This window comes from Perissodus microlepis, chromosome 7 (assembly GCF_051167445.1).
Source record: "Perissodus microlepis isolate ML-2025 ecotype Zambia chromosome 7, ASM5116744v1, whole genome shotgun sequence".
Taxonomy (NCBI): Eukaryota; Metazoa; Chordata; class Actinopteri; order Cichliformes; family Cichlidae; genus Perissodus; species Perissodus microlepis.
Window position 1 is genome coordinate 18,318,886 of NC_140467.1, and position 132,702 is coordinate 18,451,587.

Genomic DNA, 132,702 nt, shown 5'->3' on the forward strand with positions numbered 1-132,702 from the left:
TCTAAGATTAGGCTCAAAACTTTGCTTTTTGTCATATGATTTGTCAATCATATAGTTAGGGCTGGATCAGATGACCATAAACCATCTATTTGTTATGCTTCAATAGGCCTAGGCTCCTGGGGGACTTCCAATGGTGCCCTGAGCGTTTCTTCTTCACCCACCTGTTTCCATTCTGTGTGTTTATACGTCATTGCTGTATTTAATTATTTGTAATCATCAAATTATAGCCTTTTGTCCTGTCTCTTGTTGCCTTGTTTCCCCTTACCCCATGCAGTTGTGGCTGACAAGCCTAGTTCTGCTGGAGGTTTCTTCATGTTAAAAGGGAGTTTTTCCTTCCCACTGTTCCCAAGTGCTTCCTTATAGGAGATCATCTGATTATTGAGGTTTCTTTCCAATTTTGTAGACTCTTTAACGTATATTATAAAGCACCATGAGGTGCCTTTTGTAATGAATTGGTGCTATATAAATACAGTTGAATTGGGTGTTAACGCTCTTTGTTCCGCAAGACTGTCAATACAATCTCTTGCAATATGAAAGTGTTTTTGTCACAATATTGTTATTATACAAGAGGGTACCTTTTAATTAGAAAAAAATCGAACATATCCCCTTTTCCTGCCTCCTTGAGCTATCATCAGCTGACTTCAGTTTCTGTAGTGGGAAGAGGAAATAATCAGTCATCAAGTTTTTGAGAAATGGAGTTATGAGCAACACTTTTATTTTTAGTCAAGCTCAAACTGCATCTAGAAAAGACTAGAAAAGTCTAGAAAAGACTATCTACTACTGCTGTATGCCAACCCCCAACGAAGCAGCCAAAGCCTGATTTTCAGCGCTTCATGTAGCCTGAGGTTTATATTGTAAACTAATAATAATGTGACAATGAATCTCAGGCTGTGAGAGGAAAGCAAAAGTAGTGTAGAGAGCAGTGTAAAGACTTAATTTCTTCAGGGAGTAAATAAGTGACATAATGTATAACTTTTTGAGAAAGTAACAATTGATTTGTAATACAATACCTTTCTGTAATGACCCCTCACGGTGATTGTTAGTGTGCAATCTTAGAAAAAAATTAAACAGCTACTTAAAATCTAGCTTTGTAATTCACACGGATTTAATGGGAATTAGAAATGAATTGAAATGAACATCATATGAGTCATTGTCTGGCTGTATAAGTAGGCACTGTCATAACAAAAGCGAGAAAAAGTGAGACTGTAAAACTGGTGCTGTGCAGGTTAAGTCAAGGGGCTTTTTGAGGTCAGTGTGGTGGGAAAACACTACATATTCATTACAGCATGCGAGGATGGTGACCAGCACAATTGTTTCCCTCTTGTCATATCTGTTTTTCTGTCTCGGCTCTGGTGCTATTGTCTCATGCAACCAACAGCGTTTCAATGACAGGAATCTTGTTTTGTTGAATAGCGCTGCCTGAACTGACACAGATGCCAAGACATTCCTGGAGCTGGTAGTCTTTCCTTCTTGGCTACTCTACTTTACTCTCCTTCTGTTTTCTCTATTTTCACTCCTATTCCCTCCTCATCTTTCCCTAGTCCTCCTCAAGGTGACTGTCAACGTGACAGAAACAGAAGAAGAGAACGCAAGTGGAATGGACAGGTTTATATTAAAGTTTTGTTCCCTTCTTTCTTTCTTTCTTTCTTGCTTGTGTGTTAGGGTGCTGAATGCTCAAAGAAAAGCTGTGTACTCGGCAGTCCAGTCAGGATTGCGCAATACAATGTATATCCCAGTGTTGTTTTCCCCTGCTGAATAAGCCACGCCACTTCACAACACCTAATTACCATTCATTACATGTCAAGGTTAGCATACACTCCCTCGTTCGTACGTATCTCATGTCCTTCTTACATTTCCTACCTCCATTTGTCAGTAATCCTGCGATGGTAGAAGTTGGCAAGACTCAAAGAATGCAGCAATAGCAAGCCTGAGCTTTTCTCCAGGCTTTATAAAGTCCCCAACAGATGGCAGTGTGAATCATCCTATCTGCAAAGACCAGCTTGTGATGAGTGAATCATGTATTACTAGACTTCTTGCTATGAAATTGTAAAGCAGGCACAAATCTTGTGAAATTATTAATTATACCTTGTAGCATTTTAAACAAGGTTACAAAATTCTGCTTGAGACAAGCTGCATCTCCAGAAATAAATGAAAATGTAAAAAAATAATGAACATTCAATCAGTGTTAGGCCACATACTATTTGTGGTGAGAAGGCTTTATGAAGCTGACACATGTTAAACCAACATGTGATGTTATCTGTTCTCATTTCCATCCTGGGTGGTTTTTACTGCTCTTTGTGCTGTGGCTCCACTTTACAAAGTTGATTGTCTTGTGTGTTATTTTATCTGATCATGAACTTGGTTTGGGTCCAGACTTTGAATATGGCCACAGAGAGCGAATCATCCTCTATCCTAAGCGGCAGAATTTTTCTACTCCAGCTGCAGTTAAGTCCATAAGTATTTAGACAAACACACATTTTTTTTTCTATATTTTTGCCCTCTCTGCACTTCTACAGTGGATTTAGCTCAAAGGATCAAGATGCGACCAAAGTGTCGAAATAGAAGTCGCAGGATCAATTGTTGAGTGCGCAGTACAGTAAAGGCATAGCAGAGCATCTCAAATGAGGAAACGCAGCATTTGGTGATGTCCATGTGTTCTAGACTTCAGGCAGTCAGTGACGGCAAAGAATTTTCATCCAAGTATTAAAAAAATATATAAATGTAAAATTATGTTTGTTCTATTACTACATACTACATACATTTTCCTGGACAGTCTGTTAGACTGGTGACATGACGACTTTGACGACAGTGTTAGCATCTCAACAAGGGCGTGGCTTCTTGTTGGCTCCATTTTTTTTGTTTGTTGTTTACTAGGTGACAAGAGTGGAATTTATGCACATTGTATGTGGCTGTACTTGTTATTGTGTACAAGACAACAGACAGTCCCAGGGGAGGGCAGGAAGGTGGTTCAGGAAGGGTGTTCCTGTGTGAACGGGAGCTCTATGCTCTCCTCACCACTGTGGTTCATGTCTCGACTGATTGTTCTTATGATTGGAAGTACATGAAGTACTGGTGAAAGATAGAACAAAGTGTACCTGCTTTGTTTGCTAACTTTATATAACATCCCTTTGTGTTCCCACAGTCATGGATTTTGACATTTTCTGTAAGTTAGATGATATTCGACAACATTTACCAATTGCAGCCTTTACACTTTTTTCCTCTCTCGCTCACTCTCTGAACTGGCTCAGTCAGTCAAAGGGACCTCAGTGGAATTCAGGGAAAGCCCTGCTGCTGTAGTGTCAGGTTTGTGACTTATCCCATGTGTTTGTGGTCAGAGGGCGAGGCAGGGACAGCTGGAGCATCACCTGTCACTGGATCGCATTTGTTTTTATGACACAGCAGTGGCTCGATCATAGCCCTAGTACAAATCACTGTGGACACCTATATAAATAATGGCACATTACAAAGTGTGCCACATTTAATTGGTATTTCTTCTGTATGTGCACTGTGACATAAACGAGCAGTGAAGCAGAAGGAACTTTCTCAAACTTTATAACCACATGGATTATTGTAAAGGCTAATGTCCGTATGATAATATGTAGATTCATATGTAAAAAGGAAATTTGTGTATTGAATAACTTTGTAAAAAGGCTTGTTATCATCTCTCATGGGGTCATGTAAATGGTTTTAACTATTATGTTTTTTTATTACACCTCAGCATAGATTCCAAAAGAAAAAACACCTCTGACATACGCTAGTGATATATTCAAACACATGCGCTTTGTCCCCCTCTCACCGGCACCGGCCCCCTTTCGACCCCATAAAGCGCACACATGCATAAAGTCAGTTGCAATAAATATGTCCACCGTGTTTTGGAACACGCCTGTCTAATTATGTTTTTCTTGTCTCTCTGTGGGTCTCCTGGGCATTTCCTTTCAGATTCACAACAGGAGGAATTCCTGATCCATTTTAAGCTCCAACGAGAATGTTGATAAGTCTGTAGATTACCAGCAAACATGTTTATGATACCCTATTATTCTCTAAGCTTCATCCAGGCCAGCGCGTGCTTCATCTACTTAGCACAGCTATTTAGGTCATGGGACAATCTCAGAAAAGTCCAGTGGGTGGTGAAATATAAGCAAACCTTAGCAGAAAAGGTCAAAATGAAGTTATTGTTGCACAGTCATACTGCAGAATATTGGGAACACAATTCAGAGCAATTCAAACTTTATGAGTAAGTGAAGGTAGCGCATTGAGGCACGACTGGGACGCTACTATCTGTGTAATCTTTAACTTGAAATGTGTATCATAAATTTCAGGGTAAAGCCATCCTGTCTTGATGTCTAGACTCTTCTGATTTGACAGTGTACAGTTATCTGTGAATTATGGCCATTGCCGTGCTGTGATGTGATTTCACTCTTCCCTGTGACCTACTCTGATATCTGAGATTTACGCTTCCTATTATGGCTCATATTTCAACAACAATAATAGCCGCTAAATGTCCTACTCTACCATAAAAATGTCTCGGCCATCAGACACACACAGTAAAAGATGGGGAGGGGAAAAAAAGGCACATACCCTTTATCCTAGAAAATGCCACTGATGTTATGATGTTAACTGCACAACTGTGCCTTCCCAGTAACACAACAGCGCTGCGTAGAGACCACAGTCTGAATCTGTGCGCTCTGCCTGATGCTTGAGATGCTCTTTGATGTGAGTTGCTGTTTAGGCTTTGATTTATGAAGCACAGTCATTTTCTACAGTTTCTTGAAGACATCTGAGCCATCAGAGGATTTTGGTTTGTGTGTGTATGTCTGTAAATGCTTTTGTAGGGATCGCTAGATAAGTTTAAAGGTAAAACCAAGGTTAAGGCTAAGAATATGTGAAGATATAATCTATCACATTTACTCACACAGTGACCCGGGCCTTTGTATGCTTTTAGCTGCAGAAGATATCAGGCCTTTATTTGAAGCAGTATGCTTATATTTATAGGCTGGCCTTTTTTTTTTCTAATTCAGGCGATTAATAATAATAAGTTATGTTAAAGCATATCATTTTAAGTCTTGATCTCCTTGTTAAAGTTACTTCTTAGTGCTGTTGATGCTGTGGAGAACGGTGAATCTTTATCAGAAAGAATCTGGACAAGGTGTTATTTTAGCAACAAGCAGATTGGGACAGAATGCTGTTACATGTGCCAACACAACTGCCATCAACACAGAAGCCCGCTGCACTCATAGTGTCACAGTTGGCCTAGTCTAACACAAAGTTAAATAAAACACAATGTGAGGAACTGAAGTAGAGCATGTTAGGCTTTACACTTTATGCAGCTGACTTAAATTCAAAGCTCAGGCTTTATTTCTTAATAGGGCTTTTTATAATTGCAGCATTTGCAGGCTTTGGGGGGTGGGCCTTGCCAACCACTCCAACTGTCATTATCAGACACCCAGCTTTTAATAGACTGTTAGTTTTTATTTAACTTCTGTACTTTTTTCCCCTAAGTGTGGCATGCTAATGTCATTAGCAAGCTCCATATGCTCATTATTTCAGTTTAACTTAGTGACTGGGTGTTTCTCATATTTAGTAGAGTATTTAGACACATTGGGAAGCTGACAGGAAGCAAAAATTACATTTTAATTCATGTTCATTGGTACTGCACTGCTTAGTGTTATTTTTGACATGCAGAATGAACAGAAAAACATGATCTGTCAGAAACCAAGGTTAGTATTACTATTATTAGTAGTAGTACTTTTAGAAGTAAGTGGTGGAAAACAGTGGTGAAACTATTTTTGAACCTCCAGCTCCTGCAAATAATTAAAAAGTATAAATAGAAGTCTTTTGTTTTTTGTACGTCCATGGATGGGTTTAAATCCATATTGTTGAATGGGTGGATGACTGGTTGTGTAAAGCGCTTTGGGGTCCTTAGGGACTAGTAAAAGCGCTATACAAATACAGGCCATTTACCATTTGTTACAGAAAGAAAATTCAAAATGTTTCACATTTTGAAAAAAATGCTTATTAATTTACAACTAGATGTAAGGCAGACAAGCCTATTTTTCATTCTTAATACCCAGTAATTCACAGCCTCTCAGATTCATTTATGTTCTTTTTGTGTATATGAAGGTATGTTTACGAGGTCTTGTAAGTAGGTGCTGTACATACATACGTCTGGATGTGCAGTGCTCACTGCATTTGCATGTCACCAGGCAGTCTGCGGTCTGTTTACTTGTGCAACTCAGGTGGAGACATTTATGTATTCACACCATGGCTAGACTGGCTACGCCCTGTTAGGTCTGGTAGTATCTTAGCATCTGTTGGGTGACACACCTGTGTTTACAGTTGGGAAAGCATGTAAATAACAGTGGCCTTAATGTGCGTGTGTGTGTGTGTGTGTATGTCTGCCCACTTAAGGATCGTATAGCTCAACAGCTTTTGTAATGAGTGCCTTTAGCAGGTAGATGGCGACTGGCAGACTAACGTGTCATTATGCAGTCTGTCATTGGGATGACGACTATATTAAAGAGGCAGATGGATATGAAACAAAAGAGCAAACCAAAGCTGGAATTGTTACATAGTGCAGGTCTACACTATACTTATGTTGCGAGTGTTCATCTCAGAGGTATTCAGCTAACCTAACCTGTTTGGTTTTTTTGCTGCTGTCAGATCCATCAGATGGACGAGAAAATGGACTCGGTTCTACGGATCCTGTTGGAGCAGTTCCCACCCAAAGTAGAGCTGACGTCCAAGCCCTCTATCCGCAGGGTGACCATCCAGAAACGGATGGGTGGCAGCACCGACGAGGGCCCCTGATGTCGCAGCGCGGCTCACGTTGGCTACGATGATGTCATCACCAAAGGACAATTAAAGGAGCAGGAGTTCACATAAACAGCCTAACCCCTTATGTGGGGACTTAATAAGGGGGTTCAGTCTTCCGAAATCACCCGTCCCCCCACCCTACCTCTATTCCTTTCACAGTTCCAAATTTTCAAATTAACTTTTGACCCTTGAGAAGAGAACAACTTCTAATTGTCCGCTTAACTGTGATTTTGGACACAAGGGCAAAACAACCACTCGAGTGGGATTGATGTGTGGAAAGCAGACTGACTGGCTGACCTCTTCCTTAGGGTGTTTGCTGGCTGTGTATGAGTGTTTTGTTTTGTTTTTTAAGTTTTCTTAATGTAGCTTTGTCTTCTATACTAGTCAGTCTACCCCTGCAGCACAGTCATTCAAGCAGCGACATGCTGCATGAATTTATTTCACTACATTAGCCCTCATAATCGCACTACTCTGTGATGTTAATTTATGTGTGGCCTGTCAGTGAGCTGCATTCCTCTACTGCAAATATTATTCCAAAGCTAACTAACCCCGTAATGAAGTCGTAATGCAATCAAAGCCCTGAAGTTCCCAAAGACATAGGAAAAAGAAACCCAACTCAAAGTCCAGCCATGGTAGAGGAATTCCACAAATCCTTCTGATTATCTTGGCACCACCAATGCCGAGCACACAGTGGAGTTATATCCATAGATACATATCCATCTCGCCTAGCTGTACTCAAACTGTGGCAGGTGTTTGTTGGTAGTGATCGAATAACACGAGGAGGGTAGATGGTTTATCTGTTGACTTTTTCCTACGTTGGGACCGGAGGGCTGGAGTGGAAGAAATTAAGCTAACCAAATGTGTATGGTCCAGGCTGGGTGGTTAACACGGTGCTGATTTGCAGCTGTGTTAGTGATAATAAAACAGAGACAAGATCGGACACTGTACAGTCAGGAGTTGAGGCATGATCTGTGTGCTTGCTCGGGGTTTTCCTGTAGGTATCAAGCTCACGCGTTTTAACCTTACACCACTGCTAGGATTCTGCAGGACAGCTTCTGTTACCCTCGTCACGGCGTTCCCACTGCTGTATTGAATTTGAGATAAATTTGCCCCATTAAAGCTCTGATTATTTTTTCTCTCCTGAGCTAATTAAGTGTCGAATTCGTGGTAAGGAGAGATTTCTGTCCATAACCAGGTAGTAAAAAAAACACAGTGCAGAATTTAAACAGAACGCTTTGAGGAGCTGGAGCGCTAATTCTGTGTGAAAGCTTTTTGGGAAAAGTCGGCTACCACTGAGGGCGATCGTCTGAAAGATAAAGACAATGCTCTCATTTTGTTTCTACACTCACATTATCTATCTGACAGAGGCCACTGAGGCATGGAAGAAGTAGAAAATAGAAAATAACTCAATTATGGAGCTGTAGTATGAAAGGCCTCCCATAATTATAGCATGCACATTCCTAAAAAGACGAATGCACAGACAAAAAGAAGGGCGAACAAGGGAAGCAGAAAGCTCTTTCTCTGCACAAATGTGTGTTTTCTTCTTCTTCTTTTTTTGCAGTGGTTAAAAATGTACTATTATTTATTATCTATTACCTAAAGTGGGTGTAATTCTTCTCCTGTACAGTTTTATAGAAGTTGTAAATAGAAACATTGCCTTATCGTTCTGTATTTATTATAATGTGTAAAAAGAAAAAAGATCAGCCTGGAATATGTCTGCTTGTCTGATTGGTTTAACACATGGTGAGGTTCCTGTTGTCCAGATGGATGGAAATGATTGTAAATGATACTCTCACACACCCTGTGCACTGTAGCTCTGCTGTAAATAATAAAACTCCATTTCATTAAAGCTCTGCCCTCCTGTCTTAGTTTGGGAGAATTTGATTATCTCATCTATGCCATAATATAGTTTATAGTTATATAAGCTTATAGTTTTTGTTGTTGTTGTTGTTTTAAGCTAGTTCTTTAAACATCAAGCCGAGAATGGGTCGAGGTAAGTCACGAGCTGACATTTCCATCCAAATAAAATGTCTCCAAAGCCTCATTTCACTAAATTCCTTTTTAAGCTGCAATCACCACTAAGGAGGAAGAGAAGGGGGAGAAAAAAAACATGACACTTTCACTGTACCTACTTTGAACTTCAATATTCCATAACCCATTGAGCCAGGCATGCAGAGGAAGAGGGAATGCATCTCGTATTACCACTCAATTATATTTTCCTTCAAAGGCCAAAAAATACTGGGGATGTCCCAAGATCAGCACACTTGTGCATTTAGAGAGCGAGAGAGAGGCTAGAAGAAGGAGGCAGGGTCATCCTGGGGGAAGGGTGGGGAATGGGCAGAGTAAAGTGGAAGAAGGAGGAGATTCAGGAGAACAGCGGGGGCATAAGTGACCTTATGTGAGGCGGAGAGCAGGGGCATTTTCAATTTACCAGAGGGACTACGGGGCGTAGTGCTCCGCTGCTTTTTGTCCTCCTTTGGTTTCTATCACTGCTAGGGGATTTTGGCAGAGAGAGTGCCGGGGGGTGGGGGGGGCGGATGAGGAAAAAAAAGGAAAGAAAGCGAGACCCCATGGCTAGCTCCGTCTGCAGAGGCTGCTCTGTGCCTCCCCGTGCTGCTCTTTCATCTCGGGACTAGACAGAGAGAAGGGAGAGAGAGACTCCCACTTCAAAAGGCAGTTTGATCTCAGAAGTACACAGGAACGCAACTAAAAGAGGATCTGAGGAAGCAGTTTAAAAGGAGAATATAAGGGGCACACTGTCACAGACGCTGGACAGTGAAATCTGGCAGTCCTGGAAAAAAAAAACTCTGTGCAGAGGAGGAATTCAAGGAAGATCATGACCGGACTCTAAGCTGAATCGATGATCCGTGTCGACTTTGATCCCGCCTCCCGACAGAACCTCATCACGCAGCTGAATATGGCCCCGTACAACATAATATCTCAAATCATACAAAAGACTTGCAGTATATTATGTGCTTTGTGTCTCAGACATATACAAATATCTGAGGATGAGCATGATCTTCTAGAATAGTGTTCATTTAAAGTAATACGATCTAATGGAATTAAAATAAAATTCCTGCTTACCCAACTCAGGGTCACCAGGGCAGGGGGTAGCCTATCCCAGCTGTCACCCTGGACAGGTTGCCAGTTTGTCACTGGTCTAACACACAGAGACGGACAAGCATTCCCACTCACAGGCAATTTAGAATCACCAGAATCATCCTAACCTCATACGTCTTTGGACTGTGGGAGGTGTCAGAAATTAAAAAATTTCTATCTGTTCAAGCAACTGAAAACTTTTAAGAGGGGGGAAACAAGCACAATGAAACCCGAGGTTAGATTCATTACTCCCTCATATACTTGACCACGAGGGGCACTTCCAGCGCGGTGGTGGTGGCCGGTGACTGGGTGGTGGTTTTCATGCTGGGGCGGCTGGTGGTGCATGTAGGCCACCTGTCTGTAGAGGCCCAGCAGCGCTATATGAAAGCAGATATGTTTCAACAGGTGTGCGTGCATGTGTGTTTGTAGTGTATCTTTCAGGATTGTGACAAACAATGTCCGCAGCAGCTGATGCCAGCCACTCTGTCAGGAGTTGTCGCTAAATAAATGAGGCCAACAGTTGCCTAGAGGGCAGTTGCTGTAGTTCCTTGCCCTCCCCCACCTCTCAGTCACCAGAGAATATTTTTTGACCTTTAGCATAAAATTTTCTTGGTGACCTAGTCAAGCTGTCATGAAACGCCTGATGTACGCACCCCTGTGATCCCATTAGAGTACAGCCTTTTTAGGAAATGAAAGGGGTTGCTTGGAAGAATAATTTTCATATTCACATTCATATTGTGTTGTAGAATGATTACTTGCCAAAAAAGTAAATAAAAACAATGCACATAGCATAGCACATAGCAGATAGCACCTCTCTTATTACTTAAAAATGTTATAAGTATGATGAAGCATGCATAAATAAATAAATAAATCTATCAACAGAGGTTTAAGCACATTACTAGATAACTTGGTGCTGGGGACTTACGCAGTTTCCCAGATATCTAGCTAGCTTAGGCTAGCTTAGCTTAGCAGTTTAGCAAGAAAACAACTACCGCAAAAAATATATTAATGCCATTTGGAAGGTTTTTTTGGTATGGGTTGATGTGTCAGTTTTTACACTAAAGATCACTCTTGTATCGCCCAAACAAGCTCAATGCCCGGTTTATGTGCTATAAAAGCTATGTTCCACACTGTATTCTTCAACAGCTACACTTGCTTCACGTGCTTGACTTCATTCTTTAAATGTTTTAAATGGTAAATGTTCTAAAATGTTCCTTAGGCAGATTCTGCAGTGCAAACATCTCACTTAGCAAAGATATTAAGACTGCCAGTAACACAAAATGAGATACTTTCATTGCTATATATAGCTCACTTACTGCAAATACATGCATATTATGTTAACTGGTGATTCTAAATTGGCCAAAGGTGGAAGTGCATGGCTGTACCCTCACACGCAAGATGGATAGCAAAATGGATAGCTCTTACATACTGACCCCTTAAGTACTTACTTGTTTCTATCTTTGCGTTGCAGCTGTGCGTTTACATAAGTGATCCCATAATTATTCAGTTGGTCTGTAGGCTTTTCTGCATCCTTTTATTCCTAACTGACAAAACCGTGTTGCTAAGCCGGCTTTCACAAAAGGAACAGATACAGTATGCCCTTTGACCCCTGTTCTGTTTGGTCCAAGCAGGGCAACATTGCCCCATGGGATAATAAATCAACCAGAGGCTAAGAGGTTAGCTCGACCCATTCTGACCTTTGGTCTTATGAGATTTTCCTCAGCCATATGTCTGTGGCTCAGCAGCGGCCCGCCCCTTGCTGTGACCAGAGGAAGGCCGAGCAGCCAACAACAACAAAAGCTCGGATCAGCCCTGTTCAGATCCAAAGATGTGTCTGAGCCACTCAATTTCACGTCCTGGGTCCAGCCAGTCACAGAAACTCCGCCTAGGGCTGGCTCTGGTAATTGTGACTGGAGGTAATGCGTTGTTAACGGCTGCTGCAGATTCGAGGCGATGTCCAGGCACACTTCCAGGCCGAAGGTGGTGTGTGGGTGGGATGGAGTGGGGATGGAGTGGGGGCGGGGGGGTTACATAGGTCATATTATTGGGGACTTTTCTCCAGACAGGGAGAGAATTCCTGGCTGCAAAGCAGAAGGATTTCAGCGGTGCGATGGGGTTTGGCCAGCCAAGGCAGAATGTCCGGCATGGTGGACAGCTGCGCCACCGAGCTACTGTAACGAGAGGGGTGGGGGTGGGTAGTTGTTGTGAGTGGTGTATTACTGTAAGACAACACATATTCTAAAAGCTTTGACTGTCACTTCATTGGTATGTTTAGATGTTCTGAAGTAATTTTGATTAGCAAGAGGAAGTGAAAACACAACATGAACACCAGAATTATTAGAAAAAACAATTTCACAGACACAAAGGAGGTGTGGTAGACACAGCTTCTGTTTAGATATCATCAGATGTCAGTCACCCTCAATTTAGTATCATTTCTATTGTACGACTGTAGCAAGCTGCAGAAATCCCAACACTGTCATTTGCCGTGAGTTAAAATTGAAAACAGAGTGAAGAATTGAATTTTGTGAAGTCAGTGTAACACATCTACAGCTGTGGAAAAGCAAAAGGTGGGTTTTCATATGGTGAAAAATCTGCTTTTCTCATCAAGGTCCGTGTTGAGGAACATGCTCATGCATTCTTATGACAGCAATCTTTTCAACACCATAACAGAACCGTGTAGTGTGGAGGCCCCGTGAGCCTCCTGATGATGAGGGCAGCAGAGAAAGAAAAAAGAAACTCAGAAAGGAGGTTACAAAGAAGTCTGGGTATACGGTCATAAAATGTGGGACGCGTTATCGCAAGTGAAAAGTGGAAAGTCGATGGATTTCTGGTTCGACTCCAAAGCAACACTGAAGACAGTTTTCCACTTGGTGTCACACTTTAACCAACAGTGTTCCCTGTGGCAGATTAGCTTGGTGGATGGGATCTAATTTGATGTATACTGTGGTCCGTGCTGTAAGACATATTTTGAGTGACTGGAATTATTGCAACATACAGTTCTTCAAGAGTTACGCAATGTTGCATCATATGGAAATATTTTTGCATCATGTCAAATACAAATCGCGACCTAACACACCCATGCTGCGATCGACTGTGTTCAAAGCTCTTCTGGCTTGTTTACACACAGTTACTGTACACATGTGTAGTTTTCCGTAACAACTATACATTCTTTTGGGGTTGGGGGTGGGGCTTAAATCTCTCGTACAATCACATGCTCTTTCACCTCAGTGAACTTCCACATATCGCTGCACACACATTTATTCCTTTGGTTATTTATGGACTGACTTACTCCTTTTACTAAAGGTTAGCAGATCAACCCAAGTGTCAGTATTATCGATACAAACGCCGATATGGGAATCAGATCAATACTAGTGCGATAGGATCGATACTTTGTTTATTAAACGTTAAAAAAAAAGATAGACATCATGAAAAATGTCAGAAACCTTTTGTGGGATTTATAGTCTATACCAAATTTAAGCAATAGAAGTTGACCCAAAGTGTTTTAGAGACAGGCACATTGTATACTCCAGGTCTCCAAAGAACACAGTTTCAAAATACATGAAAAGTTGAATGGTGTGTTTTGTTGGGTAAATCTTAAGAGCTTTACAGTTTGATAACACCATTGTGTGAGATTCCTTGAGGTCAATGAAAAAGGATCTGACATGAAACTGATGAGAGGAAAGACTGTGCTCTGCACAGATGTTTCAGCGGGAAGAGTCGTCTCTATTTCTCAGCCAAATGCATCCAAATACACCCCTCAGCATTCCTGACAGGATTAGTGCGCCAGGTACTATCCACTAGTCAGAAGAGACTGGGAGAGGGAAAGAGATAAAGAGACTATGAGTGAGCATGCAGCACAGTCTGCTTGTTTTGTGTGTCTAATGCTGCGTGCTTTAGCAGATTTCAATTGATAAGAGATAAAGGCTCTTTGATGGGCTGCAGGTGTGCTGCTTTAATGAGCATTACCCCCCGCCCCAATCCCACCCCCCGCCCCAAACTCCCTCGCCTTTCTGTCCCCCCAAACTGCGCCGCAGATGCACATCTGCGCATCTGTCATTCAGAGTTCTGCAGTATCTCTGACCTCTTAACCTCTCCTCCCTGCCTCTCATTCACGCTAACTCTGCAGCATGCAGCCTTTGCATACGACACCAGAGTATGTGACATACTGAAGTTCTGACAGTGCATCTGCTATTCAATGAAGTCGTTTCCCTGTATTGAAACAGCCCTTCCTTGCTCAATTAATCAAATTCAGCAGTCCAAAAAAACTGTTGAAATTCCATCCCGGGCTGCAGCAAACGCTCAGCAAGTAAAGCAATTTGTATGCTTGCAGACTGTTAGAAACTACACTGGAGAAACCAAGAAACAGACACAGAACGAGACAGAGAGATAAATGTAAGGTGTTTGTTTGTGGCCACTTGCTTTCTCCTTATTCACAGCCTAAGGTGCCAGGGGAACAGCTCGATGACGTACGTTGTGGCCTGGGCAGGAAACACAGGGAGGAACTTGTGGCTTTATATTAAGTGCTGGGGCGCTTAACAGGAAAAGATAACCTGTTTCTGTTGATATAGCAAGGAAGTGTGAATTCTTGGCACATGCAAGATGTTGCAGAGAGGAACAGGCCAACGATGCCTTCCACATCTTTGATTGACTGGCTTACAGGAATTTCCTCGAACTCAGTGCGTTTTTTGTTTGGGTGGCTGTGCTGGAGTGTTACAGGAATATTTTCTGGGACATTCCCGTTGTTGCAGAAATGGTGTTTCCGACGCAGAGCTGGATGCTGCTGCGTCACAGCGGTCGACGTGCACCCTTTTTACTGACCTTTTGAATAAGGAACCCTGTTATTCCCTGTCATTTAGAATATATATATTATTTAAGTGTTGATCCAATAGTTTAAACATTAGATTACATGAAATAGTAACAGCGTAATAGAAGTATGCTACAGATAAGGATGCTCAAGCTGTTATACAATTTATAGATATCTATATGAGAGTTTTACAAACAGTGTAGCATTTGGGAAATGTGTGCAACTGTTACACCAGCATTTTACAAATATACTTGAAGAAATTTGAAAAATGCACCCATGTAATAAAAGGCTGGTGTGAATATGTGGAATGATGTCAGTCTTATGCATACAAAAACACCTGCGACTGTTGCATTTTCCAGGAAAAAAACCCAACAACAAAAAACTCTTTTGACATTTTTTTATTTACATTTCAGAACATGTCCCTTGAGTGCCTCATCAGCCTGCGTCATTTCACAACTTATAGCACTTTGTTTTTAAATGATCACACTAACTGTCAAAATCCCATTAAAGCTAATGCATTTTATACATATTATGATAATAAAAAACTTATTTGGTATTTCATTCATCATACATTTATCAGTATCACGTATATAAGTGACACTGATGTACACTGAGTATTACAGATTGCCTGAAACACAGTACTTCCACTCTTCTGCTCCATCCAATCAATCACTCAACCAATCAGGCACCCAGTCAGCCATTCAGTCAGTTAGTCAGCCACCTAGTCTGTCAGTCAGACACCAAGTCAGTCAGTCAGTCTGCTGTTTGGGTAGGGTGGAGGCTCATAGACGGGGCCTTTGTTTGAGCAGAGAAGCCCCAGACACAACAGTGGCCAGCCCTGGGCTCTTACAATGGCTGTCCACACAAAAGCCCACACACTGGGACAATGGGACAAGCTCAGAGTGGGGGTGCATGGCTGAGCTGAGGTTACCCACCTGCACACTTCAGGAGTGGACCCACCCCCCACACACTTTTACCGTACCACACCACTCACACCCCCACCATCTCTTAGGCACACTCAAATGCACAGCCTCCACCCATCCAGCTTTAAAATGCTCTAAGCGCAGGTGTCTTCCTGTGCTGCTCACACAAGAAGGAAGCTGGGAAATTCTGTGCAGTGAAAACATTTAGTGAAGTTACTAGAGGTCAAAGAGCATCTCAGCACAGGTTAGGGCTCCACTTTTAGCATACACCACTCAGAGTGACAAGAAAGCTGAAAAGTACAACATTAAGACACTTCTGTTTAATAGAAAACACCAATTTATTTGGAGTAGGATCACTGAGTCAGTTTTCTACTGAGTTTCAGACTCACGACAGCCAGATTGAACAACACTTACTCTGAGGAATTCTCTTTATATTATTATTACTATTATTATCAAGTACTGGATGAAAGTTGGTGTACAATGGCACATATGTGTTGCCTGATAGCACCTGTAAGAACACCTTTCATTTACTAATTCATCCTTTATTTTATCTTTTTCATGTTTCAAGTGGATTACTGTAGGTGATTTAATTACAAAAAAAAATGCAAATTATAATTTTGACTGATTAAGGGTCAAACCAAATCAATACCTATGTGAATTAATTTATTTTAAACATATAAAAGACATAATTCTGATTTTTCAGTTCGAAGATTAAAATGTATATAAGTACAATACTGAGCTTGTGTGCACATTGCATTGTACACATTCAAAAAATTACTTGAAATAAATAAAAATTTCTAAAAATAAAATTTTGATGAATTTGATATATTATAGAAGACACGTGTATGAAAGAAAAGTTTAAAAAAAAAATCACTCTGGGTCTTCCAGTTACACACTCCCTTATTTTCTTACACACACACACACACTTTTTATAGACACAGACAGATGCAACTAAGTCTATGTAAATAGTGAAAAAGAAAAAACAAATGGTAATAAAAAAAAAGCCTAACAAAACAAAAAACCTGACTTGCCTTGTTTTACTTTGCATTCAAAAGACTCTTGTACTGAGATTAAAAGCAAATGAAAGCCTTACCCATAAATTACTAAATGTTACTGGCTGCAGCGAGTGGTCTGCTTTCCTCACTGTCTTTTTGATTGGATGACTAAAGTGTCAACCTGCTGCTCATAGTGCTGATGGAATTATATTGGGAGTGTCACTGTATTATTCCAGGAAGTTCACCCACACAGCTGTTGCAAATACTTTGTACGTCCCAGTGATTTGGGGAATGAACAAAGCAAAAACTATTTTCATCCTATTTTTCTACAAACCAAGTGTGTAATTTACACCGAGTGTAAGAAGGAACCACAACTCATTTTTTTCTTTTTTAATTGATTGCAATACATTTTATAACCACACATTAAAAAATGCACATCAAAATATTTTACCAGGCTCAGTTTGCAACCTTTATAAGAAAAAAACAAAACAAAAAACTACCAAAAATATGGTTTTACAAAATAAAACAATTATAATAAAGTAAATGCCACTTTGGATAACCGTAATCAAAAACCCATATTTTTTATTCTACATAAAAAAAAAGGCTTGACATAAATAAGTTAGTATATTTCTCAGTGTTTTTACAAAATTATGTACAAAAGGTACATTGCAAAGATTTACATAATACACAGGCATGGTGACTGCATTTCAGAGACGAGCTGTTTTCTGTCTCCATTTAGGTGTACCCTGGTCTTTTTCAAAAAAAAAAAAAAAACACAACATAAAAAATAAAATAAACCACACTTCAGGCAAATAAAGGGAAGCTTTTAGATGCTCATGTGCATCCTCAGCAGGCTAACAACATTGATGAGAAAAGTACAAACATCTCTAGGTTATCACAAAGTAACACAATGTGAAGTCAATTGAAGAGCACAAGCAGTGCTGGCAAACATATTGATGCAACCATGTATTTGGTATTGTAGGACATTCAACCCTTTAACAAAAAATGAAAAAAAAACAAACAAACAAAACCCCTCACAAGCCTTAATGTTCATCAAACAATAGGAACAGTCAAAGAGAACTCAACCTGTGCAGTTTGTATAGTCTTTGTCCTTCAATATCTGAGTACCTCGCAACTCCAGAGCGTGGGAGGGGAAAAAAAAAAAAAAAAAAAAAAAAAAAAAAAAATCTTATTCCAGGATTCAGCTGATGCTAAAAGCACCTCAATTACAAAATAAATAAAGGGACTTAAAGACTGTCCTTACACAAATATTACACTTCTTCCTGTTAAACTAGATCGTATAGGAGAATTTACACTTGGTGACACTAGACTGATCAGAAAAAGGGGTAAAAAAAAAATTATTAAAAAACAAAAAACGCTACATTTGTACCATTCTTCAATGCTGAGTTAGGAAGATGACGAGGGAAGAAACACTATTAAGAAACTGTAAGAAGCCAAGATTTTTGTTTTAAATGTAGCAATTAGGGACTGTGTCAACACCCACCCCCACCAAAAAAAAAAAGAAAAAAAAAAAAAAAAGAAATTAAAACAAGAGAACAGCATTTTGGAAACATTTATCAAACATTGCAATTCAAGTCAAATCAAAATTCACACCGTTTTACATAAAGGATTTCTTTTTAAATCATAATGTCTTATGTGCTACATATGGAGAGAAATAATATATGTTTATATATTTATATATATATTTTTTTATTTACACACAGGTAGTTAAAAAAAAAAAAAAAAAAAAAAAAAAAAGGAGCAAAAAAGTAAATTAAACCTAATTGCACACTGCTACATCGACTGCTTTTAGAGGCAGTAACTTTTAATTAAGTGCCAAAAAAAATTTAGTGTTTCTATTCAGTGCTTCAACAGCGTCCTCCCCAATCTTCAGGAAGGTTGATATGTTTCTGATGCTGTGTAGATCCTCTTCCAAAAACACAAAACAAACCCCCCCACAAAACAAAACACTAGACTAAAAGCAAACAAACAAAAGAAATTACAAAAAAAACCCCTAAAACAAAACCAAAAAACAAACCAGCCAACACTGAGGTCTCTCCATGTTAAACAAGGAGGGGGGAGGCATTCATCTTCAGTTCTGTGGGACAAAACAGATGAAAGGAGAAAGAAAAAAGAAGCATAAGAGGTTGCAATGATGACACTAATGTGGGCATTGTGCAACAATTTCTGCAAACAAATAAATGAATAAATAAAATAAAATAAATAACTTAGTGTGGTCTAAGGGGTAAACCACAGAGCAGCAGGAGACCTGAATGAACTAATTAGTTTTGTACATGTATTAATACATAAATACAAAAAGACCTACCTGAGGAAAAAAACACAACAAAAAAGAAAACCTGGTATAGTTTTACATTAGCACCCCTATTTAATCATGAAAAGATCTGAAAATGCCTATGAGACAGCCTAGTTTGGGGGTATTTTTTGATTTCTACAATTAAAAAAATAGAAATAAATAAAATGCATTAAATAGAAGTGACCACCCCCCAGCTTTGACAGTTGACATCCTGCCATAACAATGCTGATTTCATGCCTATTGGACGTCGCCCTGGCCAATACACACACCCACACACTTGCTTTCAGACCTGCACGACTCTTCTGCACACTCTCCACCGGCAGGGACAGATGTGTGTTGTAACGTTAGTGTGCAACGCGTGTGCAGCACTGCACAGAGACCAGCCCCTTCCCGTCCCTGCTCTCAGTTGCTGACGTGTTACACTACTACACTGTTGTTCAGCACTTGTTGTTTACAAGTTTCGACGGAAACTCAACGGACTCACCGTGTCAGACAGCGGTTAAATGTTAAAGATCTTTAAAATGTACAGGCATTATTTGTTTGTTTGTTTTTCCTTCCCCTGTTTCACCTCGATCGCAGTGTATCGACAGAGGTCTCTCTGTCCGAGTGGAAAATTAAAAACCAAAAAACCCCCCCAAAAACAAAACAAACCCCCCCCCCCCAACAACCCTAAGAACCCCCTTTACTCCCTTATGTTTCTGTCCCCGCTCATTAATGAATGAGACAGACTGACAGCACATTTGAAGGGCGTGCACAAAAAGTATGCAGACTGTCAAAGCTGTGCAACATCCAAATCTTATTTAAGTGAACTGAAAGGGTGTTTAAGCTGAATTAGAATGCCTCCTAATGGTTTAAAAGCGGTATCAATTTTTTAGTAAACGAATAACCAGATGTTTTTGCAGATTTACTCGTTTTCCAAAGGTACCCCCAGTTGGGAGATGGAGTAGCCAGTAAACAGCCTACTGTAGTTACACTATGCACAGACCTATTTTTTTTGTTAAGAAATCTTTGCTTTTCCTTAAGGAAAAAAAAATGATTAAAAAAGGAAAAATATTGCATGAACAGTCTTTACCTTTTCTCACGTTTTCCTCTTGGGACTGGTCTTTCTGGGCGTGTGCTCTGCAGAGTGACTCCGACTTGGACAGCTAACATCTGAGCTGCTGTGTGACCTCTTGCTCGGAACAGGGGAGTCTGCAAAAAGCAAAAAAATAAAAATAAAATAAAAATACAATTTCGTCATTTCTTAAAAAAAAAAAAAAATAGTGGTATAGTGTTGCAGGCAAACCCCACTCTTTACAGTGCTTTTTGGGGCCATGATTTTCAAAAATTTATTTTCGGAGCACAGATCAATACGCGATCAGCTGCGTTGCTCAGAAACAACTGTGATGTAAACGGGTTAAACTGGAGCGTATGTAGTACCGTGACACGCGTGTCTTTTCCTCAGCGCTGTACACTGTTCCGTGCACTCCATTTGCCCGTCAGCCCTGTCGGGATCTTCGCTCGGAGGCACCACAACACAACTGTGATTCCCGTTAAGATCCACATTGTTATTCCCAGTGGAGCAGACGCCTTTCTTCGTAAGCGGCTGCCGAGTGTAGAAGCCCGGCAGGTCTCTGCAATCCACTAGTTTCCACTCGAACCTGGAGTTGGCCCTCGGCGTGTCAGTGGCGAAGTCGAAGCCCCAGTGGTCGGAGGCGCGCTCTTCCAACTCCCGCAAATGTCCCTTTAAATCCCTCTTTAACTCTTCGTGATCCACCGAGCCGAAGAGGCTCCTGCAGGCTGACGGTTTCGGGTGTTCAGACAGCCGTGAGTCCGTCCGCTCCAGCGTCGGGCTCCCGTTTGAAAGTCGAACATCTGACATTTTGCTCCAGCGAAACACGCAATTTTTTAAAACAGCCCGGAGCGTCCAGTTTTTCACGAGGAGGAAAAAAAACAAACAAACAAAAAGGCAGCACACACACAACACTCAAAAACAACGGTTATCTCCTCGTCGCTGAGAAAGCTCCAAAACAACCATAAAACGCGTTATGCCATGCATACGTCGGAACGCAGACGCGAACAGCCGCCGTGTTGTGAAGCCCTGCGTAGTCTCATCAAAACAAAGTGCTCAGGAACTGAAGGCGCTCTGTCAATTTTGTCCCGTAGCGAGAGAAACTGCAGACAACCCTTCTCTTTCGCCCAATATGGCGAAAGGTTGATGTGGGGGTAGGGGCATGATTGACATGCTGAGCTATTTAAATTCCCGAAGAGGTCGCTCATTGGGCAGAGTTTTTAAGCCCGCCTACTTTTCTTAAGGTGGACCGGCTAAATTAAGCCGCTCTGATTTCTTTTTTCTCTCTTTTTCCTTTAAAACAAAAAATATCAGCGTGTGAGTGTCATGTATATATGTAACTCTGTATTTAACGTATAATAAATACCTGAGTGGGGGAAGAGGATGTACAAAAAAAGGTCATTGATAATAAATGTTGTCATGGCTGTGCCAAATAAGAAAAATTATAATCTTTGAAATAAAAAAAATAGCATAACAAATAATTCCTAACAGGTGCAGAACAATTAACTTAAAACAAAAAAACAAACAAAAAAAAATTGTGCCAATCTGGCTAATGTGTATCTTTATGACATGCCATTTCCACCAATTATCTGCACCTCAGTGGTTAAGGTCAAGGTCAGCACACATCAGACTCTGTCCACACTGCCACCAGAACCCAGAGCAAAAAAACAAAACAAAAAACACAGTGCTAAAAAACCACACAGTATCAGAAGTCAGCAAATTTAGATTTTTTCTTTTTTAAAAAAAAAAAAAAAGAAGAAGCCAAAAGTACTCAATGCTAAAGTTTTTTCCCCGACACCTCAGGAAAAAACTTGGCAGGTTCGCACAAATCCCTAGTGTCATCCAAATCCCATTAGAAATTACCAATAAAAAAAGAAAAATATGGAAAATTTTAATTTTATGTTTTTAAACATAATCTGGAAAAAAGTAGGCAGGGTGTGCAAAAGTGCAAAGCAGTGATTTCTAAATTTACACTGACTCTCATATTGAGGACACTAGATTAAATGTTTTGATCATTACCTGCAAGGAGGAGGGATCTGTTAGAAAAGAAAAACAGTAATCTGCTAAAAATGAGCAGATGTGTTGCTTTCAACACAAGTCAGGTCAACAATAATGTACAAATCCCTGCTTTGAATTTAATTCGAAAATAATAGTCCAAACTTCTTTGTTTCTTATTTAAGGCTCTATTTAAAAATGTGATCTTCAAGCAAAAGTACTGTTTGTTTTTAAATTTATCAAGCTTTTTTTTCCAGCTTCTTTTTCTTTATCGTCCAAGTTTTACACTTTTCCACTGAAGGGGAAAAAAACAGGAAAAAAAACAACAACAAAAAAACCCCCCAAAACAAGAGCGATGTCAAAAAAAGATGCTCGCCTCAAGTTCTGATCAAGATGAAACAAATTGGATTTGCTTAAAATAGAAGCAAGCAACCTGCAAGAAATGATGCAATTTAATTTTACTGTGAGCAATTATTTACTTAAGAGGTCACAGTAGGCTATGTGCTGCAGCTGTGGCTGCTGGCTGGCCACCATTAATTCTGGGGCAATGATGCCCCCTAGTGGTCATCACACCGCCTCTCAATATCCATACAAAGTAAGCAGGAAGCAATCGTGATATCAAACGCTTTTAATAGAATGGTTTTAAATAAACATTTAATCTGTACATACACATATTTATATCCAAAAAAAGGGGAAAATGATCCTTCCTGACTCTGCTGAGGTGTAGTCGCCTACCTTCCCAGTTAGTCCATTATAATATAGTGGTCTCCTGCTTGATAAGGCACCGTCAGAGGCTAAGCCACTTGATAATGTAGAAGTTCTTCTTGCCCACTCTGAGCAGCGTGAGTCCATTAGCCAGGATGTGGAGTTTGGGGATCAGTACCTGCTCCGGGTTGTCTGTACGTGTGTGGTTGATCCACACTGCTCCATCTGAAACCATTTGATACCTGCACACAAACATTTACACCATCAGTTAGGACAGGGTTTCGTCTTTAAAAAGAAAATCTAAAAGTCATGTGAAAAAGAAAGTACACCCTGTATTCTTCCATAGGAATTTAGAGAGTGAGGAGGATCCAGGTGCTGCTAATCAAATGGACTTAACTGATCTACAAGTGTGAGCACCTCTATAAAGGTTTTGGCAGTTTACTGGTCTGAGGCATTCGGGCACATGTTAACATAGTGCCAAGGAGGAAAGACAGCAGTGGCTTTAACAAGGTCATAAGGTCATTTCCAAATAATTTCAACTCCATCTCTGTACAGTCAGAATGATTATTCACAACTCGGAAACATTCAAGGAAGCTATCAATCCTCAGATAAGTGCACATCCCAGCAAATTCAGCCCAAGGTCAGACTATGCAATGTTCAGAGGAACTCCAAAAAACCCAAGAGCTACATCACAGACAGTAGAGGCCTTTGTTAGCATTTTTAAATGCGGAAGTTCATGATAGTACAATTAGAAAAGAGTTAACAAGTCTTATTTGGAAGGGTTACCAGAAGAAAGCCTCCTCTCTCCTTAAAAAAGAAGCAAGCTGTCCTTTGAATAAACAAGACCAATGTGGATATATACTTGACCTTCACATTTGGAGTCAACCAAATACAGCAAATCACAAACACCTCATACTGACTGTCAAGCACGGCGGTGGAGGGCTGATGATTTGGGTTCGTTTTGCTGCTTTGCATGGCTTGGGTAGTAGCCAGAAGAAGGAAACAACGTACTTTTCAACAACATTTTTGAAAATACGTTAATCTGATCATGACATTTTTATGCTGGTAAGCTATAATTATGACACATTTAACTGTTTACATGTTGCAGGGCTGTTGCTACATTATACACCTTAGATGTGGCAGTTATCTTGGCTGTAACTACATGACAGCAGAGCTAGAATCAAAGAAAACGCTTTTGTTTTCTACAAAAGAAGCTTTTTGAAATGTGGCGGCGTGAGTGTGACTGGTTGCTATCGTTGCACTAAAAGCACACATCAAACTGTTACATGGTTACAGGCTGTAGGGGCAGCTGCAACCCGGCTAATACAAGCAAAACCTTTATGCTTATTTTTTTTTTCAGGAAACCAGCTTATGAAATTTGTCTGCGTGACCGTGACTGGGTGTTATCGTTACACCTCGGACACAAAGAAGTTGTTGTGGCTACCTGTGAGAGGTATCAGTGAAGAACAAAGAGACCACAAACTCCTGCACCTGCTGCAAAAAAACACTACTCTTCAGCACTTGTGTTCTACAGGATAGAAATAAAATAGATGTGACAGTCAACTCAAAAAGGTTCAGATGTTTTTCATTGAAGATTTTAGCTTCATTTACTAAAAAATAATTTGGTTAACAAAATTCAGTGGGCTGCATGCTGAATTTAGAGGATAGAAACAAAGTATCGATCTTATCTTGCTACTCTCGTTCTGATACAAATACCAACTTTGGTATCGGTGCTATCGACATTTGGATCAATCCCCCCACCTCTATTACCCAGAATGTGTAACTGCATTACACATCATACACAAAAGATTACACTGTGGATCTCTGGGTGCATGTATGCTCACACTAACAAGCTCTATCAAATCACTACATACTAGAGATGGCACGATACCACTTTTTTATGTCCGATACCGATACCGATATCATAAATTTGGATATCTGCCGATACCGATATGAATCCGATATAGTGTGTTTTTTAATCAATAAAACTGTTTTTTAATATCTTGCTGCATTTTGTATAAGTTCATACTCAAGTTTAAATAAACAACAACACTAAAGCTATTCTGTTATACCTGTATGTAAAAAATACACTGCACCCAAAATATTTCATAGTTCAGCAAAACTGATCAATCTAATAAACTTAAACCTGCACCATCCTCCCTATTCTGGTATTTTAAAGAGTAAGCAACCTAACTAATCAGGCTCTAAAACTCCCAGCAAAAACAAACAAAAATAAGGAACCACCCCCCACCTCATGATGCTTAATCGACATAATCAACTTTAATTTGATGCAGTGTGAAAAATAAATTGCACAGAAATAAATTACATTTCAAGAATAATTAAATAGATTCAACATCTTTCTTCAACAGAACTGCACAGATGGTACCTTCCCAAAGGAAAAAGTACTATAGCTTACTAGGGTATATTAGACTTAACTGTTACTATATACAGTAATGGACTTCTATACATTTTACATCAGATTAAAACTTTGGGTGTAAGATTCAGATAATTTTTTATTAAAAGCTAGATATTTTAAATGAGAATAAGAAGGAAAAGTATGTCTTTGTGCCCCCTTTTCCCTGTTCATGCCCTATCGCCCCCCCCCTGGCTAAATTTTGCTAGATCCTCCCCTGCACAGTTACAGCCGTCAGCTACGTAGAAAAGGATCCTGGTGTAGAAAGTAATATTAAATAAATTCTAACAACAGCTTATCAAGCTTAAACGTGCTGCTGTTGTTCAGCCGCTGGTTTCCTCTTTCTGGTGCAAAGTGGGCCAAAAACAAACAAGAGAGACGGACTCGCGACAGAAAAGGCGATCAGCTGATCATTGATCAGTTTCACATTGAAGTAGCAGCAAGAAGACGCAGTCGCTCAATATATAGGTTGTTAAGCTTAACGTGGGAATGTTTTACAAACATTCAGAGATGAACTTACACACTTGCTTTACTTCTCTCTGGGATAACTTCCTCGGAGATGAAATGCTGGTTTGGTAGCGAGGCTCCAAATACACACAGCCGCTCTATCACGTGAGCACACTGCTCCGACGTGCTACGGTTATGAGCCGAGTTACGCCGTGTCGCAAGTTTTGTGAGGTGCTTTTTTATATTCAATGGATCGATGACATTTTTTATTTCTCTCCAATATCCGATCCAGTAATTTACGTCAGTATCGGACCGATACCGATACGTGATATCGGATCGGTCCATCTCTACTACATACCACTCTGGTACCGCATTTAGATAAAGGAGAACTGGGGTGCTTACCCTCTGGGACCCTCAGGGATGGCGCCGACCTTGCGGCAGGCATCTATAACAGTTGTCCCTGGCTCCAACAGCAGCTCATGGAAAGGTGCCTCCCTGAAGAGTTCCTGAAGCTCCTCATCACTCATTTCCTCCAAGGCTTGCACGCTGCTGTGATAAAGTGCATTGGTGCATCTGCAATGACGACATTAAATATGACCATTCTGTCCACATGGAAGACAGAGGACATGGGCAGCCACAGCAAACAAAGACTACAGCAATGAGCACTGTATAGTTAAGGATTTGGAATCTTCCTCTTACTGTGCTGCAGGTATAACATTTTCCACTTTTTGGCAGAGCATAATCCTGCTGTTCTAAACACAATGCACTTTGACTCTAATAAGTTACAGTGTAAAAGAGCTCTAGATGAGGATTCAAGAAAATAAAATGTATAATTTAGGGGAATAAACACACAGACGATCAATTCTTACCTCTTTGCAGTCTCCAGGCCCTCCTTTCCATGCACCAGTTTTGTCACTTCAGCAGCCAGTCTTTTGTGGGCGAGGCGTTTACTTGGATCTTCTCTCTGTTGCTCCATCAGTTTCTCTACCTCTGCCAAAGGCAGAAAGGTGAACAACTTCAGATACCTAAAAAAAAAACAAAAAAAAAAACAGCCCACACAGTACACCTCAGCATCCTATGACTGTGCACCGAATACTTACTTTCGGATAAAAACAGGGTTGCGATGAGATGTTTCTGGATATTGCACTTTCATTAAAACTCAACAAACATGATCAGCCTTCACTTCCACATACCCTTCCACACTGGCATCAGGCTGCCTGAGAAAGAACTGGTAGAGTTCAAAGGGTGACGTCTTATCTCTGTTGAGCCACACTGCATTGCCTGCAGTTTTCCCCAGCTTGTCCCCGACAGTGCTGGTAACTAACGGGATGGTCAGGCCGTACACCTCCTCGCCGCTTACTCTGGAGAAAAATAAAGTTTTCAGTGTTTCAAGGCAGCCTTCAGGGTAAATCTGGCAGGCATGTGTGTGTTTTGGTTGGTAGAGAGAGCAGCAAAAAAAAACAAAAAAAAAAAACCCCAACCCAAAGACATCTTGGTGGTATAATTGGGTGTAGAACTTAATGTCTCAAAACAATTTGATGTATGTGCATCTAATGATCAAGAATATATAGTGAATTTGCAGATTTTATAATGGAGTCTGAAATTATACTACATGCAGGGTTTATCCACACAAAAATAGCCTAGTCCTGTTTCAAAAGGTGGTCGTGCTATGTTGGGATGAGCATTGTACATGTGTATTTACTTGGACCCAGACAACGAAGGCCTTGGATGAGAAGAGAATGATTTCTAAATTAGATTGTGGATGTAACAGAGAGCCAATGAAGACAGGCCAAGGTGGGAGAAATATACCTCTGTCTTTCTAGTCCCTGTCAGTATTCTCACTACAGCATTTTGGATCGACTGCAGGCTTTTCAGGGACAGGTAATTATGAATTAATTAGCCCAGTACTGTAACAGCAGTGGGCTTGGAAAAACATTTACTTGTGAATGTACTCATGGCCAGACATCAAGTTGCCCAGTTGGTCGGTGCCTCCAAGCTGAATCTTGCAGCCGTATATTTGGTTCAGGTGGTGGAAGTCATAAGCTTGGAACACCTGGTAGGTGAACTCTGTCAGGCTCATGCCCTCGGCGCTCTTTAGCCTGGACTGCACGCTGTGGCGGCTGAGCATGGTGCCCATCCTGAAGTGTCTTCCAGCCTCCGACAGAAATCCCACCACGCCCCAGTTCTTATACCAGCTCAGGTTGTTTAGAACAGTCACGGTTCCCAGCGGCCTGGAACCGTCGTGAAAGTGCAGCTCGTGGTTGGTGAAGATCCTCTGAATGCTCTCCCGGATGCTGTGGGTGTTCGCCTCCACCACGTCCGCGGACAGCTGCTCCCGCTCGCTCGTCTTCCCGCTCGGATCTCCGATTTGTGCCGTGGCTCCTCCGAGCACCGCGATCACATGGTGTCCGGCGCCTCGGAAGTGCAGCAGGCCGATGAGAGCGAGCAAGTTCCCCACATGGAGACTGTCGGCTGTGGGGTCAAATCCGCAGTATACCGTCTGAGCACCGGACTGGAGCAGCCGGGGGAGCTGGTCTTGGGCTGCGTTTTCTGGGAATGAGTCTTTCAGAACGCCGCGTTTGTGCAGAGAGAGAAGCAGCCCGTGGTGCGCGGAAGAAGAAGAGTGAAATTTAGACCTGAGTGTGAGGCAAAGAGTGGCTGGCCCGAGAAGATTACAAGATCCACGCCGCCACACATAACAGCAGATACCCACCATGGACGCAGCCATGTTGGACAATGTGACAAGAACACGGAGGTGGAACTGAGTAGAAGCTTGGGTCGTTTGGTAGGAGCAGAGCGCCCTCTGGTGCGGTGGTTCTCAAGGAAAGGCTTGGGTGTACTACCTGCAGTTTACATATACTCATCGTGGGCATGAATGCTGTGGTCCGTTTGGACTTTTAATGATTTCTTTGAGCTATTTCCCCCCTCTGATGCGCAGGGAAGAAAAATAACGAAATTACTTTGCTTGGACCAAGAGTGTTCATCTTTAATATGCACACAGAGGAATTTAGTGTTATAGGCTCTTTCAACAGCCTCTTTGTTGATGTACACAGGACCTGCGTCTGTTCTCTTAGACGGTCTGAAGTCCACCACAATCTCCTTGGTTTTGCTACCAAGGAGACAGTATGTGTGAGGTGAGGTTGTTAGTGGTGCACCGCGCCATTAGGTTCTGCACTTTATCTCTGTATGCAGTCTCATCATAACTGGAGATCAGGCCAATGACCGTTGTGTGAATTAATGGTGTTTGTCACATGGGAAGGTTGACAGTCATGGATGAATTGGGCATAAAGAAAAGGCTCAGCAGGAAATCCAGGGTTCTGCAGTTTGGACTACCAGTTTGCTGGAGTCACCAGTTTTAAAATGACCCACAGGGTCAAAAGTATAAATACAGCTCATCTAATATGTGGTTAAATGTCCCTCAGCAGTCTTGTTGACGGCATCTTGGTTTTGTATGTGCACATCTTGGTGTCGTAAAGATGCATCTGAACTAGAAACCTAGCTCTGGTATAAAAAGTAAATAAGGCAATGTCATAATAAAAATAACTTGCACTGACTGGCGTTACCTACTAAAGTCTGAACACACGATACGTAGCAGATTTTAAAATCACTTTATTTTTAAATCCATTCAATCTCAATTTGTTTCATCGTTTAAATGACTAAATATACATTCATCAAACATTTACACTATTGTTATCAAGCCACAGTACACATTAATGACACATCGAAAGGGAGACTCCGTTGTCTCTTTGCATGACACTACAGCCACAGAAACAAGTTTAACTCAGGAGAGAGGAAAAAAAATCACGTTTCTAAATCCTATAACTGCTGCCCCAAGTAAGCCCAAGTTTTTCTTTTCTTTCTTTCAGTTCTGGAAAAACAAAAATAAAGGTAATCTTAATCTGTATTGTTGTTGGTGTATGCGTATTGTAAGGCAGAGCACTCTATACTCACTCCAGAGTGAATGAGGAAGGGAAAACAGTACTGTCCTATATCCTGAGCTAGTTCAACAAAGGAAGACTATGATTCCCTGATAAAAGTTTAAAAGTCCCTTGACAGTTCAACACACAAAAAAGACATTCTTAAGGGAAAGCTGACTTTGCAAATTTACATGACATCTTGTTGACATTTTGAGTTGCCTTGTTGATAAAGTTTCTAGCAGTTTTTTTTTATGTTTAACATTTAAAAAGTCTGTATTTTTGAAAAGCAAATCCTTCACTGTTACTACCCAGAAGGGTGCACATTGTATAGAATGTACAGTGACATTATTTTCCAGCCTGCGGGACCCTTTTGTGTCACAAACAGCTAAATCTAGCTGAAGATGCCAACAGTTTACAAGTGTGTGCACAAGAAACTTTTTTTTTTTTTTTTTAAATCTGGTGTTTTATGGCACACACTAAGGCACACACAGGTTTGTGGTTTTTCCCCGAGCACATCTGGGATGAGCGAGTCCCAGGAAATCTGCAAGGTTAAAAACTGAGCTGCGCTGAAGTGGGTCTGACATTCTGTGACCAGATATATGCAAGTAGAGGCAGTTTAAAGATCAGTAATCTACTTATGGCATAAGAAATGCTTGGTAAGTTAGTACAATATAGCAGCGAGTGAGAAAAGTCAGACAAAAACAAAGAGAAAAAGCATGATGAGATCAGAATTGTAAAACAATATACGTGTTTTTCTCATTACTGCAACACATTTACTGCTATAGCATGTGATTTAATGGCAAATTACGAGTGCATTCAGTTTCTTTATAAACCAACAGAGATATTATGTGACCCCCCCCCCCCCCCCCCCAATCTGTGCATATATTACCCCCTTTGTTTTCTTATGTACAACCTGAGATAAAAGCATTAGAAGAAGGGATTAGTATTGGATGATCAGTGCTAAGCTGTGCCTTCACATTTCCTATGAAATGTTTTTTGTTCTTTTTTACTCTTCATGGTAATCAAAAGGTCACAGAGGTCAAGTTTATAACTAACCACTCAAACATGTAAGGTAGTGTAGCCCTGCGCAGACCACGCATGCTTGCAGTTTAAAACTCTAGTGCTTAATTTGACAGATAAACGAAGTGCAACTTGAAGGAACTGAATGCACATTATGGTCTAGATGACTCTCCATTTCAAAAATTCAGATCTATGGATATGCAGATTACCAGTTGCCCTGTTACACCTTAAGTCTATTTACAATGTACTTTTCAGCTGTGCCATTTCAAATAAACACATGTGAGATTTTGTTATATATATATTTATACTTCAGTATAAAAATATGATTCGATTCAAAGACAAGCATGACGCATTTAGACCAAGAAAAAAAAAAACACAGTACATAACTACATTTACTCTAAATGTTCAAACATCTGAAAGTATTCACCCAACTTAGGAATACAAAAGTCAATCATCATTAGTACCTTGTTTACCATGAGAGTTAAAAGCTGGAGTGAGCTGTCAGTGTGAAAGCTTCAGTTATGTAAAGCCCGCTCTGATGTTGCGACGTGTTACAAACATAAGGAACATTTCTCTGAATTAAATGATCATTTCAGGACAGTGTGAGTGATGAGGCTGAAAAGGAGTAGCGCCCTCTCACAGAGAGTCAGATGTGTATGATCCGAACTATCAGAAAACTATGCATGTTTTCAGCATTCCCTTAACATAGGTCCTCTGATGTCCACCGTATGTATTTTATATTAAAGGCAGTATGACAACAAAATGCAGGAACGGCACTTTCACATGGAAATGTGCCTATTTTGTTAGATAGCAAAAACACCAAAGCCAGAGAATAACTGGGTAGGAAAAGGGCTACAGACTCATTTTTCTTTTACCTGCATACGTCCAGATTGACTGTCTTCTATAACTGGCCAAGTGATTTCACAGAGAAAACTAAACAAATGAAAGTGTGACAACCTTTCGACTAACAAACTAGATGTTTCACCAATGAGCCCATATCACTGTGGTTTTCTTCAGGGAAAAATGTGCACATAAGATTGTTAAATCTTAACTAACACGTGTGTTATGAGGACCAAACAGACAGTTAAACACAATAACAGAGAGAGATTCGCTGAGTGAATTCATGTGTCGCCTGTGTCAGAGTTGTATTGTGGTTAATAACAGTGTTAGCCCTTTAATACCAGAACACACATCAGGAGGGAGTGCCAAACACCTGTGCATGTCTTTTTTGTCCTTTGAAACCTCCATTAGAAAAGTGTCACATTAACATATCACAGGCATGCTTGTGCTTCAGTGCATTGTGGTGCATGTACACAGTGAGTCTGAACTTTGGGGTCTGCTACCTAATTTAAAAAAAAAAAATAGCATTCCCAGTACAGTTTGTGGACAACTTAAGCACTAAGTCGTATTTCTTGTTAAGAGTATTAAAATAAAATAAAATAATAATAATGATGGCAATTTTTACTGTGTCATTAAGAAGTATGGCTTCGGGGACATGAAGTACAGATAAAATGGTTATGTTCAGGAGGTGACTCCATAGAAAAGCTTGAGAATCACGGTGGCGGGCTGGTGTGCTGATAACCACTGGCTCCTCAACCGGCTACATTTTGGTAGCCAATTGAGGAGAAGCTGCCTTGATTTAAACTGCATAATTGCTGTTCTTATTAAGTTATTTGGGCATATGGCTCGTTGCTGTAAAACAATCTGCTGAAGTGGCAATTATAAAGTTCACTTTTGTTTTCAAATTAGGGTTACCTCAGGGTTACACCAAGGAGGTGACCTTACAGACGTTTTAAAAAAAATATGGAAAAAAGAACATTTAGAGTTTGGTCAGAGATTGCATTCAGTGGTGTCTGGACAGGGGCTCAATCAGCTGTACAAAGTATCTTAGCATACATGATTCTTCTGCCTGATAAGGTTCACACACAATGAAGTGGAGAGCACTTTGTCAAATCAAATGAATCATCAGCCTCCTTTTTCTTCACCTTTAGGTTCCCTTACACTGGACAGACACCAAAGCTAACCCTTTAGGGTCGGAGGTTAAGTGGTTCAAACCCAGTATGTGGACGTCTCCTCTTCTTTTCAAAGTCCCCGCTCAGAAGGAGATGGTTTCTTGTTTTCCTACTGTGGTTATACCTCTAAAGTCTTCAGTACATGTCTCTGTAGATCTCCTGCAGGAGCGGATGCAGTGAGGTGTCCTCTGTCTTTTTGATCTCCTGCACAAGCTGTGCATGCTCAGTGACTAACTGCCTCAGGTCAGCTAGTTTCTGCAGCAGCTTGGGGAAGAGGAAAGTGTCATCGGGGTGATTGGCCAGCAGATGGAGCTGCAGGACCTGGACGATGCTCTCCTGCATCACCTCGATGTGTGCCACATTCACCAGGCCTGGCCGGTCTAGCCAAAATGAAAATGAGAGAAACATCATCATCTTTTGTAAGGTAAAAAGGATTTTATAGGATACTGAAGAATGCATGCAACAAATTTCCTCACCGCCACAGCAGATGATGGCAGCCACAAAGAGAGCCAGATCACTGTCGTCCAACTCCAGCGCATTAAACTTCATGGCAAACTGGAACTTTGGCTCCATCATGTCGCTGAACGGTCGACGCAGGCTCTTGAGGAATTCCCGGGTGATGAAGCCCGAGCCGTACGCTACAAGAAGCCCGTCCTTGTTCATACTGGAGGCGAGCATGGCGAAAATGGCTTCGTACACTCCGTATTTCAAAAGAGTCACCTGATCGTTGAGGTCCAAGCTCGAGAACCCGGGGACGGACTTTGCAAACTCTGTGAGCTCCGTGACGGTTTCCACCGACGTGCACTGGCAGCAGTGGAAAATCCGAACCTCCACCTCCTTGTCCTTAATCGCTCCCACGGAGCCGACCATCTTGGCCACCAGTGTCTGCTCTGCCAGCTGGAGGGTCTCCATGTCGTGAATGACAAAAGGCTGTGGATGGTAGGGAAATAAACGTCACTATAAAACTAAAAATATAATGCTTTGTTAAAAATGTGTCTCAGCTGAAATGCAACACAGGCTATAGAAGCGAAAACTGGGATTTTGGCCTGTTAACAAAAGACGATTCGTGACAGACGAGACCTGACATGGAACATGCCGACTCAGCAAACTTGCCAACGTGAATTACTGACTGACTGGAGTGTTTACAGATAATAATCTTCACTGAGAGGAAAGGCTAAGCCTAGAGCCCTTATTGACATCTGAATGTTTTGTTTCCGTGATGACACGCGTACTGTCCTTGATTTTACTGCTACACACACACACACACCAGCCACATCATTAAACCCACAAACAGGCACGAAGTGCAACAGTGATCATCTCATCACAACGTAATGCTGGAATTCATGTGGAAGTTACTTGAACAGCTAAAACCCACTTAAACTTAGATGCTAATGCACACATTCCACTAATTCCAAATCCAAGCGGGGACATGCGGCCCAGAGGATCCGCCGCCAATGTTCTAGTGCCAAAAACCGCTGGACACCCACAGAGGTCCCATATCCATGCCCTGAGTCAGAGCTGTTTCGGTGCTTGAGAAAAACCAGCTCACTATTACGTGCTTGAAGTTCTGCTGAATTCAATTATATTTATATAGAAAAATAAGAAATATATGATTGTAGGTAACTATAATTATAAACTTCGCACAAAAAGTAAGGAAATTTGTGTTTGATCAATTAATTCTTTGTTGTAACAACTGTTCTTGGCAGTAAATCTGGAAAGTAAAGATTTGGCTTTTGGGTTTTTTTTTGTTTTTCATATGCGGAACCCACAAATGCATTTTCTGTCATTTTCTGGCGCCATTGTTGGGGAAACAAACAGGCTTTCCAACAGTATAAAATTTATTTCCAAGAAGCATTGTCACAACAACGAAATCATCGACCAAGACAATTAAAAAAAAAAAAATTTAGATGTTACTCACAATATCCACAACTGAAGGCACAGTTAGAGCTCAAAGAAATGCAGCGTAAACACAGAGTTTAATTCAAAATGTCTAAAATTTTAAATGTTGACACTGTGCCCAGTGCCCTGTCAACAGGTCTGTTTACAGTGAGTGTACCTGTACAGAGAGCAAACAAAAGCATTGTGGGCAGTTAACGGGTGTTTCGGTTATGTCACTGTTCCCACAGAGGACAAGTTACAGCATTTGGATGAACAGCTTTACACCTGCTGCTGCACATCGGAGCTCTGACTCATGAATGCTGCTCTAACTGTGGGCTAGAGTAACAAGGGAAGGTGTGCGCAACACGATGCTGAGGTGGTTAATTTTGTACTTTTACGTCACGCTAACATTCCTTGATTTGATAACGGAGGTTCAGATGAGGAGAAGATCAAAAAAGGTTCACAGCTCCAGAAGTCAAAGCGTGTATACTCTGCTTTTTGAGCACAACATATTTTTGAGTAAACCTCGCTAGAATTATTATTATGATGCATTAAAAGAAAGACTAAATAGGTGGAATTATTTTAAAAAGTGTCTTTCTATTTCTCTTAAGTGAAATAGCAAAACTAGTGTTTTCCAAAACTTGTTGCTGATTCCAATTTGTCACACGATACACTTTTCAGGAACTGTCCTTATATTATATCACTGCTTGCCAAACTCCCCAGTCCACATGAACTACACAAATGTGTACTGGCATTACAATCATTTGAATTGTTTTCTAAACAGAAGACGCTGCAGTGGAGTAACACGTCAAAGCAGGGGGGAGATACTAATCTTCACTTATAAAGTTTTCAGAATGCAGAAACTTGCTATTTACTCATTGGTGAGACCTTTAGGCCTGGGTTGAAGTGACAAGCATTTGTATCCAGATCAAGACATATATATATACATATATATTTAATAGTATCTGTATGAATAAAGTTACATTTGATGAGACTTATTGAGATGTACATTTAACATGCCGCACTGTTGGAATTTGTACACAGACCCCTGGCAAGAATTACAACAAGACTTTTATGGGCAGTTACAAGTTGTGTAAAAGTGCTGCGATAGCAAAGGTAGGTTAAACAATATTCAGTCACTGAGTACTTTCTACCCACTCTGCTTGTTCATCAGGAGCTTTGAAGCAGTGGATAAGATCTGTGCCTGAACTTGGATGAGCGCTTGGACCGATCTGTCCCTCTTGACCTATTTTACACCTACACATCCATCCATGGAATTCAGACTCTCTGGGCTGCAGTCCATGAACCTCTCCTTTTCTAGCCCCCCGCTTTTTATCCCCCTCGGTAGGAAAGAAGCACATCAGAGGGGGAATGCTTTTAGGGTGAATGGGAATGGGTGATAAAAAGAACATACACATTAAAGGAAATGCACAGTGAAAGGCTAAGTAACAGGCTTAAGTAAGTCCTTGCCCATCCTGTGTGCTGAATTGCTCCGCTGGTTGAGCAACTTATTTTTGTCATTGGCTGGCTGTGTCTAATCTCTAAGGGAGTGATTGCCAGGTCATATTGAGACATGACTTTGCAAAATGTATTTTATGTGCTCAGAAAGAGACTGAAATAACTCCAGCCGGGAAAAAATAAATTAAAAGTTACAAAACCGCATGACCTCGCACTATGAGGAAAAGCTGGAAATGGAAGAACGTGCAAATATGAGGTCCACATGTGCAACACCTTTCACTCACCAACCCATTACTTTACTCACTAATCAACGTACAGCAGTGTTGGTCTTGCCCATGAGAATGGATCGAGCCTTGGCCTTGTTCATGTTGAAGTTCTTCAGGTAAGCCTCATAAATGTGCTTGGCCAGGGTCTTCTGGTCAGCTAGCTGGGGGTTTTCCACTTCTTTGTCCACCGTCACCATCTCCGCCTTTAGTTTTAGCTTCTCTGACTGGGGCATCCGACCAAACCGGATGGCTGCGGACAGCACACAGAGAGATGGAGATGACTTTGTGGTGACATAAAAGTGTCGAGTCATAGATTTATTTCAGTTACACCAAGTGCAGTTCCAGTAAAAGCACCTTGCTAAATACAACTATTTCAAGCAAACTTAAAAATGAAGGCAAAATATTAAATGTATCCAGAAAATATAAAGGTTTTCTGCAAATTCAAAAAGCTAATACTTTAATACGGTAGTACTGCAGAAAGCATATCTGTTGCCAAACACCACAGAGGATGTGCAGATAGCCTTATATTGTATTCTAAAGAAGGAACTCTTGAATAACATACAAGCACAGGATGAATTTAGTGGAAGAGAATAGACAGATGGAATGGACAAGTTAAAACGGCATTTATAGCTGAACACAACAGAACACATTCCATGATAACACCATAAACTTCCAATGCTGAGCTCAATCAAAGATGTAATTTAACTTGTATCTGCCCGTCTCAGTGCCAGCTTAAATTCAGTGGCTTATAGCCGGATGAAAGTACAAACATCGAAGAAACAAGAGACTTGTTTCATGAAGTCAATTTAGTTCCCCTGGCTTTTGCCAAAACATCTCGCTATGCCTGAACACGTACAATAAATCTGCAGCAACAAAAACAGTTTAAAAGGTCAGGAAAAACACTTTACCATAGAAGGTTCAGTCAAATATGTAACAATTTTCAGTGCATCAGAAATATCCTGTGCTATATGAAACATTGTGCAAGGATAAGAAGAAAAAAAAGAGACGGTAAACATGTCTGCTTGCCATTGAAAGGCAAATGGACTTTTTGTGCATTACAGTAACGACATAAGTTAGCACAAATTACAAAGTGGGCAACATTTTCTTGAAACGTTCTTCAACAACATGTGTTAATAAGCGCTATTTCTCTATGAGAGGATGCTGGCATCGCTCAGACTGTCTGATCCCATTTGACTAATGAGATTAGAGGTGAACTATTTCCAACCCCTCTTCACTAGTTTAAATGTGCACAAGCTGTTTTACTCACACACAAATCTGCACGTCTATGTGAGGAGACCAGCTGTACTAACTGCCTGGTTTTTATGAGCCCATAAAAGCATTAAAAAAAACATCAGATATTTATTGATGGTTGCTTACAAAATGAATCCGAGCATACTGAAGAGGACTGCGCAAGGATGAGACCTTGAGCTGGCAGGCAGCACGAGGGCCCTTTAGATTACTGCTCAGAATGTGGATGGATCATCTGAAGCTAGTAAAGCTCCACGGTGGGCGCCTGGCCAGGAGCCAAGTCCAATTAAGATGTGAGGAAGTGATTGATGCTAAGCTTCGTGTAAGTCTAATTCCTAAGCGACAGTATGAGGGGATAAGCGTGGAAGGGAGCTGAAGGTGGGCAGGGGTCAGTCCGTCAGTCTGCTGAGCCGTCTGCGTCTTGTCAGCAAATGAAATGCGTGAGGAAATAAGTTGCTGGATTTGAGAAAACTTTCAGTCCCTTTTGCTAATAAAGAGTTTTTGTGCTGTTGCAATGCTTAGAAACAAAGTGTTTAGATAAAGAAAAGTGAGATGTGTGGATTTTTGGGTAAATGAAGCTTATTAGTATTAAAAAAGTACTTTGAGTGTTCATTTAGAGTAGAAAAGCACTATATACCATGATGAAGGATAACATTATGACCACCTGCCTAGATATTGTCTTGGTCCTCTTTGGCTGCTAAAAACAGTCCGGCTCCTTAGGGAAAGACTCCTGAAGGTGTGCTGTGATATCTGGCACCAAGATGTTAGCACCATATCCTTCAAGTCCTCAAAGCTGAGAGGTGAGGCCTCCATGGATCAAACACCTCAAACTTGTGCTCAAACCATTCCTGAACCATTTTTGCTTTGTGGCAGCGTGCATTATCCTGCTGAAAGAGGCCATCAGGGAATTCCGCCTCCATGAAAGGGTCACGTGGTCTGCAGTATTGCTTAAGTAGGCGGTATGCGTGAAGTAACATCCACATGGATGGCAGGACCCAAAAGAAAAAAAAAAAAATCTGACTGCCCATCCCTGACTCATTTGTGTATTCTGACACCTTTCTATCAGAATCAGCATTAAATATTTTTCACCAATTTGAGCTACAATAGCTTGTCTGTTAGACCGGACCACACTGGCGATCCTTCACCCCTCATGTGCATCAATCATCCTGTCACTGGTTCACCACTGTTCTTTCCATGGACCACCTTTGACAGATACTGACCGCTGCAGACTGGGAACACCCTAAAAGAGGTGCAGTTTTGGAGATGCTCTGATCGGTTTACATTTGAAATTTTAAAAAATTAAATAAAATGCAAACCTTGGGGAGGATCTTCCATTGTGGCTACTGTAAATGACTCTAAATCGATACAAAGAGACATACAAAAATAGCCGTGCTGTGGTCCTGTGGTGTCACCACACCTCCAAAGATCAGGTTGTAAGGTTGCGACGGTCTCACATACCCTCAAGTTCCTGTACTCGCTTACATTTTGCTCAATGAAGTCAATAACATAAACCATAAGAGGAGGGGTAACCTAAACTATATCTCAACAGAGAAGGCTATATTCGGTCAATCTCTCCAGAGAGAAATCAAAGCTGTTACACGTCCACAGGATTGCTACCACCAGCGTGGAATATCGGCAAAGTGTGCACACACTCTGTGTGCACGGACTGGCTGCATTGATACCTTTAGCAGAAGTCCACTCATACAAACACATACACTCATGTTTTCGATCAGTACAATGACCTTAGCCCAGGGTCAACATGATGTGCTATATTTTGAGTGTAAATATCATTTCACACATAATATTTTTGTATTTAAAAGAAAGACAGCCCACACCAAGGAGGGAATCTTTTAAGCTTTTCCAATTGTGAAATCCTTGTGTTCCAACATGTATATCTCCCCTCACACACAGAGAGAAATAGAGGTTATTGCTGCAAAACACAAGATTTCTTTTCAGTGTCCAAGTGAATAGAACTATGTGGAAGTTCAACAAACTAGTAACGGTGATTAATTAGCAATACTGAGAACCACTTAAACTCTTAATAATTTGCTCTCCTGATGTTCTCCATGTGCTAAATTTGCACAAAATCTGACTATTAGTGAGCTCCAGGTATTTGCAAGCTGGAAATAAAATAAAAAAAATCGGGTGGAGGGACGCACAAGGTCATGTGATTTTCCCTTCCTGTTTGCACATCTGCACCAAATGGGTCAAGCAGTTTCAGCCAATGTAATTATAATGCAATGTGATACTAGCACTGCCAAGACAGAGAACGGGCGTGCCTTCCATCTGCAGGTTTGTTTCTGGTCTATTTCTGAATAAAAAGAGTGGAAATTGTCCAAAGGTTAAATGAAGACGACATATAAATCTATATTCGCCTGAATTAGGTGTCAGTTAGGGACCTGCCTTAACATGCATCTGAACACCCAACTGTCTGATGGCTTATTTGTGCTAATTATGTGGGTACGTGCCTGTTCAATCTTTCCTGGCAGCAGCACAACTGTGCTACTCTGTTAAGTAGTCTGTGTTTACAAGTAACAAGCAAGGTGGACGTGTGGATGTGTGCTTCTGAGCTCGAAGCACTGCCCAGGACTCACCATTGTGGGACATTCCCACTGACAGGCACTTCTGGAAGCGGCAGTATTGGCACTTGTTGCGGTTCTTTTTTTGGATTTTGCAGCGACGTTCACACTTGTCATACTCCAGCTTCAGACGGATGGTCCGGCGAAAAAAACCCTGGAGGGTTGAGGGGAGGGGTTAAAAAAACAGAACATAAGAAATGTAATTAGTGCTCACATGAAGCAAACGTGTTTTCATTTGACCAGACTGCTCAGACACAAAGTGAAGTATTCTTTGAGAAAGTTCATAAAAATTTAAATAAAACAGAGTAAAGTTTACATTTTACTTTTAATAAAGTTAGCCGTTCAGCAGCCAGTTTCAGAAATAAAATTATCGTCTCCCCACTGTATTAAGACGATAATCATGGGAAAAGCAGCTCTTTGTTCACAAAGCAATACCACCAGTTTCCTTCTGTTTACACAACCTTAACACAAAGCAATATTTAACTTTGGTAAGGAACAGATGGACCAAACAGCACTTATAGTTCATCGAAGGGTAGGAAAATGTCCTGGGGAGGTGCTTCATAACATATTTATCCTTTACTTGCTAACAGCAAGCTTCAAAGATTTCATCCAAAACTCAGTCAATCAGTTTGCTAAAGTACGTACGGAGCAAGAATACACAGACGTGTGACAGTCATGTGAGCTCGCAACACTGGCTGACTTTCACCTACTAACCCTGAGCCTGACACTGGCACACAAACAGGTATAAAATAACACTGTGATGGAAAAGAAATTCAGATTCGCTCAAGTGGGCTGCATGCCGGCTTTGCTTACATCCAATGTCATCCTGAATGAATGTCCTGACTGGTGAGGGTCATGTTTCTATTACTGATCGCTGCCCAAACATCAGAGAAGAACTAAACAAAAACAGGTGTGTGTGTGTGTGTGTGTGTGTGTGTGTGTGTGTGTGTGTGTGTGTGTGTGTGTGTGTGTGTGTGTGTGTGTGTGTGTGTGTGTGCGTTGTAAGAAAATTATTGACAACTATTGGTTTCCATGGTTGTTTCCTTATTTTTTTTATTAATTTATTTATTTATTTTTACACAAATAAAAAAAATTATATTTAAAAAAAAAGCACTTATAAATCAGTATATGGATGAGGCAGGGTGCTTAATGGTCATGCTTTACATTAAATATGGATATTTGTGTATATAAAAAGCAATACTTTTAGATATGTGTATTTAAATAATTATTGATCAGTGTATACAGATATATATATAAAGATATTTTAACGCGTTGACGCCATGAAGCCCCACGCACGGGGCGATCTGCAGTAACTCGCTAACAGAGATTTGCCACGTTAATGCGGTTATGGCGTTTAACGTCATTTTAATGAGATTAACGCTGGCAGCACTAATATATATTAATCTAAAAAAGCCTGTGTATTCGATAAGTATATTTATTTAGCACATATATGTATAGATTTGATTGTATAATGAAAACTTATACACATATAACAGGGGTGGGGGAACTCCAGGCCTAAAGGGCCGGTGTCCTGCAGGTTTTAGATGCGTCCTTGATCCAACACAGCTGATTCAAACGGCTGAATTACCCCCTCAACATGTCTTGAAATTCTTCAGAGGCCTGGTAATGAACTAATCACTTCATTCAGGTGTGTTGACCCAGGGTGATATTTAAAACCTGCAAGGCACTGGCCTTCGAGGCCTGGAGTTACCCACCCCTGGCATATAATGACCTAAAGCACGGGTGTCAGACTCCAGTCCTCGAGGGCTGGCGTCCTGAAACTTTTCTATGTGTCCCTGCTGCAGCACACCTTAATAAAATTAGTAGGTCATTAGTAAAACTTGACTACATGCTGAAGTGACAATTCAGTCATTTGATTCATGTTACAGCAGCTCATTAGTGAATGAACATGGTACAATAATAGTATTTTTAGAAATACAATTTTCCAAACACTTAAATTTATTTAGCATGCAGTCAAGTCCTACAGAGTCTTGTTAATGACCCATTTTCACTCAGCTGTGTTGCAGCAGAGAGACATTTAAAAGTTTCAGGACACCAGCCCTCGAGGACTGGAGTTCGACACCCCTGACCTAGAGCTCCCTCCTACTCCTTTTCCAATGGGAAATCATTAGCTTTTTTTCACGTGAATATGATAGCTTTCTTTTATTTCATGTTCATTTATTTCTTTTGTAAATTAACATTTCTTTCTTATATCTTTGAAATAAAGACTTCGATTCCATGGTTTGGCTGTGCAATCATCAGTAGCTTGTAACAGAAAAACCTTTATCAACGTTAAACAAAGTAAAAATCATATTTTCATTCATTCATATTTTTTTCTAATTTTGGCTAAACTACTGCTGTTTTTCCTCAACTGTAACTTTGATTGTGGCATATTTAGTCATCCATATTTCAGTTTCTCGAATACTTCCTACAGTTTCTTCCCACATCCCAGTAACCCTTTTACTGTCATCATTGTCACTCACTCAGCTCATTATACAAGGTGACAGAAGGACTCACTTTCTTCTCACAGCTGTCATCAGCAATGTGAGAACTCCTGCTCTACATAATCATTTCTCAGTTATTGAGTGCTTTAAGAGAACGTGAGGATAACGCTGTTTAAATTTGTAATTAAAGGCACAATTTCTAGATTTTCTGGTTATGATCAAGAAATGTTGACTTCTCCCATTCAACTCATGTTCAAAGTTTGGGGTTTAACATTAACCTTTAGTACTTTCAGGCCACCTCTCATAGATATGCACTGACATGACTTTTTCCTAAAGGTATAGGCTGAACAAATTTACCTTGACTTCGGAGAAATGTCTTTGATTTATTGTTTTACAGCCTTAAGACTTGCTGTAAAACAACTCTGGCTGACCTGTGGACTGACCTCAGGTAGCATCTACTACAGATACATCTGTATCAAAGCACTGATCTACAGTCACGCAACATGATTATTCCATTTTATCTGAGTTTTTCTATCACTTCTATCACTGGCTGACACATCTAAGTTAAGTGTATTTACAGAGCGCAGAAGTACAGACGTCCCCCGATTTAATCGCTATGTCTTCCAGATCGTTTACCTGAAGTAAGTGACAGCCAGCAGTAGCTGAAAAACATCTCAAGTCACACCGTCTTTGACCCTTAGTTTATCTTAAGACGGCCTTGGTTTCCTCTTCAACAACTGGTAAACAATTAACTGAATGACTAATAAGCAACCATGTGTAAAGGCCAAATGTGACATTTATGATGTTGTTATAAGCCATCATTAGTCACAAGACACACACTGCACCTGGATTCAGTCTGGCTTTTCCTTCTTTTTTTAGTGTTATACCTAAGAATAAGAAATAATTTACTCTTTTGAAACTGGTTAAAGTGGGTTAAGCTGGCTTTCTGTGCCTCACCGAGGGTGGCGTATGGGGAAGGAGATTGGATGGATATTGGTGGTAAAGATTAAGCAGGGCAGAGGGTGAAAAGATGAGTGCGCTCATCTGGCAAAAGGACCTATGAAGTCTATCGAGCATAATGACAGAACCACTTTTTCGACAATAGCTACATTCGCCAAGGAAGTTTTGACTTTGTTAGCATTGCATTATTTATTAAACATTTAAAGGAATTTTATACAACAATTGCATGAATACTACACATGTAGTGTAGGCACATATGAAAAAACTAATTACAGTACTCCCGCAATTATCCGAGGGGTTACGTTCTAGAATGTAAAAACCATGTTTATTTTATTATTTTTATATATTTAAAACCATAAAACCCCTCCGCACACTCTTATAAAACCTTTCTACCCTCCTAAACACTTTTGAGATACATCCTTACGTATTTTAAAAACATTTGTATGTGCAGCGGCACAGTATACCTATAGGCTGCAGAAACCCGCGATATAACAAAATTCCCGTGATATAAATTTATAGATAAATCCGGGATTGTAGAGAGTCCGCAAAACGTGAACCGCGACGTGGCGTGGGAATACTGTACACTCAAAATCTGAGTATGTCAAGCATATTAAATTCAAAAAGGAAAATAACAAAAGCCTGCACTTTACATTTGTTTTTAAAGCACTACAAACGTCTTAAAGTGCATTTAAAAAAGACAGAAGAAAACAAAATGAGTGTATAAAAAATACAACACAATTCTCTTAAAAGTAAATACTGCCCAGAGAGTGAGCTGCCTTGCCGTGTGCGCTCTCAGAGCACTTCTTTATTTTACAAAAATCTTTATCTCACCTTGCAGCCCTCGCAGGCATGGACTCCGTAGTGGTAGCCCGAGGCGCGGTCAGAACACACTCGGCACTCCAGGTTCAGTGATGTGGATGAAGATGACAATTCCTCCTGGCCAGCCACCACGCCATAAACAACCGATGATGGGCTGGATGCTGGCGTAAGCGCATCTAATAAAACAAGCATGCACATGATTACATTTTCTCCTGATATATAATAATATATTGCTCTAAATGACACTAATATTTAATGGTAACTAAAAAGATCTGGGTTTTTTACTATTTGTCGACAAACGCTATTATAATTTTAACTGAAGTAAGGAATGGCACAAAAAACTAAAATGAAATGAATATTCACAAGCTTGTACAGAAGACGGAATCACTGAGAACCAAAGACAGAAGTGGCCGAGTGTCTGAAGGTCACAAAATGAAAAGAAAATGCTTTTCCAAAAATCCTAGTTTTTGGATCCTTGCATTATTTTACTTTACACACAAACAAAACCGTAGTTTCGTCTCATCTGACCAAAGGTAGCGCTTCCAGTTTGCCCGCATACTTCAGTCTGGCTTGAAGGTGTCTCTTCTTCTTGGTCTGCAAGCTGTCAGTCCATTCCTGTGCAGGATTCTGGTGACTGTCTTCTTTGAGACTACAGATCCAGACTTAGCTACGTCTCTCGCTAGTGTCTTGGCAGTTGTTCTGGGGTCTTCAAACACATTTCTCACTAGTTTTCTTTCAGAGTCTTTGAAATCTTTCACTTCCTACCTCTGCCAGGCTTGTCCTGTACTTTGTGGCTCTTTGAATTTCTTGATGATACTTCTCACTCCAGTTCTAGTTCATCTGGAAATGCTGTGATAACTTTCTATATCCATCTCCTGCTTTGTGAGACAATTCTTTTTCTGCTCTTTTATTGTGTGCAGATAGAAATAATTATTTCTAAACTAGTATATTTAGAAATGCTATGTTGAAAATCCCTCGATCCCTCGATAAAAGCACTGCACAAAATATTGACCCAAAAAAAATAAAATTTCACAGAGCCACCTCATCCTATGTATAAAGTTGCAAGCTTGAGAAATTTGAACTACATATAATCATTGACATCTGCACATTCACCTCTCTCTGCCAAAGAGCCGGCGAATCTGAAGCACAGTTGCACCTCTATGACCCAACCAGGACAGCCCGTTCCATCACAGCATTTACTTACGGATATTAACACGCTGTGATGTACTGCCTGTCACAAACATAGCATCATTATGTAGTACTATTACAGATCCTTGTCATGGATGACAGGTCATGGGGTTTGCTGCGTGTTGCCAACAGCTTTCCATTTCCACACTGCAAAGGGAACGTGGTTGGTAGAACTTGCTTGGTACACAAATAGCGCAGATGAAATGGTACAAAACAGTGGCACTAAGTCAAGCCACATGAGTTTTGGCGAGAGATGCCAGCACAGGGATAAGCAGCATTTGGCAGTGAGCTGTGTTCCAGCTTGGGGCAAGTGCACATGTTTTGACTGAGAGCAGAGAGTGAAAGCATATGAGCTTCTGCTCCTGTGTCTCACCGTGTTTGTGTTCCTAAACACCCATAAATCACATGCACCCTCACACTGCCTTTTCCGTGATGTCATCAAATGTTTCTCTGATGCTCAGTGCTCTTCCACCACCCCCCCTTCTTCCCTGTCTTACATGTACTCTTCACAGCTCCTTCACTTGTTGCATTTCTTTTTTTTTAAGCATGTAAATTTCCCAGACCCAGTCTACTCAGGAGGAAACACAGAAGCAAATTGGATGTTTCCTGATAGGTTTTGCATGGTGGTTTAGGAATGTGTAAATTCCTTGTTGGATATGGGGCAAAGAGAAAAGCTGGAAGGGGAAGGAAAAAAAGAGGTAAAACTAGAGAGTCACAAGGATGATAGGTGAATAAGGCCAGAGGAGAAAAATGGAAAAACGGTGGAAATACTGAAGGAAAGAAAGGAAATCTATCAGGAGACTCAGATATCACACTGATCGCTAAAAGGGCAATTTCTCAAATCATTAGAAAGTGTTTTAGTCTGGACAGAGGAGACTGAGAAAAAGTTTGTTAAGATAACAGATAATGTGGTACAGCCTTTTAAGAGAAAAAAGTTAAAAAGGCCAAAGTGAGTTTCTTATCTAAACCTCAATTTGGAGCAAAATAGGGGCTACGGGGCTAAACTGAAGGACTCCTGGTTTGACAACAACAAGAATGGCAAGGAGATTACACTGAGGTGCTGGGACATTGTGAAACCAGAGCGAGAAAGCAAACCACTCATGGTCTGACTGTAACTCTTAAAAACAAAAAGAAATCACACTTAATTTTACCGAGGACGGTGGACCCATCAGAGCCGTTGCTGGAGGATTGGTATTTTGGGACACCAAAGGAGCTAAGAGCATCGTCGCTGATGGACTGGGAGATGTCCTGGAGCTGCTCCATGCTACCCATGAAATCGTCATCAGCACACAGGGGACTGCCCAGCACAGAGTCCTCCAGGGGAGATGGGGGATGGTAATGGGTCTCCATGTCGACCATTGTGGTGATGGGAGGAGGCTGGCGGCACTCTCACTCATCAAACTGGAGACCAGGGACAAGGGTGCAAGGGAAGGGAAACAAACAGAGGTCAAAGAGGTCAAATAGAAACACGGGCTGGCCGACAGAGATTAAAAAGTCACCCTGATTTTTACATTTGTATTTGTACTTAAAGCTCACATGAGCTTGCCAATATGGCCACGACATCATGCTGATGTTCTGCAGGTATAATGCTTATTATGTTTATCATTTTTGTATAGCAGTTAGCAGACATTGTTAACAGATTTTTTTTTGACCTGATAATACTAACCAACTTTTTCTGGTCATTTTGGTTTTTAGGGTCTGCACAAAATGTAAAATGGCAATCTAAAGAAAAGTAAAGGCTTCTGAGTAGATATCTCAGCTAATGAGTCGACGCTGAAATGTCGGAGGACTGCCAGAGAGCAAGGGGTCTAAGGTTTTAAACTTTCACTGTGGACATCTATGTAAAACTTTATAGCACTCTATCCAAAGGTTGCTCAGATATCTCAGTATGCCGACAGACTAAGAGACCAAACACTAACAGTACCTTTATCATCATCAACACAGCTGAGTAAAACTCCATTATCTTTCAGTGCAAATGATTCAAAACAGCTCTGAATAACACGTTCAGGCCTCATGAGAAGGGCTGACGCAACATGTGGCCATCAATACGCTGACCCATGTGCAACAGCTGTTGCACATGGGTCAGCAGGCCATGAAGGAATGAAGCACACGGAGTATCTTATGACACAACACGGGCCTCTCTACTCCCCTTAGCTATTCACTGCACGTAGAGTAACCATATCCACATAAAACCTTAGTGCTGAAATAAGAGAAAGACTGAGGGTAGAAATATAGACTGAAGACATGTGGAGGCACGAATGTAGGACAGTTATTCCAGCTATAGGCTGTGCTGTAATAGGAAGGCTGGGTCTGAGGTTGGCTAGAAGACACATAAGAGACTGGCATGGCGTATAGATGGATGAAACTTTGCTGAATTGCACAGTGGATGCTGGGAGGAGCTACACAGTTGCTTCTTAGGCTTAGCGTAAGAATGGTATTGGGAATGGACCCCGAATTGCATAATTCAACTTTGTAAAGTGGGTCAATCTTTAGTAAGCTCATTCCATCAGGCCATGCTAAGGACATGAAACAAGGGGAAGAAGAGGGTGACAGTGAGATAAGGGTGAGGATATGACCACAAGACAGCAGCTGCTGGATGTTCTCAGCCAATCCTCACCTTAACACTTGACTGCCTAGAGTTTAACTTGAACTTGTCCTTTAGTTTGTTAAGTACTGGTGGTTATATTGAGAAGAGAGAGGGACTACATACCCACACTGACTACAGAGATCATTTGCATACCGTTTTGTCTTCAGTGCAGCAGACACAAAAAAAAATGTGGTTATACATATGATCTTTTCTTCTATCTGGTGCTTCCATTAGGGGTTGCTACAGCGAATCATCTGTCTGCATCTTACTCTATGCCTAGCATCCTCTTCTGTCACACCAACCCTCTGCAAGTTCTCTTTCATTACATCCATGAAACTTCTCTCTTTTACTCTTGCCTGGCAGCTCCATCGTTATCTTTGATTTATATATCCACCATCCTTCCTCTGTGCAAGTCCAAACCATTTCAGCCTTGCCTCTAACTTCCAAGTTCCAAGCTTCTACAAACCACTCCCGATGAGTTGCCCGCCTTAAGGACTTAAGGCCCATCCTGGTCACTCCCAATAAAATTCTGAGCATCTTAGCTCTGCCACCTCCTTTTTGTCAGTGCCTCTGTCTCCAAACCATACATCATAACAGGCCTCACTACCAAACTTCCCTTTAAGCCTTGCTGCCATCTCCCCATCACCAATTACCCCTGACACTCATCTCCACCTACTCCACCCAGTTTTCACCCTGTTTAAACGCATCTACCTCCTTGCATTTTTACTTTTCCACCCGTCTCCCTCTTACTCACACACACATAGTCTGGCTTGCTCCTACTGACTTTCATTCCTCCTCTCTCCACTGCATACCTCCACCTCTTCAAACATTCTTCCATGTGCTCCTTACTCTCATTACACATCACAATGTTGCCTGCAAATGTTGCAGTCCACAGAGACTCCTGACCTCATCTGTCAGCTTGTACATCACCATGCAATCAAGAGTGGGCTCAGAGTCAATCCTTGACGTAATCACACCCCATCTTGAACCCTTTTGTCACTTCTACCACACACATCGTCACGGTCTTGTTGTCCTGATACATCTCCCACACCACCCTCACATACTCCTCTGCCACTCCTGACTTCCTCATGCAGTACCACAGTTCCTATCTTACCAACTTATTATATGCTTTCTCTAAATACACAAAGACACACTGAAGCTGCTTTTGACTTTCTCTATACTTCCCACACTCCCGTCAACACTCCAGGCAAACATCACATCTGTAGCGCTCTCTCAGTATGGAGCCATATATCTTAACCTAGCTTCAACAACTCTTTCCACAGCTTCATGGTGTGACTCATCAGCTTTAGGCCTCTGTAGTTACTACAGCTCTGCACATCACCCTTGTTCATGAAAATTCGTACTCATATATATATATATATATATATATATATATATATATAGTGCCTTCTGTTATTACCTGTTGGTAATAACAGAAGTCATCCCCCTTTTACTGACATTTTAAGCCTTGAAGTAGTATGAACTGAATGGAAAACCCTACTGGCTCCAGGGTTGGTGAGCAACAAGCCTGAAGCAAAACAGATCAAAAGCAGATGAGTAACATAAACGAAACCAAAAAAAGACAAAATGTAAAAACAAGAACACCAAGATAACCACACCGAGCTCAGACTCTTGTCATGTTCAACAGAAAAAACCACATAACAACAGTTATAATGCATAAGCAGGGAAAATATTCACAATACAGTGAATGAAATGTTGAGATTCAAGATTCAGTCTAGAGGAACTAAACCCAATCAGATAGTAAAGACCCCGTAAATTCCCACTCTTTCAAAGCACTTCCAAACATGAAAAGAGGCCTGGCATCTCAGCAGGAAACTTTACTAAGCTACTCGGTCTTCTACTTTTATCTGAATGGAGGCAGTGTTAGCTCTATTAGCACAAAGTAAACCTATTTAGCATTCAGCTTCTCACTCCTGACCCTCAAGTCTTCCTTCCGAGGATATCCTGTTTCATAAACTATTTTTTTCCCCACTCAGCACCGTCTTATTGTAATTCCTCCTTAAGGGGAAACAATAAAGAATCCTCTTGACCACAGCTCGACTAAGATCTAGACAGGCTTTTGTGTAATTGAGTAATTGAGTGACAAGATAAAAATCCCACTTGTAAAAAGGTCACTACTTGCAGCTTCTTCCACAGTGCAGATATTGATCAGTCTGCAGTGGACTAAATGGCAGGGTTTTGTGTCAACATGCCCAGAGCATGCGTGGCTTTGTATTTAAATAACATAGAAAAAAGGAGCCCTTTACTGAACTCGTGACCTCTCAGCCAGTAGCTTAGATGTAATGGACCACACTAAACCTCATGTTGCCACCAACATGCATAAGAATGTAAACACAGAGAGCGCTGATTAGCATCAGACTGCACAGCTCTGGTGGACTCAGAGAAAAACAGACACACACACGGAGGGTGGAGAGGAATGTCTGTTAAACTACACTTGTGGGTCTGTATCAGCAGTGTGTGAGACAGAGTGAGCATATGAGGCATGGAAAAAAGGAAATCAACGGTCCCTATGGTAACAGAATACCTTTGTCTCATAGGTCAGGACCTCTCTCTTGTGCTCACTCAGCCAAGCCTACTGAGGGCACTCTGCACACAAGGTCATAAGTATTTTTGTGTGTATGTGTGTGCGCGTCTGTGCGTGTCCATGCACTGAGGTTGGAATTAGGGCCTAAAGCAGACAAGAGGGGGTTACGCTGAAAAGAAAAAAAAAAGGCTGCCAACCTCCCAGGTTGCTATAGCAATGCCATGGCAATTATGACACACAACACATGCTTTGAAATCAGAAGTGTCAAGCTGATATAAAAAAATCAATCAAAGCCATTATGATTTGCTACAAAAGAAAGAAAAACAAGGGTTGTGTGTAAGTGTGTTTGCAAACTGTGATCACACAGCTGGATGTGCGGGCGAAGCATAAATAATCCATACTGTCTGATGGCTTTCTGCTCAGCAGTATCACCCAACCCCCACAAGGCAGCAAAGGTCCACGTTAGACAGACAGGCCATGAAAACTGCTAATAAGCTTTGGCTAAAGTATTTGACGCTCTGAACACCACTGAGGCGTGCAGACCACTTTCTTGCTGAAGCAGGTGTGCACAGCCCTCTGAAATCTGCAGGAAAACTGAAACTACCAATGACCTTGGAGCCTCATTAGTGACACCCATCACTCAGGGGGATCACGTCATCTAATCCCACAAACATTATATACACGAACAAGCACGAGTAACGTGGCCACAGTAAATGTAAGCATCCAACACCATGACTAGCTACCTGGCTGAGAGACACTCAATGAAGCTTGAAGCTTTACAAATCCCACATTAGAGCAAGATGCCAAGAAAACACAAATTAAACTGGTAATAATCCAAGACATCAGGGGTGTGTATGGACTTGTCTCACTAAGGGGTGAAGAAAAAAATATGTAGTTCTTTGAAAGACCAGAACAACAAAAACTTGCGATTGGAAATGGAAGAAACCGCCAAACTGCTCACATACAGTGGTAGAACAAAAATGTTTTAAAAAATTCAGACTAGCTGTTATATATAAAATATGGATATGAAAGTAGAAGTATATGAAAACAGAAAAACAACTCAAATAAAACATGACAGAGCCCCTACCTTCCTCATCAGCAAAACTTGAAGTCTTCCATGCAGATTTCCAGACAGCAGTTTAACATCCAGCTCTAACAGTTTGTATGATCAGAGTGTGTGCATTTCAGTGTACATGCATGTATGTATGTGTGTGTGTGTATTAAAGAGTAGTCCACAGGTTTAATGCTTAACCCATCTATCTCACGGCCTGAAAGCTGTCATGCCTGTAAGGAGGAGTCTACGAGCTAATGGTGGTCATAGAGGAAGAAAATGGGCTGATGGGGCTGCCCCGTACCCCTGCCCCTTTGTTTAAAGAGTTCACCACGATCTTAGTCTCAACCATGCCTGCAGTGTAAACACTCGAGTGAACCCTTATCGCTTGGAGCTGATATGCAGGCCGGCACCCTCTTATCGTTATGGTGATTGACCAAAGTACAGGTCGTGGAAGTGATTGACATTGGACTTTAGCTGTTCCCTGTGACAGATGAGCCACATGACAGCTAACAAAGCTGTCCTATTATTAGGTAACTGACAGTTAAATACACAGCTAAAGCAAATTTTCTCTGCTATTTTTAGTCCTGAAGATCAATACCAGTGTCTGATCTGATTATATAACGTTTAATAATTTTGATAGTGACCAAGTGCATTGCACAAATTTTACCTGTTCTGGGGCACATTTCTCCAACCTGTCCATTGTGTCCATTGATTTTTATATAACAGAAAAACCAGTCAGCAGAATCACGGGACACATTAGCTTCTTATTCAAAGCGCCTATTTGAATGTTTGAATGAAAGCAGAAGTTCACTTGAAAATGAGTCAACTGCAGAAGGTGGGTAAAATAGTCCATTACTTTACCTGTTTGTCAGACATATTTATGGGCAGATAACAAATCCACTGAGATGTTTCTCACTCTTTTGTAAATAGACAGGACGGGAGGGTTACTCAAGATGTTGCCTTGGCTGTCAGCTTGCGAGCTCACGGCTGCACAGAGTTGAGAAATAAAACATCAAGTTACACAAACTCTTCTGGACTCCGACCTCTGCGGTGACAACACGTTTAGTGTCAGAATAATAATCAAATGCCACTGCACGCTACCATGAGACAAGCCCTTACGATCTGAAGAGACTCTATGGGCACACTGTGGCTTCTCTACGGGCACAAAGCTGCGGTGTGGCATTGTATCAGGTTACCTCAAAGGTCTATGTTGACCTGACCCTTGACCCTGGCTGTTAATAGCGCACCACTACGTGGCAGTAAACGTGCCTGCGTGCATGTGTTTGGTAGCGTTCAAACAAGAACATGGAAAAGAATGAAATTTTAGATTTGCGGGGCAATCAACTACTAACCATGGTTTTTCCTTCTAAAGAGACAGGTACATATACAATGGATCTGTCCTCTAAACTTTATGATATGTGAATAATGGGAGTTTTGGCCAAAGGTAGCTTTTACTACCAGTACCTTTGTGTGTTTTGCTTCTGATAAGGCTTAAGTGTTTGCTATGTTTACATTTTGATACATTTTATTGTGTAACCTGTTAAAACTAGGGATGGGTACCGGTATCACACCGGTTCTGACATAAACGGTAGTAACCAGACCGAAAAGCTGCGCGCATTTCGGTGCTTTATTTCGGTGCTTTTTTCCCCTGAAATGTCATACACTTTGGATTCTAGCCAATCATTTTACCTTTGCAAGCGTAGTAGGCGGGCCCAGGTACGTACGTTCTTTTAGAGCAGAGCTACAGATTAAAAATGCCCAAGGCAAAGCGGTCAAAAGTCTGGCTGTACTTCACAGCAAAAGATGCAAACTCAGCAGCCTGCAACAAGTGCTTTAAGGTGATACTGCGCAAAGGAGGTAACTCCTCGAATCTAATGAAACACCTGGCGACGTATAGCATTTTGTTAAAAGACGAGAAATGCGCCGTATTTGATAGCTTGCTGCGAGACCTCACATTGAGCACATCTACTGCGGGTGGGTTGCCTGTTATCGGACCCGGAGTTAGCAACATCCCCCAAAAACCCAAAGAGTAGAGTCCTGGCCCCTAGCCCTGCCAGTGTAGCAGAAATGATGACGGATGATGATGGCAGCAGCAGCCGTTCTTCTCTGCGTGAGTAGCTTAATGTTGTTCGTGTGTAATTTACGTTGAGCAGGCTAACCACGTTATTAAATTAATGCATATAAGGTGAATTAGCAAACACCGTCGTAGTTACATGAGGCTGTCTTCTTGTTTGATGGCAGATGCTCCCTTCACCCTGGCCAAAAAGCCTAAAATGACCAAAGAAAAAGTGGAAAACAGCTAAACATGAGAGGTTTTTGGACAAAGTTAGTGTTTTTTTTTTCAGAATCAGAATCAGAATCAGAAAGGGTTTTATTGCCAAATGTTGAGCAGGTTTACAACATTAGGAAATTGCTGCGGTGCTTAGTGCAAACATACTGTCATAAATAACGCTTAAATAGACATGAGAAAAAAAAATAAATAAATAAATAAATAAATAAATAAATAAATAAATAAATAAAAAATAAGAATAAGAATTAAAAGTGCTAAGTAGATAGATATATACATGATATATACATGAGTGCAGGTGGTGATCAGTGCCAAACATGGAATGATGCAGTGAACACAGCGTAGGGTCATGTGTTAGTGGTGGGAACAGTCATACGGTTATTGTTCATGTGTCCAACAGCAGAGGGGAAGAAACTGTTCTTATGGCGAGAGGTTCTGGTGCGAATGGACCGGAGCCTCCTGCCTGAGGGGAGCAGGTCAAACAGACTGTGTCCAGGATGAGAAGGGTCAGCTGAGATCCGAGCTGCACGCCCCAGTGTCCTGGAGGTGTACAGGTCCTGCAGAGATGGGAGTCTGCAGCCAATCACCTTCTCAGCAGAACGCACAACACGCTGCAGTCTCTGTTTGTCCCTGATAGTGGCTCCAGCGTACCACACGGTGATGGAGGAGGTGAGGATGGACTCGATGATTGCAGTGTAGAATTGCATCATCGTCCGTGTTGGCAGGTTGAATTTCTTCAGCTGCCTCAGGAAGTACATCCTCTGCTGGGCTTTCTTAATGACGGAGGTGATGGTGGGCTCCCACTTCAGGTCCTGGGTGATGGTGGTACCCAGGAAGCGGAATGAGTCCACAGAGGTGATGGGGGTGTCAGTCAGGATGATGGGGGGGAGTGGGGCTGTGTGCTTCCTGAAGTCCACAATAATCTCCACTGTCTTCTGGGCATTCAGCACCAGGTTGTTGTGGCTGCACCAGGACACCAGACGTTCAACCTCCCTCCTGTAGGCAGACTCATCCCCGTCCGAGATGAGTCCAATAACGGTGGTGTCATCTGCAAACTTGATTAGCTTGACAGACTGGTGGGTGGAGGTGCAGCAGTTGGTGTACAGGGAGAAGAGCAGAGGAGAAAGAACACAGCCCTGAGGGGAGCCGGTGCTGATGGTCCGGGAGTCCGAGACATTCTTTCCCAGCCTCACGTGCTGCTTCCTGTCCGTCAGGAAGTCAGTGATCCACCGGCAGATGGGATCAGGCACATTCATCTGGGAAAGCTTGCCTTGGAGATGGTCTGGAAGGATGGTGTTGAAGGCAGAGCTGAAGTCCACAAACAGGATCCTGGCGTAGGTTCCTGGGGAGTCCAGATGCTGCAGGATGAAGTGTAGGGCCATGTTGATGGCGTCATCTACAGACCTGTTGGCTCTGTATGCAAACTGCAGGGGGTCCAGGAGGGGGGCCGTGAGGGTCTTGAGATAGGAGAGAACCAGGCGCTCAAATGACTTCATGACCACAGATGTCAGAGCCACAGGTCTGTAGTCATTTAGTCCAGTGATCCTTGGTTTCTTGGGGACAGGGATTATGGTAGAGGACTTGAAGCAGGCAGGCACATGACATGCCTGCAGTGAGGAGTTGAAAATGCCAGAAAACACTGGGGCCAGCTCGTTTGCACAGTGTCTGAGGGTGGCAGGAGACACACCGTCTGGGCCGGGAGCTTTTCGAGCATTCAGATTCTTAAACTGCTTCCTCACACCTGCTTCATGAATATGAAGAGTAGTGGTGGGAGGAGGTGGTGTGAAATCCCCCTTTGTGTGGGGTGAGGAGGGGGGTGTTGTAGGTGAAGTGTTTGATGGTGGTGATGGCTCTATGGAGGGGGGAGAGGTGGGGGAATGAGTGTCTCTATTGTTGGGGCCGTTGGAGGTGTGAAGGCTGCCTGATGGCTCGTCAAAACGGCAGTAAAAGTCGTTAAGGGTGTTGGCCAAGAGCAAGTCATCAGTGGAGTGGGGGGTTTTAGGCTTGTAGTTGGTGATATTCCTAAAACCTTTCCACACAGAGGCCGAGTCATTCTCTGAGATCTGCTGCTGCATCTTCTCAGAGTGCTGATGTTTAGCAATGTCCACTTCTTTAGTGAACCTGTACTTGGCCTCTCTGTAGCAGTCCCTGTCTCCGCTTCTGAACGCCTTTCTCTTTTCCAGCCACAGCTTTTTGAGTTTAGGAGTAAACCAGGGTTTGTCATTGTTATAACTCACCCTGGTGCGTGATGGCACAATGCTGTCCTCACAGAAGTGGATATAGGAGGTGACAGTGTCCGTAAACTCGTCCAAGCTGTTAGAAGCAGCCTTCATTGTGTCCCAGTCTGTAGACTCCAAACACGTGCGAAGCTCCTCCACAGCCTCGTTGCTCCACAGTTTTTTAGTCCTCACGACAGGTTTGGAGAGCTTCAGCCTCTGTCTGTACGCGGGGATTAGGTGGATCATGACGTGGTCAGAAAGTCCGAGTGAAGCGCGGGGCACCGCGCGATAGGCCCCGCTGATCGTACTGTAACAGTGGTCTAATGTCCTCTCCTCTCTGGTCGGGCATTTAATATACTGCTTGTATTCCATTGATTAAGCACTGCTTCCAGCCAAGAGTGATGCCATAAATCCCCTATAGCTGCAGAAAAGGCTAACATTGTTATCTTTTCACAAAAAAACAGCTGAACATGAGAGGTTTTTGGACCAATTTTGTGTTCTTCATTCTTTAAGCACCGGTTCGAGCACCATTTAAGCACCAGCACCGTTTCAAAACTACCGGTTTGGTACTGGTATCGAATAAAACCTAAACGATACCCATCCCTAGTTAAAACTACAAATGCCAAACCAATAAGATCAAATCTTGAAGCATCCTGAATTTATCAGGGAGTCAACTTTGCAAGCATGTGATTTGCAATAAACTGATCTCATGGGACATCTTTGGCTGAGAGGAATACATCTAAATACTATTATCAAATTTGAAGAATTTCCCAAAATATGACATAAAGTATTTATTGTCATGCTTTATTATTCTTAAATGACAGTAACAGTGAGGTTATATTGAGCAATGACACAGCTGTGCTACAGCCCTGACCTGCAGTATAGGCACGGCTATGACTCCAGTATTCCAGTGAGTTAAATGCATTAACAGCTGGATCAATGGTTAAAAGACAGCTACTGCTGTTTCCAGCTGTTAAGATGATCAATAACAAACAACGCCGTGGTTGTTCTTGAGCAACATTTCCTTTCTTTGCCAAAGTCTGACTGCTGGCTGCCACTTTGTACCTATTTCCAAATCAGTCACAAGGATCAGACAGGCCAGTATTACAAATCTTCCCCACAGTACAATGCAATCTTTTCCAGCGGCGTTTATCACTTGACAAATGCAAAGCTGGGGGGTGAAGAGACACCAGGGAAGACTTGTATTTATTAAACTAGGCTGAGAATATCACACAGCTCCTTACTGCGTCATGTGTATTCCCTGTAAGATTTACTCTTTTGAGTTTGTGATCTACACTGTTGTTGCTGATTTGCTGCCTTCCAGGATCCTTTCCAGTGTCAGAAAGTAATTGTGGATTGGTGACTATGCTGGATGGCCGAGATGTACAATGCTATCACAGCTGATCAATCTATTAATGCCCATGACAAGCAAAAGTGTCAACATTTTCACAGTGGCTCATAATATTTTAAGGTAAAAATGTCAATTCTGCATAACTTTTTGGCTGCAATTTTTTTCAATTAAACAGCAATAAAAATGACCACAAGTGGGATCTCCACTAATAACAGACCATCAGCAAGCACGGCCCTCCCCCGTCACCGAGAGTTCTGTGGTTTTAGGGTTCCCATTAGTGCACGTGTCTATGTGTGTGCGCTTCAGCAACACTGTCACACAAAATATTTCTACAGACAAAAAACCTGCATTTAAACATTTTTAAACTTTAAACCTGTGCTTAAGATTATTTGACAGACTGCACATAAAATATAACACCGACTGAGCTCTGCTTTGAATGTAGGAGTCTGAAAAACCTCCAGCTAATAACAGTAAAACTTTTGTGTATGACAGTGACTGCATAGTCTACTGTCATAGCTTTCCCCTCATCGCCCCAACAGCGTAATCGAGGGAAATCAGGAGAAAAACATGAAGCTTAACTCAATCGAATAAATGTTTTTTTTAAGGGGGTGGGGTCAAGAATTTTTTGATGCTAATTTTAAACTGTATGTCACTAAAGTTCAACCCGAAGGCTTGTTTTTCATTGTAGAGATGGATGACAAATTAAAGTATAAACCAGAATCCCTGACCCCAACCTACTACAATGACAGAATGCAGCTGATGATATTTTGGTGATATATGATATGATATATGACATATTTGCTAATAGATAAAAATTATTCACCTTTGTACTATCACTAAACGTTTCTTTGGTGGTGTGACTGGTTCCTTCTAGGCTGACAATGGCATGTTTCATGAATGAGTAGGAATCCCCGAATGAATAATCCGTTGCCTGACTTATAAAAGAGGAGCTGATCTGTAGGGTGGCAGATCAATAGCAGTACAGTAGAACATTTGATATTCAAAGCCTTTTAGAGTTAGTTGCAGTTTGTCTAGAGATTGAATGGTACCATTTGTCAAAATATATATTTGTGGAGACGAGTGAGCATCCTCAAATATAACAGCTTTAGTCGACTTTAATCAAAGAGTTTTCTGGTAAACAAAGAAAAGTTGATTATTACAGTTTTTCCACCAAGTCTTAACAAACCCAGTGAATGCACGTCCTTCAAGGTTCTTGCAAAGCTGAATTCCTCCATTATTTAGGTCAAATTTACGAGCAGGCAGCCATCTTTCTTTACTGGTGCATCGCTGCACCTATAACACCACCTGTAGCTAAAAGGAAGTGGTATCCTTGTGCATGGAAACTCTTAAGCCTGTGGATGACATAAACCTGAGACCCACATACTGCTACCACAGTTGTAAAATTCCACAGGCAAAAAAAATGTCTATTGGAGTACATAAAGGTAGTAAAGTGGTTGCTTAAAAAAACAATACAGTGATGAGTACTTGAGTACACATCAAATCTAAGGTGACGCTGGGAGTACTTCTCAGGCAGCTGTGTATCTCATTTCATTTTCCAGCTTGACACTGGAGTCCTGAGTTCCCATTTCTGGCTGCCAAACCAGCCTACGTGTTTTGTGGGGAGGCATGCAGAACACAGTCCTAGTGACAGATCAACACTGATTTGCTACTGTAGTGCAACAAAAAACATAAAGCTCTTTCAGCTTTTCTTATGGGCAACCCTTAAGCAGGAGCTGTTATTAGAAAATCCTAAAGAAGATGTGCGCAGCGCGAGGACAAACAGTTAATTTTGATCTGCTACACAGCTGACATATTTGTGGATAAGTTGTTTCTTTGGTAGCAGTAGTAGCAAGCAGCAACCTTCATCCAAAACCACTCTGCACTGCCTTTACCTTTGGTCATCTGTCATGTTAAAAAGCTCTGTGAGGTCCCATAAATGTGTCAAACACCTCTGCCATACCAAAACAAGCAAAAGTAGTTCAACCAAAAAAGTAAAAAAACATTTTGTTGTTAGCAACGCAATTCCAATGGGAGAGTAGATATGGTCAGTGACAGATGATTGATAAGGATTTCTGCATATCTTGTGCCTCCTACTGAGGCAGTTGCAGTGGGAGTGGAACTTGTCAAAATGAGACAAGATAGTTGGCAAGAAAGAGAACACCTTCCAGCAATCTGTCTGTCTATAAGAATACAGACGTGTGCAAATGTGACACTAACATAGGAAGACTGGAAACAAACAAAGATATTGTTCAGGGAATCAGTCAAATCCTCTTGTCCTGTCAACTTACAAATTCAGCTTACATACGGCATCTTTCCTTGACTATTAGCAAAGACGATCTCCTGTCAAGAGCTCCTTACTGTAAATCTGGCAGGAGGGCCCCAATCCTATTCAACCCAGAAAGGCTTTACAATAAAGAAGGCTCAAGGGGAACAGACCTGGCTCAGAGGAAGGTCAACCCTGACTACGAGAGGACGAAAGATGCCAAACAAACAGACCATATAAGTGATTAGAACCAGCCAAAGTGCAGTGTTTCCCTGCACTTCATAAATGCACACTATATTTACTTTTGTATTTATTTTTGATGGTGCAGGAACTTGAAAAACAGGCCATAGGAGCTATGTGGCGTTTCGACATGTCTCTTTTATGTCCACAAAGAGATACAAATGATAAACTTCTGAACTTGAAAGTCCTGTTTGAGGAGAAAACGTTGCATCTCCCTCTGTTGTTTTCTCTGTCTCTACAAGCTGTGAATGCAGCCAGGCAGAAGCAGATTGCAGGTCTCAGGTTGCCTGAGACAAACAGGGTGCAACAGCTCAGCCAGACAAAGTAACAATGGAAAAAACAACTGACGCACAAGTTCTCCAAGACTGACATAAAGAAGTCTGAGCAGGAGAGTTCATTAACTTTTATGCTGTTTAATGTCTTTTTTATCACCATAAAAACTGAGGTTATGCCTTCTATATTTGGTCCATTTTTGTTACAGCAGTGAAAATAAATCACTAGCACCATACCAGATCAAAGCCACAAAAAATTACACATTAGTGTTTGTCAAGTGGACACAAAATTAAAGGGAAAAAAACACATAATACATCCCTGATACACGGTACTCACTCACTTATATTTTGTACTTTTAGCAAAGGGGTTTGCTTTTATTATTTGATCAAGGTTTGGCTAGCAGTATTTGATATGATCTTTTGAAACACTTTTAGTCAATCAATTAGCCCCCGCCCATAGGCAGTGCCCGAGATACAAATGGAATTTTAACGATGCACACCAGAATGATACGACCTTTGCCCCTGAGGTAAATGGCACATCAATGCATAGATTTAGGACACAGCTACAAGTCTGGTGTGCAAAGAACTTCACGTCTCACGGTGCAGTTACAAGTGGATTTCAGAACAGAGTATCTGTCTTCGGTTCATCCTCAGCAAAGATCCAAAATTTCAGATGTGATTTTTTTTCCCCAGCCCTTACAAAAGATTCTGAGGTTGGATTGTCTCTTTAAACCACATGTATTTCTATCATAAACAAATCTTAAAGCATCGCGCATCAGTCACGATTCAGTGCGGTGTCTCAGGCGGCCCCAAAATGCATTGAAGAGTGGACTGTTGCCACGGTTACAAAAGAGAAAACTGTAATTAGTCACTACACAACAACAACATACATTATTATTAATCTCAGACAAGGACATTTATCCTTAGTGCACCACAGGAATGGGGGTGCTTTAAAAGTGTCCTAAACCTGGTATGCCACAGCGGGAGTAAAAGTGGGATGGCAGTAATATATGCTGATTCTACAGTGAGCATCCCTTCCTCCTAAACTGTGTATCTGTTGGTATTTCTATTGGACTGTGATGGCTTGACTAACCATAGCCATGTTAACAACAGTGATATGAAATTTATGAGTTTTTTTACTCTACAGAATTTATGCCACTAACAATAAATCACATGCTAACAGGCCGATTTTATCATAGGCGGGCAGCGGCGGTATCCGCTGGTCAAAAGTGACTCATGTGTAGAACTGACACATGCCACTCAACCAAGAGTGGATGGATGCCTGTCAGTTTTTCAATCTAACAACTGCTGGGATTTCAATCAACATAAAATAGTGTTTTTCAGAAATGAAAAGTGCCAGTTGGTCCATTTCCTTCACTACAAAACAGATCATCTAACAAATAATTTGCAGAACAGCGACCAACTTCTGATTTTTAATACATTGTCCATGTTCAGACACATAAATGAGAAGGAGAAAGACAGAAAAACTCTAACTCAGTGTTACTTTAGGAGTTACACAGCACCTGCAGCCACACACTAACCACTGCTTCACTCATTTATTCCCTCCACCGTTGTGCTATAAAAGTACTAAACGCCGCTAGTGGGCAATAAAAAAAACCCTAATATTTCTTGGCTGCACATCAAGTCTGCAAGTGAGGCCTCCGTAAGATCACTGTTACTCATCCAACCATGATCCTTGTCACACCTGACCGTCACAGTTATTTTGTGTATGTAATAAAAAGGCACACGATCCTGACTGCACAAGCAGTGATCCCACCTCTGAAACAAAACCTCTTGATTGACTCTATGAAAACAATATTTACATTATATGCAGGTGTTTACCTTTCATTGTGCTGAGTATAGAACACAGCATTAACCCTTTGGCATTACTCTTCCCATCACTGCATCACAGATGCACCAGACCAGACCTGACCAGAGGCCTTTATAAAGGACTGCTCTGACAGCCGGAGCAATCTCTGCTTCTTCAACCGCTATCTTAGAAATGGGCCGTGCAAACAGGACAATAAACAGGCCGTTGTGTTGAACTAAATGAATAGCTTACATCACAGGGAGATGATGCCTATTGATGAGCAAGAGCTGTTCTCCCTGCGCAGGCGTGCAGGCTAAAAAAAAACCACAGCTTACCTCCCCCTCCTCCCCTCCATACAATAACAATAATCCTGGAGAAAATTAGTACCCCCCCCCCCCCCCCTCCCTGTGACTGCAAACTAATAATGTGCATATAACAGTTGGGCAGAGTGTCAAAGTGGGAGACACGCACTAGTCTGCAGTTTGCGCTACACAGCATTCCCTCACAGTCAATGTCAGCTGCCGCAAAGAGGACTTATAAATAAAAGGCCACATGAAGACATACATATATATGTATATACCTTACAGCAGATAGCGCAAAACGTCGGCGCCATATCTTCGGAAATATCTCGGTGGGCTGGGAAGCGTTCAATGCAACAGCGAGAAAAGGAGCAATGAAGGAGCGAAAACGTCCCCCAGACACCGACCGCGTCCTCGCTGGCTCCCCTCGCAGTCCTGCCGCTGTCAAAAATCCCCCAGCACGTCCATACAAAGCAGAGCCATGGTGCTCACGCCCGCAGGAAGTGACCTCATGACTGACAGCTGGCAGAGAGAAAGCGCACACCCCGACACACCTATGGTTTCAGCGAATGGAAACAGCGCAACAGTTTCCCCTGAGAAGGACGCCCCCTGAGCCTGGAGAGAGAGGGAGAGCAAGACCGACCGGAAAAGCCTCTCCTTCTAAAAGTGACCCTGCGCACTGCAGCTCACAGAGAAACTTCTTCTCCTTCACTGGATTCCTTTATTCCTTTATTGTATTCAAGTGCACAAAAATGCGTTGTTGGCGAATGTTATCAAATAACCTAAGCAGCAAAGGATAATAAAAAAGTACACACACAATTAAATGAATTAATAAGAATAAATAATAAATAAATGTAAAAATATATACATTTTTAAAGTTATCCTGGCTATTTTAAATGGGGATTATTGAATATATACTGTTAGTCTTTGAGTTTTTTTTAATTTATTTTTTATTAAATAATATTAAATAATAATTACATTTCTGGAAAGTTCTGTCAAGAAAAATTGTAGCAACTGCAAACAGCGACACGTTGCAAAGGGAGGAAGTTACAGATAAGCAGTGGTAAAAACAAATAAATCAAATCAAATAACACAATAATAACGATAACAATGATAATACAGTTGTGTTGAACTCAAGGGCGTAGATTTGGCATGGACGGAAGGGACATGTCCCCACCAATATCCAGCGATTATTGAATTGTCCCCACCAATAATTTGATCTCTTCGAGTAAAGAAAAACAAACCCGATAGTAAGAAAAAAACGATCTGTCAACGTCTCTTTCACCCAGCGGTGCAGAAAGAGTTAAATTACGTTCTCCACTGGAGTCCTACCGCATGTGACAAATATGGCCAATGTGATTGGCTGCAGTGTTGCCAATTTAGCGACTTGTCGCTATATTTAGCGAGTTTTCAGACCCCCTTAGCGACTTTGTCGCTATATTTAGCGAGTTTTCAGACCCCCTTAGCGACTTTTTTTTCTAAAAAGCGACTAGCGATACATCTGGCGACTTTTTCTGATGTTATTGGAGACTTATTTATGACGACTTTTTGACGTGAAAGCGGGTATCGCTTTTACTCTCAACAAGCAGCGGGTGCTGCCGGGTGCACCTCGCCCGTTCCAAGGCGCTCACGGGTGGAGGATAGTCCCCCCCAGCTGCTATCAGGGCAGAAGAAGTTCACACCTATGCGTCCGAACTGCAAATGAATCGCGCATGAGCGAAGCCGCTGCTCCCGCACTGACTGTAACGCAGTCAGTTCTTCTTTTACTGTTATGCTGTTTTGTGGATCAGGTTTAAAACTACTTATAAACACACACACACACACACACTAACTCCACCAGAGTGCCTATTTCGGGTCACTTTTGCCGGTCCAAGCCCGGATAAAGGAGCAGGGTTGGAATTGTGACATTACAAAAAACAATAATTGCTCAAATAAATTTAATTTGTAGTTCTGAATAAATTCTAAATGCATTTAGGACGTTTTTTACTCACTTCATGTCTCTTCCACGATGTTATTTCTCTCTCCAACAACGTAGGTTACAATTATATTAGCATGACCAATTATGCAAATTAGGCGGTGACGTCATTTAGCGACTTCTAGCGACTTTAGGACAGCCAATAGCGATTTTCCTTACTGAGGAGTTGGCAACACTGATTGGCTGTGCCTTTCAGGGAGCTATGTTTAGTTTTAGCAGCGGCAAGCCTGCTCTGCGAGGACCTGCAAGGAGGAGAGGAGGACGGCAGCAAAAAGGAAGAACCTGGATATAAGAAAGTATTTTTCAAAGAAACCTGTAAGTCACTTAAAGTCAAGTTAACTCATAAAATGTGTCCGTCATAATAACGTTACAGGCTATGCTAGGCTTTGGCGACATCAGTCTAAAATTGTATGTAACCATGAATAACGTGTTTTGGAAACTAACTGCACAACAGGCAGCAGTATTAGTTCTCTCAGTCTCAGAGTAGCATTTCTAATTGTGTTAAGCATCCACACTATTGAGTTCCTTCTTGGTGTTTCCGTACACTTTTCGCCTGGATCTACTTCCACAATTTTTGTGCTATTTTCACCGTTCAAATTTTAAACTATTCTGCTATTTCTGCTAATGACGGCTATATCTTTTGGTATTTTTCACTATTATACTTTCAGTGTTGGGACTAACGCGTTAAGTAACACGTTACAGTAACTACGTTATTATTGTGGTAACGAGCACGGTAACTAGTTATTATGCCAAAACCGGGAACGCGTTACTCGTTACTGGGATTTAGATAGGCTCGTTATTCGTTACTTCGTGTGGTGGCTATCGCGGAGTTTCCACAGATTCAATAACATTAGCAAGTGGTGGAAGCCAGCAGGTGGATGAAGGAAAAGGGAGGCAAGAGGAGAGACCCGAAGCGGCCGCTGGTCCGAGAGTGTCAGGTGAACTGAACTTCAGGTAAGAAGTTATAACCTGCAGTCCATCTGGGTCAGATATGAACCAAGTTTAGGTGGAGTTTATTTTCGTTATGCTGACTTTTTCGTACTGCGTGCTAGCTAGCATGACGGAGTTTCTATACAGCTGGGTGGGTGCTATGTTACTGATGTTGAACTTTATTTTGTTCATAAGGTTAATTATTAGAGTTGCCAACCGTCCTGTAAAAAACGGAATCGTCTGGTATTCAGAGAAAATATCATGCGTTTCGTATTGAGGTGAAAAGGAACAGTTTGTCCCGGACTTCAGCTACAATGAAAAAGACACAAAGCTGGATTTATTCTGTGTTTATGCTGCACAGCTGCCTCTTCTTCTCTCATCCTCTCCCCCTCCCTCTCCTGTTTCTACTTCAATCATGAAACTGATCAGTGATCAGCTGATCGGCTTTTCTCTCTTGTTTATTTATCGCCCACTTTGCGCCAGAAAGAGGAAACCAGTGGATGTCGCGCTACACAACAGCAGCACTTTTAAGCTTGATCAGCTGTTGTTAGAATTTATTTAATATTAATTTCTAGTATCAGCTGATGTTTGCTGGAGCCACAGCTGTAAACCTGCTGGTCATGATATCGGTTTGAATATGGAAACCAGGAGATGTCCTTACTGAATCATCAGAGCTGTGATGGAGAAACAGGTTTACCTTTTAGGTGACATGAATGAGTTGAAGGGAAGTTATGAACTGTTTCTGAGAGACAAATAACACCAGGATCCTTTTCTAAGTAGCTGACAGCTGGTAACTGTGCAGGGGTGGGTCTAGCAAGGTGTTGCCAGGGGTCCATGTAGGGCATTAAAAGGGAAAGGGGGGCACAAGGAAATACGTTCTTATTCTCATTTAAAATGTCTCACTTTTAAAAAAATAATTATCTGAGTCTTGCAACAAACAATTGATAGATTGATACATATATACCATCAGAACAGTGTACATCACTGTCACAACAGTGTTTATTTTCATTCAAAGGCTTTATGATTTTTCCTATAATGGCGAGCCGGTCTCTAGTCAAAATGCCCGGGACGATTTTTTTGTCCCAGTCCAGCTCTGTATGCAGCTCATCTGCAGTCTGGTGTTACCTACATCTTCCTATTCAGAAGGCAGAATTTCCGAGTTCTGAGTACAATCGAAAGCACCACGACTGCAGTTTTTGTGTTGGATGTAAAAAGCAGGCTAGGATAGAATCAGGTGTGGGATTTCTCTCGTGGAAATGTGCACATTATTTTTTCCTTTCTATTGGTGGGTGGCACAGTGCACTTGTGGCAAGTAAGCAAGCTAGAAGACTGGCAATCTTGCTGGGTATCCAGTTACGGAAGCAACACATTAACAAGAGAATTCTGAGTAAAACCAAAGTTACTTTCCCTAGTAACTAGTTACTCTGAAAGTAACGAGTAACTTGAAGTAACTGAGTTACTTTTGATAGAAGTAACTAGTAATGTAACTAAGTTACTAATTTAAAGTAACTTACCCAACACTGTATACTTTTTAAAATATTAAGCTTTTTTCCTTTCATTTGAAATGAATGGGAAACTTCTGCAATTCTGCTAAAATTTGCTTGTTTTTGAAACTTAACTACTTCCTCATATTTTCACATAGAACAACCATTCAAACTTTAAAATGTTTTCAAATTATTGGGCTATTCAGGTATAAATCAGCTTTTTCAAATCTTTTACCGTTTTACTTTTATGCCTCTTAAAGTTTTCAGTTGCAAAATTGTGATTTTTCACAAAATACATGCGTTGTTATGGTTGCTATGCACTTGGCTTCCAGTGTGCCACTGAAGGTTTTGCAGTCTTCTCTTCATGTCCGAACAAACTTCTTGCTACTTGCTCAATTTTCACTCAACTTCCACAAATTATACATCAAAACGTAGGTATTTTTGCTGGCTTTCCGAAAATGTCACTATCATTGTTGTGGGATTTATAGAATTTTGGCAAATCTCCTCAGACCAACACAAAGTCGCAAAACTCTCCATAGAAAGTCAATGGAGAGCTTGTTTAAAATCACCGCTTGATTTCTGTAATGAGAGGCATATTCGAATCGTCATATCTCCTTAATGAAGCAAAGTTAAGACATGAGGCTTGTCCCAGTATATCTTCAGACACTCCTGACGCTCACAATTCAAGAATTTTTTTCTCACCTATTACCGTTCTGAAATGAGTTAGACTTGTTTGAGGGTAGGAAATTCGTCCTTCGCTCAGATTTCTTCAGATTTCAAACTCTGGAAATGAACCACTTTTTTCTCTCGTCATATCTTTTTAATGGATTTCCACAGAGACCTGAAAATTTCCATGATTGTTCACCAAAGCCTGCTGTCTCTTACAGTGAAAGAATGATATTGATGCTCCAAATAGATTTAGAGTTAGAAAGCGTTGTTTGAGGGCAAGTCAAGGCAGTTTTTGCTTTGCTCTACTCAGTTATGGTGCATTAGAAGTCAAATATCTTTAATAATTCATATTTTAATGATAAATTGTCAACACTGGAAGATTCCCCCATCTCTTTTGAACAAAACGGTGTAAGAATGACCATTCTAGCCCCTACGGTTAGGAAATTATGGTCATTTGTTTGAGGGGAGTCGTCATTATGAGAAATAGACTGCAAAAATCCTGTGTCTCTCTGTGCTGCGTGCACCTGTTTTGGCGGGAAAAAGTGCACAGGCTCTCTGATTGGTGGATTCAAATTCAGCAGCTCCCAGGCTGCCTGACTGAGCTAGAAACTTGCTTCTCTCTCCCTCTGTGTGTGTGAGTGAGTGAGTGTGTGTGTGTGTGTGTGTGACAGAGAGAGAGAGAGAGAGAGAGAGAGAGAGAGAAAGTCTTTTTATGGGATGATCTCATTGTAAGATTTAAATTCAATATATTTAGACTGGTTGACTGAATTGGATCTTGTGTGTGTGTGTGTGTGTGTGTGTGTGTGTCTGTGTTTGTGTGACAGAGAGAGAGAGAGAGAAAGCCTTTTTATGGGATGATCTCATTGTAAGATTCAAATTCAATATATTTAGACTGGTTGACTGAATTGGATCTTGTGTGTGTGTGTGTGTGTGTGTCTGTCTGTGTTTGTGTGACAGAGAGAGAGAGAGAGAGAGAGAGAAAGCCTTTTTATGGGATGATCTCATTGTAAGATTCAAATTCAATATATTTAGACTGGTTGACTGAATTGGATCTTGTGTGTGTGTGTGTGTGTGTGTGTGTGTGTGTGTGTGTGTGTGCGTGCGTGACAGAGAGAGAGAGAGAGAGAGACCCTCTTTAGGGCAGCATCTCATTGTTGGAAAAAAATATAATATATTCAGACTGGTTGACTGGCATAGACCCTCCGTGTGTCTCTCTCTCTGTGCATTTGTGTATACATATTTGATTTTGTGTGTATCTGTTGGCTGTTCCTTCTTGTTTTTTAAATTTATTTTTATTTCTTTATTTTTTTTTCACAGGTGAACAACAATTAGTTTTGAGGGAACTTAACCATGTTCCGTTTTTTTTTCAGCTTGTCATCTTACTTTTCCAGTATTTTCACTTAAGTTATTACTATTCTGCTCAATCATAGTATTTGTTCTAAATCATTGTTATTATGCTATATTGTAGTATTTCTGCTAAATCATACTATTTCTACTATATTATATTTTTCTTTCTAAATATAGCATTTCTGCTATATAATTGTATTTCTGCTATGTTATAACATTTGTGCTCAACCAGAGTATTTGTGCTAAAACATAGTATTAATTTAAAATGACAATATTCATAGTTCATCACAGTGTCTCTGGTAAATCACAGTATTTCTGCTCTGTTGTACTATTTTTTAAATCATAGTGTTTCTGTAATGCTTAAGTATTTTTGGCTAAATATATTCTTTCTGTTATCTTATACTATTTCTCCTAAATTATTGTATTTTTGAGAAGTTATCATGTTTCTGGTAAGTTACAATATTTCTGCTAAGTTCTGCTATGCTATTGTATTTCTGCCAAGTATTATGTTTCCTCTAAGATATTGCAGTTCTGCTAAGTTATTCCATTTTAGCAAAATTCCTTTGCTTCTGCAAAGTTTTTACAATTTCTGCAACTTTTCAGCTTTTTCAGCTACTTTTTGCATACAGCTTCAGCTTTAAAGCATCCACACTGCATTTTCGCAGGAAATGCAAATTTTTCTAGTTTTGATTGAAACTGTCAGAGAAAACGGCAGCTTTGAGCAAGCCAGGATATTAGTTTACAGAGGCTGTTAGAATTGTATGTCTAATGTTAAATGTTGGTGACACAGAAATTTCATCCTAATGGCACTGACATATTCATAGGTCATAGTCATGTATAGTCATGATTTTGCAAATATTCCACCTTGTAGTGCAGTTTGCACAAATTGTTTTAAAAATGCACTCACCCTGCAAACATTACTGATGAGTCAAGATCTGCACAAATTGACAGAAACACTGAAGCAGCTACCCATTTTATTCTTATTGTCATGTATGTCCTATTTGTCAGGTGACAGAAGAACCAACACAAAGCTCAGAGAGTAATGGTGACACAAGATCACAGGTGAAATTGGATGATGACCTGGTGGTTCATGACTGTATTTGAAGCACATGTGTGACTGCATGTATTTGGAATGTCTCACTGTTATTTATCAGGTGACAGAGGCAGCTCTGCCATGTTGTAGCTCGGACAGAGGTGAAGAGGCGAGGTCACAGGTGACTGACTGATGATTTGGTGCTATAGATTAACTAGTATTTATCATCATGACAATTGTTAGGCTGCTAATGTAAATTGATTCATTAGTGTATATTTGACAAAGAATCTGAATTGACATGTCTCACTTTTTATATGGAATATGGCTGAAGTAAACTAAAGTCTAAAATACTTAGTCAGTCATTTGTTTAAATGTAATTTAACATTATATAATTCACATATAAAACTATGAATTGTAATTTTAAAAAAGCATGTAGAATAGCATATGTAGGCAAGTATATTTCTCCTTTCTTTTAATCAAGAAGCAAACAGGGCAGGGTTCGGTGGTTGAATCATCCGTCCCCACCAATTCCAAAACCAAATCTACGCCCTTGGTTGAACTGAATGAACATGGAATGACAAACTACTACGTACCTAAGATGGTCAAGTTAGGACAGCTTGTTTACTGTGAGTGCACAGTACTTAGAATACAGGGATATTGTGTCAAGATGTGGGAAAGTGGGGGAATGATTACAAATGCTGTGCAGTCCCACATAAAGAAGGACATGTGGTCACCTTACATGACAGTGAGGAGGCCCAATTTTTTTTTAAAAAGGTATGGATGAACTTTATAGAAAACTTTTGTAGAAAATTAGTATTACAGACCAGCAAAAAACCTGAAAAAAATCCTGACAACAAGAAAGAGAGAGAGAGCGAGAAAAGATTAAAAAACCCTAAAAAAAATAAAATAAAATAAAATAAAAATGAAAGAAGTTAGTTGAACCGGTGGGGTGTTGATCTGGTCAGTTGAGGGGGTTGTTGATCAGTTTCAGCTCCTTTGGTGTTCATGAAGTTAACAATAGATGCCCTACAGGGTGAACAATGAGACAATACACAAATCAGGAATGGTTTTACAGGTGGAGGCCACTAAAACTTTGTGTGCGTGAATGTCTCTGACCAAAAAATCAAAAACTGACTTGATGAGAGTGGCCCAAGGGCCCGATGTCCTCTAGTGGGCCCTGTCCTCACTGCCCTGCACTGTGGAGCCTGATTGGCATTTGCCATAGAATACCAGAATTGGCAGGTCCACCACTAGCTGAGAGCAGGTTCATGCTCAGCCCAGGTGACAAACATGAAAGGGTCTGGAGAAGCAATGGAAAAAGTTATGCTGCCTGTAACATCAGCCTTTCAGACACTGATGTTTCGTCTGGATCAAATAGGATTATTTAAAATGTGGTAAAACTATTTTGTGACTCCACCTTGTTTTGCCACACACACCTTCATCAGTAATATGTTCACTGAGAGGTCGCCCCCACAGTAAAAGAAAGGAAACATCGTCTCAGTGAAGGTGTGTATGTGTGTGTCAGCACTGAGATCAGAGAACGACAGCTTCCCTCCATCCCAGTCCAGAGTCACTCTGACTCTATTCAGAGTCATCCGTATTGGTAGAGTAGAGCTGGTGGTGCCCACTCAAAGCATTCATATGTCATATGGAAAAATCCAGATGTCCTGTGTCCTTTCATCTGACAGGACTCTGCCTGCACATCCATTATCCAGTGTGTATGATCTTTAAACTCAACATCCCAGCCGTGAGTTCCCGAGTTAAAACCCTGAGAGCCCAGGACACAGAGGGCACAGTTAAACCTCTCTGGATTATCAGGAATCTGCTGCTACCTCACTCCATAAGTGAAGCTGGTCAGATCTTCAGAAAGGATGAGTTTTGGATGTGCAGCGTTTGGGTTCAGGATCACAGGGGTGTAGGAGACTATGTCCTTCATGTTGTTCAAAATGTTGAAGGCCAGGCTGCCCAGGTGTTTGGCCTGGTCCATCAGAGCTCCTGAGGGAAGATGTGGATCCATCAGGCGGCAGCGCTTGACTCTTTCCATTGCACCATTGTAGTTGTGCAGGAATGAGACGTCTTCGGCTCTCAGCTCCTCCTCTGTGGCTGTGACTATGTTTGAAAGAGCAACTATCTCCCTGCTCAGAGCCTCCATCTTCTCCTTCATCAGCCCACTCTTCAGCTTCTCTGTAAGAACAACTCACACAGGTTCTTTAAAGCCAGATTACGAGCTGGATCCTCCCTCGAAGATCTTCTCATACAAATTGGACACTTGTTTGTTGGGTCTGCTCTCCACCAGCTCTTCAGGCAGCCTCTACAGAATCTGTGGCTACATGACAGAAGAACAGGATCTGTGAAGATGCTCTGACACACTGGACAGTGAAGATCCTCGTCTGATCTTGAAGCCATCGAGTTTCTGAGTGAAGCTGAAAACCGAAAGTACAGTCAGTCCTGGTTATTCTCGCTCCTGCTGACTTAAACTTCTTCTGAATCATATTTTTCAGTCAAACATATTTTTAGTGTATGCAACATGTTGTCTTCCACTTTTCTCTCCTGCATCTGGGCTCACTCAGTGGAAACTGGTAATTTAATCGAATTGTCTTTGTGTGTGTCTTCAGTGACGAAGAATAACGTTTCCTGGTTTCCGTCAGGTGAGTTAGGTGAGGGGCTCTAAGAAATACGGACCAGAACTGTAAAATCTGTAACTTTACCTAATATTTTTGATGAATAACTAATTGTCTGCAAAAGTACCAAACAACAACTCTATGTAGGCTGTATAACATCACATTAGTTCATAATAATAGTTAATATATATAGTTAATATAGTTAAGATAATAATTAAATTATTTCCAATTACAGACAGAAATAAATAGTAAAGAATTTCCAGCTTTGTTAAAAATGAAACCGATAGTTGTTATACTCAATGAAAAAAGTGTTTTATAATGTTTTTAGGCTATAAAATTATTTAAACTAAAGTAAAATAAGATTAACATGTTTAAACCTTACATTTTAAAATTTAAAACAGTTCTTTGTTTTCAGAAAAATGGTAAATGGCCTGTATTTATATAGCGCTTTACTAGTCCCTAAGGACCCCAAAGCGCTTTACACATCCAGTCATCCACCCATTCACACACTGGTGATGGCAAGCTACATTGTAGCCACAGCCACCCTGGGGCGCACTGACAGAGGCGAGGCTGCCGGACACTGGTGCCACCGGACCCTCTGACCACCACCAGTAGGCAACGGGTGAAGTGTCTCGCCCAAGGACACAACGACAGAGACTGTCCAAGCCGGGGCTTGAACCGGCAACCTTCCAATTACAAGGCGTGTCAGTTACTGGAGGATTTAGCAATTGATACTATTGACTGGTCTCCACGCTCGCCTTACTTAAATCCAACAAAACACATCTGGGACATTGTGTTTGGGTCCATCTGACACCACCAGGTTGCACCTCAGAATGTCCAAGAGCTCAATGATGCCCTGGTCCAGATCTGTCTGAGCAGTGTATATGTGCTTGGACTTCAATTTTCCTCATCACAGTTATTAAAATTGCATTCTGGATCATGATAAAAATAGTCAAGTAAGAAACTCACGCTTGTATGCTCTTACCTTAAACTCATAGTTGAGCACAGGGAAACTTTCAGCTTGGAGAAACTAAATGTTTCCCAGTCCCGCATGAAAATGACAGGAGTGGAAAAATCTTACATGATCCCCCTATTTGTGAGCAAAAGGACAATATCTTTGCATTTCCAGATGGCTTGGCAGCATTGTATCTTTTTATGGGATATTTAACTTTTCAGGGTTGTGCTAATTGTGCACATTTTAGGACGAGAAAAGCAGCTGGAGAAATCCTAGTCTTTCACACTGACCTCAAGCCAAGTTATCAGGATTTCCAGCTAAACTGTTGCAATAAACTGCCCATTACTGTGGCTGCTCTGTTTTCCCAGCTCATGCCAGATGCTGAGTGTGTGACCCTGGCTGTCAGTTGCATCGCTCTGCTCTACTGTTTCTTCACCCCCATTGCCTGTACCAGCTTGCTATTACACGTCTTTGCAACGTGGGCGTCACTCCCTGGACTCGAGGTCTGGAACCAGGCGCTGGCTGCTCTGCATGTGTCTTGGGACTACAGTGGACTTTCACAACCTCCATGCACACTCAGCATGTACAGCATAAGCTCAGTGATGGCTGGTGTTCATATTATTCAACAAAATAATCTAACCCCGTTCATTTTTAAGACTGTAAGTTGCTAGCTGATGGTAAACAGGCATTTATTCTACAGTCCTAATCTATAACAGGGTTGTTAATGTATTTTACATCGAGGAGCCCACTTTCAGCTTAAGTGGGCTCCTTTCTGTCTCCTGTCTGTCAGCTTAAAGGAGTTTAACTACACATTCAATCCCTAAGATACGTTAATATTAGAAAAAAAAATGACAAAAAAGGTCTTCACCAGGCTGATTCTGACCCCCGAGCCCTATGTTTGAAACACCAGATCTCTAACAAGGCCACATGTGCATGTTTGTGTATATGTGTGAATAAGCTCGTGCATAATCTGTTTTCATCTAGGTTTTCAGTAAACCTGTTAAATTCTTTATAACCAGTGAAGCTGCATGAAGATACCAAAGAATATTGCAATTATCAAATGCAAAACTACTCAGTGTTAAGAAAACAAAACAAAACAAACAAATATATCTATTAAAAAAACAGCTCATGGCTTCTGTTGTGTAATATGGTATTATACTGGTTCTTAATTTGTAGCAACAGCGACTGTATATGTTCATGCTTGGTCTCAATAATAAATGCCTAAAAAACAACATAACCTGAAGGCTCACTCACTACATTATCTGTTTGTTTGGAGCATGTTCAACATTTTTATCAGTCATTTGTTGATAACTGACCAAAATCTTGTTGGATCTTTTGTTTAACACAGCAATTTAATTTATGACATAGTTTCAGTGGGTGTGTCAGCCTTGACCTAACCTATCCCATGAACTGCTACACCTGTAAACACTATAACGTTTCTTTTACCTATGTGTGCGTCTGTGTCTTATTCTTGTCATCCCATTGCCGTCTTCCACGACCCTTGATATATCGTTTTTCTTTTTTTTAGCACCCACAGCTAAATCATACCCTCCACTCCCAGTCTCCTGTGTATCAGTATAACTGTGGTGCCGTTTTAGTGACTCAGGCTTGGCTTACCTTACGTAACAGCCCAAAATATTAAGAGCACTGTCCATTGTTAGTCCAGTTATTCCCAGGTTACTCACTTCTGGGAACAGTTAAGGCTTCAGAAAAGCCAAATATGGTAAGTATATTTTAATCTTTATCACGAGAAGCTTTTAAGAAACTTAAAAAAAAACAGTCAAGTTATTACATGGGAATGACTTTTTGCTCCTATGGACATCCACATTGATACCAGCTCCAGTTTACCAGGCTTCTCCACAACTGCTGGCGACTTCACTGTGTGAGGAGGACACTGAGAAACATTAGACCGAGAAGATACGGCTCGTTGCAACACAGCTCAGTAGAGCAGACAGAGTCCACAGTAATGGGCTCCGGTCAAGACTCTCTGTCTGGATCACAGCTGGTTTCCTAATTAAGGGGAGACTTTCCACATCTAGATAATTTAATGACAGCTGCTTACAACATGTATGTCCATGAAGTGAACCTAGCTGTAATAAAACAAACTCTGAACAAGCAACTGTGTGATGAAGTACTTTGTGGTTACGAAAGAGAACCCATCCTTAGAATTACAGCTCTTTCGAAGACTCAGCGCTCCACAGTGAACATCATGGATTTGTCTGCTTAATACTGTGTTTTCTTCCCCAACTGGAAATCAGGAAGAACATGATCAAAAATGAGTCCGTAATTACATCTACATTGTGTTGGTGTGTTAACAGTATGACAGTATGATTCTATGACATGTGACCCAATGTTGGAGGTAAAACGACTGAAACAAAACGTGCTAGTTGATGCTAGAATTGTCGACAGTTACACAAGTTAAGTTTTAGGCCCTGGATGGGACTTTCGACAGCAGACTCAGGATGTTTTTTTTGAGTCCTTATGGTAGTTTTACACGACCTCTACTGCCACCTGCTGGTAAGAAACTGCAGCTGAAGAACTTGCAAGGACATGACATGTTTTTTAAGCATCTTCTAGAAAAACTGTGGATTTTCACAAATACTTTGTAGAAAACAGATTTTATTTTAATCAACCAGTTTTGTACTATGGTGCCAAAGATCACATCAGGCTAAACTGCCCAAAATGTAATCTCCACTATCAGCAACAATGTCTGTCTTTGTTTTCCTTAGCACAAACATTCACACTGACACAACACTGACGCCCGCAGCATTCATTTCTTGTATTTATGATGTAGGTGCATCACTGTTGTCTGCCCACTCACGAGAACTCAACAGCCGCTTTCCCAGGCTGCCTGCATCCAGTCACAATCACCCCTTTGTGGTCAACTTATTGGAGGCCTAACTGGTGTTACTGCAATACTGCAATAATTACTTGATTCACTCATCAATATATGGAAAGAATATGAATTTGCAAACGGTAAAATAATTCAATGTGGCCAAAATGGTTCATATAGAAATAAAATATTCAGCAAATATGGCACAAAGATAAGTGTAGAGCGTCCACTAGGTGGCGCCTTTGCCATGTCTTTAAAGAGTGAGAGAGGTCTGGTGACTGGAGGGATCAGTGTTAAATGTGATTAATTAGAAATGACTCTGTGTGCAGAAAATATAAATACGCAAACAAAATAATTTCATTTCCTTGGTTCTATACTTCAAACTCATTTTATCATCGCATATTTAATGTGGTGGCGGAAGCTATTTTGAAACCACGCTTAGCTTTGCTTCATTTCAGCAAATGTAAACTGCTCAGTGGTTTATTTGCAGGACCTGCCCACACAGAGCTTTCAATCCTATCCACTTACACTCAATCAATAACACCATTCCATTTATACAGGCATGACATCATGCAAGCTCTTATAAAAGCGCTGCTGCAAGTATTCTTCTTTTCAAATTCCTGGCAACTTTGGAAAAAGCAACAGTATATTATTGAATTCTGACTCATATGTGTCAGCCTGAGCCTTGCAAGCATTTCATTAATTCCTTATTGCATTGGCATGGGTGGGGGGTATCCCAAAGCGGATGTCAGAGCTTTTTGTAGTGTTTTGGGTGAAGTGGCAAAGCAGGAGGAGATGAAGGATGGTGCATGGCCTTTAGAGATGCAACCCAAGAGACAGGATGCACACAGAGTCATTGTCTCAGCAGGCTTAGTATTCAGCTCCCTTTTGCTCCATCACCATGGCCGAGGATCAAATCAATTCAGCCTGTTGGCTGGCAGGGGTACAGCTACCCAGTGGGTGCAGCCCACATACAAATACACCCAACACTGGTCTAGACACACAGAATGCAGTGCTGTGGTAGACTTCTTCCCACGCTACAATGTTACAGCTCTGAGCAGTGTTACTCCAGTGATGTGCTGTCAAGCCATTCCCCTCTTTGTGTCAGAGACATCTGGTGGCTGCGCAAGAAGCTCAGCATGGCTGCTAACGTCTGATATGTGTGAAACTCTGACATAGGAAATGATATACAGGTGGCAGTGCAACACGCTGGAGTTTTAGTGCCTGTAGGGACTGGATTATGTCAAAAATGAGAAATAGTTGCTTCTTGCGCAAAGCTGTCACTTGTTATGTGACAACTGGCTAAAAAAATCCAAGGGTGTGCAAGAACTCTTGCTGTGAGTGACAACTTCAAGCCTGACCTTGATATGAGATACCGGGCTGCAGTCTCAGACAGTGAGGTATGTCTGATGTCCACGTTGGGATAGCGGCTGGCACTCACCTTGTTATCCATCTGTGTGTGTGTGTGTGTGTGTGTGTGTGTGTGCGTGTGTGTGTATTTATATGTGCTGCTGGCCAGAAAGAGAACACCATCTACTACCATATGCTTCAGCCCCCTGTAGTGCCAAGGTTCTTCTTTCCATATCTTGTGCTCTGGAGTTTTAGAACACACTGAGGTCCCCGGCTGATCCCAGGATGTCACTTGTGTTTCCAATATTTCTCGAAAGATAAAGAGGTCAGAACAGACCAATGGCGTTCCACGATTTTGCATAGTTCCGATTAAGTTCTGCCTTTTCCCATAAGAGACCAGCACTGTATGTAAACTGTATGTAAAGTTTACCTCAGGAAGATACTTTGAAAACCAAAGAAGCGTCAAAAGTTTGAAATATCTGATGAGAGAATAAACCAAAGAAGAGAATACCAAGGAGCAATGATCAATCACCTTATTTTTTATTATTAATTTTGAAGCAAAAAAATAAAAAAAATCTGAGTCAAAGACATTTTCCTTACTGCACAGACTTTACCTGCTGGATCCTTCCGCTGCTATCGTCTGATTTGACATCTTTGTATAAAATTTCTTAGACTCAGATGATTCATGTGGTTTAGTTTGTCAATATAGAGTTTTTTTTAATGATATGAACAAAATGCTTCCTGATGTGTGTGAATGGTGAAGTATTGCTGCCCTTCAGGGAAGGCAGTAGGTTGTATAGTTATCTCCTGATTGGGCAAAATCACTACCCTGAAACCACACAACCTACTACCTCACCCCGTACGAACATCAGTAAAGGCCCTACAGGCTGGGTAAAATCTTTGGTAATGATAAAAGCGTTATGATGACATATACAATCTGTAAATGAATATACAGAATTTGACAAAAACCATGCCTACATGAAAAGCAAACACTGAGATTTTTGTCGAGTTTTAATTACTAAAATCCCCCAAATTGTGATGATTTCTTTTAGATTTTTACAAGTGCAAAGAAAATAAACAAAGAGACTGGCGGCTAAACAGGAGGAACCTTTGGAAATGATTATGCAGCGCAAAGTGTCTGCTGAGATATGAGGAGGACATTTTTGCTGTTGTTGTGTTTTACACAAAAAGAATGAACACTTACAATGAAAACACAGTTGTACTTTATTGGCAATCAACGACTTGCACAAAGCGGCTACAGTCCTTAATAACTTTCTGCTATCAAACTCGGGCTACTGAGCTGTTAGCAAGCAGTGCGTCGATCTGGATCCGTGCACTCCACCAAAGGCATCTGACGACATTACAGCCACTTCAGGAAAGACAGTAAGTTGTATAGTTATCTGACAGGAAGGGTACGACCCTAAAACTATACAACCTACTACCTCACCCCAAAGGACAGTCTTTAAAAACAAAGTCCTTTCAGGTCCCCGTTCATGCAGGTAATCCGCTTTGACACGGCTCACTGAACACAGAACAGCGGTTATGATTCACAGAAACATGCCACTCTCCTCTGGGACACCTCACCACTGCGGCCAGAGTCTGTGCGCTCAAAACACAATGTGACAACTGGGTCTCCGGGTACATGGCCCGGGCTGAGGGGGGTAATTCAAATGACCCAACAAGGAACACATGTCTCAAGCAAATTGCGCAGCCAAGACATTTCCATATTCAAATGCAACCAGTAAATAACTTAAATGGTATATTCATAATGAACATTGTATAGCAAACACGCTAACCGCAAAAACACTCAGAAACATTATTATATTCACAAACATCACATAGCTTTTAGAAGCTAGGGTGGGTGTGGCCGGTCACATGACAAATAAGCAAATAGAATCATTTTAGATCAAGTTCTGGCAAACCTATATACTATTAAGATCAGTGTTCAAAGTAACGTATTGAAACAAATTAAACAGAGCTATGCTGTTTCCAGTTTGGCAGCACTGTTTCCTGTGGTTCTGAGCGATAACCTTGCTCACTAAAGTTGAGAGTGGGAGAGCTCAAGCTAGCTCATATCCTGGCCCACATGTGTGGAGCAGAGGTCTGCAGCTGCTGCTGCCTCCGTTAATGTTTCTCACCTGCCATATAACATGCATCGTGAAAAGGGGCTGGAAGGGCCCAGTGGCCTATAACCTCCTCCCTCCATCATGGTTTCAGCAGCATGTCAGGTAGTCTCCATGTGGAAAAACCCAAGAGGGAAAATCTGTTACTTCTGCAACAAAGACAAAAGGGGAAACAGAAAAATACTCCAGCATGATGACTTTTAGATTTGACATATGTGAGATCAATTGCAAACACTGCAGCCAGTTCAAACGCTGCATTTTGGACCTTTGGGTGAAGACGTCTCTGGCTTTGCTTGCAGTTTGTATATGGGGGTTATATTTATTTACAGTGCGGTTCATGCTCATGTGTTCTTAGATAAAACCACACCATTGTGCGTGTTTCGTGCCATACAGTCGGCTGATTACTGTATATAATCTAATGTACTGGGAAGACAGAAATGTACAGCACAGCACAATATAAAGCAGTATGTCTTGAGCTGAGAGGCCCCATTGCGTCTGCTCAGTGGTGAGTCTGAGGTTCTCTGCATTATTCAACAGCACCTTACTTACACCATAGAGCTGTGGGTTGTAAATATGTGCAGACACACACCTGTACAGTATAACAGACACAAAAGGACCAAACAGATACTTTGCAGACAGAAACAACCTGAGAGAAGAAATATGGCAACCTACAGTTAGCACACATATACATTTGCACACACATTTAGTAATGACAAACGGAGCTCGCATAATTTACAAGGACTTAATTTACTTATGATGGACAACACTTAAATTCATATATTTAGATGCTCTAGAATAACACTGCTTTGCAGAAGGCCTGAACTTAGAACAAACTCCACTACAGAGCTCAACTTGCAATGATTTTAGGACCTAAATCAGTCCCTACATAGACAAAACCGTATGCTAAAGCATGTAACTCATTTTATTGTGCAGTCCTGCAAAACGCTCTGTGGCGCGGGGCCCAGACTTCATAATGTAGGGTCAAGATACATTGTCCTCTACATCTGCTGATTGAACATACTTTAATCTAATATAGTATATGACCCTGGGGTCCTGACCAATAAATAATGAAAAATATCATTTTCAAGTGAAGTCAGAGCCAGTTGCTATCTTCCAGTGACAGGAAAATATTCACGCTTACACCCACGCACATGTACTGTAGAGAACTAACATGAAATGCAAGCATATATACACACACCCACAGGTCCATACTCATGTTGCACACTTGGTTTTTTTCCCGCAGTTATAGAGGACAATCTGGAACTCTTCTTTGGTTGTCGTGCAAACTCAACAAGCTGGCTCTGTAACTAAAGTACTGCTTCAGCCTCACACTTCCCTCAGCTCAAGTTCTGCTTTCTGCACATCTTTGCCTCACAATGTCCCACAAAACACATATATGGATGCACACGTGAAACCAAATCACATACAGAAGGTCACAGTTTGAAACACATGCACATAAGCTTGGAAAAAGGAAGTAAGGTAAAACATTTTATTGATTTACCTAATCACATTTTCACACAGTGTTCACAGCAAAGCTAGGCGCTGCTTAAAAACTCACTTTAACTTAATCACACTTGAGTCTAAGTGCTACATTGCCAATCAGTTCAGCTATAACCTTGTAACCTGATCTTTGAGGTTCTGGTGGTTTAAGGTCAGCGAGTGGGTAGATTTTTTTTTAAAGACCACTTTAATGTAATATCCAACCTCAGATTCTTATTATTCATTCCTGAAAATTACAAATTTCCATCATGTTTTGTCATTTTACTGACCACTCAAAGCTTTAATGTATCTCATCTATTCTGCACTTACAGAACATACCAACATGAATATACCGTGGTTCATTACCAGAACCTTCTGGCTGTGAGGCAGCAGCACTAACCTCTACAACATTGTATCACCGACATAAAAGATGGTTACAGAAAGAAATGTCAGCATATATTAAATGCTCTTCATTTACCTAAAATAAATAAATAATAATACAAACCACTACAACAGTAAAATCAATGTTTAAACCTTCTCGTCTTTTATTTGGTCACAGTCAGACTGACTTCTGATGTTTCACCATAAAATCTAGAGGTGACAGTGCAGTAGCACTAGCAATGTAGTTTTTACTGCAAGGGGATATTTCTGGCACTCAGAAGGATCTACAAAGTTGATTAAAGTCACGCAATTTGCATTTTTTGTTTCTATACTTATGTATAGAGGCAAATAGTTGACTTTTGGCCAAAGATGCAATAAAGTTTACGACGCACAAGTACAACTATGTTGCATATCCAGTGACCTAGTCAAACCGACGAGATCTGCAAGTAGCACAAAATTTCAAGCGGTAAATTTGAAATCATATGCTTACTTATTGGCTAATATCAGACAATTACTACATCATCTGTACTGAAAGTCAATGTGGACACAGGTTTTCTATAGCATTCATTTAACCGTTTGTTTGATAACCAAAACTACCAGGCCAACCTTCATGAATAATAAAATAAAACAAAAAGCTTCTTACTTGCCACAAGGGGTCACCACAGCAGGCGGCTCTGCATGCTTTGTCAGAGTTAGATACCAGATACAAGCCCTAAAGGGATGTATGTCTCCAGCTGGAACTGAACAAGTACCCTTTGATTTCCCAAGCATATGTGTTAACCACTACACCACTGGAGGGTCTTCCTCATGTACAAAAATCCTGATGGGTAAAAAAAAAAGAAAAAAGAAAATACAATAATATCTATAAAAAACATTGTATTCAGGGATAAAAAGATCACTCACACACTACACTATAGTTCAACTTTGCAAGTACACCCATACACACTCAACATGGTGACATTAGTGTGCAGTCTCTAGTCACAAATGATGTGGTCAGAAATACCTGTTTTTCTTTTTATGTCCTGCTGCAGCAGAAATGGTGCAGACACGAGGAATCTTGTAGATAGACAGGGTGGACTATTCACCCCCCACCACCCCTACCCCCCTCGATACAGATAGCACAGCAGTCATGACCCATCTATTTATACCAGGGCCAAGGGGCAGGCAGCAGTAGGAGGACAGGAGCTGGGGGAAGAGGAGAGGCTGCTTGGGCAGGTCCTGTTACACATGCCAGGGGGAATGGCTGGGGCAAGCCACAGGGGGATTCTGCTCAAAGTCAGACAGGCTGACCTCCCCGTCACCTCTGCATGAGGCAGATACTGAGCTTGCAAACCTTGTGCAAGTGTGTGTTAGTAATGAAAGAACAGGGAGTTCAAAGTTCACATGAATAAGTTTGAATGTACAGTGTGTGCATAGCGTGTGTTTGTGATGCTGCAAGAACACATTAGCGCATGTGCACTGAACGCACTTGACACTTGTGGTGTTTGTGCATGCAGATGAGCAAATGCATACATGTGCAAGTGTGCGTGTACTCTCGCCAACGTGGTTAAAGTATGTGTCTGCCTGTAAGACTGCGAGATGAACTGGCCCCACTGACTTATACCCCTCCAACCCCTCCATCCCGCAGCAGAGCCATAAACATGCGAGGTGAGGAGGGCTGGATTAGGCAAACTTAGCTCATTCCAGTGTGGCCCTGCGGCCCCAACTCTAGGGGTAAAAAACAAATGAGACCCCAATCACTGTAATGACAATGTACACAGCAGGGGTTTCCCACACCACTCAGCCCAACCTTGCCAGCTGCTTCTCATCTCTCTCACGCAGTGTACAATTGCACATACACAAAGAAACATCCACACATTTGCATGCATATACACACAGGCTGCAGGATGCACAGCAAGACCAAAGCAGACTTTTACTTCATTTGAAAGCCTGATGCTTAGCCTTGCCCACCCCAGCTGTAAAACTCAGAAACCAGTCTTACTTGTTATCATATATCGTCCACCTGGGCCTTACACAGAGTTTCTCTCTGATTTCTCAGACTTTTTATCTGATTTTAGTTCTCAGCTCAGATAAAATAATTATTGTGGGTGATTTTAACATCCATGTAGATGCTAAGAATGACAGCCTCAACACAGCATTTAATCTGTTATTAGACTCAATTGGCTTCTCTCAAAATGTAAAAGAACCCACCCACCACTTTAATCACACTCTAGATCTTGTTTTAACATATGGCATAGAAACTGAACATTTAACAGTGTTTCCTGAAAACCCTCTCCTGTCTGATCATTTCCTGATAACATTTACATTTACAATAATTGATTACACAGCAGTGGAGAGTAGACTTTATCACAGTAGATGTCTTTCTGAAAGCGCTGTAACTAAGTTTAAGAATATAATCCACCCACTGTTATCATCTTCAATGCCCTGTACCAACATAGAGCAGAGCAGCTATCTGAACGCTACTCCAACAGAGGTCGATTATCTTGTTAATAATTTCACCTTCTCACTACGTACGACTCTGGATACTGTAGCTCCGGTGAAAACTAAGGTCTCAAATCAGAAGTACCTGACTCCGTGGTATAACTCTAAAACACGTAGCCTAAAGCAGATGACTTGTAAGCTGGAGAGGAAATGGTGTGTCACAAATTTAGAGGATCATCTTTTAGCTTGGAGAAATAGTTTGTTGCTTTATAAGAAAGCCCTCCACAAAGCCAGAAAATCTTACTATTTGTCACTGATTGAAGAAAATAAGAACAACCCCAGGTTTCTCTTCAGCACTGTAGCCAGGCTGACAAAAAGTCAGAGCTCTTTTGAGCCAACCATCCCTTTAACGTTAACTAGTAATGACTTCATGAACTTCTTCACAAATAAAATTTTTATCATTAGAGAAAAAATTACCAATAATCATCTCACAGATGTAATATTATCTACAGCTACTTTTAGTACCATTGATGTTAAGTTAGACTCTTTTTCTCCAATTGATCTTTCTGAGTTAACTTCAATAATTACTTCCTCCAAACCATCAACGTGTCTTTTAGACCCCATTCCTACAAAACTGCTCAAAGAAGTCCTGCCATTAATTAATTCTTCGATCTTAAATATGATCAACCTATCTCTAATAATCGGCTATGTACCACAGGCCTTCAAGGTGGCTGTAGTTAAACCTTTACTCAAAAAGCCATCTCTAGACCCAGCAGTCTTAGCTAATTATAGGCCAATCTCCAACCTTCCTTTCATATCAAAAATCCTTGAAAGAGTAGTTGCCAAACAGCTAACAGATCATCTGCAGAGGAATGGCTTATTTGAAGAGTTTCAGTCAGGTTTCAGAGCTCATCACAGCACAGAAACAGCTTTAGTGAACGTTACAAATGATCTTCTTATGGCCTCTGACAGTGGACTCATCTCTGTGCTTGTCCTGCTAGACCTCAGTGCAGCATTCGATACTGTTGACCATAATATCCTATTAGAGCAATTAGAACATGCTGTAGGTATTACAGGTACTGCGCTGCAGTGGTTTGTATCATATCTATCTAATAGACTCCAATTTGTACATGTAAATGGAGAGTCCTCTTCACACACTGAGGTTAATTATGGAGTTCCACAGGGTTCAGTGCTAGGACCAATTCTGTTTACACTATACATGCTTCCCCTAGGCAGCATCATTAGAAGACATAGCATACATTTTCACTGCTATGCCGATGACACCCAGCTTTATCTATCTATGAAGCCAGACAACACGCACCAATTAGTTAAACTGCAGGAATGTCTTAAAGACATAAAGACCTGGATGGCCGCTAACTTTCTGCTTCTTAATTCAGATAAAACTGAGGTTATTGTACTCGGCCCTGAAAATCTTAGAAATATGGTATCTAACCAGATTCATACTCTGGATGGCATTACCTTGGCCTCCAGTAACGCTGTGAGGAACCTTGGAGTCATTTTTGACCAGGACATGTCCTTCAACGCACATATTAAACAAATATGTAAGACTGCTTTCTTCCATTTGCGCAACATCTCTAAAATTAGAAATATCCTGTCTCAGAGTGATGCTGAAAAACTAGTTCATGCATTTATTACTTCCAGGCTGGACTACTGTAATTCATTATTATCAGGATGTCCAAAAACTCACTGAAAAGCCTTCAGCTAATCCAAAATGCTGCAGCAAGAGTCCTGACAGGGACTAGAAGGAGAGAGCATATTTCTCCTGTTGTGGCTTCCCTTCATTGGCTTCCTGTTAAATCCAGAATTGAATTCAAAATCCTGCTCCTCACATACAAGGTCTTAAATAATCAGGCCCCATCTTATCTTAATGACCTTGTAGTACCATATCACCCTATTAGAGCACTTCGCTCTCGCTCTGCAGGCCTACTTGTTGTTCCTAGAGTATTTAAAAGTAGAATGGGAGGCAGAGCCTTCAGTTTTCAGGCCCCTCTTCTGTGGAACCAGCTTCCAGTTTGGATTCGGGAGACAGAAACTATCTCTACTTTTAAGATTAGGCTTAAAACTTTCCTTTTTGCTAAAGCATATAGTTAGGGCTGGACCAGGTGACCCTGAATCCTCCCTTAGTTATGCTGCAATAGACGTAGGCTGCCGGGGGATTCCCAAGATGCATTGAGTTTTTCCTTTCCAGTCACCTTTCTCACTCACTATGTATTAATAGACCTCTCTGCATTGAATCATATCTGTTATTAACCTCTGTCTCTCTTCCACAGCATGTCTTTTATCCTGTCTTCCTTCTCTCACCCCAACCGGTCGCAGCAGATGGCCGCCCCTCCCTGAGCCTGGTTCTGCCGGAGGTTTCTTCCTGTTAAAAGGGAGTTTTTCCTTCCCACTGTCGCCAAAGTGCTTGCTCATAGGGGGTCATATGATTGTTGGGTTTTTCTCTGTATCTATGAAGCGCCTTGAGGCGACTTTTGTTGTGATTTGGCGCTATATAAATAAAATTGAATTGAATTGAATTGAATTGCTTTCTTCCATTTGCGCAACATCTCTAAAGTTAGAAATATCCTGTCTCTTAGTGACGCTGAAAAACTAGTTCATGCATTTATTACTTCCAGGCTGGACTACTGTAATTCATTATTATCAGGGTGTCCAAAAAACTCGCTGAAAAGCCTTCAGCTAATCCAAAATGCTGCAGCAAGAGTACTGACAGGGACTAGAAAGAGAGAGCATATTTCTCCTGTATTGGCTTCCCTTCATTGGCTTCCTGTTAAATCCAGAATTGAATTCAAAATCCTGCTCCTCACATACAAGGTCTTAAATAATCAGGCCCCATCTTATCTTAATGACCTTGTAGTACCATATCACCCTATTAGAGCACTTCACTCTCGCTCTGCAGAACTACTTGTTGTTCCTAGAGTATTTAAAAGTAGAATGGGAGGCAGAGCCTTCAGTTTTCAGGCCCCTCTTCTGTGGAACCAGCTTCCAGTTTGGATTCAGGAGACAGACACTATCTCTACTTTCAAGATTAGGCTTAAAACTTTCCTTTTTGCTAAAGCATATAGTTAGGGCTGGACCAGGTGACCCTGAATCCTCCCTTAGTTATGCTGCAATAGACGTAGGCTGCCGGGGAGTCCCATGATGCATTGAGTTTTTCCTTCCAGTCACTTTTCTCACTCACTATGTGTTAATAGACCTCTCTGCATTGAATCATATCTGTTATTAACCTCTGTCTCTCTTCCACAGCATGTCTTTTATCCTGTTTTTCTTCTCTCACCTCAACCGGTCGCAGCAGATGGCCGCCCCTCCCTGAGCCTGGTTCTGCCAGAGGTTTCTTCCTGTTAAAAGGGAGTTTTTCCTTCCCACTGTCGCCAAAGTGCTTGCTCATAGGGGGTCATATGATTGTTGGGTTTTTCTCTGTATCTATGAAGCGCCTTGAGGCGACTTTTGTTGTGATTTGGCGCTATATAAATAAAATTGAATTGAATTGAATTGAAGACAAAGGTCTACCCAGAAAAAAAGCTTGAAAGCAGGTGTCTCACACTGTCGCAAATCTGGGCCCCCTGAGTAATGGTGCCTGTCTACGTTTTCAATGACTCTACAGATTATTGCTCAAGACATTCAAAATTAGTTATCGGCGGGCACTTAACAATGAGAATTTATTATTTATTCAAAGGTGGATTGTTGGTTTTATTTTGCATAGGTGGTACAGAAGTGCATGATTTCACTTTAAAATTATACAGATGGTGGAGATGGTAACGTGAGCATAACCCTCACGTTATGCTTTGTGGGGTTATTTCTATGTATGCTCCCTCGCCTTCTTCTTCTTAAGACACTGCCGTTTTTATAGATACAGGTCTTAAGAAACTTGAACTGTGTTAGTTTCCCATAGTGGGTTACGTTGATACCGAGTTAAATAAATGTATAAAAATACAAAAAAGCAACCTTTTTTTGCTCATCGAAGTCAAAGTCTTAATCTTCGTACTGCCACTCTAAAGAGCTCTGGTGAAATGCGCACTGCCATGTGGCTGCTGGTGACCTGCAAGGCCTCTGTCTATTAGAGGAAGGCTATAGCTCTGACACGTCTACATGCACTGTGTTCTGCGCCGGCCTGCTCGCAGGGCCCCTTTCAAATGGGCAGTGCCCCTTTGAGCGGCATCTGTCACCAGCTATATTTAGAGGGTTGAACAAATACCTTTCTCCCTGAATATGAACTTCAGCTGACAGACAGCAGGCCGGGGATCTGCACAGTTTGTAACCTTCAAGAGCCTGTAACTCTCAGGCTACAGCTGCGTTTAGTCAGGCTCACCGCTGAAATCTAACGCTGTGAATACAGCGCAGTCAACCATAGTTAGCATTGATTTGGCAGAAGGTTTTAGCACCAGTTCCTACAGTTCCAGGATAGCTGCCAGCATAAATGGGAATATACAGTTATATACCCTGATAACAACTTTTAATACCCCCCCCCCCACCTACCCACACCCAAACAGTGAGGTATAAAAGAAAAATGACTGAATGAACTGCTGTGCCTTCAATCTCCTCCAATGCTTTGAAGATTGCTACGTTTCTGCCTATAGGGGTTTGTGCGTGTGACAGTACAAGTGAGGCAGCCAGTGCGTGACTATGTGACCCTGTTGCATGGCCATCTGCTCTATATAACCATAAACAAATGCAGGCAGGCACAGCTTCACAGTATTATTTCCAAGAGGTCTAGGCCGGGTAAATGTATTCAAGCTTTGGTCTCTGGGTAGATGTTGTAGTGATATGCCCTAGAAGCAGGCCGCGGTTATGCAACAGGATTCATAATTCATACTACAAACACAACATGGAGGCCTCTCTGTCCCATATGCAAGCACATGGGCAGATTAAGGAGTGAGCAGTCAAAGGGGACAGAGTGCATTCGGAGCTGCCGCTGACTGAGTGGCTGTCTCATAGAGAGCGTGTATGTGACAGGCCTAAATAGGCCAGGTTTTACTGCCAGAGGGACCTCTGCTATATTTTGCACCTACTGTCTAAATCAGTTACATGGCAGCAGTGAGGCACAATGATACAGTGAGGGAGGTTTTATAACACTTGACGCTATTAACAGGTACAACCCGATGAATGGTGTCAATCTGCTCATTTATTTTCTGGTCATTTACGATGTTGTGTAGCTGATGTTTGCTGTTTTTCCGTGGAACACTTTAGCCCCTTTCTTCACACACACACACACACACACGCACACACACACACACACACACACACACACACACACACACACACACACACACACATATATATGTATAACAAAGTTCTTGGAGCTGGTGCGATGAGGTTCATCCAACCTTGCAATTACAAGCAAGTCTTTTCCCCCCCTGCTTTTTAGGTCAATTTTGCTTTTTCTAACATAATTTCTGCTTTTATGACTTTATAATAATTATATTATGTATGATTTTTTTCTCCCAACCCCAGACTTTTTTTCTTTTTTTCTTTAACTCGCTGTTGCAATACTGGGCTGTTAACCTGAAACAGTCCCAGAAGCAAAGCAAACAAAAAAAAAAAAAAAAAGAAATGGTGTGTGTCATTTCAGACTGGTAGTGGGGGATCAAGAGAGCTTTATACACCTACTGAACACCTGTTTTAGTGTCTGTGGGCTGTAAATGAGAGAAGCTCTTTCATAACATCTGCACTTATAATCAAACGTGGAGCGCACACAGAATTCCAGAGCCGCAGGCAGCTAGTCACTATAGCTATAGATTGCAGGGTGGTGCCTGGGGTTACTAAGTCCGTACAATACAGCCGCAGTTATGGGCTGAAGCTCCAGCTCGGTGCACTGTGGTTAGGGTGGAGACAGGTTAAAAAGCAGAGGTTAAAGATTTTATCCATTCACTGGCTTTAAGTAGCTACAAGACAGCAGGTTATGTTGAGAGAAAGCAGGCGGGGGTTGGAGGCAACGCGCAAGGGTGCGACACAACTGTGGCCACTGCCAGCGCACATTTGCCCCTATGAAAAAAAAGGCACTGTTTATGGTGTCCACTTGAGGTCAGCTTGTTGAAAAGAGGAGCTGGAAGTGATCCAGAGTGGAGGCCGCTTGATTTTTATCTAATCAGCCAACAACAATTGAAACATTTCCCCATAAGAAATAGGCACGCTAATGGTCCTGTCACTGTACATTAGAGCGCTACTTTTCCTCAATTTGCACACCTTTTCACAGTTTATTAGACTTTTTTTCCCCCTTTTTCCCCTGAACCCAGCATCCAGTCGCACCCACTTTGTTCTTTCCCACTTTACTCTCTTCCTCTGCTACCTGACTACTTTGGCAGCGATGCACAAAATGGCGGCAGGGAGCTGAGAGCTGGAAGGCACAGAGTGGAAGCCATTTTCCAACAGTTTCAGGACCATGCATAGGGAGAGAGAGGGAGAGTCAAGTCGTTGCCTAGCAGGCAGTTCGGATAAGTGTTTTCTGCGCATGTGCGTGAAAAGATTATCTTTGTTTTGTTTTTTTTTCTTTCTTAATGTGCTGCGCTAATAAAGCCATCGGGACCTTGGCCTTTCTAAAAAAAAAGGGATAAAGGCACAACACATTATGATTTTAATCTGTTCCAGGCTCACAAAGAGAAAGAAAATACATGTAGACAAAGCGGGGACGTAACCTGCACAGCGTTTAATTACAGGCCCCTATCTCAATGAAATTGAAATGCAAGACAATCCAACAGCATCAGAATACATCATCCTGTACAAAAAAAAGCCCAAAACATTTCTAACACGTTGGGGTACTTACAATCGCCAGTGTGTATTTGCATAATTTCTCTCTCTGGCCAAAACTGTTTGCGCTTGGAGATCAAAACTCTGTCTCACTGCCTACGAGAAGGAAAGACAGAGATGGGGGGGGGGGGGGGGGGAATGGAGTGAGAGACAATTTACAGCAACGTAAACAGAGAGGAAGTGAAAAACACAATCGAGAGGAGACAGAGAGCCTGATCGGTTGAGTAGCCTGCAGCAGCAGTAGCAGCGGCAGAGGGCTGTAGGGTCTTTTCTCTGTAGCCTGTTTACTAATAAGCTCACCCTACACTTTTGCGTGGCCAAGGAAGCTCATTAGCGAAACATGTAACACACCGCACCCTCTCTGCTGGCCTGTACCACTCTTACTGCCGCATGCTCACCCTACACCAACACACCCGCACACTTCACACACACACAAGCTCCTCTGTGGCCTCGGCCTCGCCCGGTAGCGCCCACTCGCTGTATACATGTGCACGCTTTGGCACACCGTGTTACCGAAAGCCCACAGTGTCATGTGCGTGGGTGAAGTGGTGCATCTGCACGTACTTGTGAGTCTAATAAGTCTTTTTTTGTTTTTTTCTTTTACACATGCAGCACAGTATGCTCGGTTCGCAGAAGAGGGCATGTGCGGGCTGCGCAGAGTTAATGTACAAGGTAGCTTTTTGGTTATCGTGCGTCGTGCACATGTGACGCCATCACGTGGAGGTGGAACAGGAAGCGAGGCGACAGAGGTAGGCGTTGTTAGCCAAATCTCAGATTGCGCAAGTAAAAAATAAGTGCAGAAGAGAATAAAGAGCAAATGTGACAATTTCGCGGGCCGAGGAGGACACTGCCGATTTAAGGCTTTCACTCGGTGCGGCGGCAGCTGGCGAAGGGTGATAATTCTGGACACGGATGCTAATTGCAACGCGGAGCACGGCCTTGTCGGGCAAAGGGTCTTTTATATATTGTTTCTAACGTTTGTAATTACAGTGCAGTACCTTGGAGTGTTGCCAGCACATGTTTATGGGCTCATGAGTAACCCAACTCCTCCAGCCTCCACGGAGAGAGATTCATGTCTGAGCTGTGCACCCACTGCACTTTGTGCGTGTGTGGGTATGCTGTTTGTGTGCATATACATGTTGATGACTCACGAACCTGCCTGTGTGTGTGCAGATGGGACAGTCAACATGATATGAGAATATACCACATGAATGGCTGTGAGTATAGAAAGAAAACTACACATGCATTATGTCGGTGGGTTTTGTGTTGGTATGGAGGCTTTTGTCATACTTCACTCGAAATTCTAAAACCTTTTGGTGAGTGCAAGCGAGGAAACCTGAGTATATGCACATTACATAAACATCAAGTGCTGTATTTGCTGTATTACATGGCACAAGTCAGCAGAAACTGTAGTCAAACAAAATGAGCAAAAAACCCCCCAAAAAAAACAGCCCAAACCAATCCAGTTCGCTAAACGTTGCCAACAGTAAATGCAGCCAACATAATTTAGCTCATCAGTGACGAGCAGTAGAAAGTGATGGAGTGGAGGTGAGCTGAAGGAAAGGGATTTACAGTATTTTGATAGTCGGGGGGGGGGGGGGGCAAGGGTTGCAGGCGAAGCTTTTCAACACTTCCAATTTTACCTCCGAGTGGAACGAGGTTGCTGATTCTGCAGTTTTTCTCGGACTAAATTGCCTTGGCGACAGCAGAGGCCAAAAGCTGAAGAAATATATGAGTGCTGGAAAAGAAAAAAACGAGTGGGTGCAGCTGAGCATTATCTGGAATATCGCTTTGCCTGGCAGGTACATAAAACAAGCATCTGTCCCGACGATGTGTGCCGAGAGACACTCGCACGTGATGCTGTGTATTAAAGCCTCAGTGCGTTTGATTAGGGCAGGAAGAGAAAAACAATGAGTATTTACAATGCTCAAATATTACATGTGTCAAACTTCTAACAAACTCTCATGAGAAAACAGTGCTCGGTTTTCAAATGTGAGAGTTGTCCAATTGAGGGGAAAAAAGAAACACAAACTTTTGCTCATGATGTAAAGCATTTTTTTTACTTACAGAATGTCTGGAGGAAAAAAAAGAGGGATACGTACAGGGGAGGAAAATTCTAATCTTCTGTCATGCTTTGAAACTTTGTCCCAGTCCAATATTATGTCATTATGACTGTACTTACCGTCTCTGTGGAATTGCTGTGGTTTTGTGGATAAATTACATGTGACACTCCCAGCTGACATCCTGATTAACACAGGAAGGAACAAAAAAAAAAGTCCAGTCCTCAGTAGTCAGCAGGGTAATGGACTAATGGCTTCCATGTATGATGAGATGGGTGAGAAAAAGCAGGATTTTTTTTGTTGGTGCAGGAATATGAATGTAAGAGCATCAGCATATGTGCCTGTGATTGTGTTGTAGCTGGGTACTGTTTGTAAATGAACAGAGAGAGAGAGACAAAGAGCAGCAGTGATCGAGCAAACTAAAAAGTGAATAAAGCGGCGAATTAGAGAAATGAAACAGTAGTTTTGGATAGCTTCATGTTGTTAAAGTAGAAGCGAACGAGCAAAATAACTTGCGCAACCCTTCGAAAAGATGCCGCGCTGCCAGATTTTGCGTGAACGCAGCGCATGCTTCACAAACAGGAAAGGACACACGAGCAGAAACACAGACTTGGAGATACATTCAACCCCGCAAAAATGTAGCAAACTGAAGCAAACACAAGCATCAAAACCGTGGAGGTTGCGTGTGGTCTCTGTAACACGAATGGGTCTGTATGTATTAGTATACCGAATGTTCTCGTGGTTGCTGTGTTATCACAGAGTCCCGCCCTCACACCCTGCCTGCAATCACTGCCCGAGGACTACACACCGACACAGACTGCACAAAGGTTCCGGTGCAGAAACATCCAAACATAACCACATAAAAATAAAATACGGATAAAGTAGGAGTGGTGCTGCAGATAAACACACCTCAATACACAGCTTAGGTGTTAATCTATACATAGTTTGGGTTTTTCCCCAGCATTTTATAAATTTTTTTTTAGTTTTTATGACATAATTTCAGCACTTATATAGTTGACCAGAACACTGAAAATTCTTGTATATGTTTTTTTTGTGTGTGTGCGTGCATTGAGGACTTTTTCTCTAGATTCTCTCCTCTCTGTTTAGGCCTGGCCTACTTTCTTGTGTACTGTAACTCCTGTGTGTGCCACAGCCTGTAGTGGCCACTGTAGATCCACTCATGGATTCTTCCACGTTGAGGAGAGCAACAGGGGGCCTGGTCATCTTCTAATACAGAGACTCGGCATGACTGCACTAAAGGGCCCCTTTTAAAAGTTTTCTAACTCTAATGTTGAAGGCGCTACGATGCCCACACGAGCACAGTGAAAAGCATTTTATTGCAGGTTTTGGTGGAATTCAGCTTGACCTTTAGATGCGCTGCAGTAACACTATGCAGACCTGCTGCATAGTGTTACTGCTTCAGTAAGAATCCTGCACCTAAATATAGGATGGATCAATATATTGATGCTTTGAACTCATTTTAGATCGACATAAAATCACATCAGGTTTCATTTTTTTTATGTATTTTCTTTAATATACACGACCATTTACTAAAAAGTGGGAAAGTAATGTAAAAAGTTTAATAGAAACAGACATGCAGTTAAGAAATATCTGATCACATAATAAACAGTGAGATAAACGTGCAAAAAACTTCGATTCTTCAAACATAGAAAACACTTTTACAGTGAATCTGTGAATACATTCAACTTAAGAGTGCTACATGTGTTTTTGTAGAGCAAGCCCAGACAGCAGAGTAGGACAACAAAATCCCAAACCCTGACAGCTCTCCAGAGAGCTCAGACATACAATATAACTTCCATTATGTTGGCTTTTTCAGTTTTATTGTATTTTTAACAGCTCACCGAAGCCGCTTTAAGCAGCAGAATTCAAAGCGGCTTCATTATTATGGCACAAAAATATATTTACAGTGAGTGGTGACTTGGCCCCCATTCATCACTCCAATCTGGATTTCATATTAGCCAGGAGGAAATTGGATGAAATTCACAACATCACAGCAAGCTCATAAATGAAACAAAATCACATAATCTAAAATACCAATTTATCCATTTAACAAATGAAGCACTGTGTCGGTGGCTTATTGCTGTGTTGTACTCATGAATGACTCATTTTCACTGAGTTGCTCTAGTAAGAATATGCTGAGCACTCACACACGACCTCAACCACATACTCAAAACTTCATACTCAAACACTCAGACAGCAGTCTGCACAGGGCTGCCTCACCACACACACACACACACACACACACACACACACACGAGCATCGAAATGTGCAAAATGAAACAGCAACACAAAAGACAACAATATTACACTCCATGTATTCTTGCTGATGTGAAACACATATTTTTTTTTAATTATGTATGATTCAGAAATGTGAAAATGTCCAAGTGTGTAAAAAGGGATTATTGCAATTTTACACAAAATAAATTATGTATTACTGCTACTATATAAATGATCATTTGGAGAATACTTCATACAACAATTGCCTTTTTTACACTAGTCGAAAGGTAGAACTAAATGATTATGAACAACTATTATTATTATTAATAATTTAATTCTGAGAATTGTCGCAGTTATAAATACATTTTTATTGTGACACTTGAAAAGTCATGGAATAATAAAAGGGTTTTGTGGTCAAATATATATGTGTACGTGTGTGTGTGTGTGTGTGTGTGTGTATTATATATATATATATATATATATATGAATGTTTAAGAAACAAAATCATATATATGATGCAGCAACAAGTAGAAACATGCTCAATCATGCCTTGCACCATTATTTTACTGCAAACACACTCACACACACACACACACACACACACACACACACACACACACACACACACACACACCAAAAAAGGCTGCTGCTGTGACTTAGCTATCCGTAAACTGATCTCTACAGTAATGTAAATACTTTAAAAACTGTGTTTTAGCATACATATTTTTCTATTACGCTTTCTGCTTAGTTTCCTCTATGAAGACGTCTGCTTACAAAAAAACTTCACGGGACAAAGATTTGTTTTAAACAATTACACTTGGCAGAAAAAAATGAGGACGTGCACATGTGCACATATTCGTCCGTTTTTATATTTTCTTCTCTTTTTACTACGCGTTATGAAATATTTGAGTTTCACATGGACAAACTCAAATATAAATTAAACTGAAAGTGAGTAATAAATTAAAAATAGCAGGGTTAGCTCAGTATGATACATGTAATACCAATAGTAATAAATTACTTACAGAATTGTTGCGAATATTGTAGAAAAATAACTGAACATGACAAATAATCTTTTGCATAGTGCACCCCCTTCCCCCCTCACACACACACACACACTTTTTTTTTTGCTTATCTATTAAAAAATGTCCCACGTTTTTTCAGATGGATTTTTGTTAGCACCATATGTTTTAACTAACATACTCAGACTAAGAATAATTGTTGATTTTTTTCCCCCCATTCAAGTTCAAGGACAGTCAAGTTCAAGTTTGAGAACTTGGTGTTGTAATTGTGGCATGCAGTTTTGGTGTCTGCTTTGCTTCTGCATTATATTAAGTACATATTTCCATTTACATAAAATAAAAATTAAAAATTAAAAGAAGCCATTTGAGCCACTTTGCTGTTGGTAATTACATGAAAAAATGCTTCTAACCAACTATTTGACTAAACCTCACATCATACACCAAGAAAGCATCAACAAAAAAAAGTACAATTATTATGAACTACTATTAACTACACAAATACATTTACGCGCACGTTTGACGGTAAATTTGTATTAGTGTGTAGTGTGTATGTGTGACTGTGTGTGTCCCATTGCTAGCTCTGCTGTGTAGATGCAATAAACTGTTAGTTTGCTTCAGTGCACCCACTGTGGGTTGTACCAGGCTGTTGTGTTGTTGTAGGTATGCTTTTACACACAGAGAGAAAATGCTGAAAACCCTGCCATCTGCCTCTCGACATGCAACCTTCCACTGCACTCCTGCCATTCAGTGCCAAAAAGGCCTTGGGGTGGAGTAGCGAGATACTCCTCCAGCCAAAACCATGTGTCCACAGCTAGTACAGCAAAGCTTACATTCATATGAATGAGCATTATAAGCTACATATGCAACAGTAAGCCTCACTCTTGAAAGCTTTGAGTAATCATTTTGACTTTGTCCTTCAAAAAAAGCCATCTTCTATGTAAAACCCGACACCCAACATAACACAGCACATCTGAAATCCAAAGCAGAATATTCGACAAATACGCAAACTTTTGTTGTTTAAACTAGAAAATTTCCGCAATTTTCAAAAAAGGCAATCAGAAAACAGCTTTACTGCAAATTTGATTATACTTTCAAGCGACACCTCGAAGAAGATTTTTCTCATTAGACTTGGGAATATACTTTGCTATTTTAATGTCTTAAAAACATTCAAGCAGTACAGATTTCCCATGATCTTGATCATTAAATTCAAAATATCCACAGTCATTTTTTATATATTCTCTTGTTGGTGAAACTGCTGCGTTTGTTGCTCATTCAGGTTTGTTCTTCCATCAAATCAAGAGAAATGCGATTAGTATCAACATAATAACAAAAGCATCTGTAGTTGTATGTAAAGCGCTTGTATCAAAAGCACAAGTCTTGTAAAATCTGTATTCAGACATGTAAGGTATAGATCCAAAAGTGGGGAAAAAATATGAAGGAATCCTCCGATTAACAAAAATTATGTATACAAAAGCAAATGGTGAAGAAATGGTGAGTTATTCTCTATTCCGTTTTCTTGAATAAAATATAAGCTTACCAAGTACAAACTGTAAAAGCACGAAGTCAAAGAAATTTGCCATTTAAAAATAAATAGTTGTAAAAATTAAGACGTCCTCCAAAAGCTTCTGAAAACATTAAACTGATCGAAATGATCAGCGCACCACGTGCTTCTCTTCATACAGTGCATTCTAAGCTCGGACAGCATCACTCATATGAAATACCTCCACAACTGTGGCCTTGCACTTACTCACTGATTGCATTAAAGTAGGATTATCCGGTCAACAAAGTGCTTTTTTGCCTTTTTTGTGCGTATTGCTAAACTATGAATGAGTTTGTAGAAATTTTTAGTGGGGAAATGTTCTTGAAATCATGAGAATAGCTGTTAACGCTCTGATATCTGCTGTTCTAAGTGCAGGGCTTTAAATTCAGATGCATAAATGCTCGCTCAGGTGAAAAGAAACTTTGTGCAAAGACCTCAAATTCATCGAGATGTTTATTTGTACAGGATTCCTGCGAAAACTGAACGCCCAAAATGCAAACACATTGATAAAGTACATCGGAAACCATGCATCCATAGGCATATTTTAAATGAAAATTACTCACCAGTTACCAGAGCAAAGACGCTAAATGTCCGGTGAGGTTCGGAAGCTCTTCCCGCTTTGATCCACATCTCTGTCAAGAAGAGGAGAAAGCCATAAGCTCCAGTTTGGTGCTTCTTGCATAACCCCGTGATTTCCCTCAGACTGTCCCGTTCACAGCCGTGCCTCAGCCTCAGCTCCAGCCTCAGTGCCCACGTCAGTCTCACCTCCAAGCACAAATCCCTCCTTCAACCACAGTCTCAACCCAAAGCTCAGGGCTGCATGGCTTGCCTGCCACCAGCTGGGTCCAGGCCCGGTGAGGCCTGAAACAATAGGAGGCCATGAGGCTGTCTGCGAGGCTCCAGCTAAGCCCGCCTGCTAGTTAACAAGTCTTTGAATGAGGAATGTTAGCAAACAGACAAACAGCATGTCTGATGCATGCAAATAGCACAACCAGTCCAGTCTCAGCCTTGGCTGAGCACATGAATAATTCACAAGTCTATATGCTTCTCTCTCACATTACTCCCTCCCTCTTCTCAAGTGAAATGCCTTCACTGGAATAAGTGAAGCAAAGTATTCAAACCTCTGTTTTACTTTAATACTTGATAACGTAACGCAACAATAATGCAAACCGGTCATGCAGCGACGTAACGTGCACAGCTACTGGTGACATCTCAACAACTTGCAATTCAACAATTCGCTTCCCCCCCCTTTTTTTCGCTTATTGCCTGTTAATTTCTTTTGTTTGCAATTGGCACCTGTCCCAGTAAGAGCTCCGGCTCAGCGCACCACTCATTTGCCCTCGAGAGCGAGTCGGCATGAAAGAGAGAGAACAAGAGTGAGAAAGAGACACAAGGAGACAGCGAAGGAGAGAGGACATGGAGAGGAAACAGGAGGAGAAGCAGAGTAAATACAAACAAGGTGCGGTACTTCACGCCAGTCGCTGGCGCGGATTACGAAACATCTCCTTTAAAACGCACACGTATACCCTACTGAAACACTGGTCACTCTGTGACTGCCATCCATGGACATCCCGGCCACGAGCCCACCACCACAAACAGGTTACCCGTCAAAAATGGCGCCCCTGGCATTCCAGGTGGATCAAGGCCCATCAGATGGAGAAACACCACCTTGGAAAATTTTGATCCAAAATGAGAGAAACCAAATAAACATGGCTAAAAAAACAGCAAGGGGAAAAAAAACTAATAAAACTAAACAAACAAACAAAAAAAGAAGAGGAAAATGAGGTACAGTTTTATAAAATAAGCAACAGAAAAGCAGAAAAGCGATCAAAAATCCAGAGCGGTGCAAAAATCAATGTGCCAAAAGTAAGAAAAGGGCCCCTAAAAAAAGCCACTTGTTGCCAGGTTTTGCAGAGCTGCTGTGCAGCTAGTTGGAGGCAGAGGGTTAAAATCCAGCTAGTAGTGAGTAAAAAAAAAAAAAAGATCCATCTATGGCAGGGCGGGCTGCGGGGAGGCCCTGACTGTAGAAATAGCAGCAGACTTTTTGTCTTTTTTTTTTTTCTCCCCTCGCAGAGCTCAAGTCTCCCCCTTGCGTGTGGCTCTAGCAGAAAGAGAGGAGCGACCGATACAGAGAGAGAAGACGAGGAGAGGGGGAGAGAGAGAGAGGGAAAGAGAGAGAATCCGAGAGGAGGAGACAGACATGCATACAGTGAAGGGGTAGAAAAGCTCGGCTGATGATGAAATAGGAGGTGTAGCAGAGCGCGCGAACCAGTCACTTTTTCATCACATGTCCAACACGGCAAGGAACTGTATTTGCACTGGGGTCTGGGGAGGGAGGGAGGGAGCATAAGATGGGTGGGAGATGGAGACACAGAAGGGAAGAGAGCGAGGCAGACTGGGAGGGTGGAAAGCACTAAATGTGGGAGGGGTGGAGGAAGAAGAATGACACAGAAATCCACTCCTCCCAGGCAGCGCGCAGGCTCAGTGCCTGCACTCACACGCCATACTGGGATCCACTATAACGTACGTCAGCAACTATATCAGCAAGTGCAAAGAAAAGCAAGGAAAACGGGAGAATACAGAGTCATTCAGCATAAGCTGCCCCCGCTGAAGGATCCTTGAAATATGCAACACTTCTGAGATCTCCTTGAATTATTAACCTCATCTCTTACCGTGGTGGAGCTTTACAGATCTGGAAGTACACACTGAAAGGAACACACGTACACACACACTCAGAGTGCATTAACTCTTTGGCATGCCTGAGCAGCCTGAATGGATAGAATAGACCATGACACACACACACACACACACACACACACACACACACAGGGACGCGAGCACACAAAGTGAAAAAGAAAAGCACGGAGAGTGTTAATTTCAGTAACATGTGGCAAAGAACGCATGGCCAGGACGCCTCCTTCTTGCCCCGGCTCTTTCACAAAGCAAAGGCTGTAGCCGAACCTTCGCAGCTATTTTGGCACAAAGTCAAAAAAGGCTGATAAGCATTTTTGGGTGAGACTCTGCTGCTTTTTCCTCGAGGAAAAACAGCTGCTACATGCCCCGGTATTCAATGTTCAACAGTTCGGAGAACATTTTAGCAAAAACCCCCCCAGAGATGCCGATTTGTCTTGTTTAAAATGGAGAACGAAAAAAAAAGATAACATAATGGTCCACACATTTAGTTTGAACCAATTTCTTGCACAGATTTACATGAAGCATAAGTGAGCCTCAGAAGGAACTAGGAGAGGAGAGGAGAAAGGGGGGGGGACCCTACTAAACAGCAGGGCAGTTTCCACCATCTTAGATTGCATTGATTATGCTTTGCTTCTCACACGCTAGAGCTCTTTCTCTCCCTGCCTGTCCCTCCCTCCCTCTTTCTGTCTGTTCTGCCACCTTCTCCACTCCACGATCAGCATTTGGCTTTTTCCATTTGAGGCAGATTACTGTAACGCTATTGTACAACAACTTCCTGCCTCTTTTGGCTCTGGTTCTAAAAAACTGCAAAAGGCAGACCTCGTGGCTTTAACTTTTTTCCCCCCTCGGCCTTGAACCAGGAGCTCTATAAGGGAAGAAAAGGAGGAAGGAGATATGTAAAGTGTATTTATTACTGAGGAGCTATTTTTTTTCTCTCTTTTTAAAAAAAAAAAAATTAATTTCTGCTTTATAAACTGCTGAGTATTAAAGAGGGGACTTCATGCCTAGCAAGAGACAATGAGAAAGAGAGAAAGAGGGAGACAGAGAGGAAAAACATAAGGTGGGGGTTAAACTTTTTCTTACGTTTTACTCTGTGAAAACTTCCTGTTGGCTTTGGAGAGCACAAATACATAAGCGGGGCTCGAGCTCACGGAGACTTGTTTAACATGGTTGCTACTGCTTCGGGCTGCACAGCTTGTGAGGGCTGCTTTCACTGCACGGCCACCACCCCGTTCCTCGCCGGCTCTCTCTTCCTCACAGCAGCACAGGCTGGATTGCACAAAAAAACCTCTTCTCCTCTCTCCGCGCACTCCTCTTTGCTAGACGGGTTTTTAGTAGAAACACATACGGCCAAAGACGATTAGAGAGAGAGGAGAAAAATGCCAATATTATTTAAACTAACAAAGTGCAGGAAAAGGCTGCTTTGCACTGCAAGGTATTTGTTCGCTTTCTTTCTTTTTTCTTCCTTTCCCTAAATGAGATACTAGCTCAGTTTAGTCTTACACTTTGGCAGGAGCTATAGAATCCTATTAGAAGGAGTTCAAGTTATACGTCACATCTCGCCATGCGTTTTAACCAATTGAGAAACTCATGACTTCATTATGGCTTCAATGTATAAAGATGTCTTGGGTATATGTTAAGATTTTCGGGGAATAGCTTGTAAAAAAATAAAAATAAAAAAAGCATATGTTAGAACTCCAAGGAGTATTAGTCAATAGTTTTAGGGAAGCATGCTCTGTGAATTTATGCTTAGTGTGCATACTGTACTTTGCATGACATAAAGTTCATCTGAGGATACAGTTTTGGCTTTGGGACTGCTGCCAGCTCTTGCCGCTGTGTTGCGTGTCTACATTGCCGCTACATTGTGCCTCTGTTGCGTGTCGTAATTACCTGTCACATCTTAATTGTGGAGTCATGACTTGTCGGACTTTAGAAGCAAATGCAGACTATTTAAGGCGACTGTATAAAATCGGTTTCCGTTTAAAAAAACAAAACAAAACGCACAAAGCAGTTCTTACTACTGCCAACATCTTGCTTTTTTTTTTTTTTTCAGATTAAATGATCAAAAACGACTAACGTTAGATGAAGCACTAACAATAACACACGATGCAGCCGCACTTTAACTGACATCCGGGAGGGAGAAAAGGCAGGGAAAAGCCACAGCTTTCCTTCTGGAGTACTAGGCTGCTGCAGCTGTGTGATACAAAGTCGGTCGATCAGGCCAATTGATATTGCAATGAGAAACAAAATGGCAGACGGCGCCATGTTATAGCCTCTGCCTGACAATTATTTTACTCCTAATAATTTTAACGTATGACTATGCTTCTCTGTTTCATCGAGATTTGATGTAATGAATCGAGTTGGGAGCACAATTTTACGACAGAGAAAAAAACCGTTTTGAAGCGGTTAAAATATAAAAATAGCATAGCAATAGAAATGCAGCGCATACGTCTAACGCCGTTATAAATAAGACACATTTTTTGTGGCTTAAACAAACTGTCTGCTGACGGGCGCTGATTGCATTCAGAAGACGGCACGTTAAAGTGTTTTAAAAGACATCTGCAGGCATTTGTTAGGGTAAACATTGCATTATAGAATTTAAATGGTGGACTGGATGAACGTTCGTCCTACTGCTACATGAAACAATAAAACAATGAGCACAGCAAAAGCGATATGGAATTTCACTGGGCAGGGAATCCACAAAGACAAACAATATTTGCACTTAGAAACATCGAGGAGGCATTAGCAGGTGGGCGTAGGGGTTTGTGTGTGTGTGTGTTGGGGGGTGGGGGTAAGGGATGGCTGTGTGCTTGGTCAGCAACCACTACAACGTCGACACTTAGATATGATATGCGGCACATAAAAACAAGGTTATTCTAATGGACTTATTGAAGGGGATAAAAGCTAACCACAAAGTATCCCTTCTGTATGAGGGGAGAGTATACTCTCCAGCAGAAGAGTCCATGAGGTGGTCGAGCTTAAACCCTGCACGTGTCTAAACAACTTCTCTATTACACCCAGGACCTTTGAGGGCACTCCCCATCGAGGAGGGAACAAAGGCCATGACCCCTGGGTCAAAAGCGTTACATGGGAGGCCAAGCGAGCTCATTGAATGTTCCACTGTTGTTTGCTTTAAGAAGGTAAAGATTACTAACACATTAACTAATGCTGATTAGGGGGTTATCCCTCATGGGACCGAGGTCCCGGGGCAGCACATCACGTCGTATTAACACAGCCTGACCTTTGACCCCCACCAGTCACCTTAGGCAGCCGACTGTGACCGCCACTTTCTCCGTCTGTTTGACATTTATACGCATGCATGCACAGACAGGGAATGCAGGCTAACCTTGCAAGGTGCAGCACAGCTCAAACAGAATTATTTCTATGTGGAAAAATCTGAAGAAACGACCGAATGCTCACTGCACAGGATTTGCAATGTTAACACACCCCGGTCAAAAGAGTTTTTAACTTTACTTTAGCAGGCTGTGCTTCATCCGTGTACCCGTATTTCCAATAAGTACTCCTTCCTAAGTAAACATTGTCAATTCAAGTATGTTTTCAAGGCCTCTGACCTAAAAGACTGTTTTATGTTGAAGCTCATAAAATGGTTGCATGTGCAATGAAATGGTGGACAGAAGACATGCGCAGTAATGATGTTTCTAATACAAGAAAAAAAGAATCGTAATATTGGTGATTGCAACCGATAAGAAAAAAGCAGCTTGTTCAGGATCTGGTTCTGTGACTCCCTTCAACGTATACTTTGATATTAGTACAGAGGTGAAAGCATGCTGCACAGCTGAGCTTACCTAACACTGCATTTCCTGCAAAAGCGAGCCGATAATAAGTTATAATGAAACATAATTCAGCTATATCATTTTGGAAATGTCTGCTAACAAGTAGATCCTTTGGAGAATTTTATGGAATAAAGCACCTTGGGAATATCATTTTATCAGGATTAGGGATATTTTTCCAGCAATGAGTTCCCAAAAATATCAAGTTCAAGTTTTTCCACAAGTTATCTTCACATGCAAAACTCTTGACTGAGCACTTATTTGAAAACACATTATCCATCAATATTTGAAATGCACTGTGGCATATATAAAAGCATGTGTGCAAAATATTATAGAATATAAACAGAATGGACTTTTGTTTGTTTCCTTAAAATGCCGCCCGCTTATTGCAGAAACCCAAAAAGACACAAATAAATAAATGATTAATTAATAGTTAAACTTAATAATTTTATCATAAATGTTGACTATTTTATATATTAGCTTCGTTAAAGGAACACACTGCCTAAAAACCAAAAAATGCCAGGGATACTAATTTAATTTTAGGAAATGTTTAATAATGCCTGAACTTTATAGATTTGGTGTAAATTATTGTCACGATTTATTCAGGGGAAAAAACAAACTTTTCCAGAAATGCATTTTTTGTTCACTGAGTAAAAATCCACATTAAAATGTTAATATGAACTGTGGAAAAATATGCTTTACAAAAGGCAGCTCATCCAGCCTTTTGTTATACAAATAATAAAGAACTGATATTCAGTCACGGCGCACACAAGTTGATTTATTTAACATGAACCTGTCACTAAATTCAAAAGTAAGAGAAAAACTGTTAGAAATCTGTTTTGGGTTTAAATAATACACTTCATTGTGTGTGTATAAATCATTTTTTTACACTAGTATTAGATTGTTAAACATGGTGCACTTAAACACTTCATTCCTAATAAATAGTTTTATATATATAAAAATATTAATTTAATTTTAATGTATTTGATTTCTGTTTAATCAGCTTTACCTGATATGTTGTGCTGATATGAAAGCACAAAAACAGAGCACTGATTCCCCCCCCCCTTCATCTGCCACATAGCTCAGCAGGCATTTGATCCGGTGCTTTCATGAGAACAATTCAAAAGCACCGCAATAAATCTTGAATTTCAAAATATTTCTGAGACATATTGCGAAGAAACAGAATTTCTAGATATGCCACATGCACAAAGAAACGATTCGTCTTAGCAAAAAAAAAAAAAGAATAAGAGGAAGAAAAAACAGGAATAAAGACTTTTTCAAAAGCAGGAATGAACTCACCTTGCTGTTTCTCACAGGATTCTGAAAGGAAAGGAGGAAGAGAGACACAGAGAGAAAAGAGCAAAGGAGAGCTTCTCCTGGGAACAAGCTGGAAATTATGGACCTATTCGATATCAGACCTCAGAGTGGACAACCTATCCTAAGAGGGACGCGCCCTAACTGTAACTAACAACTACTTCTGGCAGCCCTTCAACAACCAGACATATTGTCCTGGATCAGGGCCGTTTTCGAAAAGGCAGCAATGAGCAAGGGCAGCCTAGGCAAGAAATCAACATCGACCTTCAGCCTCATTAATATCAATTAATACTTTTTTCCTCTAATAAAAATACAGAATTTAAAACTATGATCCCAATGAGACGTTAATTATCAAATGTAGCATGTTAAGGTGATACATGCTATAAAAAAGAAGGATTTCCACACTAAAGTGGGGCAGCATTAAGGGGTCAGCACAGCACTTTTTAAAAAAAAAAAAAAATTAAAATGTATAATGCGTGAGTTAATTATTTCACGTACTGTTTTAGTACTGATATATTAAAAGCTCAAAATCCAACACGAATGCAATGTTACATTACTTTGTACTGTGTAGGTCTGAAGATCTGCATTTAAAGTGTGAATGCAACAAAACTGCCTTATGGTGGAAACGAGCACAAGCAGGGTTTGAATGAGTGTAACAATGTAATAAATATTCAATTAAAAAATATTTTTGACTGAGTATAATACCTGTGTCATTTTTGTCATTATAGCAGAGATCACAATGTAGTAACCAATCCCTTTTAGACATGCACCAAATGTTTATTATCTAGTTAAGCAGCAATGTAAAAATACTGATCTGTAGCACTAAATAATGTACTGAGACAAATTTCAATAATCAGTGACACATAAAGTAAATTCTCCTTTTCTGTCCACTTAACTATCAGGTCTCTGCATACTTCTACTCTTCCTTCCAGTTTTCTCATGCAGGTTATTAATTCCTATTTAAAAAAAACAACAACAAAAAAGCCTTGGCCATTTTGTTTTGTTCTCCCTAATCACTACGCCAAGAGTGCACAGCCCTGGCATTTCAGGGGCCACGTCACAACGGCTGTTTCTGTGCCGCAGGGCTGCAAGGAGTCCAACACAGCAGAGCCATACGCACTCAGCGGTTCGCTGCCTCAACAAACACTTTGTGCGCACTGTTTTGTTGTCTTACACAGTCTGTCTAGCATCCTTGCTCCACTGAGAACAGCAAAACATGTAACTAATAACATTTAACAATACGTGTGCTTTTCTTTTTCCTGGTGCCTTTTCCAACACGACATCACACACCTTTCAGCTTCCGAATCACTTTGCAGCACTTTCCTCCTTATGATTACTACAGTAAAGTAAGCTTAGTGACAAAAACAGAGTTACTCGAGCACAAAAAGTAAATATTTGAAATATTCTAGATATTTACCACTTTGATATCTGTTGTTTGGCAACCTTGAAAAAGGGGAAACAGCTGATATTGATGTCATGGATTAAAAAAAAGAAGGACAAAAAAAAATCACTGATTAGAGAAATCACACTTGGGTTACTGATGAGTAAAACTGCATTGAATGGCGTTTATCTATGTGGGAGAAAAGCAGTGATTTATAGGACAGTTGCATAAACAGATGCTATACTCTGTGGGCTATTTATGCAAATTCAGTGATTGAGGCAAAATATTATTAATATTTATTTTTTACATACAGCAAAGTAATATGTGTTTGAGACATAAATCACTGTTCAGGCAAACCAGACCACATGCCAGCAATAAAAGTAAATGTCCACTTACTACTGTGAAAAGTCATTTAAGTCTGCTCATTTGATTGCATGTACACATGTGTGTAAAACGTTTGTCTTCATAACCTTCCCTTAAATAGATTTTTTTTGTAATCCTGTGTGTTGACAACTAGTTGGTTTATTAGTTTCATGCAGAGGCTTGTATCAAAAGCACAGAGAGCATTTAAAGTATACACTACATTTATTTTGTCTATTTTGACTACAAGTGTCACGCATTGTGTGTTTTTTCAATTTCGTGTCAAGCGTGTGATAAAAACAATGTTTATTTTTATTACTCTCGTTATCATCATTATAATCATTATGCCTCATTATATAATACTTTTGTGGGAACAAGCAACTCTGTTCCTCATGATTATGACCGCAGACACTTAGAAGGGTAAACACTTGCGCAAAATTATTTCAATGCTAGTCTGTGATTCAGGGACCCTCTGTGTAAACTCTGTGCTCTCTTTATGGTAAACTGTGCTGACACTGATGGGGTGTAACATGTTCTGGTCCACCCATCAGCATAATCATCATCAAGCTAAAGGTGTTGACAGCACGTATTCGATGGTGTGACAGCCTCTGACCTCTCACACCAACTTAGTAAGGCAGAGGGTCATGTGGAGGACATGGCTATGGAGGGAGAAGTCAATCTTATCCTTCCGTTCCGCCACAGGCCTGTGTGCAGCGACAGCAAGATGAGCTCGAGGGCTTTCCAAAATCCACACACGTTTGGCCGGGAGTAAGGCATCGGGGCCGTGTGTGTTTCAAAGGAAACGCTGAGGAAAGCGCTTTTTTGTGGCAGGACTCGTGCACTTGACAGTGTGTATTTGCCTGCCTCTATGTCTTTGCTCCGTCCCCACCCTGACTCAATATCCCTCAGCACCAATATGTGTCATCTTTAGTAGCCAAAATGGCATACAGCCCACTTGTCTCCCAAAGGCAGAGAACACTACCTTGTATCTCTTGATTTGGATCTCACGTGTGCAGACAATTTTTTGCCATTATCTCTACACATTACAAATACCTCGGGCTCGCCAGAGCAGCGTGGGACTGAGAGGTTAAAAGGCAGGAGGCACGGAGATGAGAGGCACTGAAAAGCCTCAGCTCTCGGACTGTTGTCAATTGAGCCTGTGCTTCTCTAATGGGGGGGGGGGGGGGGGGGGGGTTGATAACCTGGCACACAACCAACCACTAATGCCGCTTAAATGTCAGAGACTGCAGAAGGAAAGGGAGACAGCAAAACTGGGAGGACATTCATATTTCAGCATGGCAGATGCTATAATACGTTCATGCCTCACAATGAGGACAAACAAAGACCCCAGAAGTTTGAAAAAAGCAAAAAAACAAAACAGAGAAGGCAGGCATGATAAAAGGGAAATGAAAAAGAGGAAAAGGGATTTTTTAGAAGTGATGGAGGCAGCTCCATCTAATGGTTGTCTCTATTCGCCAAAGTTTGGAGTAGATCTGTCTCACTCTTTCTCTCTCTCTCTCCTGTCTCTTTCTCACTCTCTCTCCGCAGATGAAAACCTGACTGGGTGGGGGTCGGGGACAGGGTTGAGTCTGGTGTTGGGGGTGGGGTTGGATTGCTGGAGAGAGTGATCTTTTTTTCCAGCGGGGTGAAAGGCGGACGGTCATGTGTGCAGAGCTCATGACAAAAGGCCCTTTTATGTGCAGCGTATGCAGATAGAGGAGGCTCCTTTGTGCACAGATGGAGATCCCATGCCTGGGTCTGCCTGCGGCAGAGAGGGAAGGGAGGGCGGAGAGGAGAGAGGAGTGGTGGTGAAGGGAAGAGAGGGGAGGGAGGGGTGTCTCTGGCACTGAGTGCCATCACTATGTCTGGTGGGGGATGGGGCACAGAAAAGAAGGACCGAGCGGTCCCGGTCCTGCCAGGTTCATACACAGCGAGGAGGGGCCACGAGCCTCGCTAAGAGGATACAGAGACTTGTAACTCAATAGTGGAATCGAAGAGAGTCCATCAAGTGAGTAGCAAGTGGCCCAGGGTCAAGTATTACATACAAATAATCTCTGATTTTTGCTTCTTTTTGCTGGCTATGGAAAACACGGTTTGTCACATATAGTGCCAGAGAGCTAATACAAGTACAGTACAGCATGCAAAACTTATCTGATACCAACTACGGATTACAGGCTTAGAAAAGCTTAAACTAGTTTTTTTTTAATGCCAACTATCACATGTTCCTAACAGGTAAAATGTTCAAACATATCTACAGTTGCACTTTTGACCCAATAACGAGGGGTCAATCATTCACGTGAACCATCGAGCCCCAAATGAAACTGACTGCCAAGTTCAAGTTCTAGTTCTATCTCAAATAAAGGCCTCTTCATCTGTCTCAATCTCTATTATCTCAATGTTGCTGCTTTGAACCCATCCTGACTGTTATCTATCAGTGTCTGGATAAGAGCATTAAATGTGTATCCTGGTGGCAGCTCTCCCCTGGGAGTCGAGGTGACTCCTACTGACATCTAGTCTGCTGAGAAGACATCATATCCTTTAAGTAACCTCCTTCCCTTGACCAGCACATCACAACACTCAAGTCAGACAGCTTCCTATCCTCCTGGAGGCCCACGGCTCTTTTCTCCAGTGGACAGATAGATACCACACAACGGCAGACCCTTTAAACTCTTCACATTGGGCTGAAGCTGCTGATGGACGTGCTGAGAGCTGCTACTGTTTGAATATAAAACAAGAGCAAGATGGAAATGCACAATTTCCTAAAGAAAGATTTCTGTCAAGGGATTTATTAACTAACATGCTTGATAGCTAATGAGTTAATGTTAGCTACCTATTGGGTTCATTATCCCATGATAGTATGCTTGTTAAGTTTCCCAAACACTGAAATTCTTGCTGAGTAAAAATGAGTATAAGATACAAACGAGTATTATTCTGTATTTCATATTTAAAGCAATTTTTACATTTTATTCCTAAACAGCGCTGTATAAATAAATCTTATTTTCTTACTAAAATAGTTTTGTAAATGGGGGTCCAAATTAGAGCCAATCAGACCCAGTAGAACAAGGTATGCTTTCAGGTAGGCCTTCCTTGTGATTTACACATCATTCTGAATCAAAGTTCTCTTACTTCCCATGTCTGGTTTCAAAATACTAACACAGCAACAGGCAAAATGCTGTTCACTGAACCAATGGGTGGCATCACAGTCCATTTTTGTATACAGTCTATGCTTCTCCCCAGGAAAGACTTTGCCAACCTGCCATACTAAAATCAGTGGACCAGGGAAAAAATCTGGAGTGAAAAGAAGCTGAATTAATATGATTAATGGGGAAACAAAGAAAACAAGACTTTGCTGATGCTGTTGTGCTGATCATTATGCCATTAAATTACAAACTGTACCCTTTTTACTGGTAATGATGACAAAAACTGGATGTGCAGTGTACACTTTTCTGGTTTATAAGAGGAACATGCCAGAAAAAGTGTGAGAACCACTGGCTCAGGCTAATTAAAGTGATCAGGTGTTTTTGTCTGAGTCCTGTCTTAACTTTGGCCTAACTGCCCAGCCTGTCTGCCTGCACTCTGGCTGCCAGGAGGCCAGGAATGAAAGCCTGGCACTTACCCCCCTCTCCTCTATCTGCTCCCCTGTTGCTACCCTAGATGCCAACAAAGGTATTTCTGGCCCTAATCAACATGGAGTGGTAGAGAGATATGAATGCATGCCTGTTTTTTTTTTTCCTTTTACACAAAAGCAGAAAGGACTTAGGTAAACACTAGGAAACATTTTCTCAAGATAAAACTGCATTCCCAAGAGCTACTACAATACATTACGTTGGTTTATCAAGCTTTCTTCTCTATTCAAACTTAAATTCATGAGTTGACGTTATGTCACTTATGTTTTTAAAATAAGGGGAAAGTCATCCCTTTATTTCTGTCCTTTCTCCAACAATTTTATACTGTAGCACATTCATGGTACATTGTGGGAAAAAAAAGATAATTTGGGATATGTTAACATCATCGTGTGAAAGCATTGTACCTTGTGTTAACATACCAAGTTGCTAACTTATACCATACCTTACTCTGTTTTGATGTAATGTCAAATGTGTATAGTTGTAACAGCCATAACGGTTCCTCTGTGTGGTATTCTGGCCATTTTATCTCTGACACCCACAAGAAAGGCATAACTATCTGTTTGAAAGGGAAATGGGCAGCAGAAGATAAAACCAAGGGGATATAGGCATGATAGATTAAACAAACAGTGTGTTATTATAAGCTGAAATATGAAATGTAAGAGTTTCATAAACAGGAAAATACAATGTGTGCCCTCTTAGTGTATTTACTGCCATCAGCACATGATCTGCTGGATCCATCGGATCTGAGGTTTTTTTTTTTTTACAGAAAGGCAGATTAAAATGACTAATTTACTAAACTTCAGTGAAAGAAGAGGCAGGAAATCTGGGAAAATAATCAGAAATCCCGACTATGAAACAAAGACGAGGGTGATGAAGATGATGGTGAAGAGAAAAACTGTAGCGTGTTCAACATGTGGCTGTCTCAGCTGACCTGTTAAATCTTACAGACAATACAAATAATGATGATTTTCTTGCACTCGAAAGGATTGAAGGATTTTCAAGTGAGCTCACTCTCACAATAGTGGGGCGTCCAGGACAGGAGGGATACGCGGCCCGGACCCCGAACAGCACAATGTGCAAAAGCAAAATGGGGAGCATGAAATGAGGGCTCAAAAACCTCCACACCGCTTAGCTTTGAGTGCTTCGTCATAACAAAGCTGACCACCACTGCTCACCAGGATTGAGACAATACATTCAGCAGTGACAGCCAGTGCTATTGTGTAGGCCTGTGTTAAAATGAAATTTAAAAAAAAAAATCAATCATGAAAAAACGGAACACAACTATGAGCGAAGGCACAACCTTACAGTAGGATTACAGGACCTCTGTTTTATTTTTGAGCGCCATCAGAGTGGGTCAGTTAAAATAAATTCCTGATCAACATCCTACAGCGCCTGTAAAGTCTCTCAGCACATCCACGGTCTGAAGCAAGTTTTAGCTCCCCTCCCTAAAAGCTCACTGTCTTCTGACTAGCAAGCTTACACCAGTCTTTGCTTATTGAGACCGTCTCATCCTCGTGTCATGTGGAAGCTTCAAAAGCAAAATAGAAAACACTGCTTCTCTTTCTTGGTTGCAAATTGCAATCTCTCAAATCCATCTTTGCCCGTTCAGATCTGATCTGGAATACAACCAGCATGAATACCAACAGCAAGAAAGATTACAACGGGATCTCTTTTTAGAGAAGAATATGTATTTTACTCTTTTACTGGAAAGTGAGCAAATATACATGGAGTGCCCACTTGTTCACAAACCTTACAGTACATAAAACACAACAAATTGTACTAGAGCCAGCCTTGTTTTTTTGAACTGTCTTCCAGTCACTACAGAAGCAATGAAAAAAAAGAAGCAAATACAATCTCTCTCCTTTTATGACCAAACAATTTTTGTAATTTCAAAACTTACTAAAGAAAAAAGGGAAAAAAAGATCGACATTACTGCTTCTCTTTAACTGCAAATTTTAAAGCAAACAAGTGCAAAATTTAATTAAAACTAATAATTGAATGCCCGATTAATGACATGTAATATTTATACTACATGAATTTATTCTATCTACCTAACTACATGCTCATAGTACATATGTTTGAGGTAAATAGGTAAAAAAGTACATGAAAATCCAACATTTTAATATCACATTGTATGAGATCGAACTTCTACTTTTAAGAATAAAAGAAAATGCAAAATTTCCAAAACAAGAATTACAGATGACAAACATAAACATACATAAAGCAGTTCAAAAAGAGTTACAAAGATATGATCTTCATGAGTTATAAAGAAAGGGATCATGTGGAAATTCAGCCGATGTCTTTGTTTAGGAAATTGTATTCATGCTTATTCGACAATTAACTGGAGGTATTGGTGCGCAGGCAAAGTTAAATATGAAAAACATAATGATATAATGTGGTGCATAAATCATATTAGAAATATGTTTGTTACTATTACTGCAGATTATATCAGTAAGGAAGCTGCTTAAATATTGACTGATAACTTATGGCAAAGGGGTGGGATTAAATAAGTGTGTACTTCTTCCCTCTTCTTTTCGATATGTAGCTGAATCAGAACAGGTGAAGCAATATTGAAATGTATTAGCTTTATTTTGTATAGGATTTCTTTTCTTCTTTTATTTGCTAAATGAACTTTGTATATTGTTTACATTATTGAAATAAATTAACAAACAGCAACAACCTTAAAATCATAAAGAAGGATCTTTAAATTAAAATGGTTGAGCTCTCTTTGTCTGTTAACTCAGTCATAAGCGATACTTATTTTAGTGCCCTTGACTAAGGCTCTGGAGCTTGTCTTTGACAGCTCATTTTTTAATAAAATAAAGCAAAACAAAAATGTATAATATATAATATAACAAGAACATACAATCTAATGTGCTTCACACACAACCTTCGCTTCATTAATTCAGTTTCCTAATACTAAAACCAAGCTGTAATACTTTACTTTCTAATTCAGTGCAAAAAGGGTCATAGCAAATTACAGGAGAGCAATTTAAAGCGATGTTTGCTGTTACTGTGAATGCTGGCACGACACCATATGAGCCATCTGCAAAAATGCCCCGTTTCACAGTGCATTTAACATTTCCAACTTCCATGTCCGTGTCCCTTTAAGAGAAGGCTGAGTCTGCAGCTGTGAAAACTCTGCATTGTTGCTTCTCTTACTTCTACTTTCAAACTTCATTTTCAGCCCTTGCAAAGATTTTCGGAGCCACTCTCTGGACACTGGCAGGTACTTTCACCAGGAGCCAAACTTCCCAGCATGCCTTGTAGCAGGGCAGGCTTTGTTCCTAAATTTAACTGTGAAGTTGCACTGCTTAACATGTGATACGACCCTGCTTCGTTCTTACTCAAGCGGGTTTACATAAGATGCATACTATACTGCCAGAAAAATGAAGTTTTCATTCTTTAATTGCACCAATATTGAAAACTTGTGCAGAAATCCTTTACAGCTCTCGAAGCATGCGTGGCTATAATTTAAAAGCCAGGCTGCTGAGAAAAAAAAATCATCAAACTTCAAAACGGCGCTTAATAATAGCCATATAATGTTTCATATCAAACATTTCCTTTCATCATCTCTCCAGAAACTTGAATTAAACTACTGGAATTAAAGACACGTCTTTAATCACACTGGCCTCAGTGTACTTTCTGCAACAGATGCATCATCAAAGATGCTTAATAGCTTAAAATGGGACCCATTTTCTATGATGCACAGCTAAATAACATTTATTCCTAATACCATGGAAACAGTTCCAATCTTTGCTCCAAAGTGGATATTACAGCTACGCTGGATAACATGTGAGGGACAGTGCAGGCTGCCTGCAGCATCTGGTGGACACCTGTAAGACTGCAAGTCACTAGATTAAAAAAAACCCAGAAGCCTCTTTGATTTTGCTAAGTCACTAAAATTCCTGGGCGAATGTACGTTGACCTTCAGTGGTAGTTCTGCGGACATGTGGGGTTTTCTACCTATCACTAAATCAAAGGCAACATACACAACGATGAACAGTCAGTGAAACACAAATCTGGTCAGCCAGACAAACCAGAATACATGCTTGTTTTTAGATTAACATTTTTTATTTTATTTTATTGATGCTCAAGTCATTGTGTTCACCTTCTGTATATTAAAAAAAAAAATACAACTGTTCCTGAGCTTCTGCTTCTTTCTTCACCATCTCCGGATAAGCTCTGATGTGTAAACAGTTTTAAAAAGTATGTCAACATACGTGGAAGGTTTTTCTTAATGGCTCTAAAAGACAAAAAAAACCCAAAACCATTAAAATGTGTGTTTAACTCAAGCACTTATGAGCTATATCTAGTGAGCGTTGTGAACTCAATCACTGCGAGTAAAGCTGATCACAAAGGGGCAATCACTGACACCAAAACAATTAGGTTGCATGGGTCTAATCCCTTGCACAGCACTTAGGACACTTTTAAAAGCCACTAGGGCACACTGCAGAGTTCCCTTAACTTTTAGGGTTCAGTGTGGTCCATTTTTAAAGTCACTGGGGCACAGGCCTGATTGTTAAGACCAGGGAAAGTAATCCCTGGAGTCAGGCCACTAAACCTGCTCTGTCCTTGTAACCATAGCAGCAGACAGGTAGTGTCTGGGTCACAGGGCAAACATGGCCAGGCTTCAACCCCGGCTGATGCAACATGTTTACGCATTCATTTATTTGGTTCTAAGACATTTAAAAAGTCACCCTTAATAAAAATGTACATGTCTGCTGTATGAAGTGGGTTTCGCTATCAAAGTATGACAAACTTTCAATCAGTAAAACTCATATCATTATTAGATTACATAACAAATTATATACTGTAAGTTCATAACTCTAAGTAGTTCCTCTGTGAAGAAAATATTTTAAGACTTTGCAGTGGACTTCAAGAACATTAGAAAACAGATGCTTCTATTCAACAAAATTATAAATCAGCAAATTGAAAATAACCTTCACATTGATAAGTGGTGAATATAACTGTCATTAATGCAAAATTACAACTCTACATCTTTTACAAGTTTAATTATCTCTATGTTTATTAATACAGTTCAATCCACTATTCCATTATGTTCATGTACAGCCTCAAAAAAGTCATAAAATACCAAAAATATATATTTACAAAATTATCATATGAAAAAAGATAAAATAAATCAAATATAAGAAAACACATAATGCCACATGAGGATGAGACAAACTGTCCAGTTGAATTTTGCCTCTTCATAAAAAAAATGCCCAAATGATGGTCTTGCCCTTTTGAAAGGAACACATGATCTCCTGTGGCCTTTTCAGCTTTCCCTCTCTCTTTTCAGTTGCTATGAGACACTCGAGATGAAGCCAAGGCTTCCACAATTCATTACTGGAGGAATAAAAGCCAAAGCACTGGACAAAGCAGGGCAGACCAACTCAAACTAGCTCCCACTTAACACACACATCACACCTCTGAGTGCTCTGCTGACATACAAATGGCCAATTCAAGACTTCTGTCTCTCTTTTTTTTAGTTTTATTTAAAAAAAAAAAACAGGGATATGAATGAAGGAAAATGGCACAGGTACAATGTGAAAAGTTATCAGGTCAAACATTTCTTACATTAGAAACCAAATAAGACATTTTTCACATCAAGATTTGGGGGGTTTTTTGTTTTAAAAAAGGTTTTCAGGCAATAATTTTTATACGTCCTCCATAGTGTAACACACCGCTTTTTATTGAGTTTGCGCCAAAGGTTGAACAGGCTACAATGCAGCATCACCTATCTCTGGCTTCCCACCAGCTCTGACTCGCCAAATCATGAAACATCTCTTTTCTCTCCAACCAATCAGATCTGAATCACTAGCTGTTCTCATGCAAAGAAAGGAAAAGGAAAGCCAATGAGAAATGTCCCTCCTCCTTCCCCTCATACACCACACACACACACACACACACACACACACATACATAACAATCACCATCTGAGAAATGCCAACAGACGGGCAATCAGTCATTGTAATTAGGCTTGCTGCCATTCCCGGGCCTTCATAATTCAGGCTAGAGCTGGAGGACATAGGTAGTGAGATCCTAGCTGCCATAGCCTACCGCTGGTTCACCCAAGCCTCGAACCAGGCCACTCCCCTCTTCCATCTCTGTTCCCTACATGGGGGGGGCAGCACAATTATAAGGGGTAGCTGGATTACTGCAAAATTACTCCCCTCACCCCAGTCCCACTCCCACTCCTTTTTCACTGCACTGCAGTTTTTTTTTGTTTTAGCAGATACATTTGGCTAAGAAAATGGCTTTTAAAAGAGAAAAAGTACTAATCTAAACACATAAAAACACTATAAAACACAACTTTGTGACATTTAGCCCATACAACTTTGAAGACGCAGAGGTGTAAGGGGGACACTGGATTTACAGTACGGACACAGCAGACTGTTTTTCCTTGGAATTCAAAGCTAAACAGGAAACTATGGCAGTAATTTGCAGAGATTTATTTTATTTGCTTACAGGCTGTGGTTTACTCAGAAACTGGCTTTGCCTGTTCTATAGGACATGAAGTTTTTTTGGCAGTGAAATGAAGAACTGCAAGTTCAGCCAAAATAGACAATAAAGCAGAATGGAGAAACATGCCAAATTGCTCGGGCAATTCAGTCCAGAGGCTCATTTTTCCTAAATGATTCATACTGGAAAGAAAAGCATTTCCCTGTCCTTAGATGAACTTAGTGTGCTTGCCGTTGGCTTTACAAGGAAGAGATGGGGGAGGGAGGCGGATGTGTTCACACTCGGTCCCACAAACACACGTGTGTGCACACACACATATGACTGCACAGCCATGACTACAGATTCTTTGCTCACTGGGGAATTAGGTAATACACATGTAAGTCTCAAACACAGACACATATAAACATATGCTACTTTAAAAACATATTTTTTACATAACCAAATCGAGTCAGTCCTCATTTCTTTATATTTCAACTTTCTTACGATTTTAGAAACTGTCTTGTACAACAATTCTCCAGGCTTTCTGCAGGTCTTTCAAAGTTTTTCTTTGGACATTGGCTGCTATTTCACTCACTTTCAGTCCAGTCCTTGCACCAGAGCATTTTCAGACAAATGTTTCATTTTTTGTCTGTTTGCTGAGCCACTGAAAACTGACTTATGATTAATTCAAGCATAAAAACGCACCCAACTAAAAGGATGAACCCGTATTGCATCTACACATAACAGACACCAAAGACCCAGTTTTAAATTGCATCTTTAGATATTTTGTTATTGGCAACCTGTCAAAAGAAATAATATGTATAATTTTAAAAATTAAACAGTGATTTAAACAATATTTAATTTGTTTGGTGTAACCAAGAACTGGAAAACATTCCTGACTGGAAACAACTACCTCTGCATTGCAATTGCACACACCTGCTGCTACATATTTTTAGTATTTCTTTTAGCATTATTTATATTATTATATAGTAGACTAGTATACTATTTTCCAGAGAACACTGTTGGAACACTTTATTTTATTTATTTTTAGGTCCCTATTCAATATTACCTTATTGTTAGGGCTGTTTTTTTGTTGTGCATCTGCACTTTATTGTTGTCAATGTCTACGCATGGGACAGTGTGAAACGTAATTTCAATTCCTTTGTATGGCAAGTACATTTGAAGAAATTGACAAATAAAGTTTTCTATTCTATTCAATTCTAATGTATTAGTTAAGTCTGCAAACGGGCAGAAAATAGCATGTCTACATCAACAAGGTGAATCCCAAAGAGCTATTAGCTGAACATCTCAGCATGGTGTGCAGTGTGTCCTTAAAAACAGTGAGGAAAGTGGAGGACAAAAGAACAAGTGGCAGTTCTAAAAAACTATGTAGAGCAGGTGAACAGTATGTGAAAGTCATGTAATAAAATAGAACAAAAAAATCTGACAGCTGATCCCTCCACCAAAGGTAAACAGAGAGAAAAGGCAAACATAAATAAACCACAGACATGCATTTACAATGATGAATCCAAATCTGAAATTTTCAATACAAATTGTGCCTATAGGTATGAAGGTCAGGAGAGAGGTACAACAATGAGTATCTACGGCAATCTGTAAAAAATGGTGGAGGCTGTATCATGGTTTGGGGCTGAATTTCAAACATCCTGTCCAAAAGTGATTAAATTATGTTGGTAAATTACTTAATTTTTCCCTATGACAATGTTGGCATTGCAGTAAGCACATACCTGAACAAAAAACCCCCCACACCAATCAGTCATGGACTGGACTCCACAGAGCCAGGATCTCAACAATATTGACGCAGTGTGGGATCATCTTGACAGAGAATGGAACAAAAAAGCAGCCAACATCCAAAGAAGAGCTTTGGGTGTCCTTCAAGAAGCCTGCAGAATTATTCTCCAAGACTACTTAAAGAAATTCCAAGAAAGCTTCCTAAGAGAGTTCAGACTATGTCAAAGAATAAATATGGTTATACTTTCAAACAGTGTTTTCTGCTTCCATCTATGTTTGCATGTTTCAATAAACTGCTGTACAGAACACAAAGAAATGAGGAAATGACTTCTGCATATTGTTGTATTTTATTCAGCTTGAACCATGACTGCACGACAAACAGCACTTTTTAGACTGTACTTAGTGTTCAGTGCAGTAGCAGTAGAGTTTAGAAATGAGAGAAAACTAAAGGCAAGTTTTGTATCAGTCAGCAGTGTCCTGAGGCTGGTTTATTGGCCTGTCTGGCTCAGCTGGCTGACAGTGTTCACCTGTTCCTTCTTTCCACTGCAGGATGGCAGCTAATAGTCTGCTGCAGCACAACAGGGATTAGAACCTAAAACTCTTTTGTTAATATTTGCTTACTAGGCGTGACACTTTTCTGTGCTAATTAGCTACTTTTCAATAAAGAGAGACAAAAAGACATGATGGGAGCATGCTGATAACTTATTGTATATGCATCAAAATTAGACCATGCAGTAAGGAAACATCTAAGCATTGGGTTACATGAAAAATCCATTATGCTGCTCATAAGGGTACTTATGAATCTGTTTTGTACATCATTAGTGTTATGCAGCAGATATTAAAAAAAACAATAATCAATAATGAACAGAACAGAATAGAAATATCTAATTGTTATGATTTAAAGTTATCACACAGTTTTTTTACTTTGAGACTAAATCATGTCTGCAATGACATTTTTTGTGACCTTGGCTTTCCAAGTCAGGCTTAAAATTAATACTCAGAATGTAGAGTGCAGCAGCATTAAGGGACAAACATAAACATCTCGCCTGTGACATATTTGGACAGCGGTATGAAGGTTGAAAACGAGAATAAGCCGACTGTGTTATTGCTGACTCGTGCAAAATGTGGGCAAATATGTAACAAAGTGGCCGTTAATAAGACAAATTCACTCAGGATCAGTCGAATGACAGATTTAAAATAGTAACAAATCTATGAGTGACACAGTGGCAGAAAAATGGCGATGAGGTCTCTACACAAGGGTGTGACACAAAGCAGGAATTTATTTCAGCCCCGAGTCTTTCGAATTGTTGCTCCAGATGTTGCCATTCTGCAAATGTAAATAAAGGAAGAAAGCAGCACTTGCCATTTAAGATATAAACGATGTTAGTTTTCATTAGTTTTCAGCTGTTTCTGTAAAAATCCAGCAGTCAGGCATTAGTGGCAAGTCATTATTCAGACATTAGATTGATTCCACTGCTGGTGAATCACACAACTTTGTTTTTTTAGCTTCATAAAAAGGTCACAAGTAACATCTAGCTAAACCTGATGTGAAACAAACCAAGATGAAGATAAAGCTACAATGACGAAGCCAAGACTCGTGTTTTTTTTAACCTCGTGATTCCTTGTGAACATACGTGACATACTTAGATTTCGAGTGACTGCATTATGAACATAATTTAATTTCCTTAGGGATTATTAAAGTATTCTGATATGCATGAATTTATTTACTGATTTATGACCAAGTAGTCTCCTTAAACTCCCGCAAATGATGTTTTATCCTGTATAAATCTCTGTCTCTCTTTTATATGAAATGCATTTTAGAATATTGTCCCTTGCCAGTACTGTATCCCTCTTCTTAATGTCCAAAAATCACAAAACTATAACTCCACATATGGAGAATTATTATTATTATTAATATCATCATTGTTACACAGAAACCAGACAACTGTTGCGCTGCATGAACTTCACTTATCATCATCATCAGAGTTCAAGTAAAGCTTGTGTGTGTGTGTATGTGTGTGTATGTGGTTTTTTTCTCCCTTCCCCATGGCAGTGAACCTGAAACCACATGACACCTAGCAACAATGGGCGCCTGTGTACAAATAGAGGAAATAATTTTTTTTTAAAGAACCACAACAGAAGTAAACTTTATACCACAGCAGCGTTCAAAGCCTAGTTTTAAATATGTGTCAAACTTGAAAACAATTTAATGAATAAATAAATAAATAAATCCCGCGTAACCCACAGCAAAAATAAAACACGCCACTAAATATAACACAAACCAGTTATCAGCGCTACACAGGAGTGCTGACACCATAAAAGCCACCTTAATCATGGCGCTAATATACAAGCCACGCTATAAATATTACAATATCACTTTCCCCCCTCCGTTTTAGCTCCTATTGATATAAAAGGTGAAATCATTTCTGGGTCTATTTCCAGTCGTGCTGCAGAACAAAGAAAAGTTTCGACTCACCACAACAACGCACCATGTGCTGCGACTGTCCACAGCGCAACAGGCGAGAGGATGGGAACCGAGAAACAGCCTTTCTTTTAAGGTGTTCAGTCCAGCCTGCTGCAGCTGCTCGGTACTGCTTTTGCTTCTGAGGGAAACTTAAGAAATATCTATGTCACCGCTGCGCTTCGTTAAATACAGATAGCCCGGGGGGGAAGCGAGAGAGGGAGAGAGAGAGAGAGAGAGAGAGAGAAAGAAGTGATGATCCGCCGGGTTATAATCTACGTGGTGGTCTGACTGCTTTGGTGAGGACAGGATTATACACATCCCAAAGAAAGCTTTTCATCTGTTTCATCCGCTGCTGCTGTCCCCAATATCCCCACAAGTCTGCATGCATGGAGATCCTGAATCAGTTTACTGTGCGTGAAGGCTGCTCTGCAAGTTATTACAGCCGACAGGGGTTGACTGGTTGTTTTATGGGAAGTCAAAAATATTTATTTGCTTTTTTGTTATTTTTGTCGTTGTTTTTTAATTGCTCCGTTGATATTTTAGGTGCTGATGTATATGTGGCTGCAGTGCATTTCCTGCTGGAGCACTTGCATGCCTTGGTGCATGCAGTGAGCGACCTGCAATACCTGTAAAGTTTGTGTAAGCAGAAGTAGTATAGTTTTGGACTCTTATATTCAGACTGAGCAACTTTAGCAACCTTATTTCTGTCTCTATACGTGCTCATTTTCACTGGGATTCACTGCTATTTTACTTATTTAGATTCCAGTTAGAGCATTTTTACTCTTGCTTCTGTGCCCTTTGGCAGTTTGCTCCGAGATTTTGGGTGGAAGTTGTTTTTTCTGGGGGGGGGGGGGTCATATTTTGCATTTTAGAGATTTCAGCACCAGGTTATCGTTTGTCATTAGTGGAGCACTTAGCATGCTTCTTGTAGCTTGCACTTGAGCAGTCAGTAACTCACTCTGCAGCCGTTTGAATGCTGATTTGAGCTATCACTCAGAATAGCTCGCTTTCACAGAATCTTAAGTTGCACCTGTTGCATGAATAGCTCTGAAATGCCAGACTTGACAGACGGTAAACACAGGCTGCTCTGCACTTTTCCATCCGGGGCGCTCATAAATGACTTTTGCCCAGCAACATGTTTTGTGGCCAAGCCAGGCCGCCTAGGTCTCTTGATAGCAAACAAACACCACCTTTCACACTGAGGTGACTTTAATGATCATCTTGATCCTGGCACGGTGCGCTGGCACAAGCAAGGCAACCCTGTTGACCCCATACTGCATAGAGACAAGGATAATGAGATTAGCTTTGCATGAGTGTGGCTTTTGTTTGTGACGTGTCCTCTCCAGATTGTGCATGCACAGCTTTTCAAGCTCTGCAGTTCATGTGACAATATAACTGCAGTTAAGGGAGTAAGGATTACTGGGTGAGGTGATCGGGTTCACAGAGCTGTGCGCTCAGGGCAAGAGTTAGTTACCGTGAGTGCATGTGGGGAAGGAAATGATGTGAAATATCCAGGATTTCTCACCGTTTCCAGAGAGAAAGTGGTGCAAATGTTCACCTTTGTGTCAATCCCTAGTTATGTTTCAGTGTGTGTATTTTTCCTTTGCTGCACCCAAAAATGTTAAGAATGGTCTTATATCTGTCTTAACTTTTTAAATTTGGAAAAACCTGTTTTCTGTGTGACCTCATATCTGCTTTGTTTCAAACTAACAAAAAAATATGTGGTTAAAATCACACTTTTGTCTTTAGTTGTCACCAAGACAACATCGATTATATCAAGTAGTTACAATATTAATTACATAAGGTAGCTGAACCATTGGCTGGTCTTCAGAGCACTTGCTGACAAAGAGGATATGTTCAGACCACTTACACAGAGTCTGCACAGACTGTCTCTGGTTTTGCCTTCAACAGTTGCTCGTCAGGCTGTTCCAGAAACAAATGCAATGACAAAGAAACAACTGCAATTCTGCTTGTCAAATCAAATGAAGTTAAACTGTTTAAGAGAGACTTCTGTTCTGCCACATGACAAATCGCACGTTATCCGCCGGATCAGGAGAGCACTACCATATTTTGAATTCAGCTTTGTTTTGTCAGTGCACATCATTGCCCTTTTTTATCCTCTGCTGCTTGATCGAGAGTCCCAGCAACAACCGGCTTACATATACAAAACAAAACAAATACAGATATTTTGTTTGGGGGTTAACCGTGTTAACCGTCATCCAGGGTGATGTGAATTCCCGCTATGGGGTTCTGCTGAGATGCTTGACCTTGGAGGCTCTGGAGGCTCTGAGTTCACTAAGAAATGCTTATTTGTACACAGAGTGTGTTGCTCAAGTTGAACAAGGCTGCTTTGCACAAAGAGACAATTCTCACTGGTGTCTGGACTCCATTTCTGCTTTATATATTTATAAATTTGTAGCAGAGCTATTAATTTGCTTAGGATTGTGAAAATGGGACTACAGTTTTTATATAAAATATGCATAAACTGCAATTGCCTCTGAATGGCTTAAAGGTAGCTTCAGTCATTTTTTTCAGTGCTCAGACCACCAACCTTACAAACAAGACATCCACTAAAATGCTGCATGAAATCTAAAAGATTGTAAAGCAAAACTGGCATCAGATTTCACATTTCTTGGCTGTCATTAACTTTCTCCCATTCTCCCTCGTGCTAGTCTGTTAACTTTCAGAGGTACCCCTGAAGGAAAACATGTTCATTAAATTCCCAGCAGGATTCCGTACACCGGCTTCACCCTGTCATTGACAGATTCATGAATGACTCAATATGCGTCTGGATTTGTAACCTGCGAGGGCTTAACAAAAAAGTCTGGGAACAATGGCAACTGAGGCAAAGCTGGAGAGCCTTCAGTCTAAACAAAATCTCATTGTTCGTGTTTTCCACAGTCAGGGGGTTAGGCATTCCCTTACCCACCCCCCACACCATAGGACTCCCAGAACCTTAGTCCACTGTTCCACCCCAGTCTCAGTACTTCACCAGCTTGTAGTGGGGTTAGTAATTAAACAGGCTGCCTCTCAGTTTCTGCAGCTCCACAGGGGGAGTCCCTGCATGAAATGCACTCCTCATTCTGAGTCCAGACAGCAGCTGATGAGGGATTATCTGCTGGCAGAGGCATGGCATACTCCCCACCATAATCTTCAATTAGTTCAGTTCACGGTCATATGTTGGGTGGACCTGACACTACCTTTCCCACGGCTTTTTCATAAACAGCAGCAGCGTATTAAAAAAGGTACATGTTTTACATATCACATATCATCTTTTTAACGTACAGTTTTCAGACCTGGTATATTACATGATATGTGGGTTTTTTTTTTAATGTATTTATATATCCTATGATAATTACGTGCAGTATATTGAATCACAGAATGATCACCTCAGATGGATAACAGGTACTTTTCTCTTACTTTTTATTTCTTCTATTTCTTTGATTTATTTCTTCAAATCTGCAACTCAGTTTTCACAAGGCTCTACTTCCAGTTAGTAATCACGTGTATTCATGCTAATAGTACCTTAACCTTAATAAGACTCTGAAATATCGACTACTTTGATTGTGGAGCTTTGCCTGTATTGGACTATTTAAGCAAAAATCAAAATCTGACAAATTTCATTGATCTCTTGAGAATTCTAAAAATAAACAGCTTAATTTTAAACATGCTGTTGCACAACCTCTTATAACTAAATTCAAAGTTAGAACTCATTTTATGCCTTTGCCAACCAGTCAGAGATGACCTTGACTTTTATATAAATAACTCAACCAACTGACGATTTGATTTCATTTGATATTTGTTGGATTTTTTTGAGGTATGTATTTTTGGGCGGGTATGGTTAACTTATGAAATCTAGCTCTGAAAAACGTGTGCTTCAAACTTGGAAAAGGTATAATCAATCAACGCCATCCTCTATGGATAACGTGGTGAACATTGAAAGTATATTCTTTCAACGAGAAAAGGTTCAGTTGGAATCCAGCATATTTTGGTGTGAATCTATCCAGGACTACCAAAGCGAAAGTGAGTAGTCCCAACAGCAACATGGTATCACAGTGTGATATTTGGCTGCATAAGTGCAAAAGGTGTTGTGGTGTTTATAGAAGGCACCATGGATGTTTTTGGATATATCAAAGTGCTGGTGGAAAAGATGACTCCCAGTCTCTCGAAGCTTGGCAGAATATAAATATTCCAGTGCCATACCGATCCAAAGCAGACTCCCAAAAGCTTTTGTAAAGAAGAAAAAAGTGAAAACTGTGACCTGGCTAAGCATACTGTGTGTCTTTAATAGACCTTGGGAGTATTTTAAAGCAACAGAGCCCCTAGAAAAGAGCAGCTGAAAAACAATAATGTCCAAAAGGACTGAGTCTTGTCTATTAAATGTCATGTAATGGAAAAATATCTATTTTAATCTGAAGATTTTTTTTTTTTACTTACCTAAAATTAACAGTGCAGTGTGTATCTTTTTCTAATACTAGCTTGCATCTTGTTTCTTGTGTGTCTAGCATGAGAGTAATGGCACTGAAAGAGCACTATTCTAAAGGCATTTCACATCAATACTACTGTTTGGGTGTAGCATCATCAAAAAGTGCTACAGCATGAAAATCATCCAAAACCCACCTGCATGATGAACTTCAGTTTATTGTAGGGACCAAGCTTCCAGTCTGGAGATAAGCCAGTGGCTGGGGAAAGGAAGGTAACAGGCATTGTTTGCCAAAAGCAGAAGTACAAGATGGCTAAGCCAAAAGGTGCTAGGCTAAAAACAAACCCTATCTGATCAGCTCTCCCACTCATCCTACTTTCCAATATCTGCTCCCTAAACAATAAATTGGACTACATCTGACTTTAGCAGACTACCCTGTGGGAGTTTACAGAATGCTGGTCCTTTGTTTTCGCAGCTCAGTTCTGGATGGAACTCCATTCGCTTACAGGGGCCCACCTCTTTCATGCTGATAGAAATGGAGCTATGTAAGGCAAGAGTCGTGCTGGTGGCATAAATGTCCTTGGAGTTTTTCTTGGAGTTTTGCTCTGCTGGATTCTGCTGAGTAGCAGATCAACTTTATGACCCTTTCCCGTGCACGTGTTTTTTGGAAAATGTAGCTTTTTCTACTTGATTTGGTCTTTTGTCCATACATAATTACATCCATACATTTTAGGTAATCACAATTGGAGCTTTTTAAAAAAAATACCTTATTTTTTTCTTGCAACATCAATGTGCTACATTATCTGCATGAGACAGTTTTGTCCAGTAGCAGAGACAAAATGCTACTACTGTTTATATTTCTATCAGCAACTTTTCCAGCTTACACATATACTCATAGTTACTGTACCGACATTTAAAAGATGGAGGTGTTAGAGTGAGCTCCAGATGTTGGTACTACATTCAACTTAGAGACAGTTTCCCAGCCCTGCTGCTGCAGTTTGTCCAAATACTCATTCCTTCTCTTATGTTTGCCTAATAATTCCTCCCCCCCAAGCTTCTGATTATTAACATACGACACCACTTGTTTTTTTTTTTCAGATGTTGACATCACATTATTTGACATCACATTTGACATCACATTATGCTGTGATTGCAGCCATTCACCAACTCTCTGTGACTGGTACTCATGGCCATTGATCAGTGGTCTTTGATCAGTGGGTTTTGGTCAGTGGTTGTTGATCAATGGTCATGAGAATTTGCATAGTTAAGATTAAGGAACTGACCTCCCAGCCCATTGTTCCTTCAGTGGGCTGGTTTCAGTCATTATGCAAATGTGCTGTTTATAAGATTTGGGGAAACCTGCAGTCAGCTGAGACTGAAGAAGTCACTTGGATGAGTGACGAAACGTTTCTCCCACAAAAACGCTACGTCCAGATGAACAGAATCAACTTTTGGAGACATCACATTATTGTTTTTTGTTTTCGTGAGGATGGAGATTTTTTTTTTCAAAACAGTGCTGATGGACAGGATTTTTTTTTTTATTAAAAAGTGGAAAATGCAGATTTAAAAAAGTGTTGAAACACAAGTTTAACACTATACAGTACTGTCTAGAAGTCTTGAGTAAGTTTTCCTTTCGTTATATTTTCCTTCCAAGGAGACAGGCCTTCTTGTAATTTTCAGAGTTCTGGATGGAACTTGAAAAATTACAGTACTTCTCATTGGTTTCCAAAGATCTTTCAAAGTTTATCTTTGGACACTGGGTGCTTTTTCACCCATTTTCGGTCAAGTCCTTCTACCTGACCATTTTCTGCCCTATGAATCATTTAAGTATATAAAGGTCTCTAACTCAAGGGATGAACTAGATAACACATTTTAATTCTGTCATTAGGCACTTTGTTACTAGTAGCCTGTTGCAAAAATACATAATTTGCTCCCATTTCTTTAGTTAAAGCTGAAAACACCAAACTTAACACAACTTCACATGCATAAAATAGTATTCTGTCTCATCAGAAATGGTCTCAATGGAAGAGTTGCTGTCAAAAGCCATTCTTAAGGAAGGGAAATAGAGAAAAAGGCAGAGGTATGTCAAATTACACAAGAACCGGACTAAAAATCAGTGGCAACAGGAGTGATGAATCCAAATTTGAAATTTGTTGGTTGAAGTCCTTGTCCCTATGTATGAAGAAGGTCAAAGGAGAGGTAAAACGGTGAGTGGAGGCTCTGTCGTGGTTTGAGGCTGCTGGTTTCAGCCAGTCATGTTGGGAATCTTGCCAAAGCTGATGGAATTATGATCGTAGAAATATATTGTCAGATTTGAACCATCACGCAACAATATGAAGTAGCTGATTTGCAACAGCTTCATTTTTCAGAGTGACAAGGGTCCTAAACTCACCATCAATACCTGGATAGAAAAATACTATCAGTCATGGATTGCCCTCCCCAGAGCCCAGACCTCAACATTATTGAAGCAGTGTTATTTATTATTGAAGCAAGCCTTTTGTTCTGTTGACAGACAACAGAACAAAAGGCAGCCAACATCCAAAGTAGAGCATTGAATGTCATTCAAGAAGCCTGAAGAACTCTTCTGTGTTGAAGAATAAATGTGGTCATAACAAATATTAACTGTCAAGCTTTTTAGCCTTTCAAGCTAACAAGCTTGCTAGAATTATACAAAGATTGTATTTGCCTTGTATAAGGTATTTCCACGTATGATGGTAAACATTTTAAAAAAGGACTTCACCTATTTCTTCTTTTCCCAGTAAAATTGTAAAGACATGAGGGGCGACTCAAGACTTTTCAACAATGCTTTAGTTCAGATTGGTATTACTATTTACTTACTGGTATGTTTTTCTATAGTGAATAATAATTTATATAGGCACTATGGTGGCTAAGTGGTTAGCACTGTTGTCTCACAGCAAGATGTTCCTGGGTTCAAACTTGAGTAGGTCCCTTCTGTGTGTAGACTGCATGTTCTCTCTATGTTTGCACCAATGAAAAGCATAAGAGCTACAAAAGAGCTTCACTCCCTGGTTAAATAAAGGTTCGAATAATATGACTATACCTAGAAATTTAAGTTAATCCACTAATGTGAAATCCAGAAATACCCATCTAATCACGAAAAATTGACATAATAAAGAAACCTGTTTATAACTAACTAACTAAACTAACAAAGAGAGATAGCATGTGGAAAACAGCAACCCTGCCAGTCTGAATGCATATAGCTCAAGTTACAAGTTATTTTGCAATAATTACCTGACAGTTTGTAAGATAAAGCCTTATAGCATGCATGGTTTACAGTCATCAGCAGTCTGCTCTAATTGTTGACAGTAGCTCTCAAATGACATAAGTGGAAACCTGTTAATTACTTTGACTGAAATACCAGTTAGAAAGTTCACATAATGAAATCCGTGTGCAAATGCAGAGCAAAAACTTCAATAGTTTAAGTACAAACCTCACCTATTAATAGCATACAGCACGGATCTGAGCTACTGTCTTTGTATTTACTAGGAAAAAAACTGTAATTGTGTTTCTGATGTAAATGTCAAATTATAGGCTTAACTTAAATTCCTGCTTAAAGTATTATCCCTTATTAACCTTACTCGATATATGATAAACCCTTAATATTCTGTAGAAACCATCCAGGAGACAAAACACAACCATTTTAATCATGTATGTTTCATCAAGCACATCTAGTTTTTGGAGGGCGTACATGTTAAAGCGCAACTGAGTCTGAGTTTAATTAAGAGCAGTGTTTGGAAAGAAACACTATATTCTGTTGAGCCACATCTCTGTGCTTTAACAAAACTTAAGCTAATAGCTCCAGTGCTGAAGTTAACTTCCAACAGCCTGCCAAGAAGCTGTCAAATTAGAAATGGGGTCTTTCAGTACATATGATCTGGATCCACAAGTCCATGTTGTCTCCGTGAATGTTATTTAATCCAATCATGAAACCGCTACCTTGTCACTTATTCCTCTCTCTTGTTCATCAGCTTGAGCTTGAGAAGATTAATTTGACTGTCATGCACAACCAAATACCAGACACATTTCCTATAGCAATGCAGGTAAGAGGGCATTAAACTAAACTTGTTTTAAATATTTGTCTTACAAAAGGGAACACAAATTTAGTCAAGACTTATTAAAAGTACCTCACAACTGATAGACATTTATGGTCCTGGTGCAAACCAGTTAGTTTCGTTTTATCCGGAGAAGTTCATATTACATCCTAAAGGAAGCAAAGTGCAGTGTGAGTCATGTGTATGTGGGGAAAGGTCATCTCAGGTAAAGTGATCACATGGGCTTTCATGGTCTTGCACTTCACCCTGTTATTGTTGACAAAAGCTGCACCATATGCTGTTTCCTGCAAGAAGTCAACCTGACACAGACACAGCACCAGAAATGCCGTGACACAAACAGACAATGGGATTCTCAGTTCATCTGTGACCTGCTTTTAAGGACAAGACTGAAAGGATGAGCACCTATGCTACCAAGTGCGTTTGTGGGTGTGTGTATGTCGGTCTTGTTTGTTGCGCAGTGATAGGCTTAGATGGGCTGGCAGACGTGCCTTAACAAGATGTGGGGCAGGCCTTGATAACACACTCAGTTGAGCTTTCTATTTTCGGTCATGAGACTCCATGAACTCACTCACCCCAGCCAGTGCAAATGAAAAACAGTTGGTTTGACATTGAAATATCAAAATGTAGCAGGGAATTTTGTTTTCTTTGTTATATTCATGCTATCATGTGCAGCAGGAATAACATTTAGGCTCAAACACGTGTACGTGTGTTTAGCATCCATTCTTACATTGCATGTTTGTAGCATGCTATATTCTATTGTATGACATTTGTGTGGACACACACACTCAGAAGATATTTTTGCATGTGGCATACAGTTCATTTATTGTTGAGTGTTTGTCAGGGCATTACCGCATCTAATCCCTTTCAGTGCACTCGGAGTGTCTCTATTTGGGGGTTTTATCCCTCTTTGCTGTTGCAGATTGTCTGTTGGGCCATCCCGACAACCCTGCTGCAGCTCTGTTATTCATCACGGCATATGTTATTCATCACATGTTGTAATGAGCTGTCAGAAGGAGCCTTGACAAATGCTGCCTTTCTGTTTATGAAATGATCATGTTGGCCTCACACTTCAAACCACTAGTATCGTCCAGTGGTTACTGCACCTCACTTGTAAAATCTGTTTTGTGGGCATGAATCACCATAACTCAAAGGTAGGAAGGTAGGAGGATGTTATATTTGAAATGTCAATGAAATACAAAATCCTTCATTGCATACCAATGGTCTAAAAAAAAAACAGGAAAGACTCAGTCAGGCTTGTGGATTTATCACTGGACAACATGCTTTCCTTTACAGTAAGTGACCTCAAAGAACTTACAGCATGGAGCAATCAACGCTGTGCACTGCACAATACAATACTGTATATCTCTTGCACTCTTACTCCCCTCGCCTCCCAGGCCATAAAAAGACCCCCCCTTCCCCCCCAAACAAACACACACACACACACACACACACACACACACACACAGATTCCTTCCAGAGATGACAAACACACATTGTCCTTGTGCAAGGCCGAAACAATCACTTCCTTTGTGATGGAATGCTCGCAGGTCAGGCAAGGTCAAGGATCTTTTAGGACTGTAAAGCGCTAAAAAAAAAATGCACATATGTGTGGAAAGGAAAATGGGACTCATTCACAAGAAGGCTATTTATAGGAGTGTTTTCAGTGTATGTTACTGTAAACACCTTATCACCAGAGGAGATTGAGCTTCCTTTTTGTGGACCTCCATTTTATTTTTGTATTTAAATGCCCAAAGTCTTGTTCATACAGAGCGCCATCTCTGGCGCAGAGCTCAGCTCGAGATTTCAGTTGCTGCATGGAGATGGTTTTGTTCCTCCCTACCTCTGTCTTTATTCCCCTTCACCCCTCCTCTGCACTGGCTGAATCAGCACACTGGGCCTCCTGGTGTCACTTTGCAACTTTGTACTTTGTCCATGTATCAGTGGCAGAAACTTGTCTCCCCCAGTGACAGAGCTAGAAGGGGTACGGTGAACCGGAAATGACTTTGGAATGGGAATGGTGGCACAAGTGAAAGAATGATCAACAAGAAAAACCTTTGCTTAACTGAGAATTGAGGAGAAAAAGTCACAATGAATCAAAAGTAGCCCATGGAGCCTTTATGTAACATTTTGGCTCTTGTTCTCAATTTAATCTTTAAAAAGCATCTGCATTCACTTTCAGCTGCGTAAAGTGCAGCATTTGACATGGTGAAAAGTATGGCCAAAGGGTACATTTTAACCCTGCGCAGTGACTAAACAGCAAAGGAAGGAGATCAGCTTAAATTGGCACACATGTGAATATTACTCACTGAACTTTTATCTGACCCGTATGATTAGAAAAGAACTTGAGCAGTGGAGTTTACACATGCAGCGGGTGTCATAGTCGAGCAGTTTATAGCTCCGGGGTCTGCTCTGTTAAGAGGTGCAAATGGGTCTAGACGCAGCAAGATTGATTGTATATGGATAGAAAATTTGCTGCACACTCAGAGAGTATAATTTACTGGGTCAGTGGACCTTGATTTTTATCTTCTTGAAATCTTTGAAGCATTTGGACAAAACATAATCTAATTAGTATCAGTATATTTTCTTGTCACTTGCATCAGGATATCTGCTGACACATACAGAAAAAGCATAGGGAGAAAGTTTTTTAATTAAAAAAAGAGTGGGAAATATGACAGTTATGTACTAATTTGCCTACTACGTTAAAGGGTGGTTACAATTTTTCACAAGCTTGGGTTTATCCTTTGTAGTTTTGGGATTTTTTTTATTACCGATTCAATATCATTATAATTATGCACGAAACAGAATAAGTGAAATGGATTGATAAACTGTGATGAATATCTACAGTCGGAAGAAAAGCGGGAAGTGTTTTTGTTGTTGTCATTATAAAG

At 40.8% G+C, this 132,702-nt stretch overlaps 4 protein-coding genes and 1 long non-coding RNA gene across 24 annotated transcripts in view; 2 read left to right on the top strand and 3 right to left on the bottom strand.

Moving 5' to 3' along the window:
- The window catches only part of kcnq1.2 (potassium voltage-gated channel, KQT-like subfamily, member 1.2), a 167,752-nt gene extending 159,107 nt beyond the window's left edge, over positions 1-8,645 (top strand). For both annotated transcript variants that reach the window (XM_084933942.1, XM_084933943.1), the window contains one exon: positions 6,661-8,645. In XM_084933942.1, the coding sequence (XP_084790068.1) occupies positions 6,661-6,807 (147 nt within the window). In that variant the 3' untranslated portion in view covers positions 6,808-8,645. The remainder of the gene's footprint in view (positions 1-6,660) is intronic.
- Positions 8,646-17,009: 8,364 nt separating this feature from the next.
- cdkn1bb (cyclin dependent kinase inhibitor 1Bb) lies at positions 17,010-21,436 on the bottom strand. Its single transcript, XM_084933967.1, has 3 exons — positions 20,368-21,436; positions 20,021-20,139; positions 17,010-18,732 (listed from the first exon to the last, which is right to left on the bottom strand). The coding sequence occupies exons 1-2, from the start codon at positions 20,807-20,809 to the stop codon at positions 20,027-20,029; spliced, it is 555 nt and encodes a 184-aa protein (XP_084790093.1). The 5' UTR covers positions 20,810-21,436; the 3' UTR covers positions 17,010-18,732; positions 20,021-20,026.
- Positions 21,437-22,607: 1,171 nt separating this feature from the next.
- Positions 22,608-28,473, bottom strand: yars2 (tyrosyl-tRNA synthetase 2, mitochondrial). The gene is made up of 5 exons (XM_084933946.1): positions 27,500-28,473; positions 26,753-26,920; positions 26,429-26,584; positions 25,962-26,132; positions 22,608-22,941 (listed from the first exon to the last, which is right to left on the bottom strand). The coding sequence occupies exons 1-5, from the start codon at positions 28,285-28,287 to the stop codon at positions 22,782-22,784; spliced, it is 1,443 nt and encodes a 480-aa protein (XP_084790072.1). The 5' UTR covers positions 28,288-28,473; the 3' UTR covers positions 22,608-22,781.
- Positions 28,474-30,335: 1,862 nt separating this feature from the next.
- On the bottom strand, positions 30,336-121,586 carry pparab (peroxisome proliferator-activated receptor alpha b). 18 transcript variants are annotated; one of them, XM_084933958.1, is made up of 10 exons: positions 121,331-121,586; positions 98,059-98,127; positions 90,655-90,730; positions 79,611-79,744; positions 46,500-46,749; positions 44,173-44,336; positions 39,953-40,091; positions 36,161-36,360; positions 32,985-33,438; positions 30,336-32,888 (listed from the first exon to the last, which is right to left on the bottom strand). In XM_084933958.1, the coding sequence occupies exons 5-10, from the start codon at positions 46,705-46,707 to the stop codon at positions 32,644-32,646; spliced, it is 1,410 nt and encodes a 469-aa protein (XP_084790084.1). In that variant the 5' UTR covers positions 46,708-46,749; positions 79,611-79,744; positions 90,655-90,730; positions 98,059-98,127; positions 121,331-121,586; the 3' UTR covers positions 30,336-32,643. The 18 variants fall into 18 exon arrangements, with proteins under 18 accessions (XP_084790084.1, XP_084790078.1, XP_084790083.1 ...); XM_084933952.1 differs by having other exon boundaries at positions 90,655-90,734; XM_084933957.1 differs by lacking the exon at positions 121,331-121,586 and adding an exon at positions 105,280-105,370.
- On the top strand, positions 100,809-105,996 carry LOC146382940 (uncharacterized). Of its 2 annotated transcripts, none has more exons than XR_014800702.1 (3): positions 100,809-101,249; positions 103,211-103,329; positions 105,297-105,996. It is a non-coding gene; the product is annotated as an uncharacterized LOC146382940 (long non-coding RNA). The 2 variants fall into 2 exon arrangements; XR_014800701.1 differs by lacking the exon at positions 100,809-101,249 and adding an exon at positions 101,257-101,624.
- Positions 121,587-132,702: the final 11,116 nt, after the last annotated feature.

Bases quoted from the DNA above. Each gene is read 5' to 3' on its own strand.
- cdkn1bb (XM_084933967.1), bottom strand. From the start codon at position 20,809: ATGTCAGATGTTCGACTTTCAAACGGGAGCCCGACGCTGGAGCGGACG. The intron at 20,140-20,367 runs GTACTACATACG...TGCTTTTTGCAG, and splicing joins GAAAAGACACGCGTGTCACG to ACTCCCCTGTTCCGAGCAAG.
- yars2 (XM_084933946.1), bottom strand. From the start codon at position 28,287: ATGGCTGCGTCCATGGTGGGTATCTGCTGTTATGTGTGGCGGCGTGGA. The intron at 26,585-26,752 runs GTATGTGGAAGT...TTTTTTTTTTAG, and splicing joins CCTGATGCCAGTGTGGAAGG to GTATCTGAAGTTGTTCACCT. The intron at 22,942-25,961 runs GTAAGCACCCCA...GTTTGTGTGCAG, and splicing joins ATCCCTGAGGGTCCCAGAGG to GTATCAAATGGTTTCAGATG.
- pparab (XM_084933961.1), bottom strand. From the start codon at position 46,707: ATGGTCGACATGGAGACCCATTACCATCCCCCATCTCCCCTGGAGGAC. The intron at 36,361-39,952 runs GTGAGTCCTGGG...TGCTGTCCGCAG, and splicing joins AGTGGGAATGTCCCACAATG to CCATCCGGTTTGGTCGGATG. The intron at 32,889-32,984 runs GTGAGGAAATTT...CATTTTGGCTAG, and splicing joins TGCCATCATCTGCTGTGGCG to ACCGGCCAGGCCTGGTGAAT.